Source organism: Helicoverpa zea, chromosome 11 (genome assembly GCF_022581195.2).
Source record: "Helicoverpa zea isolate HzStark_Cry1AcR chromosome 11, ilHelZeax1.1, whole genome shotgun sequence".
Classification (NCBI taxonomy): domain Eukaryota; kingdom Metazoa; phylum Arthropoda; class Insecta; order Lepidoptera; family Noctuidae; genus Helicoverpa; species Helicoverpa zea.
Window position 1 is genome coordinate 11,988,614 of NC_061462.1, and position 144,179 is coordinate 12,132,792.

The following is a 144,179-nucleotide window of genomic DNA, read 5'->3' on the forward strand; positions in this document are numbered from 1 at the left end:
CAATTCTCTTATGTACCCTCTTATGTGTTATCTTATGTACTCTCTTATCTATTATCTTATGTACTCTCTTATGTGTTATCTTATGTACTCTCTTATATACTCCTCTTATGTACTCTCTTATCTATTATCTTACTTGTACTCTCTTATGTATTCACTTATGTACTCCTCTTATGTACTCTCTTATGTACTCTCTTATGTATTCTCTTGTGTACTCTCTTATATACTCCTCTTATGTACTCTCTTATGTACTCTCTTATGTATTCTCTTATGTTTTCTTTGCCTTTCACATTCAGTTATTTAACTATACATAGGTTCAGTTTGGGCCGAGTTCTGTTTTTTACTTGTCTTGTACTTGTCTTATTTTTCTGACTGCATAAGCTGCGGAACTCAGCCTTTTCGACAGTGGTGAGATGTGGGCACCCCATTGCAATTTACAATCAATGGTGATGCCCAGGAAAACGGTTTTAGTTATGACGTCTAATTTAGTATCGTCCAGATCGATATCGAGCCCTACTGGAGTTACACTAATTAGCTTTTTAGCTTTTATGCTACAAACAAACAAAAAAAGCTGCTCATTCTCTTCATTATATTAGGTACCTGGTATCAATAAATAACAAGCGTAAATAGTCAAGAAAATTCACATTTCCTTGGCTTGGCGCAGTCGGATAATAAAAGTGAATGCACATTGCAGAGATACAGCGAGCGATTGCGTTGCGTGATCACAAATTAATTAATTTGTCAATCTGTGGCAGTTGCTGATACCTAATCATGTCTTTAACATTCGTTATATTGTTATTTGAATTATTCTATCCAAAAGATTAATAATTTATTAAATACTAGTGTACCGCATTTGTATAAAATAAACTCCTATGCTATTTTCAGGATCTAGCCTAGCAAGACTACGTATCTACATCATTAAAAAATCCTTTAAATTGGATTAAATTGGATTTGTAATAATTTTGTGTATGCAACAGAAAATATGTATTGGGGTTGTACCTCAGTCCTACTCTTTCTGACTAAATCCCACCATGTTCCTTCTTAAGCCCTTTATGTGCCAAGACCGCTGTTACTCTTTCGAACAATCCCGCAGCCCCGGCAGGGAGGAGGTTGTTCTCAATTCCTTTTTTTCTAGGTTTTTTTATAAGAACTAAACCATGTATGTATGTATGTACATAAACTATAAATAGATTTGTCGTATAATATTGCAGTAGTAAACAAGCAAGCGACTGCAACCGTCCGCTGCGCACGCGCAAATCATTTCACTCTCTATAGCCATTGATCGGCAACATTTGGTTTTCATATGGAATATTATTATTCATATTTCTTGAAGATTGTATGCGCGATCCTCAGAACAAAGAATTTAGGTATGTGAAAATATTTTCTTTTATTGAAAGCTTTTTTAACCATGTCTTTCTACAAGTTGACTATTTCCTGTGGAAGTCAAACTCTAGAGTTCCACCGTGGACTAGTAGTTGACTCCTTTAATACTTTTTAAAACTTTTTCTAAAATCAATCTATCAAAAATCTGTGAGGGAATTCTTAAAAATACAAGGTTAGTGACCCACATATGAAAAAAAAAAACGGAAATATGTCAGTATGTGCAATTATCTCTACCATTAATCTGTGGCAACGCACAATATTTGAATACCGCCTTTCACCAAAGAAAACCCAATTTTCATAATTTTCTTCGCGGAATCATTTTGCAATTATTTACATTTACATACAACAATAAATCAACGAGTGTCAGTTACTATTTCCTTCCTGCATAATTACGCTTACAAAATGTTGTCAACCCCCCTTCATTTCCCCGGTGGGGATATTAGGCGCCGGCGCAACACCGCGGAAAAAAGTAAAAACACTATCGTTAGTCATTAATACAGGCGCAAGCGCACCGGGCACTTTTTTCCAACCATTTCTAATTTCGACACCGCCACGATCGCACGTGTCAAACCAATCTTATTTCAAATTTTTCAAACATCGAACGTCTGACTTTTACCGCGTTTTTATTGGCAGTTACAATGATTAATAGTGATGTTTATGAATCGTTGAGTATCGATACGTATAGTCTCGTTTGCGCGTAATATTATCGCAAATTGTGCGTGAAGGAAATATGAATTGATTGTTGTCGTGTAAACTAATGACTATGACGCGTGTTAGCTGTTGTGTTTTAATTGTAGTTTTATTGGCGATTTTTATGGACATTTGTGATGGGTACAGCCCTAGAGGTAAGTAGTTTTATTGTTCTTTTTATTGTAGAGATTTTTTATTTTATCGTTCTTGTCATGAAAAACCAAAATACGTATAGGTACATAGACCGGAAAAACTAAATAAATATACCTATAAAGAATCGAAGATGCGCTCTATACCTACGCAATTTTTAAACACCTACCACATCGAAATCATTTAATTTTTACCAATATCATTTTCTAAAATTTCCTGAGGAAATTATCTGTATAGAAATCAAAAGCTAAATATTAAATAAATATACAAAAACAAAACTTTATCCAATAATTTTGTAACCACTGAAACACTAATGGCTCCAATCAATCAAAATGAGTTAGCAATTTGACGTGAAAGGAAATAAAGTTAAATATTTTGTAACAAGCTGAAAGTTCTGTCATCACCACTTAACTATAAATTGATGGTACTAAGATTTCAATTAGATCTCGATTATACGAAATTACTCTAGCAATGCTGACTGTATATTCGGGAATTCTAATATTTATTACATGCTGAAAAAAATAAATTCGTGCTAAAATTCTAAAAGCCCTTTCTGCAGCTTTGCCTCTTCATTCAATCTCCATACTAGCACCATTGTCTTGCTTCCCATCATTAAATAAATGGCAAAATTAGACCAAATATTAATTTCATATGACACAACCAAGCCTAAAAATAAAATTTATCATCATCATCATCTTAAGAACAACGCTTTAACACATACAAAAAAAACAGCTAGCAGCAGGTCTAGTCTCTTAAAATATAAGCACCTTTAAATCAGATATTACATTCCAAATTATCTCTACATCAAGATTTACGTCACTATCTATTGTAAATTCATATTGAATTATCAAGTCATTTACATAGTCCACTCTCATTTTCTCTAGCGCCGGCAGCCACAATTCAAACCACATTTAGCTCTAACAGTACCCACAGACTGCAAACTTTTAGTCGGCCGATAGTTTGTGCTCACAAATCAGTATGAACATGAATATGCATTTACAAAGATCTGGTATTTAGCCGGTATCAGACCGACTTAAACTTATACATATTGAATTTACGATCATCATCATCCTCCTGCCCTTATCCCAATTTTCCTTTACTTGGGGTCGGTGCAGCACGCTTTCTTCTTCCGTCTACCGTCATCTCAGAAGTAACTTTTTTTCCAACCATCTCGAGACAACTGTCGGCCGACTTTTTAGTCTGCAGTTTCTGGTTACTTTAGCTATAAACCTGACTTAGGAACACGACAGTAAGCAATGAAATTCCATTGTGGAACCATGTTTTAGTGCCAACTTACTGGAAATTGTAATTCCTTTGTGATAGGATAAGAAATAAATCGGATTTAGCTTTGATTGTGGAGCTAGGTATTATTTAGAATTTAATGTGACGTGATTTAGACTGGTTTAAAATTATTAGGTACTTATGTTGAGCTTTACGCTAAAGATAAAGGTAGTGCAATGGATCTCTTCGTAACGGATTCCTACAACAAGTGACGTTAAACAAATATGCTGCCTTTTCTTCTTCGTCTTACTTGTGATACGAGAATTATCCTGGGAACAAATATAATGACCACCATAAAATGCCTTGATACCCTTAGTTTTGCAACCAGAAAAATCTACTGAACACCAGAAAAATAAAGTCTAAAAATGTAATAGTACCAGCTATTTTAGTCACGACTTCACTTTAAATTGTATTCGACCACCAAATTTAGTAAATGATCACCAACTCTTGACGACCAAATTAATGTATTATATTTGCCTAAATAAGTCACTGTGATTGCCATAAAATGTAGGCTTATTATCAAATAAAGTATTATGATGCCATATTAAGTTATGTGTCCGGCTTGCAATGCATGCGTGAGTGTCAGTATGACGAGTGACAGGGGAAAATGGAAGAAAATGACATATTGCGCCGACCCCAAGTAAAATTGGGAACAGGGCAGGAGAAAGAAGAAGAAGAATGTGTTTCTCAATACACTCCCTCGAAAACACACTCTTATCGCACTGTTTAGAGGCATGCAATAGACAATTTTCCACCCTAGTGCAGGAAAAGGGTCCCCATAATGTTATTACATTTATTGTATCAGGCCGAACTTATTTTTTTGGAGTCAGTTTACTTAAACAGGATAGCAAGATGTAAAAACTTTGATTATCATTTTATATTAAAACGCTGGTATAATTTTGATGATCATTCACTACTTTTGGTGATCATTTACTACTTTTGGGATAACAATGATTTATTTGGACTCATTTTGCTTAAATAGGATAGCAGAATGTAAAAACTTTGGTTATCGTTTTACTTTAAAATGGTGGTTTAATTTTGGTGATCATTTACTATTTTTGGCTTGCGCATGATTTATTTTGGAGTAATTTCACTTAAATGGGATAGCAAAGTGTTAAAACTTTGGTTATCATTTTACATTAAAATGCGAGTTTCATTTTGGTGATCATTTACTATTTTTGTCTGCTATTTGTTACTATTTCTGGTGATCAGTTAAACATAAGCCAATTATCCTTACTGTGGTTTTACCTTTATTTTTAAACAAATTATTTTGATTGTGCTGTTGTAATAATATCAAAATAAATTTTGCTTTAATTTGTCGTGCTAAATAACTCGAAGCTTACAATCTGTATAGACGTTACCAATTATTTTTAGTATGTCATAAGTCCAAGTTTTATTGTGTATCAAAACGATCATTATATAAATTACAGTACTATTAAAATTACGTTTACACGACAAATATAACAGCTATTAATATCATCTAAATAGGAAACAGTATAACAAGTAGTACAAAACCTAAGATTTCACTTTTCCGTCTAAATAATATTTATACCAGCAGTTTCCAACGTAAACGATCGGGTTTCCCTTTAATGTTCGCAGACAATATCTTGTCTTTCTTCTAATAAGCGTGATCAACGTAACAAACTCACATTTACGAGAAAAAAATGGTTACAGATGTGGCTGAAAAGGATGATACTTGGGAGATGATGTCAGATAGTATAGAAGAAGACAAACTGTGATGATTCCAAATGAGGTTAGGATAAGAGATGATGATCAGAATAAAAAATAGGGTGGGACTAGTGTATATATGAGCAGGCCCGCCGCTAGCTGTTTGTTCGCCCGCGTGCAAAACTGATTATACCGCCCTACGACTACATACGTTTTGTCAAAAAATATATAGGGGGGGGGGGGGCGGATCCAGGTGGTCCGGATCAATTCATATCCATCTTACTTGTCCAACAGAAAAAAATATGTAAAGAAAGTAAAGAAAACCCTCCTACTTTTGGATAAATAACTATTGCAATACATAACATACATTACACATAACTTTTTATTTACTTGAAATGTTCAGAGTAACCTAAGCAGTCCTGGGTTAGCCCATAAGCACATGGGCGTAGCCAGCTTTGGGCTCAGGGTGGGGCAGCAGTCAACCTATCCTCCGGGGGTGGGACGGGGGCCCTCCGATTTTTTGTATCTTGAGCCGTTAATCTCAAACTTGTTAATTTCTTAATTTGAGAGGTTTATATTTTCAGGTACAGAAAATAAACAATCACACACAGGACAAAAGCCAAAAGTAAGGGCATATAGTTTCTGAATACGCGAGCGAAGCGAGCGTGAATTTTTTTTTCGGACTTAAACCAAATATTACGTAAAATTTAGCCCAAACGTTCTTAACTTTTTGTTTGTTAACAAATGTAAAAATAAGGGCATATTGTTTCTGAATACGCGAGCGAAGCGAGCGCGAAATTTTTATCGGACTTAAACCAAATATTACGTAAAATTTAGCCCAAACGTACTTAACTTTTTGTTTGTTGACAAATGCAAAATATAGTTTCTGAATACGCGAGCGAAGCAAGCCTGAAATTGTATCGAACTTAAACCAAATATTACGTAAAATTTAGCCCAAACGTACTTAACTTTTTGTTTCTTGACAAATACAAAAATAATATCGTTTCTGAATACGCGAGCGAAGCGAGCGCGAAATTTTAATTATTTTTTAAGACTCATAACCAAAAACTACGTAAAATGTCGCCCAAATGTACATTTTCATGAATGGGGGGACTAGGTACGACACACCCGATTTACGAGCGAAGCACAAGCGGAGCCGTCGTTCGCGGCGTCAAGTGTGGACGTACAACGAACCTACAACGATCACTGTTTTCGAACGTAGTTTTCCGCAGCAATTTCGCGGCTCTTGGCGAATATGGACGATATAATAATATTGCAGTAGCCGCTGCTATTGCAGCCAACCAAGCCCTTTTTATAACGGGAGTCACAAGGGCAAAACCGACAACAGGCGGAACGCAGCCGAGCACGAACGAAATGCTCGGAGCGTGGTCGTTAGAGGCTTGTAAGTTGGTCCATTCTAGACGAATTTTGTTCGGCTCGTGCTCCGCTCGTGCTCGACTCTTCTAGCGTAGATGCAGCTTAAGCTTCGCGGACACTAGGAATGCCTCCAGGGACCACCAGTGGCCCGCGGACCACCGGTTAAGAACCACTGTGCTAAACGATCGTTCTATTGTACAGGTCGTAAATGGCTGGGCAAGCAAAATAGCGAGCGCGGTTTTTACACTAGGATAAAATTGCATTTCCGAAATTTTGATCACGTCTACCATTTCATCTCTTTCAATGCATTATTTTTTGGATTAGATGGACGGCTCGGCTCGCTACACCACATAGCAACTATTCTTTTAGGGAATACGGCTCGCTTTCAAATGACGCGTGCACCGCGCACGTTAGGGAACTCGAACGTGTATTTTGTTTTGATCGCGCTCTTTTCAAAGTCGACAATTTTTTTGTGCAATTACTTACGGATAGTACATATGATTGTTGATGTTGTTAGTTAGAGTTAGTAAAAAAAAAATTTAATCAGACACCTTATAGGTCAGAGCCAGGGCCCAGGGTGGGGCAAGTGCCCCAGCTTGCCCCAGTGTGGCTACGCCCATGCATAAGCAAACTAAGCAATTGCTTAGGGCATCAATGCAGTGCAATCATTACCCCCTATAGTGGCCCCTATGTATTGAAATATTGAGATTAACTTAAACTAACGCACTTGAATATCTATAACAATGTTTAAAGTCAGTAAAATATGTTATTTGGTGGGTTTCCCGTTGCCAAAAGCCAACCTATAAGACACATTGCATATATAAGGAAGCGCGAGCGGAGCGAGCGCGAAAATTTTTTAGTCTAAGGACACAAAACAAATAAAAACCACTGTAAATTAACAAAGCAAAGTCAAAAAGTAAGATATGTACAGAAGTGAAGTGCAAAAGCCGCGAGCGAAGCGAGCGCGATTTTTTCCTTAGAGTTTTCATGAAGTAAACATATCATAAAAAGCCATAACGGAATGCCTCAACAATTAAACAAAGATAAAATGCGAAATCTGACATAGAGCCGCGAGCACAGCGAGCGCGATTTTTTTTTGGGGATGCAAAGGGTGAAACAGTCAAAATTGATAGGAGACGACCAAAGCTAGGGCGGCTTTTTCCGAAATTTTATTGGTTTAATTTTGCCGCCCCCTAAATAGCATTTGCCCCACGCTACGCCACTGGTTGATCTTAAATCGTTTTTAAGAATCTTTAATTTTGAAAATGTCCTTTCAACAGAATATGTACCTAACTGAAACCGGCAGTGTAAGTAATATTCTTAGCGCTATTGCTGTGTTCGGAAATATTGAAATCAAATCATTAGTAAAAAGATATTGTATTTTTTAAATATTACGTGATGAGTCGCTCGATTTGCCGCCCCCTAGGACGTGCCGCCCGCGTGCTGTGCACGCGCTGCACGCCCGCTTACGGCGGGCCTGTATATGAGTATAATCATTGATGACCCTTAAATAATATATTAAATCAAAAATATCTTAATACAAATTGAAGGCATTAAAGCTTTAATTGTGACGATTAACCCAGTAGATGGTACCGAAACAAATGTTAATAATATAGTATTCTAGACAAGCGCTTTTTTTAAGCAGATCCATAAAGCAGCAATTTGAAAAAAAGACAACTAAAATATTAAGAATAATAAGCATGAAGCAGTCTAACTGCCTTGAAAAAGATGTTTTCAGAATAATCAGTATGATAGATACTGAAGATTCTATACCTAGCTTAAATGTAACTTACTTCTCTTAACTTATTTTCGTTTAAACTAAATTATTCCATTCTATCATTCTGTTATGAGGTTTTATTTTGTCGCTCTCATGTAGGTTCGATCTAAGAAGTCTCATTGTTGCCAATAATGGCATTAAACTTGCAATAAACAGTTACATTGTATTCAGTTTCTTTTAAAAAAGATTCTTGTTAAGAGACGATATCTATACTGAAACTTACATTAAACGCCTCTTGCTCTTATTTTTTCTTATGTATTTATAATTATACCTACTCCAATATCGGTGGTAAAAACAGTGCTGCCAGCATCTCAAATTCGATAGTAAAAACTTTATCGATATCAATTTATAAACGTGACATACCTGTCAACCATTGACGACTCAATCCAGCAATGTTAACAAAAGATGCTCATTGATTGATACGGAAAAAACTTCGAAAATATTGACAAAAACTACCAAAAACATAACTTTATCGATAGCTATTGTTGGAACAGAGTTACCAAATTCATTGTCACTGTTACATTTATTACGAAACATCAAAATGTTTGCGAGGAAAGCGGTGGAGCAAAAACATCTTACCTGCGCCCGCGCATTTGGATTTGTGACGTCACAATCGATCAATTTCTCGATTAGTACCGTTCCACTTAGAACCGATTGACTCTAACCGTTTCGTGTTTCATACAAATTATTTTATAGTTTTGATTTGATTTTAGAAACTACTGACATTACGGAAATGCCCGGTTGCTGCAATTAAAATTTTTACCGCCATCGCTATTTGGGTCTCAATTTATTTTAAATTTTTATGCTCCTACTAACTGCGTGTGTTGACCACACAAATTGATTCTCAAAATAATTGGGCGTTATTGGTCTGACTCATCTTCAAGTTACAAAATTACTTATTGAAAGCTTACGATTCGAAGCCTCGTCCTGTTTAGTTTTCTATCACGTTTCTTGATTACACAGAAACTCGCTGTTTAATGATCCCATCTTCCTCATAGTCACTTTTTATATCAATGTTTTCTTTCCACTTAATCATCATATTTCGGGGATTCTATCCATCCATCTTTTCGTTACTCTACCTAGTATTCTAGCCAGATAATTCAGAATAATTCCCCACATAGAAAGTTAAACTTAATTACATACTTAACAAGTGAAGAGCTATTTGACAGTTTTATTCTTAAAGTGCCAAATACTGATACTAAGTGGATAGTTTTCAAGTGAATAGCAAATGTACGTGATGCCATCAGGCTCAATGGTAACGCTGAAATATAAGAGTTCTGTGAACAATTAGATTCACTTTCACATAACATTGAAATGTTCAACTTGTACGGAAATTCTGTTACTGTTTGTGAGTAAAATTGGTAGATGGTATTGGGGAAGTAAATTACAAATTATGGAGACAAGATAGAACTATGGAGACAGGCATAACATAGGTGAATTATGAATTTAAATCTGTCGAAGGATTTACGCACGTCAATCCAGAAAAGGCTAGAATGTAAAGCAAGATGGTTGAAGAGTAAATATCCACTAAGAAAGATACGTAGACTTATTTCCTTCTATAAGAAAGAAATAATAGGTATAAAAGATCAAGTTGGTACAATTTAGAATGAATCTCAATTGCTTAAGGAAAACTGCACTACAAATTGCATTGATTAGTCCGAAAGCAAAAAGTTTAAGTAATCTAATCACTTCAAAAAAGGCTAAACCAAATTAATCCTTTACCCAAGTTGTTAGGTGAGATGAAAAATAAAACTTCGGCGTTGGAAAGTCAATAACTAAGTAAAGTAGTCATTGGAAGTAAAATAAACCCTTACCTATTATATTTTGAGATCAGAACTGTGCCTGAAATCAGAAACGACTTTTCCTGGAGTGTTTGGCTATGATTTTCAGTTTTAGCAATGCGCAATTTGAGGCCATTTACCAACTTAAGCTTTTCATTCTTACATAACATACACAAGAAACAATTTGTCATGTCAACCATCCATCACAGTTCAACATAGTCCATTGTGCAAACGGCTCATTAATATTTAATGTCTAATCATAGTTAAAGCCTACAAAGATCGTTTCATTTTCACATGCCCTCAAAATCTCACGCACGTCCTTTCACACTTCGGACGATAAAAAAACGTTGACTACGGTAAAAAATCGACGACTACAATCGATACTTAGAATATCGATTCGATATCAATCAAGACAATCCATCGTTATAAAAAGACTAGACTTTTCCCCCGGCGTTTCTTGCGCTTCGTTGATGACAAATGCGTTTGCAAAACACTAGAGATTGTCATGTGAAATAGGTACTATTGTTTCTGACTGTGTTGTTAGTTTTCCTAGTTTGAATCGTGGTGAATATTATTACGTCTCGAAGACCTTATAAACATTAGAATCACTTTATTTTTATTTCTTTACCTAGCTTGATATCTGGATGAGTTGGTATAGTGAGAAATAGAAGACAATATCTTATAAACATTTTCAGCAAACAGATCATTCAAGCAGGTTATGATTCGATATGATCTGATGAAAACTATATAGTTGTTGAAGGTTTAAGAACAAAAAGAAGAATGAGACACTATGTCATAAGGGAAGCTGGATACTACTGCACAAATGACAGCTACGCATGATTTCAGTGTCAAATGATAACTTAGCAATTAGGAAGGGAACGTTGCGTTACAAGTCATTTAGGACCAAAAATATTTCGCAAAAACTGCAAATCTCAATGTAATGTGTCAGAACAGAGCAATAGTTAAATCATCTATATAGATAATGCATTAGGGTAAGTAAATTCTCAATTTCCTCCAAGTAATAGAGTTTATTTTATAGGGTGCAGAAACCGTATAATTAGTGTATCGTAAACTACTTTTCCTTTCGCATGCAATTTAGCACCCATTGAGTTACAACAACTAAACGGTAGGCATACACTTTATTACTCTCACTTTATACTTACTCTCTATTTCTATGGATTCTATAAGATAGAACAATTTGTGTTTTGTCGATGCAAATATCTTTAGAGATAAGTTTGTGATGTTTTATATGGTGTTCTATAACTTATGCTGTCGGTTAATTTGCGATTAGGGACTGGACTTGAACATAGCTTTGAAATTATATCATCAATGTACAGAGAGCTTATAAGAATCCACAGTTTGACTCCTCAAACACGTTTGGTTTTACGACACCATCATATTCGTGAATGTCACTGGATATGTTTTCTTGTATCAATGGGATATCTAACATTTCAAGATTATTTCAAATTCATCCAGTAGTTGCTAAGATTAGCGTTTCAACCAAATTAACAAAACTCTTCAGGTTAATGATATTAATATAGACGGTATAATGATGAACAGAGTACTCACAACAGTCCCTTGACTAATTCTAGACATAATAATAAATCTCATCAGATAATTTACTACGTTCGTCAGTCAGTCACTTCACACGGCATAAACACTCAATAAAACATTAACAGCTACTTCTGAACCGTAAATAATGTATAATTTGTTGTAAGAAATGAGCGACGTCGTGTCATCAGGGCAGGCATCGAACCCGCGACCTTCGGGGGAGAAAGTAAAGAAACTAACATCTAGAATTACTGAGGGCTGATTACTTGGATTATGTTATTACTTATTAGTTTTGTTTTAATAGATTGTTTGTTATTGGCTGGGTTTGTTGATGATCTAGCTAGAGGATATTTCATTGTCTAACTGACTGTTCCATAGTGTCAGATATCTCATTTATCGTTTTCCGCGGTTTCACCAGCGTTACATAATAACTATACTGCCTGGACCGGGATAAAATATAGCCTATGATACTCGGGACGAGTGTAGTTTAATTGTTTCGGAGCCTTTACAAAGAAACAAAAAATATGTCCTCTATTTATTAGTTTAAAAGCATGGGAAGTGGTTTGCGGAACCCGGGCTATATCGCTGGTGGAAGCTAGTCCTTTCAAATCACACTGGAAACCGAAGGCTTTTGCGACACTACATCACATTTCAAATCGATTAAAATTTCATCCATATTACAGCTTTTCTCGTCCATCAATTTCTTCAAAACTTTTTCCAAAAAATACCTCAGATACCATCACAGTACACCGTGACCTCTCCATCATCAGCTAGATCCGGTACATCCGTTGGAAGGTCAGCTCATTAGTGCGGGGCACGATTTGATCCCAAGACTCACGACCTTATGATGACCTGTCAACGATGCCTAGACGCTGGCGCAATTTGGATCTAGGCGTTTTTTGTTTGGGATAGATTTTTTAAAAGAAATTATGTTTAGTACTCTCTAAAACTCCTCCATTCAGGAGTAGTTTAAATAAAATAGCTGTGTGCTTTCTTTCACAAATGCAGAATCGCTCTTTTAGATACTTGCAAATTCGTAAAAAAAATATCCAAAACCGATTTCCCCCGATGGTTTATAGGTAATTTATATCTACGAGTATTGTAAAGCTTGGATGCTGAAAATTCTGTTTTTTTTCATGATATACACTAAAGAAGAGGTTATGGTATACCTTCATGTAGGTACATAAATTGCAACGTAGCAGTTGCAGCTGGATTACCATAAACAGACTAAAAGAAGCTCAGACTTTTCTCCCAATATTTTTTTGTCAAGTACAAAACTTACTTAAGCTTTAAACTCAGCAAAGCTATACCAAAAGTAGCCTTAAGCCTATTCACCAACTAGTCGTAGGTAACATTATTACGCAACGATCGCCGGGTCACCACGTGCATACACAATGCAATGAGTTTTCATTTTCACTACGAACGTGACTTGTAATGGTTATAGTGAAGGATTGTGGGACGAGAGGTCGCGGGTTTGAGTTATTTATGTTATGTAATCTGACCAGCTTACACTAGCAGTTTCATTCTCGTCATGTGGGAACTGCTCCAGGCATCCGGATAAAAGGTTGCCTATAGCTTTTCCCCTACAAAAAGGAGTATGGGAGAAAAAAACCTCTGGTTCTAGAGGTTAGCGCATTTAAAAGCGAACAACCAAAACTCTTCAGTCTTATAATAATAGAACAAATAGGTTTCATAAGATATTAAAAAAAAGCCGGCCTAGTGTCAGTAAGACACGCGAACGAAGAGTTCCATATCATCTACGGCCAAAATTCGCATTTGTTGTTACTTAACTAGGTAAGACATTTTTATCCTATTTTAGTTTGTGCTGTCTAGAAAAAAAATCTAGAGTGAAAATAAATTCCACTTCGCTCTCCGCTAATGCCTTACACTTACACCATACCAATGACGTCACTCCAACACCACGTGTTATGGGACAGCCATGGTGCAGCCATAGTGCACTATGATTTCGTCACAAAGGTGACCATCATAACGGAGTGTAATGACCTTTAATAAAGGTTGACGTTGATTTATGTTCAATAATGATGCTGCAGTTTTGTAGTTAAGGCAAATAATATTCCCATGGTTCATTGATAATTGTGGGTGCACTTCTAAGTCTCTTGATTTTTTTTTCATATTGTTTTTATAGAGATCACCTTTAGAAATTCGTCGGAATCTGAAGTTTCATATTTTAGTTAAATTTCATATTGTAGTGATGACACGCCAAAATCGTAAGGACCATGAACACCAGGTCCATTCATATGTAGTTGTTGACCATTATCGATTAAGTAAACGCCTTAAAATTTGTAGTGTCTTGTAATACCGAGGGTCAGGATTTGATAGAAAGGTCAGTCTCCCAAAGCTTACCAACCTTAAATCTTAAGAGTACAGCCAGCTACAAAAGTCTATGAACAAAATCAAAATTACCATGTAAAACTCAGGTCACTCCAGGTAATTTTATTCTGTAGTCGCGACAGTTAAGTACTTACGGAATATTTTAGCATTACTTAATTTATTTTATCATTTTAATTACATTAATACTACCTTATTCCCACGTCGGTCATCGCCTCTTCACAACTGCAGAGCAACAACCTCGTAATCTGATCCCACGACGCATTTCCCCGCACATGGATCACCGACGCGCATGAAAGTAAAAGGAAGGCTTGGACGGAAGCGCGCGCGCATTGGAAAGCGTGCACAACGATGTTTTCCGATCACGGCGCTGCCAGGTCGCGCGTGCGCTGGTCTGTGTTTGGGGTTTTTCAGGATGGTGGTTTGACTTTTTTTGGGGGGTTTTTATGTTGTGGGATTGATCTGAGGAAGCCATCTGAATCTTTAAATATTTTTTAGGACCAGCAACTTTTGGCAAATCAAAAGGTTAGGAAAGGGTGTTTAAAATACGAAAAATTCCCATTTTGGTGTAGTGAGTTTCTTCAATAATACTTATTACTTTCTTAACAAAAATTTTGCCAAAGTCAAGTATGCTCTAGATATGGTCCTTAGTTCTCATTAAAACTAAAAATTTTCAAAACAATACAGTGCCAAATGAGCTTTCACAAGAAGCTTCTCAACCATTTCTACCAAAAATTGCGCAAGGACTATAACTATAACTTCAGAACTGCATAGATAATTTGGCACGAGCTATAGGAAGTATTATAAGACAGTAGTAAATAGTTCCTTCCAATAACTTTCCCTTTACATCATCAGTCATCATCAAACGTTCTTCGCTTACACCTGTGCGCTTTATATTCTGAGGGCATCGTCTTACCTAACTTCCTTGGTCACTGAAACTTATACTAGTCACGTGGATAAGTACCTTTTAATAGGAAGGTTATATGGTCATTTTGAGGCTTAGTATGAGAATATTTTGTTTTGGTTAATTCTTCACAAACACCTGAAACGATTACCTAAGTTAGTTTTGGACCTCCCGCTGATAGTCTAATTAGGCTCTTAATAAGAAATCCAGTATTCATTAGGTTATACCATAGCAAAATAGTTTGTATCCTGAATCCAAGCAGGATTACCTTCAATTTGATTAATTGGCTGATAATTCGCTTTTTCTCTCGGGATCTCTTAAAAAGAAATATTAGAACTTTGAAAATAAGATGAATGATGATAGGAGAGTACGCAACTTAAAATAATGTAGTGGGCTCCACAGAAAACCCAGTAATTTCCTACAACGCAAGATAAAAGGCAGCAATCACAAATCAAAGATCAAAATTACTTAATCACGACTTTCTTTCAATAAATCATTACGGTATCTTACAACAAAATTACAGTATCTTACACAATCGCAAAACGAATAAAATAATCTACAATCACACAAATTAACATGACATAACAGAATTATTATATGAAAGAAAAAAAAAACAATAAAACTTAACTGGCCAAGTAATTCACGTGTAAATACGCGGTTACAAAATTATTTACGTTTAACGTTTAGAGTACCAGCACACTGGAAACTTTTAGTCGGCCGATAGTTTGTTTAGGCTCATAAATCAGTATGAAGATGAATGATAGTATGCACATGACAAAAATCAGGTACTTAGCCGGTATTGGAACGACTGAAAACTTTTATTGGAACCAAGATTTTCTTTTAAAACTAATTAACATACTTATTTGTTTAAAGCAAATCGTAAATTCAATTAAAGTTTTCAGTTGTTCTAATACGGCATTTAAATATCAGATCTTTACAATGTACATACTACCATCGTCTTCATATCGTGATTCATGTATGTGACCAAACTATCGGCCGACTAAAAGTCTGCAGGGTGCGGTTTATTTCAACGTTTAAGGTTATGTATATAATAACTTGTTATTACTACGACATTGTTGTACTCTGGTTGAGTAATCACGGCTTAACTTGTTAAAGCCGACACTTTCTTTGAGATCGATTGTCGGTTATTTTTTTTTAAGTGATTCCTATTTGATTGTTTTTAACTCAATGCCGTTGGGACAAATGGTAAGAGCTGCTTAAGGTCGTCGTTTCGTGTTTTGATGTTTAAGATATTTTGGTAATTTCATAATAAAAGCTTAGCATTGAATTTCAGGTTACCTACTTACATTTCATCAGCTGGGGATCAATATGAATAAATATTAGACAATTCATCAAATACGTTATGGGGGTTATTTACACTGATGTCATCTTCTTGATTTCAATATTTAGATCATCTGTTCTATTAACTTACCTGTCTTAGCGTGCTTTGTGAGTTTTACTTATTTACTTCGAACTTTAAGACCTGATTCAGTTTCAGACTTTTTCGTGAGGTTCGTCATCAGCTGACATTTTTACTATCCATCTGCAAGGGCCCACGGCTGCATCACACATACAGAGTAGAAGCTTGTACCATAATAGTTGGACTTAACTTTTATTGTTCCACTAGCTTCTGCCCGCGACTTCGTACGCGGATCCTGTCCCTTATGCCAGCGACTATGGGGTCAGCAAAATCAAAGATCTGAATAGTCGCAATAGACGTGACCATAGGGATAAAAGTAGTGATTCTAATTAGACCGCATTTAAGTTGTGTGTGGCAAAAATATTACACGTAGGTATTATTTCGTAAAAAAACATTAAATAGATGACAAAGTCGTGGTGACTTAGTGGAATTCGTGGTGGTTTAGTGGGTAGAGAACCAATCTCTCAAGTATGAGCGTGCGTCTTTGATTCCAGGTCTGGCAAGTGCCTGCCAATGCAACTTTTCTAAGTTCGTATGTACTTTCTACGTATATTTTGGATACCAATGACCGTTATTTGGAGGGGATGTTAAACTGTAGGTTCCGACTGTCATTGAACATTCTTGGCAGTCGTTATGGGTAGTCAGAAGCCAGTAAGTCTTACCAAGGGGTAACCGGGTTGTGGAGGTCAGATAGGCAGTCGCTCCTTGTAAAACACTGGTACTCAGTTGCATCGTGACTGGAAGTCGACCCTAACATAATTGGGACAAAGGCTCTTGAGATAATAACGACAATAATAATGAGATATATGCACCGCAAGACATCTGAGGCTGATGACGGGGAGTAGCGACCCCGCGGGGCTATATATACTGAGTTCTCCAGGGAGAGTATACTGTCCCCCATCTCCGGCCGGTCGGAGTGAACCATGACGGGGGTAGGTCTCACGCCTCTGGCTTGGCTTGGCCGTACAGAGTGGAGTCGCTAGAGCAGGATTAGTGGCCCTGCTCGGAGGGTAGGTGCCTCATGGTAAGCACAGGGAGCGCGTAATCCGCGTTTAAAGTCCGCCGAGGTATCCTCACCCTTCAGCCGCTCATGTCCCTATTGCCCTCTTGTTGCTATTCAGTGACTGGTTACAGTAAGTGAGGTGGCGAGTCTCCACCTGCCGTTTTTACATGTACCTAATACATTGTCATCCACTAACATCCCATCAAAATAGCCCAAGTAGTTTTCCTCCATAGTTAGCAATAGTTTAGCACAGAACCGGGGATTGTCTTTTTTTTAACGACGTCCACCGGGGATTGTCCTTGGGTTCATTTCTATAGTGTATAAAGGGATAATCGTCGGTTTTGTGTCACCATTTCATTAAAGTTGTCTCAAAAGGGCTTCAGCGTGTTGGCTTCGACCCCACGTTTGCCTCCCAAAAATTTGGAACTCTGTAGTCCCGAGGTCTGGAAGAGATATACAAAATAATAATGAAGATAAAACGCAACAAAGTTAGAGAGTGGAGGCTCGTGACGCCACGTCTAGGTATGTAAAATTTGTACTAAGCAGTGACTTAACACGAAATTCAAGCGTTGTTGTATCTTCGTTATTATTTGTTTGTGAGAGAGAGAAAAGAAAAATGCGTGTCCATTATTTTAGGGTTATCTAAAAGACGGACTAATTACTTATTTTGATTCACTATACCTATTTCATAACATTCATTTCTATACATTTCAAGTGTAGTATTGCTCTTGAAGTTCCACATCAGGTGTTCCAGATCTTCGATGTTTACACGTCAATAGAGAGTGCTTATCAGATTGAACCACTTTTGCTAAAACGTCATATCTTTATAAGCTATAGTCTAGCTGGGCTCCTGGGTTTCCACATTAGGTGTTTTACATCTTCAATTTTTATAAGTCAACAGAGAGTGCTTATCAGATTGAACAACTTTTGCTAAAACGTCATACCTCTATATGCTATAGTCTAGCTGGGCCCCTGGAGTTCCACATCAGGTGTTTTAGATCTTCAATTTGTATAAGTCAATAGAAAGTGCTTATCAAATTGAACAACTTTTGCTAAAACGGCATACCTGTATATGGTACAGAGAAGCTGGGCTCTTGGGGTTCCACATCAGGTGTTCCAGATCTTAAAATTTATAATCTCAGCTGAAAATGCTCATCAAATGAAACAATTTTTGCCACGGCACCATATTTGTATCTCTTATAGTTTTATTGGTCTGTTGGAGTTCTGCATCAGGTCTTCAAGTTTCGAAGATAAATTATAGCCTATATGTTGACCAGGCCTAATACTGATACAACAAAGAAAAAATCATTGAAATCCGTTCAGTAGTTCGGAAGATTAGCGTGTACAAACAAACAGACATACAGACATACAGACATACAGACAAACAGACAGAATTTTTTTTTTGGATTTGTGCTCCATTACTGTTTCTAAACCCCACCCAATTATTATTTTTTTAATATATTCAATGTACAGACACAGTTTTTTTACAGATTTATTATATGTATAGATTAACCAATTCTTTAACTCAATCAAATAATAATCAAGTTAGTTCACAGTTTAACCGCAAGTTAACATCCGGTTCAATGTTATCACGTAACTGTTACGCCACCGTCCCGTAATCCATAATTACTTTTTTACAAAACATTGGTTACTTTTTAATGTTGAACCATTTCTCTTTTTGTTAGATTTCACCGCAGTACTTAACTGCTTAATTTTATTCTTTTGACTGGGACTGTTATGTTTATGGTTTGAGGTTTTAGCTTTTGTCTGTGGTCATTTTGACAGTCATTTGTTAGTTGTGTCTTTTGTTAAAAATGGTTGGTGACGAAAGTGTGTGGTTTAGAGTTGGTGTGGTTGAAAATCAATTCATTTGTTTCAATTAGTAGACCATTTTGTTAGGTTTTTTCTAATAATATAATCAATGAAAAGTGTTTTATACTGGAACAATTTGTGTTAAGTAAATCTACTGTCTACTACTAGGTATAAGTTATTACTTTTAAACATATATCTTAAGTAATCTTGCAAATAATGTGGAGGTACCTAGTAGCCTAGCCTACTAGCTTACCCTATACCTAAGTAGTCCTGTGATTGTCGGTTTTCTTTTTAAATGAATTATTAACTGTCTCTTCATTGACTTTTATTTTAATCTTATCTCAGTCGGCATTACCTTAACACTACCTACTTAAAAACTTCGCTTAATTTCGCATACCTTTTTAGTGTTTGCATTTTAACCGGCCATTTACGTCATTGTCCGGTGAAAGTGGTCATTATCCAGTGACCTTTCATGATTGATGATCTATCCTTCTGAACTTCCTAAACTCACAGTGGCAGAAACAATTTGTTTTGTATTCAGAAGCATTGAGGCTGCGCAAACGCATTTAACGAGTGAATGAACGATATTAATGGTCGGGATTGTATGGAGTGACGCGACAATAGATGTTTGGTTTCAAGTTCTTTTTGAGAAATTCCTGTGTGTTGTGACTTTCGCTTTTTTTGAATAAAGCTTATTGGTAAATATTTTTATGGGAATAAGGGCAGAATGCATCGTTGCTCATGCTCAATGTCAATGTGTAGGACGAACACTAGTATTTATACATACTTTAATTTAACGTAAACGTTACTTTAATGTACAGAATTATCGAAGCTAATATTGGATGTCAATTAGTTAAATGGCAAATGATGTATGAGAAGTGGTCGAAATGCGGGTTGAATTGCTAGTTAGTTATATAGTTAGCCATTTAATTATAGTCTAGACCGGTAGTCAAATTGAAACAATTATTTTTATTTAATTACAAACCAACTATCACTCTCTATTTAATTAGGATATTCTAAGAACAGTCGTAATGACCCAAATATTCTTCTAAATATCAATTAAGTTATTCTTCGAATCAACCGGGTCATCGGTAGAGATAGCAGCGGCGGCGGTGCGGCTAATTGCTCTGATGTTTTTGATAACGCTACTTTAATTATCTTGTTAGATGACGAGATGACGGTTTTATTTCATTTGCTGTCCGTCCGTCTGTACGTCTCAGAGGTTTGTGTTTTAGGGTACCGCATGTTAGTAGTAGATAACTCTGGAGTCTGGTCCTTGACATTTTTATTTGTGTGTGTTTAAAAATCATCACTAAAAATCATAAGTAGGTACAACTTACAAGTACCTAAGTCCTTAAATATTACACCCTTACTCTATTGTCAGTTGAGAAGGAAGTACACATCGGCTTAAAGAGTGTGTTGCTTCAGGCTGCTACACTTTAACATGGTGGTCCTTGAACCTCTAATTTTTATCAAGTTGATGCTAGGTTCTTCAAGTTTCATGTTCTTCGACAAAAATCTAGTGTAAAATTACGTATATTAAAATTTAAGATCTTCAAAAATAATAGAAAATAAACAGAAGCAAATTGACGAAAAATAACTTCTACACCTTGAGCCACAAAGATCTCAAATTAACGGTAGCAACAAATCGTAACTTCAAAGATCGATCAATGCGCGCGCGCAGTAGCCATTTAGACGAGAGTGAAGAAATCTAAGCGTAGATCTTTAAGTATGACGCGATACTATCGCTACTCGTTTAGCTCAGAACACTTATGTTTAGCTGAGTCACGACTGTGTATCGATATATCTTCCGAAATGGTATCTTTTTGTGGTATAAGAGAGAGAATTACCTACAGCTTCTGTCAGTGGATTTGCTCCTGTGGGAACTACTCAATGCTCTCGGATTTTAACTAGTTAAGTATTCCTTCTTCGAAAAATGGCTGCTGGAAGATTTTATTTTTATTAGAGAATAGCTCTAGATTACAATTTACTTTCGCTGCCTAGGTATGATGTTAAAGAATTTACAGGATTTGTAAAATGTTGTCCACTAAAATCTCCTGAAAATCTTTTTGGATTGGTTGGAAAGCAATTGCTTAACCATAGCACTGAATTATAATAAAATTGTATTGGTGCTTATTCAAAAAGTATTTACAAAAGTAATCCACACTTCTTCTCATATATACACAATCAAAAATCCTCTATATTTAAAATCCAAACCAATAAGTCCCATCAATCTCTACTAGAAATAAGTATTAAATGACTTTACAAAAACCAATCCCTTAACATTCTCACGATACTGTAAATAAAGGTACGACAGTTGCGTAACTGTAAGGCGCCAAACACCACAACAATTTGTTCTGCATTGCATCACAAATCATCAATGATTGGACCCTTTACGAAATGACATAACAGCACCAAGGCCCTTTGTACTTTGATAATCAATTTCTTACAATAACCGGGTGTTATGCAACTTTGATAGAGGAGAAAATTTTTAGAAGGCTCACTTTGATATGATTTTGAAAATGTTATTATCAAACATAACTAAATTGAAATGTAGTTTCAAAAACATAGTTATTTTATGGTAGGTAAACTAGTTAGTAGTATATGGAATGGGTATTTATTACTCTTAATAATATTCTCAATGTTCTAACTAAAGTGTTCCATATTTGTACTGGCTAGTCTATACGGTTTCCTTGAGTCTTGAGGGTAATGTAATCTTCTGTTTGTTGTCCTATAAATGTAAAGTGTATGTGTAGCAAATAAATGGTTTAAATGGTTTAAATGGTAATACTTCCAGCATCTGGATTAAAAGTACCATATTCTATCTCAGGCTCAACAAAAAACTTGTACTCAGCTGCATTTTCTTAAACTGGAAGCCGACCCGAACAAACTTTTGAAAAGGCTAGGCAGATGATATCCTTTCTCAGCCTGTAGACTATCTGTGCAAGAACTATTTCTATCTACCTATTTAGCAGTTTCAGCGTAAAAACCAGAACAACATACATAGTTACTTTCGCATTTACAACACTAAGTAAGGATATATCATATACCTTCTACAAACCATCTGTCAGATATTACAATAACGATGCTTCCGGCAACAAATGTCGTAAACGCCATTTTGGCGAAAATGAGTTAAGAATGCAGCCCTACTTAATTTTTGGCGCTGCGTCGATCTAAAAATGTGAAAAAAATATTTCTCTAAAAAAATACTTTTACACCCAAAATTTTTACTAGTATAATCATTTTTTTTTTTTAAAGAGGGTATGTATAACTCATATTGCTTAGAACCGAATAACCGTGCAGGTCGTATAATACAACGTACAAGCAGCTGTCGGTCGTAAAAACATGAAGACATAATTAATTGTAAATACACCCTACAATCATTTTTAAAACGTAAGCTCTGCTGAGAAACAATTGTCGTAATGTCACTTAGTCTTGGAGAATTGGTTTGAAAATTGAACTATGTAGGTTGTCTCCTAATTTTCATACTAAAAAAAAACTTTTTTACAAAAAAATTTTACCGACTTCCAAAAACACTAAAAAGCCAAAAAAACTAATTTTAGGTGCATCTGCCTAGAAGTCGGTGTCTAATGGATGTTCCTAAGTTAATTTTGCCACCGACTTCTAGGCAGATGCACCTAAAATTATTTTTTTTCTGGCTTTTTAGTGTTTTTGGAAGTCGGTTAATTTTTTTTGTAAAAACGTTTTTTATTTACAGCTTTTCAGTGATACGAATAGCTGTCATTATCCGCATAAGTAGAAAGTTCTCATCAATACAAATAATTTAAGCTCAAATACGAGGTATTTTACATATTCAGTTGTCGAGTTCCCTCGACCTTCTCTGATGGTCTTCATCATCAGGTCAGCTGCAAACCTTCACTGTTACAAAGATCTTGTCAATACAAATAATATAAGCCCAAACACGAGGTAGTTTACATATTCAGTTGTCGAGTTCCCTCGACCTTCTCTGGTCTCCATCATCAGGTCAGCTTCAAATCTTCACTGTTGAATAGTACTTTCAGGTATACACCTGAGTGTCAAGTTTTGACTCTATGTATGCCTACAACTTTCGAAGGTTGCCCTCGATTTTTCAGGGTTTCCATCATCAGATCCTGACCTGATGACTATGAGACCAACTAGCAGCTATATCGAGTCGAACAAAAAAAGAATCACGTAAATCGGTCTATAAACCTCGGCGTAATCGATGTACATACATAGAAAAAAAAACACCGGCCGAATTGATAACCTCCTCCTTTTTGGGAAGTCGGTTAAAAAGGGGTCGTATCACAAAAAGTATAAATAGGTTGCAATTAAACCCCGTTAAGAAATTCAAATGTTTAATTTTTCTGAAAAATAAATGGCGCTACTCACTGGATTTCAAGTAATTGTGCTTCAGATATTTCCAAGTTTGTTACATACCATCGCATCAGGTCGTGGCGTTTACACTCATTTTTATTTCAGTATATGGTTTTTAAAACCAAACCCAGAACTATTGTATTTAAAAACTGGTGCATACTTCTAACTTCCGTTAGACAAATTGTTCTCCATTGATTTGTTAGTGGTCGTAAATACCAACTTCTTGAATTTTCTGGGGTGTATGTCCAAGCTAACTTTTAAAATAAAGCTTTGACATAAATAGCAATAATATATTATGAAACACCATCGTATTTTACGTATTTCTTGTATAGAACACAATTTTATAACTTTTAAAATTAAAAAGATGTAAGCCAAAAACGAAATTATTTTTTGTTTTTCGTTGATTACCAAAAGTGCTATTTTGGTGTTTACGACCTTTGTTATCGGAAGCATCGATAAGTTATCTTTAATCCGGAGATTGGTTGTCAGTGAAAGTGCTATCATTACACTGATGGGATGCTGATGGGGTCGCTGACTGCATCACTGTCGCTCCATGTGCAATTGTGCGTAATATATGTATCATATGTCACTAGCAACGTGGGAAGATGATACTCTCATTATTTTGTTGAGATGTTGCATCATGATGGGTAAATCGATAGTTTAAATGTAACTGTCTAACGCCAGCGAGAGGTGTTTCGGCACTACCTTCAATCTAAAAATTTGGAAAAAGAGTAAGCTTTTTAAAGACATCTCACGGTTTGGTATCTTCTGTTAAAAATAACAATAGAGTTTACGAATCGGCGGATAGTCTGATCGGATCGGGTCCATAATAATAATCTAGTATGAAGATGAATGGTAGTGAGCACATTACAACGATTGGATCCGGCTATGAGATCGTCAAAAAAGTTTGATTGAATTCACATTTACTTACCTTCAGAATAAATTGTCAGCCAACCATGGGGTCAGCTATCGACCAACAGTTTAGACTGCAGTATGAGAGGTTTTTAAGTAGGTATTTTGTCCGTTCCTACTATTTAGATTGCATAACGTTCACATTATTTCCGGTTGTTTCAACCCGCCCACACTGCAAAATTAATTTCCAGTCTAGAGTTAAACAAACAAAACCGAACTAATATATTAGCAACTGTCATAGTTTTACTTTCAAAACTTGTTTGTACAATGACAAAGCATTACCATATGATGTCCTCCTAGCCGATTATCGGCTACGGCGGCTGTTCTCATGTAAGGAGATTAGCCAACTACGCAGGACATATTATAATGCACGAGCATTTGCGCAGACACAAGTGCACTCACTATTCCTTAACTCTCATAGTCCGATGGGACGGTAATCCGACACGACCGGAGAGAGATCAGGCGCAGGACCGACATTTACGTGCTCTCCGATGCACGGGTGTATCAATCACCAGCTTCCAGGCTCCGGGCTGCTTTGTGAAAGTCTTCTAAAACCCACAAAGCGATTTCGGCCCGACTCGGGAATCGAACCCGAGACCTCGTGCTCAGCAGCCGCACTTGCGACAGCTAGACCAACGAGGCAGTTATAGAACATATAGAACTCTGTCGGTATTAACTTTACTTAATTGAGAACAGAATACTTCAAATATTTTGAAAGTGTAAGTAAAATTATAATATACCTGCTACTTACAGTTATTGTGAAAGACCTTTTTTCCGAAGTTGGCTAATAGCGCTTTCAAATCATCAGCCTTTTTCCAACTATGTTGGGAGCGTCTTCCAGCCTAATCTGATGCAGCTGAGTTTAAGTGTTTAAGATGGACCGACTGCTTATGTGATAATCGTATGTAAATAATGCACCTACATAAGATGGAAAATACAAAATGGTTGTCAGAATTATGGACCCTGATGGGCACAGCAAGATAGTACATATTTCGCAGAGATATCCTTAGTCTAGTCGGGAAAAGGCCAGGCAGATAACATAATTTTTTAAACGTTCATACTGAACCAAAAATAAGGATAGTTCTTCAAAAGATTTAATTGAGTTGAAAATAATTTATGAAAAAAAATAAACGCTCTAGAAAGTGATTGGATAGTTAAAACCTTTTCATTTGTAGTAATTGTGGTTAAAACATACCGTTAAAATGTTGTGTGTCGAATTGACTTAATTAAAGAAGGGTTCTTAGAATGCTAGTTTTATTGTTTAGTCAATTTACTAAAACTGTTATTCGCAAACTTAAGCGTAGGTATAAGGTGTGCACTTTCGTGGAAAACTTAATTTTGGCACAATTACAATTTTGAAGTCTCCTAAGATTACCGTCTATTAATAAAATTACCCAAGCGAAGTCCTATGTTCTCATCTTTGTACCTACATTTTCACGCATACCAAGCCTTGTTCAATATTGTTTGAACCTTATATTAAACAAAAACAGAATTATCAATAAAGAGTTTAATAGCTACGGTACAAACTGATATTATCATACCTAGCTATAAAGAAAATAAAAAAGTTTTTTCAAATTGCTTATCAAACCTTCAAAAAAAACCGACGCTTATGCAACCTAACCCAAGTACCTTATGTAAAGTCTAAACTCGCGACAATGCGACAAAATAGTCGCAACTACCGCACACATTACGTGCTCACACGTAAATAGCAAGTATAATAACTAACTGTGAACTCATCAATATGTATGTGTAACGACATTACACCTTTTTACTGCGCAGTTGGGTAATCGCTAGTGAGTATGTGATAGATTGTTCCGTGTTGCACTGTCCTTCCGTAGTAAGGAAATTAAAATGGAATAGAACTTAAAATTTTGAGTAGAATATGCTAAGTACTGTATTGGATAAGTTGCTGAATAAAGTTTCCGAAATCAATCGATATTTTCCTAAAACCCACTTTTGTGATTAATCACATTTTTCACACACAAGCACATCAGCTTTTGAACATAATTAACAAATAAATCCCTATGAAATGTTTATCTTCGACTATTTGAGTTTGAAGTTTCAATTTAAGTTCTATGTATCATAAAAAAATTGTCCTCGAAAATGCATTTTTGGTCAAATATATTTTATTGCGTTTCTAGGAAGAATGTCGCACACAAAACACATCTTTATCTTCCTCCTGAAAAGTGACGTCATTTTCCCTTATTTTACTCCAAGGCGTCGAAGAGCTAGTCAAACCTATGATCTAATAAACAAAGTGCTAAATAGCGCTTGTTATCATATTACTCACACTTATACTCACGCCACTTGATTTGGCAAGATATCAAGCATAAGTACCGCAAAAAAGTTAATTCAATTTATTAAGGTATGTAAGGCTTGAGTTATGTTGAAAGCGGATAGCGATACAGAAATGAATGTAGTATACTTTACCGTGCGTAAAGATCTTTGAATTATACTATAGTTTGTGAAAAACTGTTTTTAGTTTAAATAATCGAAATATTGACACGTTTTTTTACCCTTTGCCTTAAAAAACTGCTACTGATTATTAAAATTGTCTTATTTATAAGCTCTTTCTCTTCTATGTTTTTTTTTTCTTTGTATTTCATTAGATAAGCCGTTTTACATAGACAATTAAATTAGAATGGATTTTATGAACTTTATCTTGATCACGCGTTATATTTTACAAAATAACCGTCCTTGGCGCAGTGTGGTATACCATTTGTCTAAAAAGAGTTTCGTTAACAATTTTTCTCCGCTGCCGCGTCCGCTTATCGCTATGTATGCGACCTAGCTCATCAACAGACCGTGAACAATCGCGTGTCAAGCAATTTGTTCCTCATACTGCTCGCGATATAATTCTCATAATTGTTAACAATAACACTGTAATCTAAACTACGATTACTATTTAAAATTTAATACTTTAGTTTAATGTTTAGTTTTATTATTTATGAATGTAATTAAACAATAATAAATATCATTTTAATTGTTGTCTTGTAGGTACTTTGTTTCTGTCATCATTGTAATAAAATTAATATTATTTTTCCTAAAACTGTCATTACCTTTTTAATTAAATTAAATATCAGAATCTTTTTGTTATGAATACTTACACGCTTTCAGGGTAAAACGGTAGATCTTTTATTTATTTATAGGTACTTATGTAAGCTTACATTTTTAAGCCTCTGAACCTAAGAAGGGTCAGAAATCATATCAAAACTTTTTCAGGTTCATGTGTTCATGTACATCTCATCCTCAACCATTATGAGATTTAACGAGCAATAAATTTTCCTCACCACTTATTTAAAAATCTAACCTAGCCCTTCACCAATAAGACTCATAGTCCTCTGTTCTTCCTCAGAATGTGGTGTTCCACTGCGGCGACACACGCGTCAGCCACGAGACCGTACTCCAGGACAGTTACGCATCATCAAGGGTCGGGAGTCTAAGAGAGGAGCTTGGCCTTGGCAGGTCTGGGAAGACTGTTATTTTATTTTTCTTCCAGGTTTTGTTGGATTCTTGACTACTGTATGTAGACATAGACATAGAACCTTGTTAGTGCAATAGGTTTTGAGAGAGGAATACCTACACATTTTAAAAGTAGTTAACCAAGTAATAAAAAAGTAAATTTCTAAGAAGATTAACTCGTATCGATATTAATTAAAGGTATGATATTCAACTAGAATCAAAAAAAAAAAAAGTCGTGGTGGCCTAGTGGGCAAAGAACCAACCTCTCGAGTATGAGGGCGCGGGTTCGATTCCAGGTCAGGCAAGTACCAATGCAACTTTTCTAAGTTTGTATGTACTTTCTAAGTATATCTTAGACACCAATGACTGTGTTTCGGATGGCACGTTAAACTGTAGGTCCCGGCTGTCATTGAACATCCTTGGCAGTCGTTACGGGTAGTCAGAAGCCAGTAAGTCTGACACCAGTCTAACCAAGGGGTATCGGGTTGCCCGGGTAACTGGGTTGAGGAGGTCAGATAGGCAGTCGCTTCTTGTAAAGCACTGGTACTCAGCTGAATCCGGTTAGACTGGAAGCCGACCCCAACATAGTTTGGGAAAAGGCTCGGAGGATGATTCAACTAGAATCAAACCTATTTATAATTTTTGACATTCATAAGTGCTTGTAAAGGCCTAAATGAAATAAATGATTTGACTATGATTTTCTTTAAGGCAGTAAACCAAGGTGTGAATTCATACCAAATATTGATGAAATAATGATACTCCATTCCATAAACAGTCAGAAAAGCTCTGCCACTTCTTCTTGGCTAGGCGATGGCGGACGATTCTAAATTTAAACTTTTATTCCCAGTATTTATATAAACAATAGCTCATAATGTATTCTGCTATATTCCAGGTATCATTACAACTGCTGCACCCAAACTACGGTTTGATCGGTCACTGGTGCGGCGGCGTGCTGGTGCATCCTATGTGGCTGCTCACCACGGCTCACTGCATTCATAAGTATATCTGTTTTATTTATCTTTGATCTTGATTGACGAGTGCTCTTCATTCTACCCTTATCTATCAAGGTCATTGTGTATCCATTAATGGCCGTTCCCAATATTCTATGGATGTGTTGTTTTGACTTACTAGAGATAGAATTGTGACAGCCCCATAAAAGCAATGTTGAATTCCTATCTCCAGTAAGCAGAAGAATAGATCGACATAAGATTCGGAATGGCTGTCGATGGCAGAAAAATGAATATTTTAGAAGTCTATCTACAAAATTTTTAATCACATTAGAAGGTTTGATATAAGTACGCATAATTTATGAATATTTGGAGTTATTTCTTATCTTTGATATAATGACGTCGGATAGAAAGAGAAACGTGTTAAAATTGATGAAAAAGACACAAAACACTAGAGAGAAATGATAATATTAAGATTAGGCCCCAACAATGAACTTCTTTGAACAGTGTGGTTCTCCAATCCTCTCAAAAGTAACATCCACCAACAAACATTGCAGTGAGCTCTTCAACCTACCAGTGCCAGCTCTCTGGACAGCCGTGCTGGGCGAGTGGGACCGGGCCGAACAGAAGGGCGCCTACGTGCCTATCGAGAAGATCGTGCTGCATCACCGGTTCCATAACTACCAGCATGATATTGGTGAGCACTCCATAAAGTCTAGTTGTTTCTTCATCGATAAAGTAAAAAAAAAATGGCAAGAATTATAACGAATTCAATAAGTAAAAATAACAGAGAAATGCTATTCATCAATTTCATTTCATCTCAGCCATTACCGAGCAGTGGATTGAATTAATTGATTAATAACGCTAGGCTAACTGAAAAATTAATTACATGACTGTTAAATAGTGTTAGCATCATTCAAAAGCTGTACACATTTGAAGGCCTTTAATTCTCAAATAACTTATATACCTCTAATATATAGGAATGCTATTTTGCTCTTTATCTTGAATTATTTATCACTCATCATATTTTCTAAATCCTTTCCAGCCTTAATGAAGTTAACCAGAGCAGCAGACGTCAGCACTGGCAGTAGAATCCGCACAATCTGCCTCCCTCCCTTCGAGCCACCAGTCGACGCCTTCGAGGCAGACAAGGGCTCATCATTCTACCTCCGACCAGAATCGAACACGGAACCACCACGACGAAAACCAAAGCCACCCAAACCAAAACCAGATACAGCCGTTAAATATCTCGAAAAGCTGAACAATTTAACGAAGAACATGTTCTCAGGGATAATCAATAAGAAACATAAGAATATGAGATATAATGTCAGAGTCTCTAATGAGCCAAATAGACAGGTTGACAGAAAAAGTGGTGAAGAATTAAGAAAATCTGACAGTGAGAGAGGTCACAGTGATTTAATATACGACAGTGCTACTTTAGACAGTGTAGTGAAACTAATTAGGAACAGTCTTCTAAAAGATGATTACAAAGTGAATATAAATAGGAGTGATAAAAAGCTTATGTTCGGTGAAGAAATTGATCCTTTTATTGATGATAATAATCGATTGGATTTCAAAGATGAGTGTTACACTACTGGTTGGGGCAGAGAACAGACGAATGGGACTCTAACTGATGTATTGTTGGAAGCTGAAGTGCCTGTGTTACCACTGAACGTGTGTAGAGATAGATATGCTCTGACCCTGCCCTTGAATGAAGGTCATTTGTGTGCGGGGAGCACGGATGGAAGTACGGGAGCTTGTGTGGTAAGTTCACTTTGTTATAATATTTGCTAATACTTAATGATTGTTACTAAAATAATAACTATCTGTCAGTTGCACAAAGCTCTATCAAAGTTAAGCTTCATTAAATCTATTGCTGTCACTTTTTATATTGTTGACAAAGAAAGAGTCAGCAATAGATTTAAAGAAGCTTTAACTTTAATGACGCTTTGTGCAACTGACGGTACATCTAATGGAGAGTCTTTAGGTTGCCCAGTCGTATAATGCAATCTGTTGAAAATACACAATGTCCATAATAATATGTAAATCTTTGCATCCTTATTGGCTTATGAAATTGCATTTAACTACTACTTCTACAATAATTACAAGTCATGTTGTGACGAACTGGAATATAACCACCCAAAGATTCAAAGAATCAACATAAAAATACTTAAGGAAACTCCATCGCCTTCCTGTAGATATACGAAGAATTAAATTTTCCATTCACTAGAGAGAGTAAATTGAGCTCGAATAAAAATAAACAAGCTGACCTTAAGACTGAATTCTGGGTTTGTGTACAAGGAATTTAAATTGATACAATTATTATACCAGATCGAAATCTTAATTAAGAATTTTGATTTTATCTTGACCTTTTAAATGTAATAGAATAGTTTGGTTTTTGATTATTAAAGTATCAAAAATGCATGAGTGGCAAATATTTGCAATTTTTGCCCGCGGTTCTACACCTTATTGACGGATTTTTGCAAAAACCGTCAACTTATTTAAAATAACAACAGTAGCTTTAAAAAAAAAGAACTCAAATACCGATTCTACACCATCAAGTTCCAATGTGTTTTATGTACCTACAAAAGTAGAGCCAAAACATAAATAAAATTATTTCGTAACAGCGTAGATCTGTACATGTTCCCCCTTACTTATAAAATCTCTAATCACCTTCTAAGCAACATTTTAACTAATCACTACTTAAAGTCTTAAGTAGTGATTAAATGTTAGTTAAGACATGCTTAAGCAACGTTTATAAGTAAGAATTTGCTTAAACAGCCCTTAAGTATTACTTATATTTAATTCACGTTTATAAGTAAGGCTGAACATTATTAGTCAGGTATCTTTCAGTAATAAGATTTAAACAGTTTAATATTATTTTGATATCTGATCGTGTGTTAGAGATTTAAGTGACAACCGATCTCAGACTAGACAAAAAACTTACAAGATTGATCTGAGAGTCCGGGCTTATCTAATAAAATTAATTAATCGGTTGAAATACAGGTTAGTTATGTCTTAGGAGATAAGAACCTCCTGTTCTCGCATGGGTAAACTATTACTACAGTAATAGTCACACTTATTCCCTTATAATATGAAGGACTCCTAATGTTTGAGGAGGGATCAGCCACAGAATTAATTTGGAATGCTCCCCAAACGTAGATAAAGTTTTAGTGTTATAAAAAGCATCCTATAATATGCGAACCATTCATCCTCCGAGCCTTTTTCCCAATCATGTTGGGGTCGGCTTCCAGTCTAACCGGATTCAGCTGAGTACCAGTGCTTTACAAGAAGCGACTGCCTATCTGACCTCCTCAACCCAGTTACCCGGGCACCCCGATATCCCTTGGTCAGACTGGTGTCAGACTTACTGGCTTCTGACTACCCGTAACGACTGCCAAGGATGTTCAATGACAGCCGGGACCTACAGTTTAACGTGCCATCCGAAACACAGTCAATGGTGTCTAAGATATACTTAGAAAGTACATACAAACTTAGAAAAGTTGCATTGGTACTTGCCTGACCTGGGATCGAACCCGCGCCCTCATACTTGAGAGGTTGGTCCTTTACCCACTAGGCCATTAAGCCCATTAAGCTCATGAAATTAAGAAGATCTCTCTCCGAGTTTATTGCTATGCCATGAAAGAGACCTTGATGTACAAGAGGAGTTCCCTAAAGAGGGAGGTAAGAGAAGCTAAAGTAGCTAAGCTTAACGAAACAGTTCTGTTGATACCAACACCAGTCACTGATCTTACGACCTTTTCAAACTAGTTCCTCAAAAGATTAGGCAACCATACCGAGCTGTCAGCAAATCGATTGTTCTACCAGATAAGAGTTGATATCTTGTAACAATTTAATAGTGTTCTTATTAATTTTCGTGACATCGCCAACGTATTGGAAAGTCCAATCAAAATTCTTGACTTTCACTCATCGGAGAATATTATATCAGCCAATAATAGGTACGGTGTGACTGATTGCGTAGTGAGCGCAATACGAGATGTGATTTTGATGTCAAATGTTCGTGTCAAAGTTGAGGCTGATCCTGACGGACCGCTGAAGCTCATTTTCATCAACAAGACAAAAGTTGAGTAAAATAGCAGTTTTGTAGATGTTATTTAAGACTTCTGTTAAGACGATTGATTCACAAAAAAAGCTGGAAAAGCTTTCAAAAAAAATTTCACAACATGGTTAAAAAAAATGTTTGACCAATCGTGATCAACGTCAATCCTAAAATCGTCAAAAGTTAAGGACTGTTGTGTTGTTTTTGACAAAGGATGATAATTCACAATGTAAATATTAAATTAGCAGTTACTCGTAGTTCTAATAAACGTCCCATTAGTTTTTGTCCATAATTGTCAGAACTGTTAATTATTTATATGATTAGGACTATAATGATAGCAAACAATATCTTTATTTGGCGTTCTTTCGTAATTCGATTGTTTTTTGGGTTCCAATTTACAAAAACAAAAACATCCGTGTTACTATTTTCATACATACATGCCTACTTACAGTTTTTATGCGTTTTAAGTTGCCGAAAATGTATCTTAAGTGCATCCATTTTTATACCCTGACAAAAAAGAAAGGTTTGAGTGCTGTAAATAAGTACCAAGGCGTATATTTTGTTGAAAAACAAGATTCGAATGTGGTTTTCCAACATGAATTTTTTTAAGAAGACATACATATATTTCCACCATTATATATTTCCACATAAATATTAAATGATAAGTTTCTCTTTACTTTTAGGATGACATGACATGATAGACCTACATTCATAACCCTTTAATTTCCTCTCTTCCAGGGTGACAGTGGGGGTCCACTCCAGTGCCGGTCAGGGGGTCGCTGGGAGCTGCGAGGCCTGACCTCGTTCGGGTCCGGCTGCGCGCGGCGCGGCGTGCCTGATGTCTACACAAACGTGGCGCATTACGTGTCCTGGATCTATGCTCATGTGTATGCTAGCTAGTGTATGTGACAGTCGGGGTCCTCTCCAGTGTCATTCAGGGGGTCGCTGGGAGCTGCGAGGCCTGACCTCGTTCGGGTCCGGCTGCGCGCGGCGCGGCGTCCCTGACGTCTACACAAACGTGGCGCATTACGTGTCCTGGATCTATGCTCATGTGTATGCGAGCTAGTACAGTGTGCTCTTGAGTTGGGGGACAATTTGTGAAGAGTGTTGGACAGTTGTTCGTTTATATATGTCAGTGCTGAATAGTAGCTAATAATAGGGCAGAAAGTCACCAACAATTTTAGCGCTAACCATGTTTTCTGGTGACAGAAAGCTACAAGGATATGTAAAATAAGGAGATAAAAAGAAGAAGGACAAAATCTTTTCTCTGAAATACCCAACCAATCTATGCCGTAAAGACTGTTACAAAAGATTGATTTCTGTTTGTGATTATATGCGCTATTCTCAGACGCGAGAGCTAATTGATGTATATGACATGTCATTAGATTATCGCAGAAGGAATTTAGCTAATGTTGCTGTTGTAATCAGAATTTCCTATGAACTTATCACTATGTAATTTGTTAAGTTGTATACATAAAGGGAAGAATAATCGTTTGGAGATGATGGGAATGTATGTAGATAGAGCAGTAACATGGCAAATAAAATGTTTTATTGTTTTATAATAAATTGTTTTAAATTATAATAATGCGACAAATACAGACTGTGACTGTAACTGTGACGCTAAAATGCCTGAAACAAATAAAAACAACGACCACCGAAAAATAAAAAAAAACGACATAACCTTTTGATAAAATAGGCATAGGTGATTAATTTACAAATGTGAAGTATTTAAATATTTTCATAAAAATAAGATAAAAATATATAATTGTCTTGAAATTACGACGACGATTTGTGACGAGTAAAAAGTTTTACCTGTAAAAGTATGTGTGTACATAGCTTTATGGATAAGAAGGTCATGCTACAATGTACACACAACTTTGTAATAGTTGTTATTATTCATTAAATGGCGAGACATAATAATTATCATTATTACATTATATTAATCAACTTGTATCCATTAATAATTTATTATGATTACCAATTTGTAAATATACCTTCTAGTCTCCATTTATTTATTTTATATATATATTTAATTAAAATTATACAATGTATGATAAATTGTAAGTGATTTAAATTACAGTATTTTGTTAGTAGTTACCGATTATAATGACAAATAACACTCATAATACCTATTTATATAAAATAGTGTCAGTAGTACTGCAATAGGTTTTAAAGTATATTTTATTTATAAATGTATTTTGTTATGTTCATAGTTGCCCTAGTAAATTGCTAGGATGCGAAATGCATAGTTCAAAGAATTTGGACTTGATGTAAATAACACTATCCGTTTCGTATAAGATCATAAAATATATCTGATTCGTACATAATTAAATATAATTTCCATTAAATTATCAGACCAATAAATTTACTTACGTGGAACGTGTGTAAAATAATAAATGTGTGTAAACCTCATTTTTTTTAAAAGTAATATTTTAATCAAAAGTGGAATAATTAAACTGGATTTTTTTTTGTCGTAGGTACTGAAATAATTGTTTAATTTATAACGTTACTAATAAGTATATTAAGTGATACAAATAAGTATTTCATTCCATTACCACTCAAAAGAACTGTGATTTTATAAGTATAAAAGTTTTTATACAAAATTTTACTATCATAATAATTATTTATTTGAGTGTATATTATGCAGGTGTAGCACTTAATCTGTTGTGTTTCAAAATTTTACTTTAGTTGAAGTTTTTAGTTTTAGTTTACATCATCTATCACTTTCAGTGATTTCACCTAAAAACACTAAAACAGATTCTGTCTCTGTCATTTGTTTTCAGTTCACAGAATAAGTATATTCATGGTGGCCTCTACCATTTAACTATAACGATAACCGAACCATTTTCAGTTGTCAAATCGCTGATGTGACCAATGGGCGGCAAGTATACGGCTGGTTATCGTTTGGTTATCGTTATAGTTAGTGAATTCAGTGAAAGGTGATGTAAATTGGTCTGTAATTTATTTAAATAGTTTTAATAGCAGTATTGATATTACCCTTGTAATATGCATAATTACTGCAATACCAGTTATTGTACAATATTTATGAATAATTTTTAATTTAAATTATTATAATGTAAATATGAATTGTGTAGGCTATTATAAATAAAATAAAAATTACAATTTCTTGAAAAATACTTTATTTAATTATCAAAAAAACATTTCACCATCAGTCTATTAAATTAAATATTTACAGTTTATTTACAATTGACTTAAAACTAAAACTAAAATTAATATCACAATTGCTAAAAATAACTACACTGATCCCACTAATTGTTTTATAGCATACATTGTCATGAATTAAAAGGCTGATTAATGAAAGTTTAATACTGGGATCATGAAGACTGGTTTTCTGCAACATTTGTTCTCATACATCATATAATCTTCAATGTCATGTTTATAGAGATATCATTATAAAAAGTCATATTGGTTGCACTATTTACAGCCCCAGAACGACTAAACCGATTATGCTGAAAATTGATGTCCTCCTAGCCGATTATCGGCTACGGCGGCTGTTCTCATGTAAGGAGATTAGCCAACTGCGCAGGACATATTATAGTGCACAAGCATTTGCGCAGACACAGGTGCACTCCCTATTCCTTCACTCTCATAGCCCGATGGGACGGCAATCCGACACGACCGGAAAGAGATCAGGCGCAGGACCGACATTTACGTGCTCTCCGATGCACGGGTGAATCAATCACCAACTTCCAGGCTTCGGGCTGCTTTGTGAGTCTTCTAAAACCCACAAAGCGATTTCGGCCCGACTCGGGAATCGAACCCGAGACCTCGTGCTCAGCAGCCACACTTGCGACAACTAGACCAACGAGGCAGTTATTGGTTAGTTAGAGGCAAATTATTGGGGAGGTAACTTACGATTTAGGAAATGGAAATCGGTTCTTTTATCCTCGTGCTGGAAGAGGTTCCCCAGGGGAGCGGATGAAACCGCAGGAAGCTAGAATTTTATAACACTCGTTATACAAGATTTCATAGAAAAACGATAAGCGTTCGATAAACCCTAGTTCGAGAGTGGTCCGTCAAAATATAAAAACACGTCACTAGACAGTCTACATACCTATGATTTCAGCTCAATAGGCAAAACAAGGAATAAAATAACATTAATTGAGGCAAAAACAGACATTCCACACGTCTGAATATGATAACCTTACACCTTTCTAACTTCTACTAATTAATATTGAGCAATTTATTTAATATCTACCGTTAGGGTGCGTCCTACATGAGCTATCTGGATGCGAACGAGAATCGAAACAGCGCGATTTCCTTTGAAGTAACCAACGTGACACTGCGCAGCGCAGATCCGTCAGATCGCTTTGTGTTCGCCAGTGGCCCACCTAGGACGTACCCTACCAGCTAAGCCGCCAGCGGAATTTAAACTACTTAAAACAATAATGGCAAAACATAAATAAACTCACATTGCCCGGTCGTTGTCAAAAACCATTCGTCACATAGCCATTAATACCGACAACGCTCAGACATACATAGCTTGTACCCGTAACATTTACTAACTTACCCGCTAGCAAAATGTAGGCATTTCGCACAATAACTCGTGTTAATATAGGTGGAAATATAGGAAAAAATCATTATTATTTAACCGTCAGTAACCTGCTTCATCTATTATACCTAAAATTTGAGCCAGTATAAAAAAACAGGTTGCACTAAAATGCGATTAAATACATATAAATTATTATTCTAAGATATCCTAAAAGACTTCGGAATGGAACTCAAGTTCAAAACTTTTCGTACCTTCAGAATAAAGGCTAAGGAAACTGCTAAAGTCACACTTGGAATGTATAAAAATTGAGCAAATATTTCTATCTATACTAATCTCCTCATTCGTTGTCAGAACTGACCAGTAGATCTACAAATTCATTATCGTCCTCATTGATAGCTAGGAGCGAAACTGCTTCCTTAGCCAAATCTTCATCATCCTTACATGTAAACCCAACATTATCAGCCATATTTAGAATCACACTACTCCTTCTCCTTTCAGAACTCTTCCTCCTTATGATAGGAATGGGGATCTCCTTGGGAGGTATGATCTTGTACTTAGGTTTCCAGATCCTGTGGGCCCCCTGGACTCCCAGCACGAGGCCTATGAGGAATAGAATGACCTCCAAAGTGATGACTAATGGGGGACCGATGACGAGACGGAGTCGGAGTAGGGTTACTACGTCTGGTGGTGGTTCTTTGCAGTACTGGAATAGAAAATAATTTATCAGTACCTTTCTTATACTTATAACATACTGAATATTACACATAATGAATATTTTTTTATAACATTATGTCACAGGAGGAACATACAAGAGGAGTTCAAAATTTGCAACTGATGTTATTGAATTATTTTTTTTTGCCAAATGGAATATTCGTTTTTTGAATCCTCTGCATATGATTTTCATGATATCCAAAGAGTAAAAGTACCCAATAATAAAATATAGGAAACTTACCAATGAAAACCACATGAGAGGCAAGACCTTGTCCTTAACTGGAGCCGTGATGGGATTTCCTTGAGACACTCTTACGGCAAGATTGATTTGAATCTTTATCGAAAAGCTTAGAGGCGCTCCAAGTACCTGAAAATAACAAAAAGAAAATTACTTTTATGTACAGTCAACTTTTAACGGTTAGTGGTAACACTTTATAGGAAAATCGTACTTATTACTATTAAGTTAAGGCGCATGACAGTTACCACTAATGTGCAGTTTACTGTACTATATAGTACGCCTTATATGTCCAAAGGATTCCAAGGCATTTGTGTAATGAAATTGATTCAGTATCAAATTCTATATCGATGATTTCATTGAAGTGCTACTTACAGGTTCCAACTCAAAATGTGAGGTATGCTTCTTGCGATCTGGCTTCATACCCTCATAGTATGCCTGCTGGACTGGATCCGTGTCCATCATGTGTGGCTTTGACAGATAAATAGGGAAACCTGGAATCAAAAATTATAATTTAGTTTAGAGCAGCAGAGATGAAGATTTTTATTTACATTCTTGTTCAACGAATTCTTAAGAGGATTTTTTGGGAAAAGTTACGAGCCCTCTGAAATAATTTTAAATTGGGTATTGCCCAATAGTTTATAGCTCAAACTTATACTTTGCCAACAAATACATTAATGCTGCCTTTCGTTTTTGTTCTAACTTTTACCTTATAGATGATCCTATGTTCGTTGAAGTTCAAGATTTTATAAAATCTAAAACATTATTTAATACAGGGCATTATAAATTGCACTTAAATATAAAAGACGCTTGAATACTAACCATAGTAACAGTTGCTGACATCAACGAATCCTTCAGGGGGACACTCGCCGGAGCAGTTGCAGGCAAACGGAGAGTCGTTACTGAAAGCTGTATTGTCCATCGTGTACCTGAGGGTAAATCAGAATTTGTAAGTATTTAGAATCGCAGTCAAAGTTAAGGTCAAAGTCAAAGCTCATAATTATCTGTACATAGATTAAAAACTTTGCCTTTTAGAATAAAAAGGTAATAACTAATAAGAGCTTCTTATAAAACTTCATAAAATAGATAAAGTATGCAATAAATGTCCGCAAATATAATAAAACTATTATGCTCCGCGTATTCTTTGTAATACTTAAGAAAATATTAAATAACATTGGTCATAAAATTCATACAATAGTATTTGCGTGATGCTTAGACAAACAATCAGCTATTAAATAGAGTTTAATGATTATGGAAAATCGAATGTAAGTATTTAATAAAGCTTAACGTAAGAGAAAATGATAAAAATACTGTTTAAAACATATAAAATCCCGACAAGTGTAACTCGCGCACGATGTGTTCCGTATTTATGTATTTATAAAATAAACAATAAATCTCGATTGTTGGGTTCTAAATCACTTATTATGTTACTAGCTTCCGCCCGCAGCTTCGCTCGCGTAGAGCTCGGTTATATCGCGTTTCCAAGAGATTTCTCCAAAAGTCCGGGATAAAAACTATCCTATGTTCTTTCTCAAGGTAAACTCTATCTCTGTACCAGATTTTATTAAAATCAGTTCAGTGGTTTAGATGTGAAAGCGTAACAGACAGACAGACGGAGTTACTTTTGCATTTATAATATTAGTAGGGATAGTTTTCAATATTTAAGTATCGCTAAGGCGGTAACAGTAGCAAATCATCTGCAAAAAATTATATTGCCTAATTGCCATATTTCATAAAAGGCAATCCAGTGACTGATGGACGGAGAGGTCTTAGTGATAGGTTCCCATTTTTCGATTTGGTTACCCTTTATAAGTTTTACTTCATAACTTATTTTTAAGTTTTCACTTTGAAAAATACTTACAAATAAGAATCAAGTCCCAATTCACTCTCGTGTTCACTAACAAAGCTGAAGGGATAGTTTCTGCAAGCCTGTTTTCTGAAGATGGTGATGTTCCGACCCTTGGCATAGTTGGATGGCAGCATCAGACCTTCGTATGAACCTTGGATCCTGTTGCAGGGTGTACTGAAACAAAAGAAAATCTGTGAATAACATGTAGAAAACTTGGAGGCTTAAAAGAAAGGGATATGAAACAATACAGATATTCGAGAAAGAATGTAGATCGACGTAGCATTGATAAAACAAATAAGAGAAGGTGACAATTAATTTATCATGAAAGGAAATTCTGTCTAAAATATAAATATTTTTTTCTATAAATACTCGAGCTCTCGCAACCCGAAAGAACCCCTTCCCCACACAGCCTACATTATGTCCGTTCTCAAGCTCATACATACATTTGTGTACCTTTCTTTAAATTGCATTAATACATAGATTGGCATTAAAATCAAACAGACAGATAGAGCTACTATTGCATTAATTACACTTTCATCGTCTTACAGTATTTCTGCTTACCTAGAATCCAAGTCCGTGAATCCCTGCTCCAGCAGCCCACTGCTGTTATCCCAAGCATTCAAGGAGTACCTCCGACTGACGTTACCAAGTTCCACTTCAGACCACTCCAGTTTTTGTGCATAAAACTGCAAGAAAAATAAAACACCGTCAACTTTTGTTTGTGCGATTTTTCAGCTAATGTAGGCATTATCTCAAAATAACAACAGCTATAGTTCGGCCATTCAGAGAATGCGTTCCTGACACGTCGCGATTGAACTGACGACGTAACTTTGCAATGGCGTTGCAGTTACGATAAAAATATTTTTGCTGGTTGTTTACCGTTTTAACAATTGAGGAGCATTAAAACAACATTATTATATCAATAATCAATGAATGTTATTACGTCGTCAGTTCAATCGCGACGTGTCAGGAACGCATTCTCTGAATGGCCGAACTATAATGACTTGGTAGGAAAAAATAAGTAATGATACCTTATGGTCACTTATGGCTGTTTTTGATTCACAATACATTTAGGATAATAATCCGTTCTACGTCAATGTCATGGCGACAAAACACTTCTTTTGTTTAGTGTGGAAATCTATTTTGGTAATTTGATATGCCGTTAAGACCATTAGGACATCATCACCTCTATTATAATGTGACAGGAAAGGCCTATTATTATCTGATACGCTTTCATCATTTATTTAAGTTCCATGAAGTATATGAAAATTTACTTAACTATATGTATATAGAAGAGTAAGAAACCATGGAGTTTATTGCCCGTTCTATTTTATAGGTAACTTAACTACTTTTGGAATGGGCAAGTAAATTCAATATTATTGAATTCCTTTCATTTATTGACTTCCGTATTTTTTTAAACTGTTACATGTGATTTGATTTCTCCAGACAAAATCAAAGCATATGAAGCCTGAAAATAATTCGTGTCTCCAAATTGCTTTGAATACCCAAAGGGACTTAAAATTCTTGACATTAAGAAGGTACTCACCCGATCAAGCAATCCAATTTTCTTGAAATCGATCCAGCCAGGCAGCAAAGAGTTGGCAATCGTGACGATAGGATCGTTGTACCCCCAGAACATCTCCTGGACGGTCAGGTCCTTGAAGAGTTTGGAGCCGAGAGCCGACATGGAGTAGTAGGCACCAGCATTTGCGAAGTAGCCTAGTTTGTCAGCTGCAAGCGTGCTCATTGCCTGAAAGAGAAATGGGAATTTTAGGTGTCATATATTTTACACCAAGTGGTTTCGACCAAGTTCTGAGGAAACTAATTCCCGCACATGGATAAAAAGTAGCCAATATGTTTTTTGATGTATAAGCTATATAACCAAGTTTTATGAAAATCTATGAAGTAGTTTTTGCGTGAAAGAGGAACAAACTTTCGCGTTTATAATATCAGTAGGATTGGAATTCGTTCAATATTATAAAATTAATTTTATTTGACACAGAGACAATAATTATTATTAGCTATAAAACAGGTTTTCTTATGCTTCTTATGTAATTTATATTCTCAATTAATTATATGATAATTTCTTTATCTATGCGCATGAGATTAAGATAAAAATACACAAATTTTATAACTTCTGCGAAAACCATGAATAACCTTGAATATCAATTACCTACTTTAATAGGTTTTAATGTATTATTAACACGTGTTTTTTGATTGTTGTCAAAAGGATGTAGAGGTACTCCCCAGTGACACATTAGGCCTTAGTGGGGCCCATTAGTCCATAAGCCTGTCGGTGCTGCGGGATTGTTCGAAAGAGTTACCGCGGCCCTGATACATAAAGGGCTCAAGTAGGATGAGAACATGATGGGTTTTAGTCCCCTCATGCTGTACCCAAAGTAGGAGAGTCTATTTGATGACTTCCCAACAAAAATAAAATGTTGATGTACCTACACTCCACAATAGGTATTGTAATTGCAAATGTTTGTGTCCAGTTTCTAAGTAAATCTACAAGGCTTTTATCAAGCATTTGAAGGTTACTTTCATATTTTTAATTTGTTTGTTTATTACGCTCTATCTTTAAGACCTCATCTGTTTCATCCATTTGATAGTCAATAGTCTTGAAGAAAATTATAAAAGTGTCACGAATTTTAGAGGATGAGCTTATTTAAATAATTCCGTTACCTTATTAATCAAAATATTAATCCCTACTAATATTATAAATGCGAAAGTAACTCTGTCTGTCGGTCTGTCTGTCTGTCTGTTTGTTACGCTTTCACGTCTAAACCACTGAATTGATTTTAATAAAAAGTACAGAGATAGAGTTGACCTTGAGAAAGAACATAGGATAGTTTTTATCCCGAACTTTTGAAGAATTCTTTTGGAAACGCGATATAATCGAACTCTACGCGGGCGAAGCCGCGGGCGGAAGCTAGTCAAAACTAAAGCAACCAAAACCGCAAGTAAAACCACGCTACTAAACTGGCAGAGTATATTGGCAGTGGAATGAGAGGTCAGGGATTCGAATCTGGTTTGTGTATGTTTCACCATGTCTTATGTCAACCATGGTAATTATGTAAAAGTTAAAAATAACTCGCGGTATCAAGTTCTGGGTCGTTACTCGAAATTAAATGCGCTCTATTTGGTTTGAGGACTTTTATGAGAGAATGGCGGAATCGAATAAAATCCGTAGGCAGGTACTAATAATTATTATAAAGCTAAAGACTTTGTATACGCTAATCTCAGGAACTAACGGACCTATTCGATTTTTTTGAGTGTTTGAATTTTCTCTATCGAGTAAGACTATACGTTTCTTTTTATCCAGGTGCGCAAAGTAGTTCTGATGAAAGCCAGTAAAATCAGATATGAAAATTCTGGATGCCATATAGGTAGAGAAAATGGGATAAACGCTAAGCAGATTTAGGTAGAGAAAATGAAAAATAAAATAAGATTGTAAAGTAAGCGGGCAGAAATAGAAAATATCGACAGACTTCATTAAAAAAAAATAACTAAAATATTTTTTCCAATTTAACGAAAATAATAAACCATTTATTGTTTGTTTTTTAGCAAGTACACATCTATGAGGAAGTGCCAATTTTAATAAAATAAAGAACAATATTATTACTCAGATAATGTAGGTTAATATTACGAAATTCAATTATTTCAAGTTCACACAGCTTTAACGTGACATTAAAGTTTTTTTTATCAAGTTTTAAACAATAAAATCTTTCCTTGAACCAGAGGTTTTGCTTTTATTCCGTTCAATAACTTTATTTTAATATTAACCTTGTCAATTAACCGTGGCCATGTAATTAGGAAGACTCAGTACATGAAAATCTTAATTGTAATAGGTATTATAATAACATTGTTGAAAGGTGTTTCTAACCTACAGACAGACATGTGTTGCTGGGGAGCTTGTTGCGCCACTTCTTCCCAGTTAATCACATAGGAAGTGGTGAAGCGTGGGCATTTTGGGCTATCTTTTGTAAATCTTGGCGTTCAAAAAGTGGTGTTTTACAGCCAGGTTGGAATATATGAGTTTGAGTCTTTTAATTACATTGGTATACGGTTTTTTTTTACCAGAGTCTTTCAATAGAGATGATGGCTGGAGCGTACCACCTGCTTGGAAGCTCATCATAGAAACTATTAAATATAAAAATTAGGGTACTGTACCCGTGACCATGGATGCGTCGGGATTAAATAATATTAATATAACCGCGATAAAATCCGTAAAAGTAGTTTTATTTAAATATCTAATTTTCGCGTAAGTGTCAGAAATGAACATCTCGACATTATAGATCAATTTTGTATTCAGAACTTCAATTTAGTGTCAAATAAACGACAAGAAATTATACGTATCAACTTTATAGATGAAAATACTGTAAATCAGTGTTATACGACCATTTTCAAGTGTTGGTATAAGTTGGTAAATAACTTGTAAGTGGTTTCATACTTTTTGTTTTTCCGTCATAATTTGTGTTTTCCGCAATACCACTATGTTGGAAACTATTGTTTAAGAGGCAATAAAAAGGTGAGATGGTTACATTAACTTTTATAATCATTTGTGTTTTATTTTGCTTTAAATGATGTTATTCACCCAAAAGGAGGTAATAATCGTGTTTATTATATATGACCCCTCCCGCTGTGAGTGCACCGTGAGGGAGTGTCAGACTCTTACTGACTAAAACCCACCATGTACCTTCTTAAGCCCTTTATGTACCAGGGCCGCGGTAACTCTTTCGAACTATCCCGCAGCCCCGGCAGGCTTTGGCCCAGGTGGACCCCACTGAGGAGTTTTCAGTACTCAGTCTTAATTTATTAATTGAGGTACAAAAAATGTCACACGTTTGTGACATTTGCTTGGTAAAATAAGTACAAAGTACAGGGTTATTAAACTGCGTTAGTACAAAGTTCTATCTTCAAGTATTTGTGTATTTATAAGCACACATCTGCTTACGATTGTTAGCCAAAAAAGTAAAAACCCAAATACTTCTAATGACAATATCTTTTTGTTTAAAACTACTAATTTTAGAACTGTTGGACAAAACAGAGGTACATCTAAATATGACGTACAGTCAACTTCAGGTCAGTGGTAACAGTTTTATAGGAAAATCGTACTTATTACTATTGAGTTAAGGTGCATGACAATTACCACTGATGTGCAGTTTACCGTACCTACTTTATTTAGTTGATAAAAAATAATCAGGTAATATTGGTAAAAATATTGTTGTACAAAAACTGTTGATCTTAATTATGCATTGCTGGGTAATGAACTCTTCTTAAACAGAAAAGAAGTACCTGTAGTTAAATGGATGATCGCATTTTTGTATTGATGATATTACTAATTGTATTTACAGTGATATTATTGATCTGTAAGTTAAAATGTGGGTGTCGAGGAAGGCTACTATTTATTCGGGTCCCCAAGTTTTTTTAACGACGTCAAAAATCATCAAATGACCCCTCCTGCTGTGGGTTAGCAGGTGAGGGAGTGTCAGACTCTTACTGACTAAAAACCGTCGTGTTCCGTCGTAGGCCTTTTATGTACCAGGACCGCGGTAACTCTTTCGAACAATTCTGCAGCCCAAGGGGCGTGACTGAATCCTTTGGCGGATCTTTAAAAACGTCAAAAATTGCATAAATCTACTTGAAATTACTTTGACAATGAGTTTAACCCATTAGCAGTTCATTATGACGTATGCCGTACGGATTCGTCTTGTTTAGCTATTGTGTGAATACACAATATACTTAAGCTATAATATTTTTTATAAGTTTGGTTCCGAACACCAGCTATAGATAATAAACCAATGCAATGTATTTCATTGAAATGGCAAACTGAAAGGTGGGTAAGTACAGAGGTTATTCTTGATACTTATTACGTATGCTTAGTTAGTTATAATAGTTTCTTAAAAATTTTCCTTATGTACCAATGACTACATTGGCGTCCAAAATACACTTAGAAAGTAACGTTTGACTTTGAAAAAGTCATATTGTGCTTGCCAAGTTTCGTAATACCTTCCAAAACGTTCCAAGTCCAGTTTCATTTACGTCGTTCTATGAATGACTTATTAACTTAAGGCGACGAACTGATAAACAATAATTCCATAACCGGTACGCTTATCTAAGGCGCCAAAAGGGGACGGAGCGTCTGAGCGGGGCGAGGATTACAATACGCGCGCTAGCTTATAACTAAAAGTAGTAAGCGACAAAATGGTTTTGTAATTTTATTATTTAGAAATGATAATTTGATAAAAATTCCTTCCACAATTTTAAAGAGTACGTATATACTCAACTACTAAAAAAGTTAAGAGGCTTAAATCGGTCCCGTTTGCCCATAATATGTGAATCTCTTTTTAAAAAGAGGTACGTTTGATATATTTTTCTCTGTTATAAGAGTTACCTCATGTTTTGAAGTCTGACAAAATAAGGTTTATATCATGAACTTTCAGGTAGCCAAGTTGTATTTTGATCCGTTTTGTATTTACTGAGAAAAATTGAGATCCTTGGCGCCAAAATTTCCAATTCGTCCTCTTAAAACAATGTTCTTTACACGTTATCTATACCAAAAAAATATTAACAAATAGACAAAACTACCATATCTCGTAGATAAGGAATGGGACTAATAGAACACGGAAGTTATAAATAATAACATAACAATGATAGATAAAACTAACAATAATAGGATCTACTGGAACCTTCGTAACCTATTATTATAGATATTAAAACTAATTTGTAAACATGATCTTTTTAAGATAACTTGTACTTGTTACTTGAGATAAGACCCTTTGAAGGTTTTCTGGAATGAACTAGATCCAAACTTATATAAGAAGATACATAAGAGGGAAGATATCAAATTGCTTTAGGAAAGAATAGGATGATGCGTACAGGTTTTAACTTTTCCTTGAACGTGTAAAAACAGCTGAACTTATTTTGTTTTACAATGAACGAAGAGAGAACTATTCCTGCACCCGAAATAATAGTACAATCTTACTAGTGTACTATCCCTTTTTTTTACCCGACTTTTGAAATTGTAACGACCGAGCCGACCGATAACCGGGGGTAGTAGCAACCCTGCGCCATCCGAATTGATAACTTCCTCCTTCTTGCGCAGTCTATTAAAAGAGTATTGTACCTTCATAGCGATTAAATTACAATAATGTATAAATTTTTTATTCGAATTTTGCTCCTAGCATAAGACCCCTTAAAAAATGTAACTACTAAGGAAGTATACAATGTACTTACAATAAGTGGTATATTAGGTATCTTGACGGTAACATTGCTGAGGTCATTGATCGACTGGTCGGCGAGGAACTTCAGCTCCAGCTTGGGGTTCATCGTCATCACGCCTCGCTCCTTGTCTATTCGAATGTTCTCGTTCGTTCGATGTTCTCTGTAGACAAAAGGTTTTATGTGAGATACCATGACAAAAAAGTACAAAAAACAATTTTAAAACAGAAATATATATAGCTATGACCTTCTCCTAATTCTAAAATATATTATGCTGAAAGCCGCATCAAAATCGGTTCAGCCAAACATGAGGTAATCGCGCATAAACAGACGTACCTACCTACATACGGGTCAAACTGAGAATCTTATTTTTTATCTATACTACATATATGCAGTTTTTTACCAGATTCCAATATGCGTTTGTAAGCTGTTTATTCAGTATATTTTTACTCCTTGGTTTCTACTGTTGAACTAACTACTATATAGGCTGTTCTAGCTACTCATAGTTCAAAATTAGTCATTGACATAAAAAAATCATTGAACAAACTCAAAATCACGCGATGTCACCCAAAACGTGTCTGCTTGTAATTCCGATCGAGTTTCTGTCAAATGAGGATAATGGCCCAACTGGCGAAATCCATGCAAAATCGTGATTTTTTATACAAGTTGCGATACACAGTACTGTTAGTAACAAAAGTTTACCATCATTGTCACAATTCAATTGTCCCAATTTCATTTGAGAACGGCGCATCATTTTCTTCTTCTGTATTACATGCGCTTCTTCAACGTTACTCTCTTAATCTGCCGTCATCACACAAGTAAAATTCTTTCTAGCCATATAACATTTCACACAGTTCATCCATCGTTTCATTCTCGTCCTCTTCTCTACACATACCCATAAAATATCAGGCTGCACATAAGTCTTTAACATAATCGAAATTGTAGGATACCTGAACACTAAGATTTCCCATAAGTACCTAATTGTCATGACTACAGGACAAAATAGGTAACTTGGACATCAATGACTTATCATTTCCTGTTCAGATATTATGTAATTTTGATTAAAAAGGACTTTTGTTAGTAACTGTACCAACATGGGAGTGCGATGAGCTAATGTTGACAGTACTAGTGACAATAAAACGGATAAGCTTGTTGAACACATTGAGCAATAATTGCATCGTGTTCGGTCTAATATCGCGACCTTGTTCTGAAGTTCGTCACATTTTAGTGGGAATAAAGTTCGTCACAATTTTCTGGGGATGCCCCTAAAATCTTTGGAAAAGTTTACTTTAAGACAGTGAGTAATATCCAGCGTCTTAACAAATAAAAGGTGAATCATGACTTTAAATAAGCCGAGGTTTAAGATTTTCTCACAATAAAACTCCGTATGAAGGACAGACAGCAATCCTGCAATTGCCCCTTTTATGGACGAAAAGTTTTATTGCATTTGCCAAAACTTTGATATAACTACCGTAATAGGTATCGATATGCGAAAACATGTAATTGGTTTCTAGTTATTATAAATTGTAGTTTAAGTGGTTGTTGTAAAACTGTTTGTTTTCCTAATACAATAAAAAATAAATAAAATAAGATTTGATATTGAAATGAATCAGATGAAAAATATACTAAAATAAAACAACAATTGGACTGTCAACAAGTAAACATGTATATAGTCACGTAGCCATATCAATGAAATCTGGACTGACAAGTTTAGTATGAGAAGAAAATTTAATTTACCTAATTGCACTCGAGGCCGTTGATAAAGCTGCAGTTTAAGCTAAAATCTTAGGCATATTTCCTTAGTCCATGAGATTGACTTAACAATATAACATGTAACAGGAAAATCTAATGAGTCAATCAACAAACTTAGTTATGCGGTGTTTTCATACAGTAATGAACTAAGAATAATTAATTTTATCTACAAGGAAGCGTTGTGTATTCTGTGAATAATTGATATTTGAGATGATGACGGTATAACCTAGGGCATGGTCAAGTTCGTGGGGTTGAAGGTTCGAATTTTAATATTGAGGAATATACTGGTTTTATGATCCTCTTCATATAAGTATTGATAAATGCTTTCGGCCTTGTAAGAAAAATATGAAACATGATTTACCTACTTGATCAAAACCTAAAAATCAAATGACACAAGACCTTAACTTCATTTAAAACCATTTTTCAAATCATCAAATTACCAGACAAACTGGCAATGAATTTTCAAACATAAAAAAGTCAATATTTCATACTATTATATGGTAGAAAAATACCAATTTCTTTCATACACTGATTATATACTTTTACAACAAATCATAAGGGTTACAAAAGGAATTATTGTGTGATAAAAAATGCTGCCTGAACAGCTTAAAGAATGAAGATCTGAAAAAAACCAGTAGCAATTAAACAAAATACTTACTGAAACATAAACGGGCCGACTTCCTGGACTTTCAGGATCTTCTGTTCCCCACTGAGGTACTCCTGCACGTTGGTATAGTTGTACACCCACATCTCGGAAAACATCTCGTACGTAGGGTTCTCCCACATTTTGTATAGAAACGAACCTTCCCGCATGTCCATGTACTGTGAACAAGAAGATATAAAAAATCTGTTAGGTTTATTGCACAGTGTTTTAAAAATATTTTGGCCACCATTGATTCACAATTCGTAAGGAAACTTGGAGTCTGAAATAGTTAATCCGCCTTGAGTGTAGTGGTAATTAACTCTCATTCTTTCTCTCTAAGGAGGTAAAAAAGCCGATTATGAAGCATATTTTGTATTGCTTTTGGCTTAGTAACTTTATATAAAAGTCAAAAAACCATGGTCTTAAAATTAGCAGTGTGCATTGGAATACAAAAAAAATCGCATGTTAATGTTTCTTTCTTAGATGCCACATGAATACAATTTTAGAAATAATTTTCAAGTCCATGTGATCACCAAAAAAGTAGTACAGTGACGTACAAAAGAGGATTATCGTGATTATATACGTAGATCTAATGACACGCATACAAGCAATATTCAGGCTATCGATAAACTATAATTACATTAATTTACCATCACAAAAAGCTCAGCCATAAAATGCTCGTAAAATTTTATATTGACGAACGTCAATGACGGAGTTAAGAAAAAATTATACTTCCTGAAGAAAAAAATATTCGGGTTATTATTTTGATTAATATAAAAATTTGTAAACGTAGGCTGGTTAATTAATATTTAAAATGTTATACATAGAGAAAAAATATTAAGCATCAAGTGCTCAAAAACGTGATTTGAGTTTTTTAGCCTTGCCTACTTGGGTTCTATGATCTCAGTAAAAAAAATAACTATTAGGCTTAAAAATATGATGTATTTTATTACCACCATCAAACCGTCGCGTCGCTTACTGTAATATAAACGTGTTTCTAAGCATATTATAAGCTGTTTTCCAAAAGAACGCAAATAGTAAGGTAAGTACTTGTCATCTTATAAAAAGAGAATTTAAAAAGTAGGTACCAACTTTAGTGCTTGATTTTAACCACCATCTTGTACAAAGTTAATGGTGTAAACCTAGCGTTAAAGGCACCGGCTTTGCTACGTAAGCGACCAAAATCCCCTTGTGTGAAAACGCTGTTATAATTAACTGAAGCCTAAAGGCTTCATATAATTAACGGAAAAGCTTTCCATCTAGGACAACCGTTTGTCCGTTTGTCTATAGAAATGACGTGCTAACTCGCGAATGACAACACGAACAAAGACGTTAATGATAAATGAACGGGATTTACATAAATTAGCAGAAGCTCACGTTTGGCTCACGTGTGATGAATCAGTGTCAAATCTTCACATGTTTGTCATTTATTAACGTTTAACATAGAAATGCCTATTTTTAATCTACGTGAGTTATGGGTATAGGTACATATATTATGAAGATGAAAATAATTTTAGCAGTGCACAGGAAACTTAAAGATTTAGGATTAGGTACCGTCACATCGGTGTATGATAGTGAAGGAATAGGGAGTGCACCTGTGTCTGCGCAAATGCTCGTGCACAATAATATGTCCTGCGCAGTTGGCTGATCTCCTTACATGAGAACTGCCGCCGTAGCCGATAATCGGCTAGGAGGACATCACCATCATTTGAGAAGGGGTCTATGGCCTGTAGTGGGACAATACAGAGGCTTATGATTTTACTAAAAATTTGATTAAATCAACATACCATTATGAGTAGTTATAAAAAAGTGATATGGTGATTGGGTCATTCACACCTACGATAACCTTCCCTAGTTTCAACAAGTAATAGATATATTTTTACTTTACCATTTAGCAACCAGTCCTAACGTATAATATACCAATATTATATTTTTTTCTAATACCTAATTATATCTACGCAGATAAGTAATATACTTATATATAATACTTCTAACCTAAGACTATTTTTTCTCCGTCACGCGTCAGTCTTACCAATAACGAGTCGTTTATAGACAAGACAACCGGTCGTAGCTTTTTCAATACTTATACATAAGTATTATTTATTTATTTTTTGTGTACGCGCGTAGATACCTGAATTACTGTCATAGACATAATTGTTTATTGGCTGTGACTGCTGTGAGTTAACGGATGGTTTTGACGTCAGTGACGAGTTTTTTGTTTATATCGATTTCGTAGGAGAATAGAAATAGGCAGGTTTGATAGTGCTTATTAATAATGTCCTAGCCGTCAGCGGCTGTTTTCATAGAAGGAGATCAGCCAGCTGCGCAAGACATACATAATATATTATTATAGTGCACGAGCATTTGCGCAGACACAGATTTTATTAATTTTATAAATCCGAAAGTAATTACTAACTATTCATTTATTTGAAAGTTTTTACGTCAAAACTTTAAAGCTGATTTAGTTAAATGTAGTACACTAATAGTCTATAGCGTGAGAAAGGACAAAGACTACTTTTTACCCGGCTATCGGAAGCAGTTTTCTCAGGACGCGAGCGAAACTGCGGGAACACTTTTTGACCATAGTTTTAAAAGACACGAAGCAGAGGTACACACTTTTTACATCAATGGCTAATAAAAACCTAATACTGCTACCGAAGATACGCCTAAGGAACCCAATTACACTGTCTGGCAGTCAAATCTACGACATATCAACCTTAACCGCAATTGACCAATGAAGCACTCAATCACACAGCGGGACAGAAAAAATGACGCAAAAAAATATATTCAAAGTATCATCAACATTATAATAAACAAATCTTTAAAAATCTTCCGGTTTTTTATTAGAAGTTCCGCTTTTTTTTATATGCTCATCTTGACTTATATGGTATCTATCGCATTTATATTTTAATTCACAATAGATATGTAACCTTTTAATATAATGTATTCATTCGTTTATATAATTATTTATCTATGAGTGTATTTTTTGCTCTATAGATATAAGTAGTAATTCTTAGGGTTATGCTTTTAAATAATAAAACTCTAGTACCTACTGTAGAAATACTACGGAGGTGACAAGGGTCTTAAGCAAGAACCCTAACCGTCTGTTCAACCTTTTGGGATTAACAAATACGTATGATGTCATACCTTTTTAAAACAAACTTTGTCAAATATTTCCATAAATTAGTAAGCGATAAATAAACGGTGTTATGCCGTGAAAAAATTAGCAATAATTTAAATAATCACCATAAAAGCCGATTTATTAACTTAATATGCACATATCTTGAATTGATAAGAACAATTGACAATTTCTACAAAAATACTTTACATACGGAACTCAACATTTTAAAACTCAAGCACACTGTATAAATTGTTTGTCAAATATGTGTGAATGTTTTTTCTAAGCTTACCGTAGTTTTTTGCACATGTATCATGACAACACATGACCCTATGATAAGACCTTCAGTATTGTATTTATTTTTAACTGCTACGTACGAAAATCTAAGAATTTGACCGGCTGAACTTAGTGAGGTGCAAAAACGGTACTCATTTAATATTAATTTTAATGTTAATTGTGTGTGTAAAGTTGTGGCTTGGTGACGCTTTTAGGAAGTTGGTTGTAAAATGTCTGAGTTTTTGTAATGGCAAAAATATTAAAATTATATTGAGCCCTAAACGTTTTTTTATACAAAAAAATAAAATATGTTTTGGAAAACGTAAATAAAAAATTTGGAAACAGGCAGGCATTTCCCTAGATTTTCCGTCACAAAAAATATAGGTAATATTTGAGCGATGACTAAAATCTCAGTTTTAAATAGTAACCACGATATAAAATACGAAGTCGGGAAATAACGATAAAATCAAATACATTGAACTCTGCATCAGTAATCTATCATTAATATTAATTTATTTACCTTGCAGCCATTAAATGCATCATTACTAATTGTAAGATAAAGAGGTTTGTTTGTTTGTATAAATTCCTATGTATAAGAATCAAGTCATAACTTTGTTTCTTTTATAATAATCTGGTCCCAAATTAATGCATACCAGTGTAAATTGGGCCGAATTTCAGCTTAAATCTTTGACAAAAGGTACCTCTCTATTATCTGTACAGACTTTGTACTGAAAAAAAAAAAACTTTCAGAAATGGTATAATAGTAAAATTATTTTTAAAATATATTAATATTTTATTAGATGGAAATACATGTGATGGGTTTTACAAAGTTAATATATTTTATTTCTCTGGCAAAGGGCTAGGGCACCACATAGTGCATAAAATTTTGAACTAATCAAAACAAGATTAGAAATAAGACCAGCACTAGACTTGTGTTTCATTCAGCAAGATACCATGTTAGCATCAAACCTAAATATTTAATCAATAACACCTATAGTTTGCTGTGACCGTGGGTAAGCCAAAAAGTTACATTGACCTGGAATATCCAGTCTGTCTGCCTGTCTGTCATTTGCTAGACAGCATTATTTTTTAGGCAAAATTATCTACTTTTTCCTCGTCTTTATCTTAATTATAGGTGAACTATATTTTAATTAATTCAATTTACCGGCTTTTTTGTGCGAGGATTTTCAAAAACATTTGGTAAATATTTTTTATTAATAGTTCTTAAGACAATTATTTGTCTCTCATATGACTACATTTATATTTAAATAATCATACTTACAAACACAGGATTATATTTATTTTATTAAAATCAGCACACTTTAATGTGTTAATCACAAATATTTTTAAGTGAATCAGAAACCTGTATTTGAAGTGACAAAAAATTAAAGAATGTTGCTGTACCCACTTTAAATTGAAAGCTACCTTTTTACATACGTCATTGAATTTATAATTTATTCAAGGAAACATTATTTAAATAATTCCTTGGTATATAAACTATCCCTTTACTTGAAAATTAACTTGTAGCTTAACATTGACGTCAGATTCCTATTTATACGTAAAATTGTTTCAGTTAATATTAAAAATATATAAGGAATCTGACTAAGGAAGCTAGTAAGTCGGACAACCAGTCTAACCAAGGGGTATTGGGTTGCCCGGGTAACTAGGTTGAGGAGGTCAGATAGGTAGTCGCTCCTTGTAAAACACTGGTACTCAGCTGCATACGGTTAGACTGGAAGCCGACCCCAACATAGTTGGAGAAAGGCTAGGTAGATGATGATGAAGGATAATTTGAATCGGTATGGAATTTACGGGTGTAACCTCATAACTCAATTCCTATAAATTACGATAAACCTACTTCAGAGCTTTAATGAAAAGACCTTTTAAATAACAATAGCATGCTCAATTAATGCACAAGCATGACATAGTGTGCGTACGCGCAAGAAGTTACAACTTACTTATGACTTGCCATGACAATTGACAACTTTGGTGTAGGGTTGCCATAATCTTGTAGACACCGAAAAGGTAAGTGTAGAAAACCGTACTTTTGAGTACTTTATACTAGACAGTTTAAGAAGTTACGTGTTGATTATAAAAATATACCTACTTGCATAATTGCTGATATCTGTGCACCTGTAGATTATGCCAAATAGAAGTTTTCTCATCTTTTTGGAGACAAATCATGATGAAATTTCAGACTTTGACTGGCCAAATTCGCAGTTTTTTTTTTCTCCAAAACTTGTTTAGTATCGTTACGCTTCTTGTGACTGAATTATTCTCTCAGATTTGCCTCCCGGATACTCTCTAGACTGAAAATAATCGGAACTCACAAAGATGGCAGCCCTACTCAGGACCAACAAACTACAGGTCAATTTGCACAGCTAAACGGTGTCAATGAGATGCATAAATCTGGTGTCAAACAATTGTGATGCGTACATCTGACGACTGTTAATCTTTGTTTAGATCCGTCAGTGTGATATTTTGTTAAAGAAAAACACACTTATTTATGACTAAAATTGCAGATTACTTGGTAAGGATTTGGGTTCTTTAATATACACTCATACACGAGTCAACATTTTTTTGTTTGTACCCTAGAGGCTAATAAACTACTGAACAGATTTTAAAAATTCTTTCACTGTGGGAAAGCTACGCTCTTCCCAAGTAACATAGGCTACATTTTATCTCGGTACGGGCAATAGTTTCTACGGGACGCGGATGAAACCGCGGGGAAAAAACGGCTACTTAGTGAGTATGTATATAATTATTGCCATAAAAAAGTGGTCCCTTACTTTCTGGGCGTTATTCTATGGAAAACTTACTCTAGTACCTTCATGGTTACCAAATCACTGTTCACCTATAGTTTTTTTATCTGTTCTCTAACCTAGCCCAAATAACTAAAGTCAATATAAAAAGAACATGCAACTGCACACAGCTGCACACATTTTGGGCCATTTTACATTTTAGTAATTGCATCAAAATGCATGCATCTTGTTTCTTCTTTGACTTGCGTCATGGGTTTTACGCGTATAGGATTCGAAAATACCCTTAAGATGGTGTTACACTTATCAAATACTTTAGTGTAAGTTATTTTTTCTTTAGTCGTTGTTCACGAAATTTTAGGTGCCTTTTTAAGTGCCTTTATTTTGCTTGTAGATATTTTATAAGGTTTTTAAAGAAAATTTCCATAGGTGCCTACTTTTTAAACATGTATCGAATGTCTGTACGTCTTTTTTGTAATAACACAATAACATTTTATTTTAACAATACTTTAGTCAAATCTAGGGGTATCGGGTTGCACGGGTAACTGGGTTGAGGAGGTCAAATAGGCAGTCGCTTCTTGTAAAGCACTGGTACTCAGCTGAATCCGGTCAGACTGGAAGCCGACCCCAACATGATTGGGAAAAAGGCTTGGAGGATGATGATTTAGTCAAATCTCAGTGTTTTCAATATCTTCATTTAATTTGAGTTACATAGAACCAAGATATTGTAATTGACATGTGTAATACCACGCTTAACTTCATGGAAAGCCACGTAATTCCCCATATCCCATTCTTCAATGGTCTTTTTGGATTACTGATAAATAACTTGTTACCTTGCTTTAAGTGGTCAACGCTATCGTTTTTGACTAATAGATTTTCCTGTAAAATAAATCAGTAGCAAAACTAAGTCTAGTTTTGTATCTAGATGTCATGGACTTGTCTTGATTTATAGTTGACCTATCACAATATTATATAATGAATATTTTAAAATAGACCACCTTCAAAGAACTGGAATGCATTAAACAAAACTAAATAAGTCGTTTTAGATTTTTTTCAAATAGTTTTGTTGCTTCATGTCAGTTTATAATTTGGATAAGTTTTAACAAAATAGACAGAACAATCAATTGCTATATAAATTGTTTTGTATGTTCATTTAAAAAATACAGGTACCTAGGCACCTACACCTTTGCTAACTCTTTCGAGAAGACGTGTTTGCAATTATATGTATACGAAATAAAACAACTGAAACTTCGTGATGTAAAAACTATTTGGAAATAATAGCAATAAAAATCATATTCTAAGCATGTGTTTATAAAAATTGCATATTAGACTTAGTAATTTTTATTGTACGTGCCCCATGTAATTGTGTTATTTTATCTACATAAGTCAATCTAAGTTATAATTTGGAATAGGTAATGTTCTATGTTGCACCCGACTATTCATATTAACTATGAAAAAGCTATTCTAAAGGCATTACTGACATAAGACATTTGCTATCGTCTTGACCACTAGACTAACTTCTGCCAGCAGTCCCACCTGTATCCAATCGTAACTACTCCGCGCACCTAGATAAAAAGTACTCTGTATAAATGGGCTATCTAAAGCTGACCGGTCCAGTAGTTCCTGAGCTTAACGCCAAGCGTCCCAATTTACTAAAATTATCAAATCATTTACGCAACGGTAAGAAAGTAAGACAAGACTGATAAGACGTTGTGAAATTATCAGGTCAACGGTTAAAACATTATTGTTACCAAATATTTACAGTTTAAAAATACTTTTAAAGTAAGTTCTCTGATAAGAGTTTAAGTGAGACGGAAGTCTGGAAGCAACGGTATCTTACATTTTTAGATTAAATGTGAATCTTTCTGTATAGGGTTAAATAAGACTTCAGCTCATAATATATGGTAACTTTAACCTAAGGGTGATTAAATAATTCTTTAATCCATCTTCTTAATAGAAATATCAATAAGTCCTTACTTAGTTGATTAACGCTCAATCCTTCTCCGTGTGAGAGGAGGCCTGTGCCCAGCAGTGGGACGATAAAAATGCGAATGATGATAATGGTAAATATTCCGTTTAACCGTGAAAGTGCAGCAGATATTGACTTTGACATTTATAATATCTAAATTATCTATAAATAGATAATGAGTTCTAGGTACCTACTATTCGCTAGTCGCCAATTATGTTCAATGCTTGACCGCACGTAACCTCGTAAGAGAGAAACAAATGAATGTATAAATTATATATTACCTATAACCTTTATAATTATTTCCTACTAGCTTCTACCAGCGGTTTCACCTGAATCGCGTGGGACCCTCTGCACGAACTCGATAAAAAGTAGCCTATAACGGTCCTCGACAAATGGGCTACCTCACACTGAAAGAATTTTTCAAATCGGATCCGTAGTTCCTGAGATTAGCGCGTTCAAACAAACAAAAAAACTCTTAAGCTTTATAATTATATACTTAATTGGTCAAAACCGCATGAAGTCTTTCAGTACTTTTTCAGTTTTACGGTACAAAAACTCAGATGCGCGTGAGAGCTTTGATTTATAACATGAAGTCACCAAAACCACTGTCATATCAAAGTGTGTATGTTATGCATGATAAATTATCACTTTTCTGATTTTATTCAAAAAATGACGCATCTTTAGAATTAAACTGGAAAGTGGGATTGAACCCTTTTAAACTGGTTGTTTGATCTGGCTAATAAATTTGACAAAAAATATTCAGAAAGCCAATGACGTCACAAGCATATAAGTTGTCCAAACCGGTATTATAAAATGACGTTGAATTAAAATAAATAAAAGGCTAAAAAACTTAGAGCAGTTAATCAACTGGAACAGCCACGGGCTTAAGTCTCTATGAGAAAAATTCAGCAAAGTTACGCGCGGGAGCGAAGCAACGCAACAAATAATACTGAAAGATCACTGATATGTAGACACACACAGGCAAAAAATAAATAAACATAAGCATGAATTTGACGTAGGTATACGTATACCTACAGGAGTATGAGTGACACTTTCAATTCTTTGGCAAAGGGCATGGAAATGATGTCTCCAGTTGGTTGAACTATCTAAGTTTAAAATTGTTATTATATTTTCAGACATAGATATGCATAGAAATGTTTTTATTAGAAATGTCAATGGCTAAATTAAGTATCAACTTTGTTCATTACATTTGGTAAAATTGTTACTATGACATCTACTTTGTTTTCTTTTCTGATCAAAATAATGAATTTTATGTTTTAGAAAAATAATAATATTATATATTTCTTATCATAGAGATATATCATAGTATATTTTTTATCATAGAGAGAATACGACATAGACAAAGTTAAAATAAGAGAATGTGTATTTAGAAGGGCATTATATTACGTAAGTGTAATAAGAAATATTTAAAAAGTTTATTTTTGGATTGTTAATACAAATGAAATAAATAGTAAGTATAATGTAAGCTTCTCCTTGCAATGTCAATAGCATATTTTTTTATTACTATATAACATACTACCTACAACTAACGACATTGAAAAAAAATTGGTCACGTTTAATCCCACCACATTCTTTGAATAAAATTAAAATAGTGGGGTCAAAAATCCTGCAAAAAAAACCGAAGTGAAACAAAAAAGTTATAAAAAAAGTCCTTCCGTTCATCTGTCAAATTATTCAAATAGAATATATTAATAATAACAAAAAAAAAACTGTTTTAAGATTAATTACTAAAGATGTAGTTCAAAGGTTATTCACATATTTTAACGAAATTAATCGATTGTAGAACATGTAATTAAGGATTGACATTGACAGTTAACAAAAAAATAAACATTGATTATTTGGGCTTGGTAATGACATTAGAAAAAAATCTTAATTATTATTTACATTTACTGATAAGTAGGTATATGAAATGAACCTTGCCACAACTCTGAATTATATCTCGGAAGTGTATATGTATATGTATGTGTATATGTATTCTATAATTTGGTGAACATCGCCTGAAAATCCTGTCCATGTTAGTTTTATTCAGTAATTTTTCAAAAAAGTCAAAATATTTACTAAGTTTTATTAATCAATAAACTGAGTGTTATTAAAATAAGAAGTTTATTTGAATAAAATTAAAAAAGAAAAATTGCCTTTATTCTTTTATGCATTTTAAAATTTATTTTATCTCAAATGCATGATAGATTTATGTTTCCTCTATTAATGTTATACCTAGTTTATATTACGTAAATAAATATTAGGTATTATGGCTATTGATGTAATTAGCTAAAATGTCAACCAGGTAGTTTTTTTCTAAAAACGTGTAGCTTTTTGATTGCAATCTTAATTCAAACTTCTAAGTTTTTAAAATCTGAATGATAAAATTATTCCAATACACATTTTTCTGTTTAATGTTTATTTTTTTCCTATAAAATAAAAAAATAGACAACTCACTTAACTAAGGAAAAAAATGATTAAAGGCATAAAAACTCTCCCACATATGCTGCGCAAAAAATATGTCACATAATAAATCAATTAGCCAATCACTTAGTGAAGAATTTTAATAACAAAAAAATAGCAACCGTTAGTTTTTGTTTCATTATACAAGTCAATCTCTTTGATATGATAGCTGAAGTAATTACAATAGTTTTTATTTCGAGCAAAAACGCATGGTAAACATGGCAACCGTACGTTGCAGACTAAACAGTCGGCCGATAGTTGAACCGATGGTTGGCAACATTTTTTTTACGAAAATCTTGATTCATCATCATCATCATCAGCCTATCGCAGTCCACTGCTGGACATAGGCCTCTCCAAGTGCACGCCACTGAGATCGATTTTCGGCTTCTCGCATCCAGCTCCTGCCAGCCGTCTTGCGCAAGTCATCACTCCACCGTGCCTGAGGACGTCCTACACTACGTTTGCCGAGGCGCGGTCTCCACTCTAGAACTCGTTTACCCCAACGGTTATCGGTTCTTCGGCTAATATGGCCAGCCCACTGCCACTTCAGCTTGCTGATTCGGTGGGCTATGTCGATGACCTTGGTTCTCTGACGGATTACCTCATTTCTGATGCGATCCCTCAGAGAAATGCCGAGCATAGCCCTTTCCATAGCCCGCTGAGCGACTTTAAACTTGTGGACCAGCCGTACCGTCAGTGTCCACGTTTCAGCTCCGTAAGTCATGACAGGTAGGACGCACTGATTGAAGACTTTTGTCTTTAGGCACTGTGGGATCGACGATGTTAGGACTCGACGTAGCTTCCCAAATGCAGCCCAACCCAACTGAATTCTCCTATCCACCTCGTCCTCAAAGTTGTTTCTACCTAACTGCAATGTCTGCCCGAGGTATACATATTTCCGAACAACTTCGAGAACGGCGCCGTGTATCGCAAAATCTTGATTCCCATTATAATTTTCAGTCGGTCTGATACTGGCTAAATACCTGATCTTTATAATGTGCGTACTACCATTCACCTTCATGCTGATTTATGAGCCCAAACAAACTATCGGCCGACTAAAAGTTTACAGTGTGAGGGTACTCTACAAATACTCTACATAGAAAATTGACAGTTATAAAAACTGACGGTTTCATGTATTTATTTATATTGACGTATTTAAGCCTAGCATTTTACAACAAAAAATATTCACGTTGTTCGGCACGAGAACTCAAAATTATCTGTCTAATATTCAATTTGTAACACTAATAAAAACACTATAAACGCAGATCGTTTTTCAAAAACTAGTTTTTATATAAAAATACATCCGGTATTTTTAGTTTTTGATATGACATAATATATTTTTGTTTGTCGTATGAATGGGAAGCTAAGCTTATATTTTACAGCAGTTTTATGACTAAAAATAATTTATAGGTAACTAGCTTTTGCCCGCAACTTCGTTCGCGTGGAATAGTGACTACCAGCAGATTTTTGATTTGACCAATAGATGGCGCTATATGTCCGGAATAATTTTATTTTTATTTTTTTTGTAATCAAAACTATCCTATGTCCTTTCTCAAGTTTCAAACTATGTCTGTACCAAATTTCACACAAATCGGTTCAGTAGTTTAGGCGTGAAGAAAAGACAGACAGACAGACAGACAGACAGACAGACAGACAGAGATACTTTCGCATTTATAATATTAGTTTGGATGTCAAAAAAAGTATTTAGTTGAAAAGCCAAAGAATTGCAGCTCCTTCTGCGCTTTTAAATCAACACTGAAAATTTAGAGTTTTCTCGTAAAAAAACATTTTCATATTATTTGAATGGTAAATGTGGAGTTTAGAAGAATCTTTTTCTTAAAAGATGAAAATTACAATTTTTAAACACCTACAGTCAAAAGACAACCTAAAAGTCTTAAACAAAAGTGATATACTTAATTGGGAAGAAAATGCGCAAGAAAAAATCGGTTGACGATTTGCAAAACAAATACATAACACTTACACGAATATATTTAAAAGCGAGATGATAGAAAAATAGAATAGCTGTGACTTACCCAATTACTGATGATGCTTATAGGATTGATAGCAGCCATCACCACTCCGATGATCATCAGTAGGATCCCATATGAGAGCTTTATCACGGAATCTGTAACAAACAATAAAAATGTCATGCCTTAAAATCAGCTCAGTTCGTATTTTTAAACTAATTATTTGAATCTTGATATTAACTATGTTCTCGGATATCTATATCAAACTAGAATATTACATATCTCTAAAAAAAAAACAACAAAATCATCAGGTTTAGTTTATACTAATTTATATCCAATTTATTACTTGAATAATTACTTACGTCTTTTCTGTACTGTAAAGTTCTGTATTTTCATAATGGATATCCGTCCCTTACTAGGGACGTGCTGTAAAGTGCCCACAACCATCTTTCAGGCTTCTGAAACAAATACAAAAAATATTATTATTATTTCGGCCTTACTATTATTATTTTGGCTATTTAATATTGCTCTTGGTTTGCCCGAGTAAGTGGGTTGAGGAGGTCAGATAGGGCAGTCGCTCCTTGTAAAGCACTGGTACTCAGCTGCATACGGTTAGACTGCAAGCCGACCCCAACATAGTTGGGGAAAAGGCTCGGAGGATGAGGACTTTTATTGCATATTTGTAGCAATATGGATAAGTTTTTTACAAAATGATGTAGCCCCTTGGTTATATAACGTTAAACTCTATTATTTTGTTTTTTACTCTTATGGTAGATTTCGATTCTTCTTAGCAATAAAGTTACCAGTTTTTTTTTGTTCTTAGTATTTTCAGAATTTAATAACACTGGGGATTTTTTCTATTAACTATTGATATATAAGTATTTAATTATTCTCAGTTCTTGTTTTCCACATTTTGGAAAATCCGATATCGATATATAAATTGAGTTTATAAAACTCATATCGATAAAGTGACTGGTTTGTATCAAACCAGAGACTAAGTTTAGATTAATTATTATAAGATAGATTTAGACTAAGTTTAGTGTTTCTGTTAGTAGGTATATTTCTTACCTATTATTTTTTTCCATTTTTGGAATCGTACCTATGCTAATTTATTAAATCTTTAGATGCCAATGATGAATAATAAATTGCTTTTATTTATTTTAGCTTTGTGCCCCTCGTGGGATTTTCTATACCGAAATATTACATGATGTTTTTGTACCTTAAATAAACCGATACATTTACCCCTAAGATTTGTTTTGAGCTTGTTATAGCTTATTATTTAAGCAGTATGATTTTTTTTATATTAATTTATTTATCTTACTTTAAAATAAAAAATGCTGACTTATAAAAACAAGTAAATTATTGTAATGAAAAGTTGACTGGGATAGTTTAACTTGGTTCTATCGGTTTTCTAAATACTTCTTTTCAGAAGAATCGGTTTAATATTTTAATCATTTTTACTCTTCCGATTTTTTTCAATATGATATTAATGCTTAGTGTCAAATTACTTTGTTATTACTATTAACTAGCACGTGCTCAAAAACGTGGGTTTGGAACGATTAGTAACTGGTTAATAATTGTGATTATTGGCCTGAACAAGGTCAATACTTCTATGCATACGTTTCGACAACAATCTTCATGTTGGTCAAATTATTCCATTGCATAAGTAACAAGTAGGTACATACATATATTAATTATGTAGTGAGAAAATGTCCCCGACTTCATCTATACTTGTGTAGGCATGTAACTAAAGTGAAATAATCTCGATATGATATATGCCTTGAAAATTCAGTCAAAAAATAAAATAGAGAGCAGCTAACATGCTTTAATTATTTGATTAACAGACATTGAAAGATTATTTTAAGCAATAGATTATTGTGTAGATTTCCTATTCAATCATGTACGTAAATTTTTATTTACTTAAGTGTCTTCTCAAATTAAGTATAGATATTTTTCAAAATAGGTGTGGGTAATATTTTATACATGCATTGAGTTAAGAAAAGGAAACATTCAAAATTTAAAAGCCAACGCCTTAAAAGTAAATTCTATCTTACAAGAAAATCGAATAAAAAAATGCCCAGTGCGAAACTCCTCACACAACCAATCATAAAAAAACGGATACAATTTATTTACACGTGAGTAATTTAATCGATATTTAAATACAGTCAGACATTGTACATATCGATCATTAGTCTTACCTAGTTGCCTAGGTAAGAACATTTAACCACGTGCGTCTAAATTAGGGTTAAAAGTTCACCATTGTACCTTAATCGGCCATTAATGTAGACTAGCCTATGTTTTATTATCCTTAAGCATTTAATTCTTATGAAAAACAACATTATCTAAACTATCTTAACTAATATTATAAATGTGAATGTAACTCTGTCTGTCTGTCTGTCTGTCTGTCTGTCTGTCTGTCTTTTCTTCACGCCTAAACTACTGAACCGATTTGTGTGAAATTTGGTACAGACATAGTTTGGAACTTGAGAAAGGACATAGGATAGTTTTTATTTAAAAAAAAATATAAAAATAAAAAATAAAATTTATTCCGGACATATAGCGCCATCTATTGATCAAACCAAAAATATGCCGGAAGTCACTATATCATGCGAACGAAGTCGCGGGCAAATGCTAGTACTAATATAATGAAGAGGAAAAATTTGTTTGTACCCTAAAGCCTCCGAAATGATTAAACCGATCTGAAAAATTATTTCACTGTTGGGGCGCTACACTCTTCCCGAGTAACATAGGCTATATTTTATCCCGGTACGGGCAGTCGTTCCCACGGAACGCTGGTTAAACCGCGGGAAAACGGCTAATTATTATATCAAGTAATAAATAAATTTGAAGTGTCAGTATGTAATGTCAAAATGACTGCCGTATTATTTAATGTTTTATGGATGTTAACAAGATGTTTACGTCAAAATCACCAATAACATTAGCATGTTTGTGTTAGGTAATCTAGCTAATTTCGGTAACGGTTACATCGATTTTGATGGGATTTTCGCTAGCAGATAACTTTGCCTTAATGAGTAACTTGGAAATGCTTTTTAATAAAAAAATTGCCATTTTTATTTCGATTTATAATTAATTTTTAAAGTTATAAAACGCGGGTGAAGCCACAGAAATAAGCTAGTTGTATTTATAATTCTTAGAACAAGTATGACGCCTATGTTAATGTCTTGATAATTTGTGTTGACACATTAAATTAATTTATTTTTAAAACCATAGTGTTAAAAGCTTTGTTTTTTTAACATTGACGTTAAACTTACGTAATTTTTGAATTATTACTAGTTTTTTTTTATGATCTATTTTGACTTTTGTGGTTTCAAAATGTAAATATGTATATGCTTTTTAAAGAGCATTGACATAATTTATGTTACCTATATTTATTTCGGTAGCCAAAAAGGTAGGTTACATATTTTAGTCTAGTGATTTAATTTCCTGGTTCATAAATTTATATATTTTTTAAATGATGTCAAAAGATATTTATGAATACATTTAGGTATCCATTTAGTTAAAAATAGTTTTTTGTATCTAATGCACGATCTTCTCAACATAGTTACCTGAGTAACATTACGATTGGTGAGACTGGTTGTCAGACTTTCTGACTTCCAACAACATGTAACAACTGTCAGAAGATGTTCATATGAACCCGTTATGACAAGATGGTCCTCGGATCGAACGGACCAAAAGTTGCTTAACCTTATTATAGAAGAGATTTATTTTAAAAAATACGTTAAAAAAATTACATCACTATTGAAATATTTAATTCATTGAACAGTGATTTATATATATGATATGCATGTTAGATAGCTATAAGAAATAATGTTCTTAGGGTCAGTAATAATACATAGTGTCAAGCATTATTATTATTTTATTAGTCTTTGTATATGAAATTATATGTTTTTTATTTACTTACTTCATTTGAACTTTACGTTGGTAAGAAGGAAAATGGATGGCGAACTTTGACCCCACTTTTTACGATAATTTAATTTCAATATAGGTATTTCTATTTATATTTAGTGTGTACTATCGAAATAAAATATATATCTGTAAAAATATGCAATAAAACTACATATAAGTATTAAAAAGTAGAACAACATTTTTTTTCAGCAGCTTAGAAATATTTTTTTACTTAGATTAATTGCCCACACAGTCACATACTTTTGATATCAGATTTAAGTTCATAGATAGCCAAACTTTTTCAACCAAACAGTGTGACGTCAAGCCAACTACTCCTAATTAACAAAACAAACTAACGAATGCGCACTGAACAAACAAAAAGTAAATAATTATTAATATATAAAAAGTTCAATATAGTGGCCTTGTCGGAATCTATATTTTCGAATGCCCACATTCTATTGAAAGATCTCTCTAGGCGACTGGTTGACGCTTCTCATGACCAAAAGGCTGGCTATTACCTCGGACAAAGGATCAGCATGGCCATCCAAAGAGGTAATGCTGCCAGCCTCTTGGGCACGCTCCCAGTCGACAGCGATGGGGACGAATTTTTTTATGCTTTTTAGTTTTCGGAAAATGTAAATACTATGATTTAATGAATTAAGATAAATCTATTTTTAAATACAAGGTGTTGATTTGCATTTGTGCCATAGTTCAGGAGGAGGACATACAATACGTAAATAATCGATTGGAATTACAGTAGATGGGAAATAACTAATATGCACTGCTTTTTTTGTCATTGTAATGTCGTGGTATTTCTGAAGTAATCCAATTTTATGAATGAAATTTATGAGTGATCGTAGCGTATGCTTTGTGTTTACGTTTGTGTGAGGGTGCAGCACGGTTTTAACGCCAGTAACATACGCGCCAAGTTTAAATAAGGCTAGACGACATTTACGGAATTCCGAAAAAAAAATAAAGAAAAAAAATTACTTACCAATTTTTTTATTGATTTGGGTCGAGAATCATTAGCATAATTACCTCCTTGAATATGGCACGGATGCAAATCAACAGCTTGTATATAAAAAGTTAGTTTTTACGTTTGTCCACTAGAAACAAGGGCGATGTATCTAATACACGTGCTTGCATGAAAAACTGACTAATTGATATCACACGTGAGGACACGTGTTCGATGCCCAGACGAGGCAAAAAAAACCTGTCAAGTAAGTGTTGGGCCTTGCCCCACCCACAAGTTTTATACCTTCGTTGCTTTTAGGCGATATTGAATATTAAAAATGATATTTTTTGCTTAGTTTTTTTTTTTTTGTTATATTACCTATACTTGAAAAATAAAGTTGGAGAAAGTCTCCTCTAATAATAAGTATAAAATAAATAAATAATGCACTTTAAAGCTTAATATTTTGAAAAGCGGTTAAAAAGTGTCAGTGACGAACATATGATTGAAAGAAGCACTCAGTAAGAATAATTGGATGATTTTTTTGTACAATTTTATTCGGAAAATCTCATTGCTGAGATATTTTTGTACAACAAAAAAACGTCAGTATTAAAACAACGGTTTACTAATAATAATAATAATAAGCCTCTTGGCTTGCCTTCATCGGCCGGTCAGAGTGGAGTCGCTAGAGCAAGGTTAGTCCTGCTCGGAGGGTAGGTGCCTCGTGGTAAGTGGCGAGTGGGCCGGTGATGCTGGACCCACAGGGAGCGCGTGATCTGCGTTTAAAGTCCGCCGAGGTATCCTCACCGTTCTCAGCCGCTCATGTCCCTGTTGCCCTCTTGTTGCTTTTCAGTGACTGATTCCCGGGGGCCCAGTAAGTGAGTTGGCGAGTCTCCACCTGCCATTTTAACATGTATTTAATACATTGTCATCGGCAGGTGCCATAGTTCCCGTAGTTTCCCCATTCCTAGTCCATTAGCATCCCATCACAATAGCCCAAGTAGTTTTCATCCATAGTTAGCAATAGTTTAGCACAGAACCGGGGATTGTCCTTGGGTACATTTCTATAGTGTATACGGGGATAATCGTCGGTTTTGTGTCGCCATTTCATTAAAGTTGTCTCAAAAGGGCTTCAGCGTGTTGGCTTCGGCCCCACGTTCGCCTTCCAAAAATCCGGGACTCTGTAGTCCCGTGGTCGGTCAGAGACATAATAATAATAAGCCCCGCAGGGCATCTGAGGCGGATGACGGGGAGTAGCGACCCCGCGGGGCTATATATCCGAGTGCTCCAGGGAGAGTATACTGTCCCCCACCTCCGGCTTGCCGGAGTGAAGCATGACGGGGGATAGGTCTCCCGCCTCTTGGCTTGCCTTCATCGGCCGGTCAGAGTGGAGTCGCTAGAGCAAGGTTAGTCCTGCTCGGAGGGTAGGTGCCTCGTGGTAAGTGGCGAGTGGGCCGGTGATGCTGGACCCACAGGGAGCGCGTGATCTGCGTTTAAAGTCCGCCGAGGTATCCTCACCCTTCTCAGCCGCTCATGTCCCTGTTGCCCTCTTGTTGCTTTTCAGTGACTGATTCCCGGGGGCCCAGTAAGTGAGTTGGCGAGTCTCCACCTGCCATTTTAACATGTATTTAATACATTGTCATCGGCAGGTGCCATAGTTCCCGTAGTTTCCCCATTCCTAGTCCATTAGCATCCCATCACAATAGCCTAAGTAGTTTTCATCCATAGTTAGCAATAGTTTAGCACAGAACCGGGGATTGTCCTTGAGTACATTTCTATAGTGTATACAGGGATAATCGTCGGTTTTGTGTTACCATTTCATTAAAGTTGTCTCAAAAGGGCTTCAGCGTGTTGGCTTCGGCCCCACGTTCGCCTTCCAAAAATCCGGGACTCTGTAGTCCCGAGGTCAGAAAGAGACATAATAATAATAATAATAAGCCCCGCAGGGCATCTGAGGCGGATGACGGGGAGTAGCGACCCCGCGGGGCTATATATCCGAGTGCTCCAGGGAGAGTATACTATCCCCCATCTCCGGCTTGCCGGAGTGAAGCATGACGGGGGATAGGTCTTCCGCCTCTTGGCTTGCCTTCACCGGCCGGTCAGAGTGGAGTCGCTAGAGTAGGGTTAGCAGCCCGCTCGGAGGGTAGGTGCCTCGTGGTAAGTGGCGAGTGGGCCGGTGATGCTGGACCCACAGGGAGCGCGTGATCTGCGTTTAAAGTCCGCCGAGGTATCCTCACCCTTCAGCCGCTCATGTACATGTTGCCCCCTTGTTGCGATTTAGCGACTGATTCCCGGGGGCCCAGTAAGTGAGTTGGCGAGTCTCCACCTGCCATTTTTACGTGTATTTATTACATTGTTATCGGCAGGTGCCATAGTTCCCGTAGTTCCCCCATTCCTAGTCCACTAGCATCCCATCACAATAGCCCAAGTAGTTTTCATCCATAGTTAGCAATAGTTTAGCACAGAACCGGGGTTTGTCCTTGGGTACATTTCTATAGTGTATACAGGGATAATCGTCGGTTTTGTGTCACCATTTCATTAAAGTTGTCTCAAAAGGGCTTCAGCGTGTTGGCTTCGGCCCCACGTTCGCCTCCCAAAAATCCGGGACTCTGTAGTCCCGAGGTCTGGTAGAGACATACAAGATAATAATAATGTCGCGACACCTTTTCACACACGGTCGGTTAGCCCCATGGTAAGTTATTTATTAACTTGTGTTATGGGTGCTAACACAACTGATAAACTACATATAGCTACATATATACATATTTATAAATACATATAGTAACACCCAGACCACGGCCAACGAGCATGCTCATCACACAAATATCGACCGAACCGGGAATCGAACCCGGGACCTCAGGTTCGGCAGTCCGGCTTGGTGACCTTTGCGCCACAGAGGTCGTCCTAGGCAACTAGCACGTGAAAATTCAAAGAAATCGTTTTTTTTTTTTAAGAAAACAGGCGTTTATGTTAACTGTGACCTCAGGCCAGGTCATGACGTATTTCTGACATCCTCCGGAAGAATCGAGGTGGTCAGTTTTTTGGAACTATAGTTTAAAACAATATCCTAATACTTGTAAATAGCTAAGTAAATATTATAACGTCCGCTACAAGTATTGGGCACACAAAATAATGGTCAAGTGTGTTGGTCACGTTTTTTGAGAAGGTTCTGTATATTTTTTCCTTTGAAGGATATGCAATAAGTAATAATAAGTAGGAAGTGGTGAAGGGTGGGCGTTTTTTCGGCTGTCTTATGTAATTTTGACGTTTGAAAAGTGCTGTTATTTAGTGTACTTTGAATTCATTTTCTATGTTAATCATGTAAGTCGTTCCTTTCTAAATTCTATTCTAAACAATATCTTTTAGTGTCATAAGCACTGTTTGTCGGGGATAGTTTATTTTAAATAGATTTTATGCTCGTGTACAGAATGAACGAATACACATTGCATTTTTTGTTGTTTATCCTGTCTTAACTTTAGAGTACCTAAATTAACCTGAAGAGCCTTTTTTACACCTTTTACGCTATCAAGCATAAAAACAACTTAATACTTCGTCACGTTTTTGAGAAAAGGGTGCTAAGCAGATATACCCAAAAATCTACAGATAACAAAATAACATTCCAAAGGGTCCAAGTTCTTGAGGTACGTATCTCCTAAATTAATAACGAAAAAATCATTAACACAATTCAACTAATTCTCAAACATTAAAGAGTAAATAAACGTTTATTATTTACTTAGATTCTAAGATAGCGGAAGAGAAATAAAACATAACATATGAATCATTGTTAATATCCACTCCAGCAACGACGATGCAAATATTAACATAATTAAATATTTATCCAAGCATTTTCGATTTTTTGACCACATTTGGAAAAACATTTGACATATGAAATTTCCTTATTGTTCATCATCTGCATGGCCTTTTCCCAACTATGTTTAGGTCGGCTTCCAGTCTAACTGGATAAAGCTGAGTACTAGTGTTTTACAAGGAGCGACTGCTTATCTGACCTCCTCGACCCAGTTACTCGGGCAACCCAATACTTTTAGGTAAGACTTGTTGGCGGACTTATTGGCATCTGCGAAACAACTGCCAAAGATGTTTAAATGACAGCCGGAACCTACAGTTTATAATGTCTTCTGAAACATAGTCACTGGGGTCCAAGATATTTTATATCTGGATATTTTTATATCTGGAATCGAACCCACATTCGTTCTTAAGAGGTTGGTTCTTTACCCACTATGCCACCACAACTTTTTTCTCAAGCAAGACAGCGTTGCGTGTATTAACATAATTCAATATTTATCCAAACATTTTAGATTTTTTGTCCATATTAGGAAAAACGTTTGACGCATGGAATTTCCTTATTGTTAATACCTTTATTTGGGATGGAAATATTAAGCTGACTAAGGTATTTGTCGTAATTTTTTGACCTTCTTCTTATGAAGAGTGTTAATTTTTCGCAGTACCTAGTTGCGTGTCGCGTGATCTGAGTGGCTTCTATTTTTGTGCCGTGACAAGATCCGTTTAGGCTTCATAATTTTTATTTGCTAATAAAACTTTAGCATCATTTAACTTTTTAGAAGCGATTGTTAAAAAGTTAAAGACATTTATAATTATTTTAAGTATGTATTATAAGTATTGTTTATTATTAAAAAAAAAAAAAACTTATATATAAGTTTAAAACAAACACTCATTTTTTACATTGAGGCAATTTCTTAACCTCTATTGCTTACATAAATATCATTAACTTAATGCATTCTACGTTATTCTCAACACTGTTACAAAATGAAGTTATACACATAAGCAAATGATTCATAACATTGGTTTTTATTTACACAAAAATAAATAATTTAATTAATTCAGGTCATTATCCGTTAAGACATCAGAATACTGATTCAAAACCGCGAATATATTACTTATCCAAATTTTACTATCTTAGATTAGTCGTAAAAGGAAATTTCCGCCCAAACATTGCCAAAGTCAAGGATTTTTTTGTATTACAAATTATTTTTATGTCTCTAAACACCGGAATTGGTTTCTTCCGTACTATGTCAAATATTATTTATGTCATATGAAATATTCATATAATTTTGACACTTTAGGACAAAATAGTATGGGAAATATCAATTTAAATTGCAAAAAATAAGCCTAAGTAGGTATGCAAATTTTTATTTTTGCATAAATAAAGTTAACAAATCCGCCGGTTTTACAAAAAAAAAATTCTAACCCAACCATTAGCAATAACCATTCAAATGGGATATAATAGGATTTTTATTCACAAAATATTTGCAAAACTCATACAAAATGTCGGATTTTCATACAAAATGTTTGTATTAAGTCCTATATGAATGGTGTTTAAGACTTTATCTAGTGGCGAACACATTTGATGAATACTAAGTGTGAGGGGCTCGGCTTGTAATTCGTCACGTCGATTTTAAATTAATCTATAATTCCGTTGTGATCGTAAAGTGTTGTCATATATTACTCAGCTTCCCGAAAGTTGTGTTAAAATTGTTCAAATTTTAGGTCAAGGACAAATATATATTTTTTTATTAGCATTTAGCTTTTTGTGGCACATCAAAAATGTGTTTTATATTAGTTTTTGCATTTTAAAATTTAGTTTTTGTTAAAATTTTACATACATGCATGTTGCTTTGTATAAAGCTTCGTGTACATTTTTTTATTGTGAATTTTATTTAACACAATACATAATAATATAATGCCGTAATAATATAATAAATAATATAAAGTCGTGGTGGCCTAGTGGGTAAAGGACCAACCTCTCAAGTATGAGGGCGCGGGTTCGATCCCAGGTCAGGCAAGTACCAATGCAACTTTTCTAAGTTTGTATGTACTTTCTAAGTATATCTTAGACACCACTGACTGTGTTTCGGATGGCACGTTAAACTGTAGGTCCCGGCTGTCATTGAACAACCTTGGCAGTCGTTACGGGTAGTCAGAAGCCAGTAAGTCTGACACCAGTCTAACCAAGGGGTATCGGGTTGCCCGGGTAACTGGGTTGAGGAGGTCAGATAGGCAGTCGCTTCTTGTAAAGCACTGGTACTCAGCTGAATCCGGTTAGACTGGAAGCCGACCCCAACATGATTGGGAAAAAGGCTCGGAGGATGATGACATAATAATATAATGCAATTTAATTGCAATTACGTTTCAGCTCTGCAATAAATTTTATACGAACTATGTAGGTCAGGGTTACCAAATTATTGTGTTACACTCACTAAACGAACATATACTTATATTAAAATATATTTTTATCTGAATGCATCATTATAATAAACGTAATGGCTGGTTTGCTTGAATAGGAAGATTTCGGGGTCTCAAAATAGCTTATTTTTGTCTATAGATAATTATCAGTCATAAACTTCAGATATTATGAGCGTCTGACGAAGTGAGACGGATATAGAACCTCATCTTTTCTAGCTAAAATAGTTATAATAAAAATTATAATGAAAAAAAATATTTAAATCGAACGTCCGTTCGTCGCTTAAATATGATTAGACAATGTATACAGGTAAACATCATTTAAAAGTTTTTTCATTATTTGTTTTTCAACTACCTCTACAACAACAAAAAAAAACATGTTTTTCGTAATGAAAATCAATGATTTCCCAGATCTTGAACAGATACAAGTTTATGTATAATTTTGACATTTATGTTAATTTTTATGTTTTCGGGGTATTACCGATTGAGATCTAGCAATACTGGTTCGTTGATACAATCGTAGTTCGTCTTGTGAGCTGTCACACTAAATTATTGTTAACTTTACTACTTTACTTAGAAATAAATACATGTTATGTCGCTGATTTGACTAGACTTTTATGACTTAGGACTTCTATTTAGACTCGAAACTGAATCATTTCAACCTAAACTTTATCTGCCTAGCCTTTTCCCCAACTATGTTGGGGTCGGCTTCCAGTCTCACCGGATGCAGCTGACTACCAGTGTTTACAAAGAGGTACTGCGTATATGAGCTCCTCAGTTGTCAGACTTACTGGCTTCTGACTACTCGTAACATGTTCAATGACAGAACCATCCAGAACTTGTGACTATAGTTTTGTTTATTAAGCAAGATCAAACTATTTATTTCTGTGAAAAATGATAATGAGGCTAGTGACCTACCCCAAAAATAGCTAGCTACTTATTTAAATAAGTAAACTACGCACAAATGACCCTTTGTCGCAGGGGACACACAGACACACAAACAAATTCTTAGTACAACATTAGAGCTTCTTAAATACCATTATTAATGTATACGAGACAAACATACTAATTATTATGCCGATAGTGTTATCATATTAATTTGAAATCAATGAAGTTTTCTATTCTTAGAGATTAAGTACTTTTTGACACACAGGGTAATATATGTAGTAAGGGTAAGGAATAAGTCGTGGTGGCCTAGTGGGCAAAGAACCAACCTCTCGAGTATGAGGGCGCGGGTTCGATTCCAGGTCAGGCAAGTACCAATGCAACTTTTCTAAGTTTGTATGTACTTTCTAAGTATATCTTAGACACCAATGACTGTGTTTCGGATGGCACGTTAAACTGTAGGTCCCGGCTGTCATAGAACATCCTTGGCAGTCGTTACGGGTAGTCAGAAGCCAGTAAGTCTGACACCAGTCTAACCAAGGGGTATTGGGTTGCCCGGGTAACTGGGTTGAGGAGGTCAGACAGGGCAGTCGCTCCTTGTAAAGCACTAGTACTCAGCTGCATCCGGTTAGACTGGAAGCCGACCCCAACATAGTTTGGGAAAAAGGCTCGGAGGATGATGGTAAGGAATAAATAGGTAACAAAGGTAAGTAGTTAGGGTAAGAGTTACTTTGCTTTAAAAAATAGCCTACCTACATAGTCACAAAAGAACTTATAACCATTTCTTAAGTAATGCTACTGTTACCTACTGTTATTTCAAGAGTGCACTCGACCGACTTATAAATTGACACATAACGGTTAGATAATTAATTCCTAAAGTGAGTTACTGTTTCAAAGCTCAAGTGTTTTGTTTTAAGATTTGACACTGTTTCATTTGTGAACATTGTTTTTTTTTCTACTATAAGCCTTTGTAATGAGGTTCATCATACATGACCAACAATGACTGTATCAATTCATTGAATAAATGCTTATAGAGGTCTATTGTAGTGGAAGATAGCCGTGACATACTGGATTGTTATCAAAAAAATAAATAAAAAGTTTGTTTGGGGAAAGTCTTATTTTACAATGGCGACATATTACCCGGAATTAGATAATAAAAGACCTAATAATACACAAAGATAACATCTTCCTATTATTAACCTAATAAATAATAATAAAGGCGTTTATCGCTAATTCTTATTTAGGTTTACAGGTCTTCCTACTATTATTGTCTTATTAAATAACGTCTGTGTAAACAATATGTTCTAAATTATTTTTTTTGTAGGTATTTTTGATAATACAATTATTCGTCATAATAATATCACTGGTATTGTTATTTGACACAGATTTCAATTTCTCGCTAGTTTTGGGGAAAGACTGATCGAAAATATTACCAAGAAATTCGCATATTTTTTTTATTGTGAGGTCAATGAACTGACAAATCTTGAGATATTTAATATATCACTTCACATAGCTTCGGCTCGCGGTTTCACTCGCGCTCCGTGAGAACTTCTGACCTTACCGGGATAAAATATAGCTTATGTTACTCGGAAAGAGTGCTTTGAGTGGCTTTCAAACAGTGAAAGAGTTTATGAAATCGGTTCAGTAGTTTAAGCTTTTAGGGCACAAACAAACAAAAAAGGTTTTCTTTTTATAATATTAGTGTAGATTATTATGCTATAGTGCGTGTTCACTGCAGTTAATAAGGAACTACTTACACGGATATTTTTTAATCACTTTTATAAACTTACAATGACGTAAATCCGTTGCTACTTTTACGTAATTTATTAATTTTAATAATCCGTTACTTAAAATTGGCAAAAACACTTCATTTATTATGTTGTGTGACAACTTTAAGTTCGTATTTAAATATGTTTTTATCGCATTCCTTACGTAATTTTCATATAGAAGAAAAACAATCATTTAGCATGTGGAAATATAATTTTCTTATTTGTTAAAAAAATAATATCGGACCCGGTTAATTTGACGAAAAACAAATAAAGTTACTTTTGCATATTTTAATTTTATTATTTAGATTTTTGGGTGTGTTATTATTTTTGTAGTCTGGGTTTATTGACATAATAATCGAAAGTTTTTTTTTATAATTATGTATGAAAAAAACCCACCGTTTAAAAGACGTCAGTTAAAAATCAATGACAACAACTTTCGAATCTCTTTTACACATAAGTATAAAGGATTTAATTTTATATAATATTAACAATTGATTGACAGACCAAAAATTAGTCACATTTTTTATGGCAGAACTGTAATATCAAAAAAATTGACTGATTAAATAATTTGAAATAATCATGTCTTTGTTAAACAATACATATACTTGGGAACACTTGGGCTTTTCTATGATTAAAGTCACAAATATCATAAAACTGAGTGGAAACCCCAATTGCCACACGTGAGTAAATATTGTTTTTTATTTATTTTACATTTGTTTATATTTATTTTATTGATTGTATTGTACAACATAATTGGGAAAAGGCTCGGGTGATGATGTGTTAATTCTTTTTATTTATGTCAGTGTCAATTCCTTTTTTTCTTTTATCGATTATTAAGTGTTTATTTTTTTATCTTTTGAATAAATTAATCATAAAATTAAAATAAAATTCTATAGGTACAGTTTTTATTATAGGTACAGTTAACAATATTATAATAACGGCCATTTTCACACGGCAAGTTCCACTTTGCTCTGGGTTAACCCCCGGAGTGTTCAAATATTGGCATAGTATGCAAAATTAATATTTGCTTTCAATAAATCTGTATTGATATATGTAACGATATGACAATTGCACTTAGCTGTCACACTTCTTTATGAGACTAACTTCCACCCGTGGTTTCACCTGCATAACTTAACACACGTAGATAAAAAGAAGCCTATATACTATTCTGATAAATAAGCAATTAAAGCAATGGTACTGGCAAGTTTTATCAAATTCATCCACACAAGCTTTTGTGTGAAGGAGGTACTAACATTCAATCTATCGCGTTAATCGCAAAATGTTTGATATTAATTAAAACATTTTATGAAATTAACTGATTCGTTTTTACGAAAGCAAAATGGATATAAATATAAGAAAACTATTACACTCAGCTAAGAAGGTATAGGAAAATAAACAAAGTTCTTCATGGTATAAGTTGAGTAAGCTAAAAGTGTTGAGGAAGCAAAAGCTTGACATGACAAAGTTCTAGGATAAACGCTAATGTATTACTTAGTAGTAAGATTACTAATTTGTAGGTACGTAGGTATGTACTTTCTAAGCATATCTTGGACACCAATGACTGTGTTTCGGATGGCACGTTAAACTGTAGGTCCCGGTTGTCATTGAACATGCCTGGCAGTCGTCACGGGTAGACAAAGTGCCCAGTAGTGGGACGATAAAAAGGCTGCGATGATGATGATGATAAAATACCAATTGATTATATTATTTACCGCGTTCAATTTAATCCTTTGTGATAATATAACAACTTCAGTATAATTGCAATTAATTAGATTAATTATTATTGGATAGTTATTGAGCCGGTTATCATGATTATTGTGTCTTTTTGATTAATTGATGTTGTTCACAATTAATTTGTAACTTTACAATAAATAATTTATAACATAATCTGTGTTGTATTGTGACTTACATAGTTTATTATCCATGTTAATTATTATGTAAATAATTGTTAGTTTAATAGTATAATAATTGCAACCAAAGATCACACCTACAGAATATTTCTTTAATCAATGCATATTTCCTACTGCAGAATATTTACCTGATTGATAGCATAGGAAAACATGGATACTTTACATATTTGTATAAATAATACTTTGTACAAATAATTATAATTAGGTATTTTTTAAATTGTAATAATCCTTTACATTTTTATGGATTCAAAGGTATATTTTTTTTTTATTTACCACTGTTTTTATCAATTATTTTCTTAATATTAATTATAAATAACTTTACTAAAATAGGAAAAACTAAAAATAAAATAAATTCTAAAAAAAATAACAAAAAAATCATACCTATTAAAACGATCACATAAAATCACTTCCAATCATAAAAAAATTGTTTAAAAAAATCCACAAAATACTCGTAAGTACCACAAACACGACTTCGTTAGGATTTGTACGGTCTGCGCGCGCGCATAAATTCGACTGAGCGATCTATGGCAACGTATCATACCTATATACTGATCTAGCTAACTTTCGTACTAAATGTTTGACGCAAAACATCTGATTACATACTGTAACATTTTTTTTTTCAGTTTTTTTTAGTACATAATGATCTATCACAGGCATATTTTTTAGCCTTTTTTTGCAAAAAATCATCTATATTTATTATAATTTTATTTGCGTTTTAAAACATGTCTTTTTGATAAAGAGTAGTGGAGCATAGTGCTGGCTGAACGATCGATGAAGTTAAGCAACAATTCCATGGATGGGTTGGCTGTTGACACTTCGTGAGTCAGGTCTCGGACACCACTTAGAAATGTCTGTCACGTATCTTTTGAATAAATTAGTTTTAAGTACTTTAAGATTCAACAATGAATTTGTTTTTTTTTGTTTACTTTTTTTCTGTATTGTACGCGTGTTCACTACACATCGGCTGCTTGACAAATGAAAAATACTTACAAAAATTGTGAGCTTGTATGGGGATCGAACCCGCGACTCGCAACGTGCAGTCAGTAGCTTAGCCATTTCGCCAACAGTGTTGCGTAGAACTGTTGAACAGTGCAAAATAATACGTTGTTGTTATTTGAAAAATACCTGTTTCTGATGGTAATTTTTGACTGAAGTTTTTTGTCGTTGGAAAAAGGGCATTGTACTGATATCAAAACGCTTAGAAGTTTAGATATATGCAAAATCAATTATCCATGTTACAGACAGCTAGCCTAGAGACTGAGAAGACATAGGTAGGATACTTTTTATCCGGATGTGCTCACTTGAACACACTTAATGTAATTTCTGAGTTAAATGTTATTATAGTTGGGCTGTGGGATTGTTCAAAGAGTTACTGCAGCTCTGGTACACAAGGGGTTTCAGAAAGAACATGATAGATTTAAGTCACTAAGAGTCTGACACGAGTCACGCTCACCCACAGCGGGAGGCGTCATTTGATGATTTCCCACCAAAAAATGTGTAGCTACCAATGTGGATTCTGAGTTTTCTCAAAATCACCTGCTGGATGAAACGCACCTGGGTACATTAGAACGTCTAATGACTCTCTATAAATAGTAGCTGTTTGTGTTTTTGTAAACAAAAAATACCACGCCTTAACAATTAATTCTAATATTTTTACGATGTTTAAAACAAAATGCGATTTTTTTTTTATTTTAAGCATCAATTGTTGTTTAATTAATAATGATATGCTTCAGAATGCTTGCAAGGAGCATCGGCTTTTTGGCGATTACTTAGGTAATATCCGAACGGATCAGTAGTAAGCAATACTTAGCTCGGTCGGTCCGAGGATGGGTTACCGTCATAACTTAGTAATTCCTCTGTGGAAGCAATATAAATTGTGGATTATGACTACATCTTATTTGGCTATCGTTATCACCAACTACCCGTTTGAAGTCAGAAAGTCTTGGCCAGGTAACTGAGTTGATAAGTTCAGATGTCGATGTAAAACACTGGTCCTCAACTTTGTTTCGCAGCAACCTTTTAGACTAAAGACCATCCCTAACTTAGTTATGAAAAGAGTAGACAGATGATGGTGTATACATAATCTTACAATAAATGCATACCATTATGGAAAGCAGTGAATTTTCTAACGAAAATGTTATAAGACGACTTTTGTAAATTGTATATAGGCGAGTTACCAACATTATATATTGGCTCTATCAAACATTCAAACATATTCACTGTTTTACTAGTTAGGTACGCTTCACAAGGGTAATTATTTGTTGTAGGTCAGCTTTTTGAAGCATCATCATATGTCTAGCGTTTTTTTCAATTACGTACGTAAGGGTTGGTAGCCAGTCTGAAAAAATGCAACTGAGCACCGCAGTGTTTTACATCGACCGATAATCTATAAATCCGACACAGGGCAACCTAAGACCCCTAATTTTTTACAACAGGAAAAGGAAAATTCCTCAATAAAATACTGAGGGGCAACCTTCGATGTTTTTTGTTTATGAAGAAAAGTTTTAGTGGAATCCCGCCACAAAGTTAGGTATAGACTTTTTGTGTCATTATAAATGCATACCTAATAAATATCAGGAAAATGACTGCTAAAATCCAGGCAAAAGAAATAAATCCTTATCCAAATATACTTATAGATAGAGTCTTGATTTAAATAAATAAAAAGTGAGAAACAAGAAAATTATCTATGTTCTGAATTTTAATATTTCGTTTAGATACAATCCAAATGCTTATAAATTATACAAGTCTAATCTATAAAGCTGAAGAGTTTGTTTGTTATTTTAGTCCATTGAGCCGCTCATCTCAGGAAAAATTGGCCCAATTATTGTATCGTGCATAGGCTTGTTATCCGACCGCGTGGAATAGTGCAATCCGTGAAACCGCTGACAGAAGCTACTTTATTTTGGAAATGTAATAATACCCATCATGTTTCGACACCAAGGCCCAGTTAAAAACGAAGTTCAGAAACCATCATTCGAAACGTGGGATTTATTTTCGATATCATAACATCATCGCATTTTCGCTTATTCCAAATATTTTTTTTTATGACTAGAACTATGCCCTTAATTACATTATAAATCACGCACGTTCAATCAATTTTTTAAACATGACGTTGACTTCCAATAATTAAACCAGGTGCACCTAAGCTACCAGTGTTTAACTTAAGCTTATTTAAATACATAGATTACTCATTTGTTTTTTAACTCCCTAGCTATCTTAATCTAACGTCCCCACTCAGAGACATTTAATGATTACTTAAGTCACTCCTTAGTGACGGAATGTCATACAAATCCTTCACTAAGGAATGGCTTAAGTAACCATTAAATGTCTCTGAGTGGGGAGGTTAGAATATTTGGATATATTACTCACTGTTTTCAACCTACCTACGTAGGTACTTCAGAACTACATATTTGCCAATACAATATTGAGTTAACTTTTCAAATATACTATTTTGAGAGACCATGCAATTCAAGCCGAAGCAAATTATTGTAGTTCCTGAAATTCTTTGAAAAAACCCCGCTCGATAATATGCTCACAAAACAGAAAACCTGATTTTGAGTGACGTCATATAAGGTCAATGCACTTGCATTCTTTTGGAAAAAGAAATGCATAAAATGAAAGGCTCTTTCTTAAGGGCGGGGTTTTTTCGAAATCGTAAAATAGGTTTTTTTTCGGGGGCGGTCAAATTGCACTCATTATATATCGGGTGTGTCGTTCACAATCACATTAAATCATATCGTATATACTTTATGATATTCTATGGCGAATTGTAAAAAAAATAACCTAGTCCATTCAGTGGTTTAACCACAGGAGTCATTTTTCGTTTTTATAATTTACAACATCATGTGTAAAGCAGAGATAAAGTTAGGAGTATCGTATGTTTTGATCAGTTGACAGCTGTCAGTTTTCAAGGGAGAATTTTAGTTGTTTGTAACAACTGACTTTTATATGGTGTTCTAATTTTTGCACATTTTTATTCCATTTACTTTATTTGAAAAAATCTTTATTTTTATTTTTAGGTATTTTTCTTTTATCTTTGTGTTAATTGACATATATTAGCCAGTATATTAACGCATTTCATTTAATGTGATTATGAACGTCACACCCGATATAATACTGCAAAGGACAATGCTATTCTTTGTATGGAAGTTGGGCTCAAGTGTTGCCCACAGTAACTGCATAGTGTATTATGTTCCATAGGCTTATATTAGGTCCCAGACCAAAGCATTTCGAAATCTATCCCGGGAGTCCTGAGAAAAACTGGTTTGACTCTTATTCAATATTACATAAAATAAGCTTACGAACTCTTAACTATTCCACTTTTATTACCTTAATGGAAATGAATTATATTCATTGACAAATACGAGGGATTGTACACGACAACTTTTTTTTAACCGACTTCAAAAAATGGAGGAGGTTCTTAATTCATTTGTATTCTTTTTACGTTTGTACGTGCATAACTCCGTCGTTTACCAACCGATTTCAACAATTATTTTATTGTTTGAAAGGGCTTACTTCCTCAATGGTTCCTTTGTCATCAGGCCCAGGGTCTGGTGATGGAATCTCTAAAAAAATCGGGAGCGTCTCTCGAAAATTGTAGACACATATCGAGTAAAACCTTGTCATTCGGGTATATGTCTCAGACACCACAAAACTGTAAAGGTTACGATCTGACCTGACAATGGAGACGAGGGAACTCCTCAACGGTATCTACTAACTACCTCATGTTCGAGCTTATTTTATTCGTCTTGATAAGATTTTTCTAGAAGATAGCTCATAGCGCAGGCGCCTTGTAGATTTAAACCGAAAATTCAAAAGTATTGCGGTAATTGTCTTTTTTTTCAGAAAATCATTGTCAGTTCTTCTCGTAAAAAAAATAACCCATTCCAACATTTTCCAGTACTGGATCCTGACAGCGAGATCCTGAGCATTGAGATTGACAATATACATATGAGTAAGACTTATTTGGCAGAAAAGTGTTATCAGATTAATTTCTCGGGACCCCTCGATTTCAAAAATATTTTGATTTCTTGTTAAGAGTGAATTAAAGAACCTATTCCAACCACTCCCACTACTGGGCAAATGGCATAGGCTTTGTAAATAGACTGTTCATGTGGAACATTTAAACCGGTTTTCCTCGGGACCCCTGGGACCGATTTCAAAAATATTTTAGTTTCATGTTAAGAGTGAAGTAAAGAACCTATTTCAATCACTCCCACTACTGGGCAAAAAGCACAGGCTTTGTAAAGCGACTGTTCATGTGGAATATTAGAACCGGTTTTTCTCCGGACCCCAGGGACCGATTTCAAAAATATTTGGATTTCATGTTAAGAGTAAAGTAAAGAACCTATTTTGACCACTCCCACTACTGGGCAAATGTCAAAGACTTTGTTAAGTGACTATCTAAGGAGAACATTTGAACCGGTTTTTCTCGGGACCCCTGGGACCGATTTCAAAAATATTTTAAATTCGTGTTAAGAGTGAAGTAAAGAATCTATTCCAACAACTCCTACTACTGGGCAAATGGCTCAGGCCTTGTTAAGTGACTCTTCATGGAGAATATTTGAACCGGTTTTCCTCGGGACCCCAGGGAGCGATTTCAAAAATATTTGCATTACGTGTTCAGAGTGCACTAAGGAACCCCCTAGAACTACTCCCACTGCTGGGCAAACTATAAGCCCAGACCCTGGCATTGTCCTTTTGATATGATATATTCCTGTGGCCGCTATAACAACAAGTATTGAAAACTAGGATAAAATTAATACTTTAGGGGGCTCTTCTATACATATAATAAATCTGTAAAAAAACTGTGTCTGTACATTGAATATATTAAAAAAATAATAATTGAGTGGGGTTTAGAAACAGTAATGGAGCACAAATCCAAAAAAAAAAATCTGTCTGTATGTCTGTATGTCTGTTTGTTTGTACACGCTAATCTTCCGAACTACTGAACGGATTTCAATGATTTTTTCATTGTTGTATCAGTATTAAGCCTGGTCAACATATAGGCTATAATTTATCTTCGAAACTTGAAGACCTGATGCAGAACACCAACAGACCAACAAAACTATAAGAGATACAAAAATGGTGCCATGGCAAAAATTGTTTAATGTGATGAGCATTTTCAGTTGAGATAATAAATTTTAAGATCTGGAACACCTGATGTGGAACCCCAAGAGCCCAGCTTCTCTGTAACATATACAGGTATGACGTTTTAGCAAAAGTTGTTCAATTTAATAAGCACTTTCTATTGACTTATATAAATTGAAGATCTAAAACACCTGATTTGGAACTCCAGGGGCCCAGCTAGACTATAGCATATAGAGGTATGACGTTTTAGCAAAAGTTGTTCAATCTGATAAGCACTCTCTAAAACACCTGATGCGGAACTCCAGGAGCCCAGCTAGACTATAGCATATGAAGATATGACGTTTTAGCAAAAATGGTTCAATCTGATAAGCACTCTCTATTGACGTACATATAAACATCGAAGATCTGGAACACCTGATGTGGAACTTCAAAAGCAATACTACACTTGAAATGTATAGAAATTAATGTTATGAATGAAATGGTGAATCAAAAAAAGTAATTAGTCCGTCTTTAAGATAACCCTAAAATAATGGACACATATTTTTTTTCTCTCTCTCACAAACAAATAATAACGAAGATACAACAACATTATTATATCTCATTATTATTTTGTATGTCTCTTCCAGACCTCGGGACTACAAAGTTCCGAATTTTTGGGAGGCAAACGTGGGGCCGAAGCCAACACGCTGAAGCCCTTTTGAGACAACTTTAATGAAATGGTGACACAAATGACAAAACCGACGATTATCCCTTTAAACACTATAAAAATGAACCCAAGGACAATCCCCGGTGGACGTCGTTAAAAAAAAAGACAATCCCCGGTTCTGTGCTAAACTATTGCTAACTATGGAGGAAAACTACTTGGGCTATTGTGATGGGATATTAGTGGATGACAATGTATTAGGTACATGTAAAAATGGCAGGTGGAGACTCGCCACCTCACTTACTGGGCCCCCGGGAACCAGTCACTGAATAGCAACAAGAGGGCAACAGGACATGAGGACATGACAGGACATGTGCAGGAGGACATGAGCGGCTGAAGGGTGAGGATACCTCGGCGGACTTTAAACGCAGATTACGCGCTCCCTGTGCTTACCATGAGGCACCTACCCTCCGAGCAGGGCTACTAATCCTGCTCTAGCGACTCCACTCTGGACGGCCAAGCCAAGCCAGAGGCGTGAGACCTACCCCCGTCATAGTTCACTCCGACCGGCCGGAGATGGGGGACAGTATACTCTCCCTGGAGAACTCAGTATATATAGCCCCGCGGGGTCGCTACTCCCCGTCATCAGCCTCAGATGTCCTGCGGTGCCTATATCTCATTATTATTGTCGTTACTATCTCAAGAGCCTTTGTCCCAATTATGTTAGGGTCGACTTCCAGTCACGATGCAACTGAGTACCAGTGTTTACAAGAAGCGACTGCCTATCTGACCTCCACAAACCGGTTACCCGCTCAACCCAACACCCCTTGGTAAGATTTACTGGCTTCTGACTACCCATAACGACTGCCAAGAATGTTCAATGACAGCCGGAACCTACAGTTTAACATCCACTCCAAATAAGTCATTGGTATCCAAAATATACGTAGAAAGTACATACGAACTTAGAAAAGTTGCATTGGCAGGCACTTGCCAGACCTGGAATCAAAGACGCACGCTCATACTTGAGAGATTGGTTCTCTACCCACTAAACCACCACGACTTTGTCATCTATTTAATGTTTTTTTACGCGGACTAATTAGAATCACTACTTTTATCCCTATGGTCACGTCTATTGCAGTTCAGTTCTCAGCGTTTTGTTTAGTCTGCTGTGCTTTTGCTGTTAAAGTACAAAAATTAAATTTATGGAACGTTTCTAATGGTTATGCGTATTCCGTTGTTTTCAAGTCAACGGGCCCTTAAAATTCAATATCAGACTATTCAGATCTTTGATTTTGCTGACCCCGTAGTCGCTGGCATAAGGGACAGGATCCGCGTACGAAGTCGCGGGCAGAAGCTAGTATACAATAAATACGATTTTTACCGTTTCATAGTCAGTAAGGAACTATTCGTTCACAAAGCCGAATCACACTTGTCCGATTTTTTTCAGCATTAAGAGATGAGGAAAACTGTGGGTGGTAAATAGCTAGATCAATAATAAATCTACCGAATTCTGGTAAAATTCCAATATTATGGGCGGCCGTGACCAAAATTCTGATTGGATAATTCTTACTTGTCATAGCAAAGGTTATTTTTGGACTGCAATGGAATGCATATATTTTGTGTCAATGAAGTTAATTATAGCCGTGGTTATCTCACTTAACGGGTTTTGAACTCACAGTTAGTGACTTTAGTATCCGAGGAGGTTACAATTTTTGGAATATTTTTAACTAGCCGTTTTCCTGGGGTTTCACCGGCGTCCCGTGGGAACAACTGCCCATAACGGGATTAAATATAGTCTATACTACTTGGAAAGAGTGTAGCTTTTCAACAGTGAAAAAAAGTTTCGGAGCCTTCAAGGCACTTACAAACAAACAAGAAATGTTTCCTCTTTATGACATGGTTAGCGCTCAATTTATAACTTACACAACTTTTTTTTATTATTTTACTTCAAATAATAGTAAGTATTTAAGAACCTTTTTTTGTCTATAAACGTCAGTAGGTACTGTGAAAAGCATTTAATAGCAACAACTTTATTTCTATTTTATGCGGCTTGGATGTCATTGCACGCATGCAAATACTACCTACCTATGCGTTTGCGTCAAACAGGGCGGTTCAGTGCAGTTCAGTGAAAAATAAAAATATTAGTCGGGGGTCCCCGGCAGGAACTTATTTCTGGGAAATTTGGAAATTGTTTTTACACCAGAAGATTTTTCTAAAGGGCGCTGTCCAGCGACAACAAACAATTGACTACTTTGTTTGTGCAAACCAAGGAAAACAAATGAATAGACAAATGAATATCTGAAAATGCGGGGACGAGGAACACTACAAACACACTACTAGCACATAATACGCCCATTGCTCACAAAATAAAATCACCAATCAGTCAAGAACAATCTTTGACAGATTCGCAATGATTCGACAACGTCTCGTTAGGCTTAGTAACTAATCACGCCTTCCGTACATTGATTGACCTACAAGAAGGTGCCTGACTTTAAGCTACCTTTTTTATGACATTACAAACAATGGATGCAGACTAAAATTACAAGGTGACGACACACGAAACTATGCGATAGTACACCTGAAAAATCTGGCGTTTACCCGCGACAAAATCTGCTGTGTCAAAACACTGTTGGATTCGTACAAAATTATAATTCTCTGTTTCTTTTAAAGAAAACGAGCAAGTTTTTCTTTTCAGCGCTAATTCAACCAATACTTTAAGTACCGCAAACCTTTTCCTGCGATTCAGAAACAATGTTTCATTCTTCTTTTAAAAAGCTTTGGTTAACCAGTAAAGTCTGTAATGTTTTGTTCAATCATGTCTAGGTAGGAAAATTTCACAGAACTTAAAACTCATTTATGATTTCCACGAATTTAGAACCTCCTCTTTTATCAAAAAATTGCTCACTGAACTCCCTATTTTTTTTTTCAAAACAATAATGAAGCAGTTAAACCCTTCAGTTAAATCTTACAAGGCAGACTTAACCGCAGAACCCTTTCTGAGAAGAGGTCCATTAGACCGATATAATCAAGTTTGAAAACAGGCCGGGTCATTGGTATCGAATTAAAAAAAGAGGTTGGACTTAAACCGTTTGACGTCAGAGAACGTAAGCACAATTTATGCTAACTGATCACACCACGATTTTTATACTTCGTTACTTAGAGTGCTTAGGCAACTGGAGACGCCGTTGATATTTAATTTCTTGCTTTGGATGCTTTTGATATCCACCACCAATAGGTGTGGTAGAAACGGATTATATTAAGCTATGTTTATTTATATGGAAGGATGCGTGCTATGGATACGTGCGGCGCATCTCGGCGTACATCGCGTATCTCCAGCTGCCCATCTTTATCGCATAGCTACATTGTGGCGGGACATTTATATAGCACATTTTACTTGAACAGATACATAGCTTACCGCCAGTAGAAACGGTCACAGCTTAAGCTATTACATTTTCCTAGCCTGGCTGCACAGCGCATCTCCAGTGGAAAAGCAGCCTAAGTCATCATCTCCCGAGCCTTTTCTCAACGATGTTGGGATCGGCTTCCAATCTAATCGGGAAAAGCAGCCTAAGTGAGCTATCAATATTTGTTGCGCATAAATTAGCAGACATTTTCGCATAGAGACTTTTGCTCATTGTCCAGTTAGTTAATAATATAATATTATATTCTACGAGATAAAACATACTTATTAATTGATGCTTGAGTATAGTAAGCCAATTATCGCAATACTGACGTCGACAAGTTTTTTGTATAGCCATAAAATAATGTATTTATTAAAAATGGTGAGCTTATCAAGTTGTGCGAACAACGTTCTGGTTATTTGTTGGTTGTAAAGCTTAGTTTATATTATATAAATGAGCGGAGTATATACTAGAAACATATTTATTTTGTTGGTGATACATAAAATAAAAATTCGTTTTCATGAGGAAAAGTTATTTATACTACCTAAGTTCTGAAAACTTTCATAGTATAAATAACTTTTCGTCATGAAGTGTAAGTGTAATTTACACTTATTAATTTGGATCTATTAGCAACTACTAAATTCATAGAAATTCGTGCACAAGCACGCGTCAACATTAAGAACTTAAAACTGCTAATAGAATATCGTTGTTTCCGCCCACTTAGTATAAACGAAAAAGTTCTATTGGCTTAGCAACTTCTCCACTCTACCCTGTTTTGGTAGAACCTGGGCCTTTTTCAGGGGAAATCATCAAATGACCCCTCCCGCGGTGGTTTAGCAGTGTGAGCGAGTTTCAAACTCTTACTGACAAAAACCCACCATGTTCCTTCTTAAGACCTTTATGTACCAGGACCGCGGTTACTTTTGAAGCCTCGGAGAAAGGGCCTGTGTTTTGTATAATATAATACTCGCTTCGAGATCAAAATCGTTGGGTATCAAACATTTCCGCATTTCCTGCTCAATGCATGACATGGCTAAAACTTCTCAAACAGGAAAACGTAGGTATATATTTTTTTCAGTTTTGACTGAAGTCATCGGTATAAGCTGTGACATACGGTAATCCAACACAAAGTTACAAAACTTAGTGTTAACTGCCAAGTGTAGTTAGGTAGTTTAATTTCAGTTTTCCTTTATTAAATTGTTGCAGTACACATAATTGCATCAAGCGCATGCCAGATACTTATCAAGTAATAGGCAGCACTGTTATGTGTTGCTGATCTTGCAATTCATGTCAAGATAAGGAAGAAATATGTCAGCAATTTTACGGTTTATTTTTAGTTGAAACTGCGACGTAATTTGGGGAGCTTGATCAAAGTTCAAAGTGTAAAGGGGACGTGCACGTGTTGATCCGCTTCGTTCCAAAAAGGATTAACGTGAATACATACAAACCAGTAATGGCGTCCACAGCCAATTTCGGCCACGGCGGCTGTTCTCATATATAGTGCACGAGCAGTTGCGCAGACACAGGTTCTCTTCTCTCCCTATTCCTTCACTCTCATAGCCCGCTGGGACGGCAATCCGACACGACCGGAAAGGGATCAGGCGCAGGACCGACATTTACATGCTCTCCGATGCACTGGTGAATCAATCACCAATTTCCAGACTACGGGCTGCTTTGTGAAAGTTTAAGAAAACCCACAAAGCGATTTCGAGATCCCGAGAAAGAATCGAACCCGAGACCTCGAGCACAGCAGCTGCGCTAACGACCACTAGACCAACGAGGCAGTCAAACAAACCAGTAGTGCAACTGCGACTGATTCAATGCAGTCATAGCATTCAAAAAGTACCTTAAACGTATCAAACCTTAAATAAAGTGCATCATCATAATTTCAGTCATGGCATCAACTGGTGAACGTGGGATTCCCAATCCCCATTGCTTTGCAAAAGGACTAACCCTAATCAGTCTGCGTCCAGCGACTACCTGCACCTTTATAAGATCACCAGCCTTCAAGTTTCCTAATAGTTGCCAGATCTTTGGGAAACTAGCTCTTTCTTAATTTTCCGCACTCGAATAGAAAATAGCTTGTGTGCTTTTTCAGGCTCAAGAATCTCAAGGTACCTTTCATTTAAATCGGTACCGTGGCTTTGGCACGCAAGCGCGTCAGAAAGTTAATTTCGCATCTACGTGACGACTATATAGCCATATTATTCACTTCTCATTACAAAAACCATATCATAATAACAAGTGAGCAATGAGCATGCTTACGTTGGATGCGTTTAATCCGCAACCGAGTTCAACAGGTCGCCCACACAATAGAAGTAAGTAATGTCGCAGTATTTACAAAAACGTGACAATGGTTTTTATGTCATTACTTTGATGACTAGAAGATAAATAATTGGTTACATACACACTTAGTAGTATGCAAGCCTTTTTCCTGTAATGGTAGGCAAAAACGGAACGCCTTATTGATACTATTTTATTATACGTACAGTTCTTAATTATTTTGTCATAGTTATTTATAGGTGAATTACAGTCTTACCTAAGGGTTGCCTGGGTCATTGGGTTGAGGAGGTCAGCCAGGCAGTCGCTCCTTGTAAAACACTGGTACTCAGCTGCATCCGGTTAGACTGGAAGCCGACCCCAACATAGTTGGGAAAAAGGCTCGGGAGATGATGACTTATTTATAGATAAACGTGGGTTTGTTTGACTGTTATGCTTTCACTGCAAAATTGGTCAACAGATTGAGACAAAATTCTTCATATCAAGCAACCTGCAGGTTTAATCACCAAATAAGCAATAAGGCACGGGGGTGTAATACCACCAACTTTTAGATTCTTGGCTATATTGTGGGACCCTTGTACCATAAGAGCAGTTATAGATGAAGTTAGATATTTAAGTACCCTGAAAAAGACTTTCCGCTACTTTTTTCAGAGAACTGAGTTGAGAATGGGAGGAATGAAACCGGATAAAATAGCTACAATTTAAAGGACCCAATACTAAAAATTCCGTTGAGAAACATTTTAACACTTAAATGGTCTAACCAGCTTTGTTTTGCTCTGATTATCCTCAATAAATAAAATAACTGACAGAAAAAAAATTGTTGTTTTATTCCTTTTTTTGGACTCAGGTGTAAAATGCATTTTTTATTTTTGACGGTTTTTTTTTTGTTTTAATTTTGATTTCCAATGTTTATTTAGTCATAAATCATTTTGTAACTGAAGTGTTTATACTATCGTAAAGAAGTTTATTTTATTTCTTTGAGGTCTTTTGTTTCATACTTTTGTAAAGCCAAAATTCTAACTCCAACTTTTTATGTAATTTGTACGAAAATTGAACCAACATTTTCGCACCAGGCTAAATGTCTTTTTTTTTATGTATTTTATAAACAATGTACCTATTTGAATTGTATTAAAATATATTTCACTAAACAATAATTGAAAGTAACATCAATTTAAGGTGCTTTACCAAATGAACATTATGAAGTTTTTTTTTAATATTCAACTGCCCAATTATTGTATTTTTATTCTTATTTGTCACAGATATCTTAGGCTCATAGAAAATATTAAACTTTATTGGTAACGGCCGAACGAACCGCGATGCCGCGCGGAAAAGCCGCGCGGAAAAGTTCACTAGTGTGAAATCACTGTTAAAATCAAGCTATAGCATAAAAGTGCAGTATCCAAAGTAGAGTTAACTAACCTTGTCGGACCTTATGATGACTTTAATGACGAGAAGGAACTGGTTTGAAGGGTTTCTGACGTCATAAGCACAGGATGTCGGATGATTAAGAGGGTCGGCTTTATCTTGTATCTTAATTAGTGTTTTCAATTTGATATTGTAGTTTGTTAATCAACCGTAAAGTTTGGTTTGGATACTGGTTTTTACAGGTGCATAGTTCTTAGTTACTTAACTAAAATATTAGGCTGAAGACGCGATGGCTAAGCACTGTGGATGCCCTCTGCCCCATCTAAGGGACATAGGATTCTAAGTCATAATATTAGGCTCGTGTGATTATTATTAATAGAACTGCATTTTTTCTTTAAAGACTTTCAAAGATTTTACAAAAATATGTATTGCAGCTTCTAGAATAACCTGAACGTAACCTTAGCGTCATAATTCAGTTCGCTATTTTATCCCTGTCGTATGCGCATTTTTTGTAGCTTTTTGATTGTAATATATTCGCTAGTTCAGAGTTGTTAAGTTTTTAGACAAGAGATGCAAGTTTCGACATTTTTGTCATGCATTTTGGAAGTACAGTGCATCTTTTTTAAGACCCGATGCAATAATGGTATAACTTTGACCTATAGATATTAGAAGGATTTCTATGGACAGGCCTCTATGTGTGACTAATTAAATGGACAAACCAATTTAGATGCGGATGTTTTTAATTGAAACCTGGTTTTTCAGCGGAAGTTCTTAGATATGTTTCATCATTATCGGCTAAGGCGTTTTGAAGTTAGGTATAAGCTGTTTTTTGTGCTTATGAATGTGAATCATTCAAATTTTTCGATACATCCTGTATTGTACGCTCATTTTATTATGTTAATCGACTCGCCAACGCACCACCACACAGGTCGACAGTCTGACAACGACTGACTCCCCACCGCTCGATCCGGTATTTATAACCGAGTGACGTATGCGCACGAGGCGTCATAATAATGACATAACCTATACAATGATGCACATGTACCTGCATACACTACATCTCTCCCTTGTTGTTTTGATTTTAACCTTGTTTCAAAAAGTTCAACAATCAAACTCATAAATATTTTGGTAATTTCTTAAAGATCTATCAAACACCTGCAGCACAACAAAACCACGCTATCAGATCAGTCCACCGATCACACTGCCATCAAACTGATTTACTTTGTTCCGTTTCCATTTCATTTCCCTTTCCATTTAAGGAGACGACAGATATCGGTGATACTGCGGGACACTACATCCCTTCCCTTGTGAAATAAACATAAATAAAAATCCGTCCCTTTGCAGACGGTAACATACCAGCATCTGCTTCAGGCTCAACAAGACAAATTCGTAGCAGTGATATCAGGCCGGCAAGTTTAACTTCAGGTTTTGTAGCCGCTGTTCCGGCCCTGTATTATATCTACACTAGAGATGATCCGTCCATTTGGCAGACATCCCGCCAATCAGTCCATGTGAAATCAAGCAAATCTCAAATATTGCTGTACCTTCAGATAATGAGCACTCATCTTGCTTGGTTCGACTTCACTTAAAACTGATACAGAATGCATTGTTCCAAGGTAAAAGATCGGCATTAGGGTACCTCATCAATGCTTTTCACTAATTCAAAACCGTACGAGCCGTACGAGGAAAGTAATCACATAAGATCGTCCCAATTGAATGGTGACCTAGATGGACTGTTTCCAATTTGATGATGACCATATACTTTGTCACCCATTTAATGGTGACCACATACTTTGTCTCCAATTTAATGGTGACTCCATACTTTGTCACCCATTTAATGGTGACCACATACTTTGTCTCCAATTTAATGGTTTAAATTGTAGTTCTATGTACGAGTTAAGTACTTTGTGTGCCTTGTAAGCAAGAGAATGCTAACTCAACTAATTTTGGTAATATGTAGTTTTTAATTTGAGAGTGGAATATCAAAGCCTATCATTATCTCAGCAATGTAACAAACAATCTGGTCTTCAACCCTATTGATCAGCGCTGGTACTTTGCACGTTTCTGCTAGTGCACTCGCTGAAATTCTGATATAGGCTTTAAATACCCTACATCAATGTATGTCCAATATCTAGTCAAGAAACTGTAAGCTTCTTAGCATTCAACACCCAACATATGAATACCATACTGCATATAATAGTGCGATAGGAATACTTATATTTCGGTTAGGCATCCAAGAACACTATTATCACCGGACATTGCGTTCTGTAATGTTTGTTTGCTTTTCCTAATGTGGTTTTCAAAAATTTAAGTAGTCAAAGAATTATTATGCTTTGATGGTAAGCTTTTTAGTGTCATGGTTACATATTGATTATAACGAAGGTGTAAAGTAACATTACGAATCAGATTTTAACTAATTAGAACCATATTATGCAACGAACGCACTTTAACAGGTGTCACTAACTTTGCACTATATATTTTGAAGCTGTGACATTCTGCATCACCATAAAATAGAAGAGTCCCTGACCCTCAACTCATGCTCTTCTTCCTTTCAACAAGGTGACAGCAGCTCACAAACAGTTTTCTAGTCGATGCAATTTTCCTTTTGCAAAACAACCGCTAACCTTTCTAAAACATTTGTCTACACATAGATAAATGTGGGATTCTAATTCTATATCTCAATTTCATGAGCAGCTATGCTGCTCTCATGTCATACTTGACCTCATCAATTTGATGATCAGCTTTGTGCTGCTTCCATTTTTAATATTTTACGCTTTTCCAATTTCATGACCGCGTATAGGTAACGTAATATTTTTTTTGTTTTTATGTAAGTATAGTTGGCTGCATAAGTATGTTTATAGTTTCGTTCAAAAGCGCTTACCCTTTATTGCAGCTGACTTTATCTACGTTGTTTTAGTTAGACAACCAGAATATAAAAATATTATTATCTTTTATAGGGACAGCACCCCAAACGATTTGGTGACTAAGGGCAATTTTACTTCCTATACTTTAAGGAACACTTACTCAGATTATATATTGCAGTAGGACTTAGGAACTTAATAATATTTTAGTTATTATTAACCAAATGTCGACGCAACTGTGTAGTTTAATTAACACAAAAGAATAATAAATGTCGATAAATGTAAATAGTGATAAAGTTCTTTACCTCTCGTGCGAGTCCAATTGTCTTACGGTAACCTAAGATTGGTGTTCTAAGATCAATTATTATTAACCCTAACGCTATGGACACAAGACATTATTTTGTTAATAGATTTCCATCCCACCACCCATATGGATCTTATCTTATGGGATGGGTTGAGGAAATTACACAACTTTATATTACAAGTAGGTGTGCACTTCAAGAATATATTAATGTGATGATTTATTAACTTGAGATCAATAAATGGATTCTATTTCATATACGTTCATATATGGTTATGTTATTCGCCTCTATGGAAGCATATTCTTCCACAACTCTCAATGTACTTATACTGCTTATTGGTACTGCAATACTGTAAAACATAATTTGCAAATAACAATATTATAATGAGGGCCACTTTGTTAAACTATTTGTAAACACCAATGTAAATCAATAAAAAAGAGGCTAAGATACCAATTAAAATTCATTCAAGCCTGAATCTTGAAGGTTTTAAAAGCACACGCAATCATCAACTTTTGAGAACTTGATTGCAACAATCATCCATGAGCTAATCATCATTAGACAGTTCCTAGAGTAAGTATCTACATTGGAACTCCTTCCAGGTATCATCCTTAAAAGATTTTTTGTCACAGATGAGAAGGCCCAGTTGGGTAAATGATGATGATGTCCTCCTAGCCGATTATCGGCTACGGCGGCTGTACTCACGTAAGGGGATTGGCCAACTGCGCAGGACATATTATAGTGCACAAGCATTTGCGCAGACACAGGTGCACTCACTGTTCCTTCACTCTCATAACCCGATGGGACGGCAATCCGACACGACCGGAAAGAGATCAGGCGCAGGACCGACATTTACGTGCTTTCCGATGCACGGGTGTATCAATCACCAACTCATCAGCCGCGCTTGCGACAGCTAGACCAACGAGGCAGTTGGGTAGATAAAGTAGCATTGTCAAATAAATCACAGATTGCTCCAATGCTTAGTTCCATATTCTTTTGATCTAAGAGTTTTATATCAACCTAAAGTACTGAAATTACAATTGTGAGCTAGCATGTTTACCAAAGATTCTATCTATTGAATACCAAAATTTTGATCCACATTTTCCAGCTAGTATTGCTGCTTGTATGCTGTTCTACTGTTCTGTATCTTCTGGAATATCTCTGTTGTATAACAACCTCTTTAATACAGCAAAATAAAGTAAAAGTATTGAAATTATACCTAGGGTGACTGAGCAACTGTTATAATTAACACTATTATGGGTAGGCAACCCACTAGAGGTGTTGATGGACTTGGATGTTGTGCATAGGTGAATACATACCAGTATAGCTGGGCGAGTTCTTCAACATCCATGGCCAACCCACTACGGTCCCTCAATGTGCTGTTTGTTTAACTAGATACCTAGCACATGTTTGTCATTTGTAGAACCGTTGAGCATATAACCCACCAGTTTGTTCTTGTAATATCCTCTATATTGCAAGCACTTGAATTAAGTTAGTTAAGTACCAGAACAATATAGCAGGTATAAGTTGTTGACTAGACTCTGAGAAGTTAAGTTTGGAAGCTTTTTATGATCCAAATCACCGGGCACAGAAAATATAAAAATTATCAAGATTTACTATTTAGTTGTTGCAGTAGTTGACAACTATCGCCAGATAATTTATGCGTGTACAGTCAATTGAATGACCAGTAGACGTTCACTACCGTTAACTGTCAAGCTGTCACTTTAATGACCAGTAGATATAGACTACTGCCAACTGTCAAGCTGTCAATTTAATGACCAGTAGATATAGACTACTGCCAACTGTCAAGCTGTCAATTTAATGACCAGTAGATATAGACTACTGCCAACTGTCAAGCTGTCAATTTAATGACCAGTAGATATAGACTACTGCCAACTGCCAAGCTGTCAATTTAATGACCAGTAGATATAGACTACTGTCAACCATCAAGCTGTCAATTTAATGACCAGTAGATATAGACTACTGCCAACTGCCAAGCTGTCAATTTAATGACCAGTAGATATACACTACTGCCAACCATCAAGCTGTCAATTCAATGCCCAGTAGATATAGACTACTGCCAACAATCAGGCTGTCAATTTAATGACCAGTAGATACACACTACTGCCAACCATCAAGCTGTCAATTCAATGACCAGTAGATATAGACTACTGCCAACAATCAGGCTGTCAATTTAATGACCAGTAGAAACACACTACTGCCAACTGCCAAGCTGTCAATCTAATGACCAGTAGATACACGCTACTGCCAACTGCCAAGCTGTCAATCTAATGACCAGTAGATATACACTACTGCTAACCGTCAAGCTGTCAATTTAATGACCAGCAGATTTTTGGAATAGAATAGGTCTTTATTTGCTTAGAATGCAGGCACTTACAAAATAGGATTGTAAACAACATAATAAGATCCGTGTACATTCCGCCTTGTTGGCATGCAAGCACAACAATTATTAAACACAATTGATTATAAGGCAAATAGGTTATTGTATTATATCCTCTAGGAAATCCCACCACTGCTAAAGTCGTCTTGACGACAATTCAACAACCAGCAACTTTATATTGCTTTCAATAAATGCCTATTATTGAATAAACTTTGATGCAGGTTTAAGAATGAGTAAACTGATCACCAAGTAATGATTTTGTATTATTAATTACTCATTTGATAAATATTAACACCTGCAATAAATATTGCTACTTCCATTAGAATTGTAACAAGGTAAACTTAAACAAAGAATTACGTAAAAAGGTTAAAATTTGTTTGCAATTCGGGTGATACATACATGAACATAAAAGTTATGTATACTTTGTCATTCTACTCTCTTCCCTTCCTTCTTTCCTTTTGCTCTTTTTAATATGATTGAATATTAACATCGGTCAGAGGTTACTTGTTGTCAAAGCTTATTTAGCATACATTAATTTGGTATAGGCATGAATAGGACAAATTATTTAGTATAACCTTGTATATCAAATATTTTTCTGGATCACAGAACTAATAGGTAGTTCAAAATTATAAAAATTAGATAATAGGTAACTGTTGGTCCAAACACTCACGGTTTTATCCTCGTCGCCAATGTATTGTACGCTCATTTTATTATGTTAATCGACTCGCCAACGCACCACCACACAGGTCGACAGTCTGACAACGACTGACTCCCCACCGCTCGATCCGGTATTTATAACCGAGTGACGTATGCGCACGAGGCGTCATAATAATGACATAACCTATACAATGATGCACATGTACCTGCATACACTACACATCCACCTTTCGAGGTAATTGAAGACTGCAAAATTACTTTATCTGCTACGGTACGACTTTAATAAAGTTATTATACTTTAAGTATTGTTATTGTATTGGCCGGTTATTTTTCTACCTGGACGCGACCTTGAGGTCCGTAAGCAATTACGTAAAATAACAAAACAAATGCAGTTGTAGGTCATTGATTTGTGTCAATTTATTTGTTTTTTTGTGACGTCACAAACTGTGTTTTGGTTATTGGTTATGATTAATCAGAATATTCCTAGCCTTTCCATATGTTAGAGACGGCTTCCAATCTAACTGGATGCATCGGAGTACCAGTGTTTTACATGGAGTGACAGCGCGTATGACTTCCTCGACTCATTTACCCGGACAATCCAATACTCCTTGGTATGACAGGTTGTCAGAATTTCCGGCATCTACCCAAATGTCCTTTATTGAGATTTCTGAGTCATTCCTCTATGTCTCGTCGATATAGATCACCCATCCACCCATGGACCGACCGCGCCAAGCTTTACTGCACCTTGTGGTTGATCGACACAAACCGTTTACTTTAAATAATTTAATAATATTTCCAATAATCATAGTGTGTATCTAGCTTTAAGAAGCGTCTATACCTATAGAAAATATTAATAGCAACAAATATTGCGACGTGACGTGCTCAGGCGCAGCTAGTTCACATAGACAAATGCCGAACTAGAATCCAACCAATCAGGTTTAAGCATTGCTATTTTTATAATTATACCTAAGATTTTCTGTATTTGTATAATCGGATCAGTAGGTTTGGGCTAATATTGAACTTGAATAAACAAATTATATTAATAGCTTGCATATGACGCAGGTATCTTGCGATAGACACCTTTTCATCTATGGCTAATATTTTTTCCGGCTCTTCATCATGTGTCTAGCCTTTACCTAACTACGTTGGGTTCGGCTTCCAGGCAAACCAGGTGCAGATGAGTACCAGTGTTATTGTGTTTTACAAGCGACTGCCTATCTAACCTTTCTCAACCCAGTTACCAGGGCAACCTAATACTCTTAGGTAAGGCTTGTTTTCGGACTTACTGGCTTCTGACTACCCGTAACGACTGCCAAGGACCAAGTGGCATTTCAGAAGCTAAAAATATTCAATTTTCTTTCTATTGCGGTCATTCAGTGCAGTGACTATAAGTTGACAAAACTTAATTTATGATATAAGTTTAAAATTCTTGTTTATTTTATATAATCAAGCATATAATGTAAAGCTGATACTGGTATTTTCTGATCTATATCAGCTAAGCAAAAAACCTGACATTTAAATGTTTGGTATAATGTTCATTACTGATAAAGGATGCAGTTCATCAAATTGATAATCTTATAAAACGATACATTATCATTGAACTGTGTGTTCTCATTAATATTATTTAGATTTATATTTTTACGAGGATAGTTTTTATCTTTATTGTAAATACATAAATATCTATGTAAATAAAATAGTTCCTGGTGTATTTTCAGTATTCAGAAATCAGAAGCCGACACAAAGATTTGAGAAAAAAACAATACAGTAGAACTTGTTAAGTTAATAAACTTCAACAATCAGTAGAAGAATCAGAACTGGTGTCAGAAGCCAGTAAGTCTGACACCAGTCTAACCAAGGGGTATCGGGTTGCCCGGGATACTGGGTTGAGGAGGTCAGATAGGCAGTCGCTTCTTGTAAAGCACTGGTACTCAGCTGAATCCGGTTAGACTGGAAGCCGACCCCAACATGATTGGGAAAAGGCTCGGAGGATGATGATGATGATGATGAATCAGTAGAAGAATCCAGACTAAACTTTTGTTATTTACTGTCAAATACAGCCATGTACAATTTGAAAATATGCAGATTGTAAGATCAAAATATTTTTTATACATCAGTTTACAAACAGGATGCAAAAACTATTGTTTTAGGGTCACAAATGGTCAGAGTTTTTGAAAAGACTTCAACAGAAACATAGTTTTGAAAAGTGATTATTCACAACTATTTGATTTATTTACCAAGCTTTCGCCCCAGCGGTTTCACCCGTATTCCTTACGAACTATTCGGTAGATTCGAAAAATATAGAGCCAAGTTATCAAATGATGGCCTATTATGGGTTAAGGGATATTTTTTTTTATTATATTAGTTAAACAGTGATGATGATGATATAAAACAATGACGCATTTATTTACTAGCGTTTTACCAAATCCGTTGTTTAATTATCAATTTGATTGAGTACCTCTTTTGGCATGTTGCGTAAAATAATCGGTTAAACCTTGTCAAATGATTATTTACCTAAGGTATGATTCTGAATTCAGATGAATATATGTAATACCTAGTACATTTAATAAGACGTCATTTCAAAATTATATTGGGTAAAAATAAAATAGCAAATATACAGCTGGATTCAATAGGTAAATAATTGAGAGATATGGGAATCTATACCAGTATTTTAAAGCTGAACTTGGTTTGAACAAATTCCGATCCGAAACTACACTATCCCCTGTTGAAATAGACTATTATGTTATCTGTGTACGGGTAGAAGTTCCCCCAGAACGCGGGCGAAACTTTGGAAAACAGCTAATCTCAGTCGAAACAAAAGTAGAATAGGTACCTACAGGATCTATTTGTTTGCTATAATTTTATAGCCCATTTTATAATATATATAAAGCAATAAAGTCATTATAGATGAAACGTTGTTATGACGTCAAATATATGAAATTTGAACTGAATCGATCAAACGAGTGTGAGTTTCAGTTGCACTCATAAGGTTCCGTATAACAAAGTATTCTTGGAAAGCATTTTTAAAGAGTAATAGTAATACTAAGTTGACTAGTAAAATACTTTCTTAAAAAATGCCAATTTTGTTAATTTATTTACTGTATTTTTATAAACTCTCGTAGAGTTTACTTGTATATCTTTTTATTTTTACGGAAATTTACGGGATTGTACGTATTTTTTTTTCTGAAACCATCTACATGTTTTTGTAACTATTCAGTAGGTAAATAACTGATTAAGTAATAAGTAAATTAATAATGGAATAGGCATTTATGACATACAGATTGGACAAAATCGCTCCATTCTATTAATTTATGTTTATAACCATATTTTGCACGGACCCCTAAAAATAATAATAATTACATTATTTCAAAATAGCTGAATCATGGTGTATAAGCATAATGTCGTAGATAATTGATATTTTTTCATTTTTCTTAAAACTAACAAGTCAATGATGTTAAATGTCAATTAGAGGAGTTTAATGTTACTTAGGCTTAAGTTTACTGACAAGAAACGTCCACTATTCTTAACACGTTCGCGTAAGCAACGTCTTACAACGTCGTATTGATATAAGTATGAAAAGGCCCAACGTCGTACGACGGCCTCTAGATTGTCATATTTATTTTGACGGACCATGTCAGACCTATGTGGTGGCGACAACGTTTATAGACGTCGGACGTGAAATAACGTTGCGCCACATAACACAGATTATAAGACTACGTATAACGGCGGGACGTCTTAAGACTTGGTTTAATTTTGTGTGCGAAAAAGGTGCGCCACGGTACCAACATTTAAAAATGAGATTGCTCACGCGAACGTGTTAAGGTAACTGTTTTTTTTGAAAATTAAACACGCAAATAAATAGTTTGGTAAGATTGGTCGATTTTCAGATTTTCTGGCCAGCCAGCAAGCGAATACGTACAAACTATTTTTTTACTCATAAACCAGAAAATACCTGATGAAAATATGATTTGTTTTTTAAATTTAAGAATTTTATATAGTTATACCACAGATTACTATAACTAATACCTTGAAAATGATCGCAAAATTACAGCATTTCTTTACACTACGCGGCAGTAAAAAATGGTCATTGAACGTTACACGTGTGTTAAATATAGCAAAAAATGCAACAAAAAGTTTGTCTTAAAAATTATAAACAAACAAGATTTGCGTAACAGGATAGATAAAAAATGCAGTATATAATTAATTTGCCTCCCGTCTGTCATTTCTTTGACATAAGATGGTTATCAATTCTGAAATAGAAATATCGGGCCTTACTACAAAAACTTTAAACCCTGTTTTACACTTGTCTAATAAAATTTTGGCTGCAAAATGAACCATATGTCAACGTCATAATTTGACATTTTTTTAGACAAGGCATAAACTGACGTTTAAAAGTTTTTGTGGTAAGACGGATGTCTAATAATGACAATCTTAACTTTTATTATTATAAATGCAAAAGTAACTGTACCTAAATACCTATTTCAAAGTAAAATGTTTTTATTTCAAATAGGCTTTTGTAGGCTCTGAAACGTCACACTATTTGCACGTTTCCAAAATGTTGGCCTCATGGAGAAGAGCCGACAAAAACTCCATGGAAACTATTTTAAAGAAAGTAATAGAAAATAATAGTTCACAAGGACTCAGTTACATAACGATAGTAAACTGATGAAGTTATATAATGCAAATGCGAGGTAAACTGCAACCTCTGCATACTTCATCCTCCGAGCCTTTTTCCCAACTACGTTGGGGTCGGCGTCGAGTCTTACCGGATTCAGCTGAGTACCAGTGCTTTACAAGAAGCGACTGCCTATCTGACCTCCTCAACCCAGTTACCCGGGCTACCCAATACCCCTTGGTTGGACTGGTGTCAGACTTACTGGCTTCTGACTACCCGTAACGACTGCCAAGGATGTTCAATGACAGCCGGGACCTACAGTTTAACGTTTAACAACCTTTTTATACTTAATGCAAAACAAAACACGTCCGGCTTTAACGCCAAAACTATTGAATCTACGTTATCTATGGTCGGTTCACAGATAGTTCAGAACCTGAGAAAGGACCTAGAGATTAGTAAAGTAGTAGAGAGTACAGTAAAATCACTGGCAGATATTAGTGGTAGCCAAATTATCAGATGAACGAAAAACGACTTTTCTAGATGCATATTCAAAAGTAAATAATAGGTATACAAATCTAAGTATTTATAATACGCAATAAAATTAAATTATTTTTTTCTAAGAAGTTTGCACAATAAACTAATGTTATTGTCAACAATTATTTATATGCGTGTTATTTTAGCAATTAAGTGACGAGGTGTCAAAAACTATGACGTTAATTCGCATTTGTTGGGTATTTTCCTTAAGAACTGCTCATCGTAAACTTTGTCAGTACATAGTTAAAATTAACCGTGCAACTTAGTAAGTAGGAAGTCGACAGTAACCGACTTTTAAAATGATAAGTCATCATCGCATATGCCTAGCCTTTTCCCAAGTATATTGGGGTCGGATTCCAGTCTAACCGAATGCAACTGAGTACCGGTATTTTACCTGGCAACCTTATACTTCTGGTAAATCAGACTTTCTGGCTTCTGGATATCTGTAAGACACACCAAAGATATTCAAATGACAAGGTCCCACCAATTTAACGTGCCTTTCGAATCGTGTTAGAACTCGTCATGACAGGATGGTTTCCCACGCGGATGTTACTGACCAAGTGCTCCTAAAATCGGTTTTTGATATAAATACCTGTTAATTGTTTTTGATTGAGATGAAAATTTTAATTTTGGTATATTAGAAGTAAGGTAATTCACTGGGGACTTGGGTATGAAAGGGATCTAACCAAAGTAACTATTCCAAGCAGACGAAATTACGGATAAAGTCTAGTTTTCATTATATCCGTAAGGCTTACGCTACATCCTTTCTTACCAAGTTTCATCAAATGTTCGCTTTAAAACATGACAGACATATTTCCCATTTTGGGCATACTGTACACGACACGATTACAAGAATCCATAGCATTCAAAAATACCGTTGGTTAACCCTAAAATACTTGTGTATCGGTTATTTCATATCAACCTTAGCGGCAAAACCGTTATTTAGTTATAATAAGAAAATAACAGAATTTAGTTTGTTAAACAATTCTTTTTTGAGGTCTTTCCGAATTGTAAATTGTCAAATATAAAAGGCACAGTTGCTATTTATTTATATAGCAAAATATATGGTTTTAAGTGCGAAAATATGGAAAAATTTTGGATGCAACGCGCAGGCCATACCCATTCAAATTCGTATAACATTAAACATCTTGGATTCTATTTGTTTACTCTTCTCTTTTTTTCTTTTGTCTTCATTTTATTTTTGTTTTTAAGTACCTAAGTTAACTTAGGTCCAATTAAAATAAAACCTTTGGCTTTAAACATATTACACCTGTGTACTAACATCCGTTAGCAGTTTTTCCTGTTTCCTGACTCCTTCCTGCACCCGGATAAAAAATAACTTGTACCTATGTTATCCTATATTATGTACCCACCTAATGCCGTGGATTTGCCGTGGGACGCCGGCTTAGAATTGCGCTCCCCCCAAATCATCCCGTGGGTGTCGTAAGAGGCGACTAAGGGACAAACCGGAGGTCGGGCAGCAGCGTCCTCCGCGTACTGCATACCCTCACTGCGATCGCCAACCCGCCTGCCAAGCGTGGCGATTAAAGGCAATTACCCCCCAATGAGAAGCACAGAAACCAGGCCCCCAGTCCCCGGCAGCTCCGCTATCCCTGGCGCGGGTAGCGGTCAAGGTAACGGCGGAGCAGGGGGTGCTAAGAATCTCCGGAAGAGATCCGGCTACCCACCCCCACGACGACTGGCCCTGGTAACACACAACATACGCACATTGAGGACTGACGAAAAGATCTGCGAGCTGGAAGAGGAGTTGAGCAAGTTACATTGGGACATTATGGGGTTATGCGAAGTCCGTAGAGAGGGAGAGGACACCGTAACCCTGAAGTCTGGTAACTTGCTCTACTACCGGGAGGGAGACCAAAAGTCCCAAGGTGGTGTCGGGTTTCTCGTTCACAAGTCCCTCGTAAGCAACATAACAACCATCGACAGTGTGTCGAACAGGGTGATATACCTAATACTCAGAATATCCGAAAGATATTCGCTGAAGGTCATTCAGGTATACGCACCGACCTCGTCACACTCCGATGATGAGGTGGAGACTATGTATGAGGACGTAAGTAGGGCCATACATAGTTCCAAAACCCACTTCACTATTGTTATGGGGGATTTTAACGCTAGGTTGGGCAAGAAAAGCGGTGATGAGTTGAGAGTGGGGCAATTTGGATATGGGCAACGGAACCATAGGGGACAGAGGCTGGCTGACTTTCTGGAGAAAGAGGAACTCTTCATGATGAACTCTTTCTTCCAGAAGCCGCCTCACAGGAAATGGACCTGGTTGAGTCCCGATGGTTTCACGAGAAACGAGATAGACTTCTTCATGACCGACAAGAGACGGATATTCAGTGATGTCTCTGTGATCAACAGGGTAAAAACCGGAAGCGATCACCGAATCGTAAGAGCCTCACTGAATATCAATGTTAAACTTGAAAGGTCCAGTCTGATGAAGTCTACGCTCCGACCTACTCGGTCCCATATTCAAAACCCGGAAAGCTTTCAACTCGAGCTCTCTAATCGCTTTGCTTGCCTTGAGAACTTAGTGTCAGTGGACGAGATCAACGACGGACTAGTGGAAACTGTCCGCACGGTAGGGTCTAAGTTTTTTAGACCCTGCCGTAAAAATAGGCCTCAAAAACTAACCGAGCAAACCTTAAACCTCATGGCTGAACGACGCTTGCTACAGTTGCAGTCTTCCCATGATGCGAAGTCATATAGGCAGCTCAATAGACGAATATCCAAATCCTTGCGACACGATCTGCGTCTCTTTAATACGAATCGTGTTAAAGAGACCATACAGCGAAACCAAGGCTCCAAAGTGTTTGCAAAGGACAAGTCTATTGGGCAAAGCCAGATGACTAAGCTGAAACGGGAGGATGGCAGCATAGCGTCGACCAAGGCAGAGGTTTTAGGCGAGATCGAGAGGTTCTATGGACAGTTATACACTTCGGTCGCAAAGTCCGTTGACAGCTTGGCAGGAGATCCAAGAGCCAAGCTGTCCCGACATTATACCGAAGATATCCCGGACATCAGTCTGTACGAGATTAGGATGGCCCTGAAGCAGCTTAAGAACAACAAGGCGCCGGGTGAGGACGGAATCACTTCAGAGCTTCTGAGAGCGGGTGGAACACCGGCACTTAAAGTCCTCCAGAAGCTCTTTAACTGCGTCCTGTCCGAGGGCAAAACGCCTGAAGCATGGAGCAGGGGTGTGGTGGTGTTGTTCTTCAAAAAAGGTGACAACAGCCTATTGAAGAACTACAGACCCATCACACTTCTAAGCCATGTTTATAAGCTGTTTTCAAGGGTTATCACGAACCGTCTCGAGCACAGGCTTGATGACTTCCAGCCTCCCGAACAAGCCGGTTTCCGAAGAGGCTTTAGTACCATAGACCACATCCATACGCTGCGGCAAGTTATACAGAAGACCGAGGAGTATAACTTGCCATTATGCTTAGCGTTTGTGGACTATGAGAAAGCCTTTGATTCGGTGGAAACATGGGCGGTACTTGAGTCACTCCAACGATGCCATATTGACTATCGGTACATCGAGGTGTTGAAGTGTTTGTATAATAACGCCACCATGCCGGTCCGAGTACAGGAGCATAGCACGAAGCCGATTCCATTGAGAAGAGGCGTAAGACAGGGGGACGTAATCTCCCCGAAACTGTTTACTGCCGCAATGGAAGACGCCTTCAAGCTCCTGGAATGGCAAGGACTTGGCATCAACATCAACGGCGAATACATCACTCACCTTCGGTTTGCCGACGACATCGTAGTCATGGCAAAGTCGATGGAGGAACTCAGTATGATGCTCGAGGGCCTCGACCGAGTTTCACAACGGGTGGGCCTGAAAATGAACATGGACAAGACGAAAATTATGTCAAATGTCCATGTTCAGCCCACCCCAGTCTCTGTTGGAAGCTCGGTACTCGAAGTTGTTGACTCATATATCTACCTAGGACAAGTAGTCCAATTAGGTAGGTCCAACTTCGAGAAAGAGGTCAACCGCCGAATCCAACTCGGCTGGGCAGCGTTCGGGAAACTACGCAATGTCTTTTCGTCCGACATACCTCAGTGCCTCAAGACGAAAGTCTTCAACCAATGTGTGTTACCAGTGATGACTTACGGCACCGAAACGTGGTCTCTCACTATCGGCCTCATCTCAAAGCTCAAAGTCGCTCAACGAGCTATGGAGAGGGCTATGCTTGGTGTTTCTCTACGTGATAGAATCCGAAACGAGGAGATCCGTAGACGAACCAAAGTGACCGATATAGCCCACCGGATTAGCAAGTTGAAGTGGCAATGGGCAGGCCATATTGCTCGCAGAGCAGATGGCAGATGGGGCCGAAAAGTGCTGGAGTGGAGACCACGGACTAGCAAGCGCAGCGTAGGACGTCCACCAACGAGGTGGACAGACGACCTTATAAAGGTCGCCGGAAGACGCTGGATGCAGGTCGCTTCCAACAGGTATCTGTGGAGATCAAAGGGGGAGGCCTATGTTCAGCAGTGGACGTCCTATGGCTGAGATGATGATGATGATGATGATGACCTAATGCCAAGTTTCGTCAAAACCCATTCGGCTACTTTTGCGTAAATCTGTAACCATAGTATTTATAGAATTCATGAATGAACGGCAAATCCCCAATAGGACACTATTACCATTTTATGATGTTATTCCAAAATCAGTCTAAGTTTAAAGGTTTTATTTATAGTCGAACGTTTAAACAAACATTCGGCTAATAATCGTGTTGGTGCTAATTGGCGTTGATACGCAAAGACTTACGACATAAAGGTGCGTCTACACGGTGCAAGTAACTTGCGCGTATTGAGGCACATGCGCAGGTTACGTGCATTTTAAAAACATGTGCGGATACAGTGAACTTTTCTAAGCTTGTATGTACTTTCTAAGTATTTCTTGGACACCAATGACTGTGTTTCGGATGGCATGTTAAACCGTAGGTCCCGGCTGTCATTGAACATCCTTGGCAGTCGTTACGGGTAGTCAGAAGTCAGTAAATATGACAGCAGTCTAACCAAGGGGTATTTTGTTTCCCGGGTATAACTGGGTTGAGGAGGTCAGATAGGACAGTCGCTCCTTGTAAAACACTGGTACTCAGCCACATCCGGTTAAACTGAAAGCCGACCCCATCATAGTTGGGAATGTGCTCTTTTTACTTTGCGTATGTTAACTTGCTCCAGCTACATGCACCGTGTAGAAGCACCCTAAGTACAAAATGGCCGAGGTCACACAGTAAGCGTTTGACGGCGGGGAACTCCGGACCTTAAACTGTGTTTCCGAAGGCCTGTTTTGTTGAGGTATGCATTTCTTGTTAGTTTAACCTACTTTTAAAAGGACGTGGTTAAAGGATGTATCTATTATTTTAGATGATATGAGAGTTTGTACTGTCATATGCGACTTTGAGGTACAGATTTTTAAGGTGAGATTTCACGGTGTGCAGTACTGTGACGCATCTAAATATAGACTTTTTGGGGAGTTTGTTGCGCCACTTCTTTCCAGAAAAATACCAAGAAAGTGATATAAATTTCTGACGTTCAAAAAGTCCTGTTATGCAGCGAAGTTTGAGTTTAAATTAAAAGAAAAAGATTTTTGATTTTTTGCCAAATGATTCTTCTAGTCTACTATAATATATAGCAAATAGTTTTTCAACGTTGTTTACAAATAGAATCTCTCCATGTCACATCTCGCCTTACTTACGTCTACGTCAAAATAGGATGTTATATCATACCGCTGTCACTATGACCACGGCCGTATGTTGCAATCATTAGCCAGTCGCACGTTTGCACAGTTGCACAATGCTCCCGGGTGACGAGTGACACCACGGTCAAGGTGACGGCTTTGTGCAGGTGACCACAGATATAACACTGTTAATGAGTTAATACAAAAATATTATACATGCGTTGGTGTTAATGAGAAGGCGGAACTGATTTAAAAGCAAACTCCCCGTGTGTCCTCTTGCGTCCCAGGGAAATTATTTCACGTACCTTGATAGAAGAAAGTTCTTTCTTAGTTTCAAGCCAAACTGGGTGATGAGATGTGTCATCGTTCTTCCGTCTCCTAGGAGACAACAGGCCCGTGTCAACGGCCTGCGTTGTTCCGCGTTACGCACTCCTCAAAGAGAGTCAGCAAACCAAAGCGGGGCCACCAGGGCCAACGCTTGCCGGGTCTGCGGGATTGTTCGGAGTTACCGCGGCCTTGGTACAGAAAGGGCTTATGAAGGAACATGGTGGGTTTTAGTCAGAAAGAGTGTGACACTCCCTCACGCTGCACCCACAGCGGAAGGGGTCATTTGATGATTTTTCCACTAAAATAAAATGCGTCAGGAGGTATAAAAAGCGTAGATGCTATTTTTATGCAATAAATTCTGTTAATGACTACCAGATATCCACAATTTCCGTAGCAAACTGCAAATTCTATGATAAATGACTGACAAACAGTGGCATTTACTTAAGCATAGCAAGGTCAATTAAACATTAAAATAAAGTCTTTTTTTGCGAAAATTCTAATTTAATTACCACAAGAATGTCATAAAGATGTCAACTTTGAATTATTAAGCGTTAATAGGCAAGTCAAAATAGAGCAAAATTTAAAGATTTTCTTTGATAAAGATATTAATTGCGCTCATTAATCAATACAATTAATTGCCTGGTTTTCGTCGTCCGGATTTTGGACTTACACACCGCATACTGTACCGTCGTGTAGTCGGCCAACAGTTGACCCAATGGTTGGCAAAAAATGTTTTTTACACAAAATCTTGATTCCAATCAAATTTTCAGTCGGTCTAATACCGGCCAAATACCTGATCGTTGTAATGTGCGTACTGCCAAATCATAAGTACTGATTTATGAGCCCAAGCAAACTTTCGGCCAACTAAAAGTTTGTAGTGTGCGACTCTTATACGTTGATAGCTTATTTTTTATTGCTTTTAAAAAAACTTGCTCTATCTGTTTAATTGTAAGATCAAGCGCTTTATTAAACAGTAGCTGTTTATCGCGGTTTCACCCGCGGCCCCTGGAAACTACTTCTTATACCCCGATAAAATAAAGCTTAGATAGAGTCGCTTTCCAACAGTGAGAGACGTTCAGTAGTTTCGGAGCCTTTTACAAACGAAAAGTTATCCCTACATAATATCAGTAATTAAGTATTGGGTTGTGCAGGTAACCGGGTTAAGGACGTCAGATAGGCAGTAGCTCCATGTTGAGCACTGGTACTCAGCTGCATCTGGTTAGACTGGAAGCTGACCCCAACATATATGGGAAAAGGCTAGTCAGATAATGATGAAGTAAGTATAGAAGCTATTCAGTTCGAGTAGAGTCTGTAGATCGATGATCAAATAGTTCGAAATTACTTTAATGTTTTCTAATAATTTTAGGATATTAAGTGAAAGTTAGCTTTCTATTTAGAATACCTAAGTTCATAATCTTGATTGACTTATTATTTTACTAGCAATTAAACTCTGCAGTTTTCCAGAGATTTCTAATTTAATCAAAATTTTATGCGAATGATGTCATTTCTTAGAAACGTAAACTACGGTATAACCGTATTTTTAAACGGTTTTATTTAGCTCACCCAGTTTGTTTTATTCATTCTTGGGTCAAATTTAGTAATTCAAATTTCACCCTCTTCCTGTCAACCGATTAATCTGAAATTTTGTATACACCTTTAATTCCGATGACAATACAATATAGTAATATCAATAACATTGTAAATCCAATATGGCCGCCGGCACAAAATGGCGGATAACGTAGATTTTATCAATCCCATCAATATGGGTATCAAATGAAAGGGCTCAACAAGCAGAATACAATATACTATAAAAAATTGAAATCCAAGATGGCGGCCGCTACAAAATGGCGGATAACGTACGTTTTATCAATCCCATCAATATGGGTATCAAATGAAAGTTCTCAACCAGTAGAATACAATGTACTATATAAAATTAAAATCCAAGATGGCGGCCTCTACAAAATGGCGGATAACTTAGGTTTTATCAATCCCATCAACATGGGTATCAAATGAAAGGTCTCAACAAGTAGAATACAATTTACTATGCAAAATTGAAATCTAAGATGGCGGATAACGTAGGTTTTATCAATCCCATCAATATGGGTATCAAATAAAAGGGCTCATCAAGCAGAATACAATATACTATAAAAAATTGAAATCCAAGATGGCGGCCGCTACAAAATGGCGGATAACGTAGGTTTTATCAATCCCATCAATATGGGTATCAAATGAAAGTTCTCAACCAGTAGAATACAATGTACTATATAAAATTAAAATCCAAGATGGCGGCCTCTACAAAATGGCGGATAACTTAGGTTCATTTGATACCCATGTTGATGGGTCTCAACAAGTAGAATACAATTTACTATGCAAAATTGAAATCTAAGATGGCCGCCGCTACCAAATGGCTGATAACAATTTTTTATCAATCCCACCAATATGGGTATCAAATGAAAGGGCTTCACAAGTAGAAAACTGTCAGTAACTCCAGCGGGGCCCAACAGGGCCAAGGCCTGCCTGGGCTGCGAGATTGTTTGAAAGAGTTACCGCGGCCCTGGTACATAAAAGGCCTACGACGGAACAAAACGGTTCTTAGTCAAGAGTCTGGCAGTCCCTCACCGCTGCTGACCCACAGCAGGAGAGGTCATGTGATGATTTTTGGGGTCGTTAAAAAAAAAAGTACCTGGAAGGGCTATGTATTGAGGAATTAGATTGTAATAAATTATCACGTAAGAGACCGTGTAATAATGATGCACTAAATGAATTAGATAGAATGAGGAATATTCGGTAGGCATTTTCATTAAATACTAAAAACTAGTGGGCCCCACGTTTTTATTTTAGTCTAATATGACCAAGACCACCTACGTAGGTTGACAGGTAAGTAACTATTTTTTTATTTTCTAGTTTTCAGTGCACATAAGATAAAACCGTTTAACTTAAAAGTTTTTTTATTAATTTGACAAAACAATTAGTAGTTTCTGACAAATAACTGATCTTCTCTTTGAATTAAAAGTTACGTTAGTCTAAGATTCGTCAACGGAATTATTTGTCTTTATACGTGGATTAATTCGCCTAATTAGAAACTCAACCAGAGATGACTATGACTATTACACCACACACGACAGTATTTAATTAAACAATGAAAAAAAATATTGTGGGTTTTCCAAAGTCGCGTAGGACTACGAACATTTTCGATACAAAAATAAAAAATCGGTAAAAAAACTTTTAAGTTAAACGGTTTTATCTTATGTGCACTGAAAACTAGAAAATAAAAAAATAGTTACTTACCTGTCAACCTACGTAGGTGGTCTTGGTCATATTAGACTAAAATAAAAACGTGGGGCCCATTAACTGTTGCTGTAGTACTTTCTTCTAGAGGTATAATAGGTGTGGATTGCATCGACTTACTATAATCGTAACTGGAGATTTTGACAATCAATAAATCAGCCGTAGCGGCTTCACCAGCGAACGCCGAGCTCATGATCTACCAAAGTATAAAGATATGCTTTGCCATAGGTAGGATTTCAGAGGGGCCCCACGTTTTTATTTTAGTCTAATATGACCAAGACCACCTACGTAGGTTGACAGGTAAGTAACTATTTTTTTATTTTCTAGTTTTCAGTGCACATAAGATAAAACCGTTTAACTTAAAAGTTTTTTTACCGATTTTTTATTTTCTAGTTTTTAGTATTTAATGAAAATGCCTACCGAATATTCCTCATTCTATCTAATTCATTTAGTGCATCATTATTACACGGTCTCTTACGTGATAATTTATTACAATCTAATTCCTCAATACATAGCCCTTCCAGGTACTTTTTTTTTTAACGACCCCAAAAATCATCACATGACCTCTCCTGCTGTGGGTCAGCAGCGGTGAGGGACTGCCAGACTCTTGACTAAGAACCGTTTTGTTCCGTCGTAGGCCTTTTATGTACCAGGGCCGCGGTAACTCTTTCAAACAATCTCGCAGCCCAGGCAGGCCTTGGCCCTGTTGGGCCCCGCTGGAGTTACTGACAGTTTTCTACTTGTGAAGCCCTTTCATTTGATACCCATATTGGTGGGATTGATAAAAAATTGTTATCAGCCATTTGGTAGCGGCGGCCATCTTAGATTTCAATTTTGCATAGTAAATTGTATTCTACTTGTTGAGACCCATCAACATGGGTATCAAATGAACCTAAGTTATCCGCCATTTTGTAGAGGCCGCCATCTTGGATTTTAATTTTATATAGTACATTGTATTCTACTGGTTGAGAACTTTCATTTGATACCCATATTGATGGGATTGATAAAACCTACGTTATCCGCCATTTTGTAGCGGCCACCATCTTGGATTTCAATTTTTTATAGTATATTGTATTCTGCTTGATGAGCCCTTTTATTTGATACCCATATTGATGGGATTGATAAAACCTACGTTATCCGCCATCTTAGATTTCAATTTTGCATAGTAAATTGTATTCTACTTGTTGAGACCTTTCATTTGATACCCATGTTGATGGGATTGATAAAACCTAAGTTATCCGCCATTTTGTAGAGGCCGCCATCTTGGATTTTAATTTTATATAGTACATTGTATTCTACTGGTTGAGAACTTTCATTTGATACCCATATTGATGGGATTGATAAAACGTACGTTATCCGCCATTTTGTAGCGGCCGCCATCTTGGATTTCAATTTTTTATAGTATATTGTATTCTGCTTGTTGAGCCCTTTCATTTGATACCCATATTGATGGGATTGATAAAATCTACGTTATCCGCCATTTTGTGCCGGCGGCCATATTGGATTTACAATGTTATTGATATTACTATATTGTATTGTCATCGGAATTAAAGGTGTATACAAAATTTCAGATTAATCGGTTGACAGGAAGAGGGTGAAATTTGAATTACTAAATTTGACCCAAGAATGAATAAAACTAACTGGGTGAGCTAAATAAAACCGTTTAATAATAATAATTATTGAAGTTGTATCATGAACGTTACACGTATAGCTTGAAAACTATTGTAAATAATAGTTTCTTTTTTGAGACCAGCTCTTTGGAACCGTGCACCTAGCACAGATTACTTAATGGTTAATTTTAAGTTTCGCTTTCTTGTTTCTTGGCCTATTCTAAATTAAAAAAGTGACTTTGACTTGTACACAAATTACACGTGACAATGAATGTTTGTTACTTCATCACGCGCGACAAAAGTCTGAACGGATTTTTATGTAATTTTGACATGTCTTTTGGGTATAATTTGAGTACCTGAATATAGTGACAAAATTCAGTAGATACCATATAGACCACTAAAGAGAGGAACTGCGTAGGTAGATAGGACTGGTTTTAAATACCTATACCTACGTCATTAAACGATTATCTTAATGTTATAATTTTCTTCTGAAGCTACATCAAGTGGAATCCGGTTGATTTAACGAGATGACGATGACGTCAGTAGGGCTCGTCAGTTCAGCCGGTTTAAGCGTAGTAGCAATACTGGTAAGTAGTATGGTGGTTTTACACTTATTTGGGCAATGGCAGATTTTTAACAATACTGTTATATTACTTATCGCATTATTCTCACCAGCAAAACACAAAAGAAGTTACGAATGGTAAGCGTTTTGAGGGCAGGCTTTTGTAAATTTTGACGTTAAAAAAGTGGTGTTTTACATCCAAGTTTGAATAAATGATTTTAACTTTGAATTCACCGCATTTATTTTGAGACAAATGTGACAGTATTGTGAAATGCGTGACATCCTAACACTATCGACAATCCTGCGGCGGAGTACCTAGACTAGGAAGCATTTTTTCAGTACTGATTGGTTATCAGAATCCAGAAAATCTGACAACTAGTCTTACCACGAAGTGTCGGGTTGCCCGGGTTCGAAGAAGTCAAATAGAAGCCGTCCAAGTAAGACACTGGTACTCAGCTGCATCCTGTTAGACTGGAAGTCGACTCCAGCGAAGTTTGAAAAAGTCTAAGCAGATGGATTATTACATAAACTGACTACAGTTTTCTGTAAAATCATAAAAGAACCGTTCCGTATAATATGGTAATATAAAAAATACGTCTTTATTACAACCAGATTGTCATCAACAAGTTTCAATTTAATTAAACTTGATCTTATTCGAATGACTGATAACAGAAGTGGTCAGATTTATTAGTACGCCTTATATTCCGCATTTTTATTTTATTTTGCTCTAAGTATAAAAGTTGTAGCCGTGGTGGTCCAGTGTTTTAAGAACTAGTCTCTAAGTTTTGAGAAGGTATTATATATTATGTGTAATGAGAAGGTATGATATAATTTTATTGTTATTCACTTTCTTTTATGTGCGTCAAAGACAATTCATGACACAACGACTTTTCACGATCAGAATGCTCTCTCAGGCTCTTTACAGCACCTCACTCATCCCTGTTATAATATGAAAATTTCTAGAAAGAAAGTTAAAAGTTAGTTAAAGAACTATAGTATAGAGAACTATAATAACCAAATAATGTAATGTGTAATTATTAGGACGACACATTATTTCGTGTCAGTAATAATGGCTTGTGTCTAGGTACACAAGCCATTATAAGATTACTTTTTTTTGTTTCTTGTCAAAGAACTTTAGCATTTAACATAGCTTATGAAATGTATCCATGTAGAATAATGACAGTGCACACCACTGCCTCAAAGGTATGTTATTTGGCTAAAACGACGAAAGACGTCAATCACGCATTAATTCAACAGAATTATTCTGTCATTTTCGAGTATTTGACAGTCACCATGATGTTGTAGGTACTTGCAATAACAGTTTTTTGCAAAAACTTTGGATAGGTAGGTGCTATTTGATACTAGTAGGTAAGTACCAACTTGAAACCTCATGGCGGCCTCATAGAGCCGTGTTGCCTTTCTGAATTCAGATTGTTAAGTTTTTTTGTTAAGGGTTTTTTCTTGTTAATCGAAGTAAAAAGAAAGAAAGGAGGAGTATTAGCGTAATAGATAGGTACCTCTGCAAGGATTTGTTTATGAAATATCCTAGAAGCTGAATTTCATAAAAACCTGCCAAGTGCGTGTCAGATTCGCGCACGAAGCATTATGAAACAAGCACAGATTACGTTTATTGTATGGGAGTCCCCTAAAAGTGTTTTTTTTTTTCATTTTCAGTAGGTATTTATGGTTATTATAACGGTAGTAGAAATTCATTATCTGTGAAAATTTCAACAGTCTAGCATCACGGATTTACGGATTTCACGGGTTAATGAGACCCTAGTACCTAATCAGGTCCTGTTCTACCCTGTGAGTAAGGAACCCTAAAAACTGCAAATCTAAGAATTCTTAGGACACGAAGTTATTTGTTTTGAAAGGATGTAGTTTTCGTTTTATGTCCTTGAATGATTTATGAGATCATTCAAAAATGTTTGACTATCAAACCCGCCGACTTGATGCCGCTAGATTATATAAGCTAGTTTTGAAAAATAAATTAAGTTTTCTGTTATGAACATATATATAAATTAAGAGATAATCTTTTGTAATAAAGCTATAAAAATAAAGTACCTAATGATCCTACCGGTTTTACGAACAACTGCAAGAATTTTAGATTTTGACCACTATAAATCGTTTTGGTATAGTTGACGGTACGAGCTATTGCTATGAATATGATATCAGGCGCTTAATAATTGTAACGCGTAAAGATTCTTTGCTACAATAATAATTTAAGGCGTATCAATTACCACTGAAATCACGTACCTATATTTAGTAGCAATAAATAACCAGATAGGTAATGAAATGACCATTCTTGCACTTTTCGTTAAGTTCATGTCATGAGCTTAACGAAAAGTGCTGCTTTTCTTATTCGACCCTACGAAATTAGAAATCACAAGCTTAGGTATTTGTAATTGAATACTTAATGAGCAGTAAAATAAATCCGTGATGTATTTTATTACATGCCTGATATGATATACCTATAGAAATTTAGAAAATAATGGCCGGTACTTCTTTAATTGTATAATCAAACTTATAGTCCCAAAACATAAGCCAAAACATTTAAACATGAATCTAAATGATTCACACAAAATGAATCCCACGATGGAATGAATTAGCATATAAAACAAACGCAGTATTTACTAACAGACTCGAGTTTACCAAACGGGGTCGGGAAGCAAAACACTAGCTAGGCCAAGTGACCCTCGACTTGTGTCGAAATATATTTACATCACAATACAATGGATTGTCTATTTAAATTGTAATACATAATAATTGATTAGAAGGGCTAGTATAATAGTAGTTGCATTAAAGGGTCGTGGTGGCCTAGTGGGTGAAGAACAAACCTCTCAAGTATGAGTGGATTCGATTCCAGCAAAGGAACTTTTCTAAGTTTGTATGTAGGTAATTTCTACTAAGTACATCTTAATGACTTTGTTGACAACCATTCTTACTTAGGGGTATTGGGTTGCCCGGGTTACTGGACTGAGGAGGTCAGATAGGCAGTCGATTCTTGTAAAACACTGAAACCCAACAAAATTGGGAAGAGGCGAGGCAGCTGATGATAATGATCCCAAAGAATCACAATAAACTAATTGATACACTTCTCAAAACAATTTCGGTAAATATGATCTAAACACAAAACAATTGCATCAGTTGTTGTGAACTATTGTTTGTTGAATGAAAGTGATTTTGATCTTATCGTTTGATTTAATCTCAAAGAATAACCATTGATTTATTATTTCAATGCCTACACCAAAAAAGCTATATTATTGTAAAGGCCAAAAATAACATACAGGCCTTTATAAGGTTCTACACTTACAGTTCAAAAATTAGAGGGGGTGGAACACATATTTTTCAAGTTTCGGAAGACCAAGTACAATATTATAATTTCTAATAGACATTGGTATGGTACCCATCGCACCAGGTGCTACTTTCTAGATACATGGCATAAATAAAACATAAGCGAAACAAAAGTTATATTCGCTCACAAAAAATTCTTCCTTGGTATATGAGAAAAATTGGTATTTACTACTAGGTACCTATTTATCTGTTCTCTGTCCTGGGAGAATTGTTTCTGCACCTAGATAAAAAGTTAGCCTTTTATTCTTATCATTCATTTCTTCATTTTTATCTTCTTTTCGTTAATTTTCAAAACGTAGGTTCACCTCTATTACGCACGCGCTGTAGCCAGGTAGCATAGCCAATTATTTGCTGATATCATCATGCGGAAACCTCGTGTACCTGACAAACCAGAAAAGCCCAATTTTATGGATGAAAGCACATTTCCTACCTTTATAGTGAAATTGTGACTCTTTTGAGTTTCCCAGTCTGCTATTCTGTCGATTAGTATATTCTTCTGTTTCTACAAAAAACTAACCTGGGTATGTCTGTTTTATTAATTATTTATACTTACTTCAAGTGTTAAATGACCTCCTAGAAGTCTAGACAATAAAGATTGTGTTCACCTAGACTGAGCTATTTCCTTCATAAGGTCATCCGTTTGCGTGCTCCAATAAGATATACATCTCAGCAGTTATTTATGGACTACTTTATCTCATTTATGGTCGAGCTGTCTGCATGCAGGATATTTTTTTTTGTGTCAGGTGAACAAAACATTCGATTCCCGGGTCGGATTGAAATCGGAGAGCACGTAAATGTGGGTCCTGCAGTTGATCTTACTCAAGTGTTCCGTCTCAACGAACTATGAGAGTAAAGGAATAGAAAGACCTACCACCTGCCACCTAGAAAAGGAAGGAGTGCACCTGCGTTTGCGCAAACTCTTTTGCACCATAAATTATGTCCTGCGCAGTTGGCTGATCTCCTTATATGAGAACAACAGCCATAGCCGTTAATCGGCTTGGACGTCATCACTAGTTATTAATTGGAAAAGTCTAGACAAATAGCCTATTTTTTCCAGTCTAGCGTAAAAAAAGAATTATTACGTTGTGACGTTGTTTGAGTCATACTACATTTATCATTTGAAGAGATCGTCACACACAGGTGGACGCGGGCAATGCTTCTTCATGTCTAGTTTATAAATATCGCGTTTTTACACGCAATGATATTTGAGGAAGCGCGAAATTATGCGGATAGAGCAGACGGTATTATTTCACAATGTCTAATATTTTATGATGAATAGATTGTAAGTTAATAAGTAAAATTATGACCAGAAGGAGGAGAAGTATAGCTACCATACAGTTAAGTTTAAATTGGCTCAACTAAGAAAAAGATACTGACTTAGACTTAATAAAAAATAAGTAAATCTGTCGGTATATCGCGCTTTCAGGCTTATACTACTGAACTGATATTTATGAACTAGCTTCTGCCCGCGACTTCGTACGCGGATAAAGTCCCTTATGCCAGCGACTATGGGGTCAGCAAAATCAAAGATCTGAACCGTCTGATATTGAATTTTAAGGGCCCGTTGACTTGAAAACAACGGAATACGCATAGCCATTAGAAACGTTCCATATATTTAATTTTTGTACTTCGACGGCAAAAGCACAGCAGACTTAACAAAACGCTGAGAACTGAACCGCAAAAGACGTGACCATAGGAATAAAAGTAGTGATTCTAATTAGTCCGCATTTAAGTTGTGTGTGGCAAAAATATTACACGTATTAATACGTTAAAAAACATTAAATGTTACTGAGATAACAAAGTCGTGATGACTTAGTGTAAGTCGTGGTGGTTTAGTGGGTAGAGAACCAATCTCTCAAGTATGAGCGTGCGTCTTTGATTCCAGGTCTGGCAAGTACCTGCCAATGCAACTTTTCTAAGTTCGTATGTACTTTCTACGTATAAACTGTAGGTTCCGGCTGTCATTGAACATTCTTGGCAGTCGTTATGGGTAGTCAGATGCCAGTAAGTCTGACCAGTTTTACCAAGGGATATTGGGTTGAGCGGGTAACTGGGTTGTGGAGCTCAGATAGGCAGTCGCTCCTTGTAAAACACTGGTACTCAGTTGCATCGTGACTGGAAGTCGACTCTAACATAATTGGGACAAAGGCTCTTGAGATAATAACGACAATAATAATGAGATATAAGCACCGCAGGATATCTGAGGCTGATGACGGGGAGTAGCGACCCCGGTGGGCTATATATACTGAGTTCTCCAGGGAGAGTATACTGACCCCCATCTCCGGCCGGTCGGAGTGAACCATGACGGGGGTAGGTCTCACGCCTCTGGCTTGGCTTGGCCGTCCAGAGTGGAGTCGCTAGAGCAGGGTAAGTAGAGAGGATAGGTGCCTCGTGGTAAGTGACCCACAGGGAGCGCGTAATCTGCGTTTAAAATCCGCCGAGGTATCCTCACACTTCAGCCGCTCATATCCCAAGTAGTTTTCATCAACAGTTAGCAATGGTATAGCACAGAACCGGGGATTGACTTTTTTTTAACGACGTCCACCGGGGATTGTCCTCGGGTTCATTTCTATAGTGTATAAAGGAATAATCGTCGGTTTTGTTTCACCATTTCATTAAAGTTGTCTCAAAAGGGCTTCAGAGTGTTGGCTTCGGCCCCACGTTTGCCTCCCAAAAATTCGGAACTCTGTAGTCCCGAGGTCTGGAAGAGACATACAAAATAATGATGAGATATAACGCAACAAAGTCGGAGAGTGGGGGCTCGTGACGCCACGTCTAGGTATGTAAAATTTGTACTAAGCAGTGACTTAACACGAAATTCAAGTTATATCTTCGTTTTTATTTGTTTGTGAGAAGGAGAAAAGAAAAAATACGTGTCCACTATTTTAGGATTATCTAAAAGACGGACTAATTACTTTTTTTGATTCACCATACCTATTTCATAACATTCATTTCTATACATTTCAAGTGTAGTATTGCTCTTGAAGTTCCACATCAGGTGTTCCAGATCTTCGATGTATATACGTCAATAGAGAGTGCTTATCAGGTTGAACCACTTTTGCTAAAACGTCATATCTTTATATGCTATTGTCTAGCTGGGCTCCTGGAGTTCCACATCAGGTGTTTTAGATCTTCAATTTGTATAAGTCAATAGAAAGTGCTTATCAAATTGAACAACTTTTGCTAAAACGTCATATCTGTATATGGTACAGAGAAGCTGGGCTCTTGGGGTTCCACATCAGGTGTTCCAGATCTTAAAATTTATTATCTCAGCTGAAAATGCTCATCATATGAAACAATTTTTGTCATGGCATCATTTTTGTATCTCTTATAGTTTTGTTGGTCTGTTGGTGTTCTGCATCAGGTCTTCAAGTTTCGAAGATAAATTATAGCCTATATGTTGACCAGGCTTAATACTGATACAACACAGAAAAAATCATTGAAATCCGTTCAGTAGTTCCGAAGATTAGCGTGTACAAACAAACAGACATACAGACATACAGACATACAGACATACAGACATACAGACAGAATTTTTTTTTTGGATTTGTGCTCCATTACTGTTTCTAAACCCCACCCAATTATTATTTTTTAAATATATTCAATGTACAGACACAGTTTTTTTACAGATTTATTATATGTATAGATGTATAGAAGTAACACCCAATTACTCTAGCTAGACCCTGAAAAAGGACATAGGCTACATTTTACCCGCCTGCGGACAAAAATTATGTCGATGGCTGTAGCTAGTTATATCTCAACTATAACAAATGGCCTCTCTAATTTAATCTGAACTAATATTCAGAAATTTTCGGTTAATGGTATATTGGTTCTAACTGTATTGAAAAGTGATATCATGGAATACGTCACTATCCTAACAGGAGAGATTTTCTGATGTCATCATTCACAAAGAAAATGTTTGTGAAAGTCTTCAGTTGTTTATTGATATTCACATCAATGGGATTATGTAATACTAGCTATTTCAGTGACGTCACTCGCGTCCCAGGGAAACTTCTTCCCGCATGCGGATAGTGAGCAGCCCTTGTCTTTTCTCAGGCTTTGGATATATTTTGTTGTGTTGAAGGGAAATCGTCAAACGACCCCTCCCGCTGTGGGTGCAGCGTGAGGGAGTGCCAGACTCTTTCTGTCTAAAACCCAGAATGTACCTTCTTAAGCCCTTTATGTACCAGGGCCGCGGTAACTCTTTCGAACTCGCAGCCCCGGCAGGCTTTGGCCCTGGTGGGCCCCACTGAAGGTTCTGGAATATCTATGTATCAAATTTCATTTAAATCGGTTTAGTAGTTTTCTTCAGTTTAATAGACGTACAGGCAGAGTTAGTTTCGCGTTTATTATTTAAATAGGTAGTACTTTTATCGATATGCGGGAAGTCATTCCGTCGAGGCTCGGGTGAAATCGCTAGAATCAGCTATTTAATTTGCATAATAATATGTACGTATTATTATAATCATAATGCTCTTTGAAACTATAAAACTGCTGAATAAATAAGTAGATATTATAACAAATTGACGTCAACTTGACGATTTCATTGATTCTCATACTGTTGCAGTCAATATTTACTTATGTAGGTGTTTAATGAACTAACTTCTGTCAGCGGTTTTACCCGCAACCCGCGGGAACGACTTTGTGCACCTGGATTAAAAGGAGCCTAATCTAGATAAAAATGAGTTAACTTACCCCCGCACTCAGAAACATTCAATGATTACTGAAGTCATCACTCCTTAGTGACGGATTGTCAAAGAAATCCTTCACTATACTAGGGAATGGCTTAAATAACCATTAATGGCCTTACTACAAAAACTTAAACACCTGATTTACACGTGTCTAAAAAAATTGTGGCTGCAAAATGAACCATATGTCAACGTCATAATTTGACATTTTTTTAGACAAGTCTTAAACTTACGTTTAACAGTTTTTGTGGTAAGATGGTAAATGTCTCAGAGTGGGGGCTTAAAGATGTTTTCTTAATTTTTCAAATCCTTCCAGTAGGTAATTATTAAGATTAACGCGTTTAAACAAACCAATCAATTTGTCAGGTTTATTAGTACTGGGTAAGTAAGCATAGATAGAAGTGAGTATTTACTGAGTACTGAAGCCTGCTAGAGTCTCATCTAATGGGATTTACCAGAACACACCTACTTACTGTATATTTCTTATATAGGTAGGTATGGGAGAAGTAAATATGTTGTACAGTCAGCACCAAAAGTCGATGAACAGAATCAACATGACAAAACACCTGTTCACAATAAAATGCCATAAGTTATAGTCGCAACTAGGAAACAAAACAGACTGTACACCAGAAACTTACAAAAGTCGTTAAACACGAGTATTTCAAAAGTATCTGTGCACTAGTATTCCTAAAGTCGCTGTACACCATCAATCCAAATGTCGCTGAACATCATTGTATCAAAAGTCACTAAACAGCAGTAAATACAAAATTAGGTTAACAAAGTATATTTTTAATGTTGCCGTGTGTTAATGTACTTTTGACGCTTATGTTGTTCAGCTACTTTTGGGACAGTACTTGCTTGACCTTAATAATGTATGTTAACACGTTAGTATCTATTTCAATAATTTTAACAATTATTTTGGAAATACAATCTTTTGCAAAAAAAGCGGGCACCTATGCGAAATCTTAGTTTTAAGGACTTTACGTGTATTTCAAAGGGTTTTAATGATTGTAGTATATTTCTAGCATCAAAAGGGTTAGCCAAGCATGCGTGAGAGTGTATTCTAAATTTGAATTTTGTACAATTGCTAAGAAATTGGTTAAACCTTGTTTTGGACTAATTGCTGGCAGAAAGTTCGTCGGCGTTTTGAAAAGTTTTTGAAGTGATTTTCAGAAAACTGATAATGCAGTCTTAATTAATGTACCTTTTTGTTAGATCAAAACATTTTTGAAAAACTATGCGTATTTGATAAAATTTTCACCTGCTCTAAATGGGCTATACTGATGATTGATGGCAATGTTAAGAGTTTCGGTATTTAGTGTAAAGCGTTCTTCTGTTTAGATATTATACCCACGTGTTTTAAAATATCGCTTTTTCATAATTAAACACTATTTAGAGGAGTATCAGTACATTGGGCTGCGACAAAACCAATTTAAAGTAAGCAGTGCCGATCGCAACTCGTCTCCTATCGTACTTTGACATTAAGAAATACCAAATTTTGTGATAAATGTTAAAATTAACCACATGAAAAATGATGAGGAGGGTTTAAGCTATCTAAAAAGTCTAATTATTGCCGCGTTGAAGCTCTCTATAACTCCATAGGTATCGGGTTACTAAACGATGATTTCGCTGAAAGGGAGTCAAGAATTCAAAGGTATTGACCAAACGTATGTTTCTTAAGAAATGAGCAGATAGCCAATTATTGTTATGATTTAAGCAGGAAAGTGCTGTAGATGCTAGGAAATCTCGGTTCAGGCAAGTTTATTTCATAAAATGTCCGTGGGATGAAAACACGCTATTTGAACGCTCAGACTCATAGATCTTCGGAGGTCTACGGAGTTTCCCAAGAGACGAGGTTGTTTGAAAATCAGTGATTACGAGACCTTAAGACCTCGTGCTCAGTCTATGCGGTATTTTCTGTATTTTGTAGAATTTCAAGATTTTTAAAAATGTTAAAGTCCGAAAGGAGACGAGTTGTGATCGGCACTGCTTACTTAACTGCCTCGTTGGTCTAGCTGTCGCAAGTGTGGCTGCTGAGCACGAGGTCTCGGGTTCGATTCCCGAGTCGGGCCGAAATCGCTTTGTGGGTTTTAGAAGACTTTCACAAAGCAGCCCGAAGCCTGGAAGTTGGTGATTGATTCACCCGTGCATCGGAGAGCACGTAAATGTCGGTCCTGCGCCTGATCTCTTTCCGGTCGTGTCGGATTGCCGTCCCATCGGGCTATGAGAGTGAAGGAATAGGGAGTGCACCTGTGTCTGCGCAAATGCTTGTGCACTATAATATGTCCTGCGCAGTTGGCTAATCTCCTTACATGAGAACAGCCGCCGTAGCCGATAATCGGCTAGGAGGACATCATCATCATCATCATCACTTTAAATTGGTTTTGTCGCAGCCCAATGTACTGATACTCCTCTAAATAGTGTTTAATTATGAAAAAGCGATATTTTAAAACACGTGGGTATAATATCTAAACAGAAGAACGCTTTACACTAAATACCGAAACTCTTAACATTGCCATCAATCATCAGTATAGCCCATTTAGAGCAGGTGAAAATTTTATCAAATACGCATAGTTTTTCAAAAATGTTTTGATCTAACAAAAAGGTACATTAATTAAGACTGCATTATCAGTTTTCTGAAAATCACTTCAAAAACTTTTCAAAACACCGACGAACTTTCTGCCAGCAATTAGTCCAAAACAAGGTTTAACCAATTTCTTAGCAATTGTACAAAATTCAAATTTAGAATACACTCTCACGCATGCTTGGCTAACCCTTTTGATGCTAGAAATATACTACAATCATTAAAACCCTTTGAAATACACGTAAAGTCCTTAAAACTAAGATTTCGCATAGGTGCCCGCTTTTTTTGCAAAAGAGTGTATTTCCAAAATAATTATTAAAATTATTGAAATAGATACTAACGTGTTAACATACATTATTAAGGTCAAGCAAGTACTGTCCCAAAAGTAGCTGAACAACATAAGCGTCAAAAGTACATTAACACACGGCAACATTAAAAATATACTTTGTTAACCTAATTTTGTATTTACTGCTGTTTAGTGACTTTTGATACAATGATGTTCAGCGACATTTGGATTGATGGTGTACAGCGACTTTAGGAATACTAGTGCACAGATACTTTTGAAATACTCGTGTTTAACGACTTTTGTAAGTTTCTGGTGTATAGTCTATTTTGTTTCCTAGTTGCGACTATAACTTATGGCATTTTATTGTGAACAGGTGTTTTGTCATGTTGATTCTGTTCATCGACTTTTGGTGCTGACTGTACCTACTTAGGTATTTGCTGTATAACTTTGTTTCTTTTGTGTACAATATTTCAATTATTATTATGTGAATGTTTAGAATAAATCCTTTTCAAAATTGGAGAGATTAGAAAAAAATGTGTTTAGATTTTTTATGACGGAATTACATCCGACCATGGATAGTAAAAATATTAACTTAAGTAGGTCAACATCTCCTTTAGAAGTTGGCTAAAAATGTTTAGCTATCAGAGTATGTACGCAACAAGAAAAACAATTGAAACAGGCCATGGCCAGTACTATTTATTTGTTTTCCTCTTCTTTCTAACAAAACAGATTAAGCATAATTGACATTTTGAACCCATCTTATTTCATGCGTATTTCTAGATGAGTAGGTAACATAACCCAGGTATTAAATAAACTATACACATAAAAACTAAGTACATTTGTACTGAAAAATCTAGGCCATTTTTCTGAGTACAGAAAGCAGATTATACGCACAAAATTTATTATAAGGTTTAAACATACAGACCAAACTATTCTAGCGTGCAAGATTCGCGGGTGTCTGCCCAGAAAAAATCAAGGACGACACACTATTGGCAAAAAGAAGCTGCTCTGCCAACATTAAATAGAACGTACAGCCAATCAACAAACCACACGTGACTCTTATCGCATCAAGATAAAGTCTAAATTGGAGTAACAATCACTTTATCAACAGCAAATCGATTGGTCATAACAATTATACATGACAACAAACTTTAGTAGCGCGCACGACGCGAGTGAACACACACGTGCTCGTGTTTAATTAATAAAATGAATATTATTTCGTTGGCTATATGGACTTTAGAAAAAAACTGTTTTATAGTTTACAGTGGACTTATAGTTTGTTTTGTGGCGTTTACTTTGTATCATAAGAATAAATTGGAAGAGTATTATAGTGAGAATTCGAAAAAAGAAAAGTTGGCGCGAACTGGGAATGGCGGGAAAGGTGACAGTGACAGATAAACTTTTTTACTTACTTTTTTTGTCGATACCTCCATAGACGAGGAAACGAAAAAAGTATGAGTCATAGTTTGGAGAAAATAAATAAGTTATAATTTAACATAACTTAGGTACTTTGATTGAAATGGTCAGAGGAAAATGCATTCAGGATGAAATATTTTTCCTGTTCTGACCCCAATATTATACTAGTTGCCATGGTCAAAATATTATTCATTAAAATATGATACCGTTGGTATTTGCAAGAGGTTGAGGACATACATTAGCCATACTGTTAAGTATTTGTTAGTCATTAATGACTGCTGTTACAAAAAAAGCTTGCTTCTTACTGTCGAATTTAATAAGTTAACAAACACAAAAAATACTAATTTGAAGTAGATGTTCGTATCTGGCCTTCTCGTAGTATTGGTATAATGTGGTCTTTTGTTAATAATAAACATAAAAAAAAATATTGTAAAGAAATACTAACGGCTTATCTTAGTCACGATCAAGTTCTTCTGATGCTAATAAAATGATTCGTGGTAAAGGAATGCATTCATTCAACTTGATTGGTGCTTGAACCCAAGACTCAGAAACAAAGGTTTTCGTGGAGATCGATTTTAATCTTACCAAACTGGTGGGTCCCGGCTGTCATTTGAACATCTTTGGCAGTCGTTACGGGTAGTCAGAAGCCAGGTCTGGCAATCAGCCTTACCAAGGGGTATTGCGTTGCCCGGGTAACTGGGTTGAGGAGGTCAGATAGGTTAAATGACTTTTGATTTTTTTATTTTGATTTTAACCCCAACATAGTTGTGAAAAATCTAGGAAGATGAGGATATTTTTATAGCTACATGTCTATTAAATTGTGTCAACCGCAATATTATTATCAAAAAGGACACGAGGAAAATAGGTTATCGACAATATTGTTATTGTTGAGACCCCTTTGACCTTCTACCATATTGATTGGAAAATTATAGTTTTGACTTGTTAAACAAATTAACCTGCGTTCCTATATTCGATTCCCGGGCAAGGAAGGAATAATTTCTTTAAAAATTAAAGTTTTAAAAACTAAATGCAGTTTTTCAGTAAGTAAAAATTGCTGACGATTGAATCAATATTATTATGCTAACGTCTTCAAGGAAACGCATAAGTAAGCAATTACTTAGGTATAAAGGAAAATATGTTAATTAACTGCAATGCGAAGTAATTAATCTTGATTCGATTCATGTCGTAATAACCTCCGTAATAATTTATATACTAACTTTTGACATAGAGAATATACATTTGCAAATAAATAGATTATTTGTTTGATGAACAAGTGTTGTTCCATTAATTTTTGTATTTTTATAGACTCAGATTTATAGAGTTTTAAAATCTTATAAAATGACCTCATAAAACCACATTCACACCCAGATAAAAATTATACCCAAAGCCTAATGTTTTCTTAACACAGAGACAAACATTTTAGAATAAACGCACACTGCAGATTAAACAGTCGACCAACAGTTGACCAGATATACGGCAATTTGTTTTAAAGAAAATCTTAAGGGCCTATTCAAACCTGAGCGATATTCGCTGCCGCTGTGGGTAGAAGTACATACCGCGCGGGAGCAGCGGCATGCTTCCCACCCCTCACTCCGCGAAAATTTCTTACCTCTCTGAGCGAAACTCGACTACCGCGCGTTATTCTACCCACAAGGATAGCGAAATCCGTTTTGGTGTGAACAGTATATTATCGCATACCCTCTGGGTTTTCTCTGCCGCAGATGGTAGCGAATACCGCTTAGGTCTGAATAGGCCTTTCAGGCCAATTAAAGTTTTCAGTCGGTCTGATAACGGCTAAATTCCAGATCTAAGTGCCAAACAAAATATCGGCCGACTAATTTGTAATGTACTCAAGTAATTTTAAAGGATCATGATGATAGTCCACTTTTTTGTGTGTATATTTTTTATTTTCCTTGTTGAGTCATTTTAGGCTAAACTGCAGGTTCGGTTGAAGCTTTCTCAAGGACAAGATATGAAAAAAATTAAGGAGTTAGAGTAGGATCTTTAGGCAAAGATGATTTTACTCAGGTAACTAACTTTTCTTTTTAACTAACTTTTCAGGTCAAGTAACTTTTCTGTCAGAAGTTTCAATCGGTGAAAATTAAGACCATGTTCTTCCTCGATAAATGGTCTATCACACAAAGAATTTTTTTTTCAAATCCACTCAGAGTTCTTGAGTTTAGCGTTACAAACAAACTAACAAACTCTTCAGTTTTACTATATTGGTATAGAATTAAATAACACCACAGACAGGCATTTCTTACTGTTGTTCTACTGAAACTGAGAAAAATATTAGATACAGTTAACGCTGAAGAAAGAAATTAACCGTTAATTGAGTTATTAATATGCCAGGCAAAAACTCAGACAGGAAAAATAGCAGCTATACTTAATTACAATGTCACGTTACGATATTAGTAAGTTATCTATACTAACATAAAGACGAAATATTTTTATTTTGTTTGTATCATCCGAAACTACCGACCGCTATTTCACCCCGGTACGTGCAGTGGTTCCCACGGGACGCGAGCGAAACCGCGGAAAAACGGCTAGTATGTCATAAGAATTAAGTACTATTCTCATTTACATAGGTAAAGGTAGCTTATTTTTTTGGGGCTCCAGTACCTAACGCGCCAAATTTTACTGCAATAAATTCAGCTATTTCACCAAACCGTTTCAATTAACAAACAAACTCACATCAGCATCATACATTTTACTTCATTAAAATATCAATGGTTACGCGTTTGTGTAAATCAATTAAGTATACATAGTTTTTATAACTTTAACTCTAGTTATAAATAGGCACATATTTATTTTATTCTGAAAAATATTTATTCATCTGTAGATTTTATGAATGCGCTAATAAATAGGAAATTGAGCAAATAGAAATACTATAGCATTGTATGCAAAATATCTAGTTCATAGTCAATTAATTGCCAATCGCTATTTGGGACAATTCGGTACAAATTGACCTATTAGCATTAATTGCTTAAATGGCATAAATAGGCTTTGTATAGGTTGTTCTGAATTTTGTAACATATTGGGCTCAGTAGCAAACGAATCTCTTTTCTCCACAGAACGATTAGATTGACTTTGCAGAAAATGTAATTCATCACCTGCCTAGCCTTTTCTCATCAGCTTCTATGTTGCAGACGGCATCCATTCTAACTGGATGCAGCTGAGCATCAATGTTCTACAAGGAACAACTGCCTGCCTGACCTCCTCAACCCACCTGGCCAATCCAATAGCAATTGACAGGACAGGTTGTCAGACTTTCTAGCTAATCAGACCACCATTACACAATTTTTAGAGTTTCGTTCCCAAAGGTTAAAACGGGGCCCATATTGTTTTCGCTCCTCCGTCCGTCCGTTCATCTGTCACCAGGCTGTAACTCATGAACCGTGATAGTTAGAGAGTTGAAATTTTCGCAGATGGTGTATAAATTTCTGTTGTCGCTATAACAACAAATATTTTGGAGGGCTGCCATACATCAAAAGTGATTTTTTCGCTCATTTTATAAATAATGGCACGGAACCTTTCATGCGTGAGTCCGACTCGCACTTGACCGGTTTTTTTAACTTGCCTTCCAAAAAAAAACTGCAAAAAATATAAATAAACTGGATCTATTGTTTTAACATTACAAATGTGGAGGACGACAGGAAGTTACTCGTTGAGCAATGAACTAGATAATCAGACGGTAAATGACCTAGAATTGTGATAAATTTTACATTATATTGTAACTAACGAGAATCCTGGCAATATTAAAAATAAAGGTCATAATAACTTACTTATCTGGATTTTTAAACGAAGAGCAGAAAGCGAGGGAGACATTTTACATTTTGCCAAGACTATTATGTAACATAATTTAAACGAAGAGCAGAAAGCGAGGGAGACATTTTACATTTTGCCAAGACTATTATGTAACATAATTTAACATAAATAATTATTCATCACAATACTACTATTACCGTTTTTCCGCGGTTTCACCCACGTCCCGTGGGAACAACTGCCTGTATCGGGTAAAATATAGCCAACAGTGAAAGAACTTTTGAAATCTGCTCAGTAGTTTGGTAGCCTTTAGGCTACAAACAAAAACTGTCCTGTTGATTATATTAGTACTATAAATTCTAGTTTCATACCTAAGTAACGAAAATTCTAACACAACCTATAGACCAGTTTGATTTCCATTTTGTTTTATAAATCATCCTCCGAGCCTTTTTCCCAATCATGTTGGGGTCGGCTTCCAGTCTAACCGGATTCAGCTGAGTACCAGTGCTTTACAAGAAGCGACTGCCTATCTGACCTCCTCAACCCAGTTACCCGGGCAACCCGATACCCCTTGGTTAGACTGGTGTCAGACTTACTGGCTTCTGACTACCCGTAACGACTGCCAAGGATGTTCAATGACAGCCGGGACCTACAGTTTAACGTGCCATCCGAAACACAGCCAATGGTGTCTAAGATATACTTAGAAAGTACATACAGACTTAGAAAAGTCGCATTGGTACTTGCCTGACCTGGGATCGAACCCGCGCCCTCATACTTGAGAGATTGGTCCTTTACCCACTAGGCCACCACGACGTTTTATAAATACTTACCTATTTTTCAAATAACAAAGGACCAAATAACACAACATACCTATTATAATCACACAATTTATTTAAAGCCACATAACAACTACACAAAATGAGGTCATTGACGCAAAACAATTACAATTAGAACAAAAACAGATTATTATTCCGTAATAATCATAATTGCAGTGTATTTCCAAGATGTACACAGTCTGGAGATCAAGGCAGAACACGCCAGTTATTCATAAAAACCAGTCAAATGTGAATCTAATTGCTAGCCATTTATTCTTGACACGGATTTGAAAGTAAATGGAGTGCTCATTCTGAATATTAAGAGGATCTTGTTTGTGAAAAACTTCACAATAGGTATTTTATTACTTTAATAACGATTTAGTATTTACAAGCTGTTCCTCCGCTGTTTACCCCATCGCGATCCCAAGATAACTTCTCACACCCGGATAAAAAGATAGTCCTTTCTCAAACTTTATAGATTCGTCTTGTAAAACAAATTTTAAATCGTTTCAGTAGTTTCGGCGTGCAAGCGCGAATGACATAGAGACAAAGATATTTAGCTGTAGAAGGGTTAAAATACATATAGGTAATCAATTCGTCATTAACAGACGACAAGGAAAAATCAATTTTCCAATAAAAAACAAAATCATTTCATCGTATTTGTTACAACCAAGTTCTGTACTGTTACAATTTTATTTCTAACCAATGATACTTAAAAACATTGGAAAATAGATCGATACACATGATTTATTTATGAGGTACCAATGGTTATAGGACAAGGTCACTACTGAATGCCATGACTGATGGTAATATGGTACCTATCTTCTTTCATATGAAATAGCATATAATATAAACTTTACATTGATTTTTACCTATTGTTTTTGCTGAAGAGTCATCATCTGCCCAACCTTTTATCAACTATGTTGGGGTCGGCTTCCAGTCTAATCTTCGAATGAATGAATGGAGCGACTGCCTATCTGACCTCCTCAACCCAGTTACCCGGGCAACTCTACACCCATAGGTGAGACTGGTTGTCAGTGACTTCTGATCAAAGAAATTCTTTGATCTGAGGAAATATCGTACTGTTAAAGTAACGAACTTTTTGTGTGGAAGATATGGTGTTTACAGAAAACAATGGATATGGCTTTAATAATTTATTTTTATAGAAACCGGATATTATATCTACTCTAAAAATAGGAAGTGTCATTGCCGCTTGCATCGTGCAGTCAACGACTGATAAGGTTATCAGTCACTTTTATCTATACAAATATACATATTGCGTTAGAAATGTATGTAGGCCAGTAGGTTACCCAAATACATGTTTTAAACCAGGGTCAGTTAAAGATTTGGTTTCTTTCTACTCCTGTTAATATAGGTACCTAATTAATCCGGTACTGACCTATACCACCAACCCGCATTGAGCAAGCGTGGTGATTACCGCTTAATCCTTCTCCGTGTGAGTGGAGGCTTGTGCCCGGCAGTGGGATTATGAAAAGGCTTATGATGATGATGATATTAACCTATAAAAGGACTGTCTAAAAATTAACGTTTTTTTTCAAATGGGCAAATTCTAGTCGTTCCTGAGATTAGACGTTCAAACAAATATAAAAACAAACTCTTCAGCTTTATAATATTAAACAATAATTATTGTAATGTTATGCGCAGACTATGTACATTAGATACAATGTAATACATAAATAACATATCATACATAAATAACTAGAAATGTTATTATAGTTATGTCGACCATTATTTGTTATCAAAGTCACGATATATTTCAAGGGAAATTATTACAGTAATATATTTTAAATGAACTGTAGTTGAACAAATGTTGATAACGTGTAATTGGACTATTTTAAATACATTTACATGAATATAGAAATAATGACTGTCTTCCTTCGTAGATTAGGCAGAAATGTTCAAAACTAGCTCTTCTGTGGTTTCATATGCGTGCCGAGGAAACGACTTTCCGTATTTAGATAAAAATTAGAATGCGTACTTATGTGTTTTTCTGAATATTTATAAGCTACACTACATCAAAGTTTCATTAAAATCCATCCAGTGATTTTTGCGTGACAGAGGAACAAACACACTTATATTATAATGTTAGTATGATTATTTATCTTCCGCCCGCAATTTCACTCGCATTTCAATTAATTAAATAAACCTGAATAAAATTTAAAATAAACGTTATCATTAACAATACAGCCAATTACCTATATCTTCGTCAGTCGACCTTTTCAAAAATAATTGCCTGCCACAAGAATAGTATCTTGGACTTTGAAACCGTATGCAGCGTGATAGATAAGTAAACGTGAAAATAATCATTTAGAGTCCAATTAGTGAAATACATGGAAACAGTTAATTACTAAATTAACATTATTGATAAGCATATATTTGCATTATGAGGTATTTTTAATTGGTTTTATGGAATGTCATCAAATGACTCCTCTCGCTGTAGGTGCAGCGTGAGGGAGTGTCAGACTCTTACTGACTAAAACCCATCATGTACTTTCTTAAGCCCTGCACGTGCCAGGGCCGCGGTTTTAATTGTTTTACTGAAGAGCCATAATCTGTCTAGCCCTTTCCCAACTATGATATAGGGTCAGCTTCCAGTCTAATCGGATGCAGCAGAGTACTTACCAGTGTTTTACTGAGATTATCAGACCTCCTCAACCCAGTTACCCGGGCAACCCAACACACCTAGTTAGACTTTCTGGCTCCTGAATACCCGTAGTGACTGCCAAAGATGCTCATATTACTTAGGTAGATAAATAATAGTACCTAGGTAACAAAATAAAGGTTGAAATCGGTATACGTTAACCAGTAAAATCCGCTATATATTCAGCAGTAAAATAAATTACAAAGGAGTAAATAATTTTAATTACAATTAACTAACAATAGTGGGCGTATTCACTATAACTACAGCACATTAAACAGATGTTCGTTTGTATAACAGACGCTACTTTCTCAGAAACTGCGCGGTTAACCGCAGTGGAGTTATTTTTGTACCAGTTTATATAAACTAGCAATTATTTTCATGTTGCGGTTATTAATAAATTGAATTGAACCGAAATAGTGATAACATATTTTTAATGAATGAGAACTTATACCTATCTATCCTAAAAGTGGTCTTGACCGAAACTTGTATTGAAAAAAAAAATAACTTTTATTAACTTCCACTGCAATTTCTCGTGGAATTATTCAAAACTTGGGAACTATTCCACGCAAGATCCGTTCACGATCACGTTTGTTGTATGGGAGCCCCCCAAAATATTTATTTAATTCTAGTTTTCAGTATTTGTTGTTATAGCGGTAACAGAAATACATCATCTGTGAAAATTCTCTAACTATCACGGTTCATGAAATACAGCTTGGTGACAGACGGACGGACGGACGGATAGAGGAGCGAAAACAATGGGGTCCCGTTTTAAACTGGTTTTTAATAACCAGCATCTACGCTAAATTTTTGCTGCGTACTTTCATAATACTTAACATTAATATTTGGCGCAAAAATGCCAAATCTTTTAAAAACAACTATCAATTAGTTAGCATACAATTAATACATATAGGAAGAAATAATGCAAATCAGGACAACGTTGACCTTAACAAAGCAGAGAAATCAAAAAATCTCAAATCTATTTTTAAAAATTTCCAGCTCGAGATTTCCAAGATGATGGGGACGATGACCCCGATCTTCTGGTGCCATCGATCCCGGAAGACACTGCTCACATCCCCTACAGGCCTCCCAGGAGGTCTGATGATGAGATCCTCACGAGGTCCCGGGAATACTATGAGCTGATGGCAGAGAGAAGGACCGTGAGGTCTTTCAGCTCGGAGCCCATCCCTCAAGAGGTGTTGGATAATCTTATTAAAACTGCTGGTAAGGATATTATAAATTTTCAAAAATAAGTAGTCTTCTTAGGGGGTCTACGTCATTCATCAACCTCCGAGCCTTTTTCTCAACTATGTTGGGGTCGGCTTCCAGTCTAACCGGATGTAGTTCTTTGTATGTAGCTTAGGGGGTACGTGAAAGTAACATTTTTATAGGACCTTCCATGAATCTCATGTGAAAGAAATAGTTCAGAATTCCTAGAGAACTTCTTTTGCAAAACAAAGGCATAACTTGCTTTTTTCCTGCTTCTATTATCATTGGCAACTACACACCTGTTCTATTTTAAACTTACCTATGCGATACAGTACATATATATTTTTGCAACTTTTCCTCAGCAGAACATAATTTTCAATTTATTAATCACTTTCATAGTGAGTTAGGTACTTTTTATCCGGCCTTTATAATTACATATAAATCTCCTTAAAAGCATTTATAGAAAGTAACCACATACCTAATATTTTCTAGCTTTCTAATCTAGACGAGAAATACCAGGACTGCATAAAAATGTAAGAGTGAAACTTGTACTACTAGTCTATAGGGCTCCGAGTTTTCTTGGTTTTGCGTAATATCGTACGTATGATATCCAAAAGGTTATAGATATAATAAATGTTTATTTACGCAAGTTTCGTAATGTGGTAAACTCGTGGTTCTAGAAGGATAAACTATGCAAAGCATAGTCTTTCCATTGGTAGGTGATATTTTTCATAATGACATTATTTCATTCAGATTTGAAAGACCCGAGTCCAGGCAATCGTTACAGTGTTTAAGACAAAAAGTAACATAGTTCACACAACCAAGAGCATTTCATCACATTGTTATAGTAGTGGAAATTAATTGTGATAGTAGTAAATCTGAGTTTGTATGTACTCTCTAAGTATAACTTGGACACAAATGACTGTGTTTTGGATGGCACGTTAAAGTGTAAGGGCCAGGCCACAACAGTGCGTTGCGGCGTCGCATCGCAAAAATCAACGACGCATATCATATTAATCGCATAGCTGTGCAATGTTGTTTTTGCGATGCGACGCCGCAACGCACTGTTGTGGCCTGGCCCTAAGTCCCGGCTATCATTGAACATCCTTGGCAGTCGTTACGGGTAGTCAGAAGCCAGTAAGTCTGACACCAGTCTAACCAAGAGGTATTGGGACCCCTCAACTTAAGGGGGTCAGATAGGCAGTCACTCCTTGTAAAGCACTGGTACTCAGCTACATTCGGCTAGACTGGAGGCCGACCCCAACATAGTTGGGAAAAAGGCTCGGAGGATGATGTAATAAATCTGAGTGACAAGTCTGAGGCCACATTTGAATCTTTGTTGTCATATTTTAAGATCTAACTGCGCATTTCTAAAGACAAAAGGTTATCACAACAAGTCACAAATTAGATTAACTAGTATATACGCGTGTATTAGCATTCTGCTACTGGCCTCCAAATAAAGGAACAAACGTTATGCTTATCATAATATCAAAGCAAATAGATAGTAATGACGGTGATAAAAACCACGAAACTGAAAATGATAAAAACAAGAATTTCCCAAATATTGTTAACGGAGTTGATGGTGTTAGTCTTTATACTATAATTCATTAGTTTGTATGTACTGTCCCACTGCAAAAGATTTTAAAACAAATTATCCGTTACCGTCGCTGTTTGTGGCCAGTCCGAGAGGAAGCTGTCCAAGTCTTCTCTCCAGCGTTTCCTTGGTCTCCCTCTCGGTCGCCTTCCATCCTCAGAGATCCACTTTGTGGTGGCAAAACTAATAAATTGTAGAAAACAGAAAAGATATATTTATCTGTTATAACCAGCTACTGCATTGATAAGAAAAGTTTAAGAAAGCAAAATCTGAGAAAGGTAACAGAGATAAGTCTTATCGGCGCCTGTGTATTTATTTACTTTTTAATTAATACGGTCAAGGGCCAATTCAATAAAGATTGTGTTAACTATGTAGAAAGATGACACCATTTTAACAAGAAATATTCATTTGATGTACGATACTTATTTTTTTTCTCACTGTCCCACTTTTGTAGTAAAAACGCCAGGGAATACCCTGGCAATATTATTCATTCATAAGTAGTGAAACTATTTGAATAATACTATTTGTAGAAGAATTAATGTCTATACTATTAATGACATCGATGATATTGTCGACTGGTGACATAAAGTGAAAATTGTTTGCAATGTGACTCTGAAAATAAAGAATTTGAATACTTTTATAGTTATATGAGAAGAAATCATGAATTTGATCCGAATCAACTTAGTTCATATTTACCGGTTGATTTTGATAGTAATTTTATTAGCTTTATTATGTGCAGTATATCAACAAGTATTGTCAATCAAGCATAAAAGAAGTAGTCAAGCAATAACAATCGACTTGGATATCGCAGATTATGGAACTAAGCCTACTCTAGAACCGAAAACAGATGTAGGACAAACTACTGTTACCGAAGATGATATAAAAGCTCAAATAAAACGTATCAACCTAAATCAGGCTGTTTATAATTGGGTTTTGGGTCCTTTCAACTACCATTCCAACATTATAGTGATACAAGTGCATTCAAATATATTCAAATTTAAACAATTGCTGGAATCCTTAAAAAACGCCAGAGGGATACGAAATAGTCTACTCATCTTCTCTCATGATTATTGGGACGAAAAAATCAATGAAATAGTCAGGAATGTCCGCTTTGCCAAGTATATACAGATTTTCTATCCATATTCGATACAGTTGTACCCAAACGATTTTCCTGGGGAAGATTTCAAACTTTGCACCGAGGGTAAAGTCTGCAAGAATTCTATCGCGAGAAATGCTAAAGCTGCCCAAGCCAAACACCATTGGTGGTGGTTAGCAAACCAAGTTTTCGACAGCATGGCTATCACGAATAACTTAAATGAAGACATCTTATTCCTTGAAGAAGGCGATTATGTCACTCCAGACTTCTTGTACACGTACAGATTGCTGAGAAAAGTTCAAACCTCAAAATGTGAATATTGTGAATTTTTGAGTTTGGCTGCTCACAAGTATACTGGTCCTTACCAGTATCGCAACGTACAGGACACGATTCTTATAGAAGTTTGGACTGAAAATATGCAAAAATCCGGTTTGGCTTTCAATAGAGAAACTTGGAAAGCCATCAAATCCTGGAGCAAAGATTTTTGCTATCACAACGACGCACGCTGGGACAAGTCTTTGAGAAATTTAAGGAATAGAAAATGGAATAAAAATATGTATGTGCTAGCAAATCATGGTCCTAGAGTATTTAGTATTGACAAATGTAGAGCTATAGGGGATGATTGCAAATCGCTGGCTGATGTAAAAAAGATCATTGCAAGCATATCTCGAGAGTTATTTCCAACGGGTATACTAATCAAGTTGAAGAAAGAAGAAGTGTTTAATGAGACTGAGCCTTCAGGAGGTTGGCTTGACGTGAGGGATCAAGAACTCTGCATGCATTACACTAAGCAAAGCCTTTGGTACTAAACTGTATTTTTTACTTTGTTATGAAATTATATTTGCATGTTTTGTTACTGTAACTTTTTATGTTTCATTTGCATTTCTGAGATGAGGTTAATGACCTGGCAGACGTTGACTTCAGACGATGATTTAGGGTGCGTCCACATCTGGCGAATGCGCCCCGAATGTGCAGCACGCGAGCCGATCGCGAGCTGTCCGCGAGCTGCGCGCGTGCATTTTTGTTCGTGCGCCGCTTCTGCGCCGCCCGCGCGCAGCTCGCGCGCGACCTAAGCGCCGCACGCGAGCGGCGCGCAGGCGGCGCGCGACGTCTGCCATCTTCGATAGTACTGAGCCAATATACGGAACTGTAAGGGCGAGAACTGATTGCGCGCAGATCGCGCGCCGCTCGCGCGCTCTATACGAGCCTTGCGTGAGTTGCGCTAAAGAGGCGCACCGAACTATTGCAGTGACTGCACGCGCGCAGCTCGCGGACAGCTCGCGATCGGCTCGCGTGCTGCGCATTCGCGGCGCATTCGCCAGATGTGGACGCACCCTAAGGCATGAGGTCTTTCACGCTTTGATTTAAAAGAATAAAGAAATACATGTTTAACATAGGTTTATATGTTTTAGGAATTCAATACCTATCGTCAAACTATGTTAATCATTTTCAGTTTCTGATGCAAAACAAATTAACATAAAAAGCTTACCTGTTACATCAACTTTTAGACAAGAAGTTTGGCTAGTTTTTTAGAATGCGTCCTTTTTTATCATCAGTTGTCATCTCATCGAGAATGACATTCTCATTTATGGCAGATTATGTTACGATATCAGCTATGTAATTTATTTATTTAATTTAATGAATTTCTAAACTTACAGTATTTATTTTCAAAATTATATGTTATTGTTAAATTATCGGGGACCATGAGTTTAAATCCGGAACATTTTGTCCGTATGTTCATCATTATATTCGTTGTCGTTATGTCTACAATATGCTATGGAATTTACCAACAAGTAAAATTCGTCAAAAGGCAGCGGAAAGATCTTCTACACAACTTCAATGACGACGGTTGTGATAATATCACGTATTCTGATTATGTACAAGAAAGGTTCAGAATAAAACGACATACTATGCAAAACATACTCAAAATGAAAGCTCAGATTAGGAAGATAAATAGTGAACAAACTGTGTATAATCAAAGGTTGGGGCCTATCGGGAACGATACGTATATCATAGTTATACAAGTTCACTCAAATGTGTACTACCTCCAACAGCTTTTATTATCCTTAAAAGTTGCCAACGGAATCAGAAGAGCATTGCTTATCTTCTCGCATGACTACTTTAGTCATGAAATCAACACAATCATCAGAAATATTAATTTTGCGAAGTACATACAAATTTTCTTTCCTTATTCTATACAATTGCACCCTCATGTGTTCCCTGGAAATGATGAACAGTTTTGCAATGAAGGGTATGTTTGCAAGAAGTCCAAACTGAGAGACCCTGAGGCAGCCCAAGCCAAGCATCACTGGTGGTGGGGAGTTAATCAGGTCTTTGACAACATGGAAGTCACAAAGGGTTTTAACAGCACTATTTTATTTCTTGAAGAAGGCGATTACGTAACCGAAGATTTTATATACGCATACAAACTTATAAAACAGGCTAGATATTTACATTGTCCGTTTTGTGAGGTATTAAGTTTAGGGGCTCATGAGCCTGAAATATCTAAATACGAAAAGAAAACTATGATAACAGTTGAAGTTTGGACAAATACTCTTTCCCGATCAGGTATAGCCTTTAACAGGCAGATCTGGAATGCTTTGAAAGCAAACAGCAGAGAGTTCTGTTATCATGATGACTACAACTGGGACAATTCCTTCAGACATGTTGGTATTAAGAAATGGGAAGGTAATGTTTATTTAACAGCTATAGCTGGTACAAGAGTATTTCATCTTGACAAGTGTGATGAAAAAGATGTTGGATGCAAAATGGAATACAAAGTTGCAGAAGTGGAAAAGTTTATTAATATAGTCTTGAGAAAACTATACCCATGGGGTATAATCATGGTGGTTAACAGAGAAGAGGAATTTAATGGTACTGCTGCAGGATTATTTGGAGATATAAGAGATCGTGAACTATGTATGTATTTCACAGAACACAGTGTGTGGTATTAAATTGTCTGTTTGTGATGTTTTTGATTTTGTAAAAACTATGTCAATTACAAACTGATATACCTAAATATAATGTTTTATTCCGTACTGCCAATAGTATAATTGCATAGTTGTCTTAAGCACGTCTACATTTTACTATGAAATATATAATATATAAAAAAAACGCAGACCTGCATATAATCTTTGAAGATCTATTTTAAGGAGTATATATGAACAATGATAAAGACAACATAGTACATAATCATGTGATATATTTATTCTCAAAACCAGTTACAAAATTAAACCACGTAGATGTCAGTACCATATACTCCCATTAGCAAACTGCATACAAAGCTCATGATCTCTAACATCAGTCCAGTAACCAGATGCAGTGCAATTAAGGTCTTCTTCAGCCGTCACTTTAATTTTGATACTCAAAGGGTACAACTGCTTCTTAATATGTTTTATGAATTTCTTCACGTCTTCTACTTTGTTTTGCAACTTGCAAGCAGGGTCTTTAGGAGCACATTCTTCAATACGAAATACTCTAGGACCATCTATAGCTGTTAAATAAATGTTACCATCCCATTTCTCAGCACCGACATGTTTTAACGACTGATCCCAATTTGAATCATTGTAATAACAGAACATCTCTTTCCAAATCTTTATGTTGTGCCAGATCTTCCTGTCGAATGCAATAGCAGTTCTAGGCATCGAGTTCTTCCAAACTTCCATAGCAACGATAGTCCTTCTTCTTCTGTATCTAGGCAGGTCAGGATCATGTGCCGCCAAGCTTATCATTTCACAAAACGGACAGTGTATATCCCTCGTGTATATTAGCAGCCTGTACACAACCAAAACATCTTCAGTCACATAATTGTTTTCTTCAAGAAATAAAATTGGTTGTGTATAGTTCTGCAAAATACGTAGATGGTCAAAGATTTGGTTGGCTTGCCACCACCAATGGTGCTTCGACTGTGCTGCCTCAGGATCCCTGTAGTCAGCCTTCACACAAGGGAAACCTTCGATGCAAGACTTTGGTTCAGCTCCAGGAAAAGCGTTTGGATGCAGCTGCATAGAATATGGATAGAAAATTTGCATATACTTGGCAAAATTAACAGTTTTAATGAGCTGGTTCATTTTATAACTGTAGTGATCGTGTGAGAAAATGATAAGAGCTGTATTAATGAAAAAAGCCCTTCGTAAAGAACTCAAGAGCTGCTGCAATAGATATATATTTGAATGGCACTGTATTACGATGACATAAGTCTGATTGTCGATTGGCCCTAGCTCATTGTTGTTGACCACTTGCCTAGTATTAAACCATTTTATTTGCGTTTTGATTTTATAAATTTTCCGTAAATACATTCTCTTATTTCTGAACAGCTTCCCTCCTTTTTCCAGTTTTTCATCTTCATCGTCATCACTGTGAAAGTTCTGAAGGAAATCTTGTCGTTCTTTTTTAATATACAAGACATGCTGGTAAACTGCATAAATAACCATGGATGCAATCATTAAAAATAATAAAAAGTAGAAACGTAGCGAATGTAGTATTTTCCTCATTTTTGTTAAAATACAAACAATTTCAAAGTAAAATTACAACAAATCAGATTGAAAAATTAATGTCACAATCATGTCAAAGTTGTAGATACTGATTAAGAAGGATGATAATGGTGCTACCAGAGATAAAAAAGTTTTACAAGAATATAAAAAATCAATAACAGGTACCAAAATTAGCTATTCAAAGAACCAATTCATCTATTCCAGGTACTTCTCCATCAGGGGCTCACACAGAACCCTGGACATTCGTCGTCGTCCAAGACCAGGAGATGAAAGCAGCCATAAGAGAGATAGTAGAAGAGGAAGAAGAGTTGAACTACAATAAGAGAATGTCCAGACAATGGGTGACGGACTTAAAGCCATTTGCCACGAAGCCACTGAAGCCATATCTGTCTGATGCACCAGCGCTGGTGTTGGTGTTCCGACAGACGCACTCCTGGAGAGAAGATGGGAAGAAGAGGATGCATTATTATAGTGAAATCAGTACTGCGATCGCTGCTGGGATTTTGTTGGCTGCTATTCATGTGAGTAGATTTATATACCTAATTAACGTTTTTTCTCCTCTAGCTGGCTGAGAAGATGATTTAATATCGAGGAAGGCTGTAGCTCTATACTTTTTATCTGGGTGCGTGGAGTAATTCCCATGGGATGCCGGTGAAATCTCTGATGGAAGCTTAAAATAATTTGAAGAAATACATGGTAGCTATTCTAATCCACAGCATTTAACAGTTAGAATCACGCCATATATTCAGTTGTGTTTTCATGGGCTAGTTTATTGTAAACATGCAATAAATAACAGATCAAAGCATTTATTTTTGGCTGTTGATTATCTAGCAGATATTCGTCATTATTAACCTTGACTGTTGATGTAGGCAAATAAAGTTCAACCTAGAAAAATATTTTATTATCTCTCGCGTAAATGGCAATTGCTATATTGGCCTCGTTTTCAAATAAGCAATAATCACGTCGTTTAATTTGTTTAAAGTTGTTTTGCATTTTATTTGCATTTCAAATGCAAACCACTGGTTAGATCTTATCATATTCAGATCTATTTACGAAATGGTACCAAAATATATCCACATTAAAAAATATATATTTCAATTCTCTTTCTAGGATGACAATATCAACTGTGACAACAAAAGGGTTGAAAAAAACCTAAAATATTGACAGTAGTACCACGGGTAGTTTTTTCTTGCCCGTGGTACCACCAGACCGCTTGGTAGTACTACGGGAAGAAAAATTTGCCCGTGGTACTACTGGTAGTACTATTGTTAGTACCACGGGCAACAAACGTTTCTGATAGTCTTCAATCATGGTACCTTGACTGATTTACTGAAAATACTTTCTACATCTGCATATGTAACTACTAGAACACCATATTCCCATGGCATTGTGTCCAACTCTTCACTGATCTCTTAATTCATATATTTCTTTTTATATTTCAGTACTGTGGCCTAGTAGCCCTAACTTCAACTCCTTTAAACTGCAACGCCCGTCTCCGGGACCTGCTGTCCAGACCCCTCAATGAGAGGCTGGAGCTTCTCCTACCAGTAGTCAGACCCCATGAGGACACCACCGTGCCT

General features: G+C 35.9%; 4 protein-coding genes across 5 annotated transcripts in view; 3 read left to right on the top strand and 1 right to left on the bottom strand.

Moving 5' to 3' along the window:
- Nucleotides 1-1,918: 1,918 nt before the first annotated feature.
- LOC124634413 (transmembrane protease serine 12-like) lies at nt 1,919-34,442 on the top strand. The gene is made up of 6 exons (XM_047169987.1): nt 1,919-2,225; nt 27,767-27,876; nt 28,766-28,872; nt 29,378-29,517; nt 29,866-30,584; nt 33,619-34,442. Exons 1-6 carry the CDS (start codon nt 2,138-2,140, stop codon nt 33,778-33,780), a joined length of 1,326 nt encoding a protein of 441 aa, XP_047025943.1. The 5' UTR covers nt 1,919-2,137; the 3' UTR covers nt 33,781-34,442.
- Nucleotides 34,443-36,003: 1,561 nt separating this feature from the next.
- LOC124634412 (scavenger receptor class B member 1-like) lies at nt 36,004-78,586 on the bottom strand. Of its 2 annotated transcripts, XR_006984867.1 has the most exons (13): nt 78,382-78,586; nt 62,722-62,817; nt 62,426-62,517; nt 49,823-49,986; nt 47,428-47,575; nt 41,735-41,938; nt 40,750-40,874; nt 40,201-40,362; nt 39,162-39,268; nt 38,715-38,833; nt 38,346-38,471; nt 36,739-38,096; nt 36,004-36,359 (listed from the first exon to the last, which is right to left on the bottom strand). XR_006984867.1 is itself a non-coding variant. In XM_047169986.1 (12 exons), exons 2-12 carry the CDS (start codon nt 62,804-62,806, stop codon nt 37,731-37,733), a joined length of 1,698 nt encoding a protein of 565 aa, XP_047025942.1. In that variant the 5' UTR covers nt 62,807-62,817; nt 63,428-63,470; the 3' UTR covers nt 36,875-37,730. The 2 variants fall into 2 exon arrangements, 1 of the variants encoding a protein (XP_047025942.1); XM_047169986.1 differs by lacking the exons at nt 36,004-36,359; nt 78,382-78,586 and adding an exon at nt 63,428-63,470 and having other exon boundaries at nt 36,875-38,096.
- A 48,112-nt stretch (nt 78,587-126,698) lies between these two features.
- Nucleotides 126,699-144,179, top strand: part of LOC124634640 (iodotyrosine deiodinase 1) — a 17,678-nt gene continuing 197 nt past the window's right edge. Inside the window, exons 1-4 of the mRNA XM_047170295.1 lie at nt 126,699-126,933; nt 135,207-135,431; nt 142,804-143,120; nt 144,042-144,179. The exon at nt 144,042-144,179 is cut by the window's right edge and continues 197 nt beyond it. Of these exons, the coding sequence (XP_047026251.1) occupies nt 126,759-126,933; nt 135,207-135,431; nt 142,804-143,120; nt 144,042-144,179 (855 nt within the window). The 5' untranslated portion in view covers nt 126,699-126,758. The remainder of the gene's footprint in view (nt 126,934-135,206; nt 135,432-142,803; nt 143,121-144,041) is intronic.
- LOC124634639 (alpha-1,6-mannosyl-glycoprotein 2-beta-N-acetylglucosaminyltransferase-like) lies at nt 139,598-141,060 on the top strand. The gene has a single exon (XM_047170294.1). The coding sequence runs from the start codon at nt 139,810-139,812 to the stop codon at nt 141,058-141,060; it is 1,251 nt and encodes a 416-aa protein (XP_047026250.1). The 5' UTR covers nt 139,598-139,809.

Coding starts and splice junctions, on each gene's coding strand:
- LOC124634639 (XM_047170294.1), top strand. CDS start 139,810: ATGAGTTTAAATCCGGAACATTTTGTCCGTATGTTCATCATTATATTC.
- LOC124634412 (XM_047169986.1), bottom strand. CDS start 62,806: ATGGTTGTGGGCACTTTACAGCACGTCCCTAGTAAGGGACGGATATCC. Junction 47,576..49,822: donor GTCGGCCCGTTTATGTTTCA/GTAAGTATTTTG, acceptor TTTTGTCTACAG/AGAACATCGAACGAACGAGA. Junction 40,363..40,749: donor TTCACGGACTTGGATTCTAG/GTAAGCAGAAAT, acceptor CTTTTGTTTCAG/TACACCCTGCAACAGGATCC.
- LOC124634413 (XM_047169987.1), top strand. CDS start 2,138: ATGACTATGACGCGTGTTAGCTGTTGTGTTTTAATTGTAGTTTTATTG. Junction 27,877..28,765: donor GAGGAGCTTGGCCTTGGCAG/GTCTGGGAAGAC, acceptor GCTATATTCCAG/GTATCATTACAACTGCTGCA. Junction 28,873..29,377: donor ACGGCTCACTGCATTCATAA/GTATATCTGTTT, acceptor CAAACATTGCAG/TGAGCTCTTCAACCTACCAG.